Genomic DNA, 117,271 nt, shown 5'->3' with positions numbered 1-117,271 from the left:
GTAAACAGCAAAAAATGCAGTGCATTTGGAAGTAATCAGACCCCTTGAATTTTTCCACATTTTGCTACAGCATTATACTAAAATGGACTTTAAAAAATGATCATCATCAATCTACACACAATACCCCATAATGACAAAGCAAAAACAGGTTTTTAGACATTTTTGCACATTTATTAAAAAACAAAAAACTGAAATATCACATTTACATACAGTACCAGTCAAAAGTTTGGACATACCTACTCATTCAAGGGTTTTTCTTTGTTTGGACTATTTTCTACATTGTAGAATAGTAATGAAGGCAACAAAACTATGAAATAACACATCATATAGTATCCAAAAAAAGTGTTATTTTAGATTCTTCAAAGTAGCCACCCTTTGCCTTGATGACAACACAAACCACATGGGATGGTGTATAATAAATACTAATTTTCCACCATAATTTGCAAATTAATTAATTAAAAATCCTACAATGTGATTTTCTGGATTTTTTTTCTCATTTTGTCTGTCATAGTTGAAGTGTACCTATGATGAAAATTACAGGCCTCTCATCTTTTTAAGTGGGAGAACTTGCACAATTGGTGGCTGACTAAATACTTTTTTGCCCCACTGTATATATACATATACATACACACACATACATATACATACATACACTAATGCATATACACATATATACGCGTACGCACACACATACATACACACCCTACATACAGTACGTACACCATTTTCCTCTTCCCGCTCGGTGCTTCTCTCACCCCATCCCCATCATTGCGTCTCTCAATACATACATTTTAAACAAACTTAAAAACAGAAATTAAACAAAAAAGCTCAGTTTAAACCAAGAGGTTAGGTTCCACACATGGAACGTACAGTGTAGTTCTGAAATACATAGATCCCCGCCATTCTAAGAGAATCCTTGCAGCATAATAGCTGATACCTCAGGTTCTAGGTAATTTAGATAAGGTTCCCATACTTTGTAGAACTGGTCTGTTTTAGAATGCAATGTACATGTCAGATATTCCAGAGGCACCCATTCAAATAGTATCTTATGCCAATCTTTAATAGAAGGAACCTTATCATTAATCCACTGTAAAAGGATGTTTTTCCTCGCTGCGAAGGTAAGGATGTTGTAAAGCCTCCTTTTACCCACAGAAGTAGCATGCCTACTAGGGAGACCCAACAGTAAAGAAACTGGGTCCAATTCTAGATCAACCCCTAGGATCTTTTCAATTTCTTGCAGAACACCAGACCAGTATCTTTGTATTTTGGTACATGACCGTAAACAATGTGTTAGGGTGCCTGTATCAGTTTTGCATTTAAGACACTGAGGGGAAGAGGAAGTGGGGCTAAAAGCATGTCTGCGATTTGGGGATATATGCAATCTGTGTATTATTCTTAATTGGATTGCTCTAGTACGATTACATATAGATATTGTTTTTGCATATCTCCAAATGTCCTCCCACATCTCTTTGTCAATAGTAACAGACAATTCTTTCTCCCACACTTGTTTCACCCTTTGTGTGTTGACAGCAGAAAAGGACCTTAAAGTATCATAAAACAGACTTACAGACATTTTCCTTTGTGGGAAAAAAAGCATTCTTTCAATGACAGACACATCAGGGTTACCAATTAAGGTGGTGCTCTTCAGAATATAATGTCTTACTTGTAGGAAGCGGAAAAAGTCCTGCTTTGGGAGTCGATATTTCTCGACCATCTGCTCAACTGACAACAAAATCTTATCAGCAAATAAGTCATTTAGCCTGCGTATGCCCTTATTAAGCCATAAGTTAAAGCCAGCATCCAGCAATCCTGGACTGAAATCTGGGTTGTTAAGAATTGGGGTAAGAGCAGAGGTTAGTTTGGACCTTCCCAGGAAGCGTTGAACTGACCTCCATACTTTGAGTGTGTTAAGTGTAATGGGATTATTGCAGTGATCTTCTACAGACTTGAAACTTCTGAAAAATATAAGATCCTGTAAGGGGTATTTTGAAAGAGAAGTCAATGTCTAACCAAATAGAGGAGTCATCATTTGTGATCCAGTCAGAAATATAACAAAGGTGGGCACACCATTGATAGAACCTGATATTGGGCAGGTCCAAACCGCCCATAGAACTTGGCAGCTGCAATATTGCCATCTTAAGTCTTGGCTTAAGTTTACTCCATATAAAGGAACTTAGCCATCCATGTACATCCTTTATTACCTTATTGGAAAGTAATACTGGGATCATTTGGATTGGGTAAAGTAGTCTAGGTAAAATGTACATTTTCAAGAGGGATATTCTACCCAACCAAGAAATCGGGAGAGAGTTCCAGCGCTCCAGATTCTGTCTTACTGTATCAAACAAGGGAACAAAATTGGCTTTGTACATTTACTGGAATTTAGGAGTTACAAATATACCCAGATACATGAAACCTGAGGGAGACCATTTAAAAGGGAAGGGGGGGGAAGTATTAGGTACAGAGTGTAGGCTACCGAGTGGCATAGCCTCTGACTTAGTTAGGTTAATCTTGTAGCCTGAGAATTCGCTGAATAATTCAATAATATTAATAAGAGATGTAATTGAAGTCTCGGGACTAGAGATGAATATCAGGACATCATCAGCATACAAGCTTATTTTATGGTGAACATCACCAATGAGCAGCCCCTGTATAGCAGGCGTTACCCTGATGGCCTCAGCCAGTGGTTCCATAACGAGTGCAAAGAGGAGGGGGGATAAAAGACAGCCCTGTCTGGTACCTCTGTGTATAGAGAAGCTATTTGACCATAGCCCATTAGTAAGGACAGCAGCCTGAGGATCATCATACCAAACTTTCACCCATTTTATAAAGTTGTCCCCCAGACCAAATTTATTTAGAGCAAATAATAGGTAAGACCACTCCACACAATCAAATGCTTTCTCAGCATCTAGGGAGAGCACAAGACCATCCACAGCACTTTGTTGGTAGGCTTGAATTACATTAAGAAGCTGCCTGACATTGTTGCATGACTTACGGCCCTTAATGAAGCCAGTTTGGTCTCCTTTCACAATTAGTGGCAGTGAGTCCTCTAAACTTGTGGCTAGAATTTTAGAAAGCAATTTTCTATCCACATTCAGAAGGGAAATTGTTCTGTACGAGGAACAAGACTATTTTCCCTTTTTGAGAATAAGTGAAATGTTGGCTTCTCTCAGCGTTTGAGGGAGTTGGTCATTTGAAAATGAGTGGTTAAACATATCACGCAATGGCTCAAGGATCAGGCCATGGAATTCTTTATAGAACTCACTACAAAACCCGTCTGGTCCTGGGGCCTTACCATTTTGCAGATTCTTAATTGTGAACATTATCTCTTCCTTGGTAATAGGGGCATTAAGGAGGGACCTCTGCTCTTCGGAGATAGTAGGGAGCTCAATCTTACAAAATAAGTTCTCCATTAATTTGGGTGCATCCTTTGGCAGTTCTGAGGCATAAAGATTTGTATAAAATTTCTTAAATGAGTCACTTATCAATTTATTTTCATATAAATGATTACCATCAGAATCAGTAATAGTAGCAATTGACTGAGTGTCAGCTCTCTTTTTAGCTAGGTATGCCAAGTACTTTCCTGGCTTGTCGCCATGTTCATATAGCTTTTGCCTGCCAAATCTCATTTTCTTTTCAGCGTCCTGTGTTAGGAGAGAGTCTAACATTGATCTAATGACTGATATTTCCTTTAATAGGGCAGGAGTGGGCGTTTTAATGTAGTCCTTCTCTTTAGTTCCTAATTCACCCTCTAACATTTTTTGCTTTTCACACTTTTTCCATCTCTTAGTAGCTGTGTATGACATAATCAGACCCCTGGCATACGCTTCACAGGTCTCCCAAAGGAGCGAGGGGTTATCTGTTGATTGAGAGTTAATAGAGAAAAATGCTTTAAACTCTGTAATAAAATATGATGTGAATGTATAGTCTTTAAGAATGATTGTGTTCAACCTCCAATGTCTTGACCGATTGAATGCCCCGTTGAGTTTTATGTCCAGGATCACCTCAGCATGATCAGATATGACTATGCTTCCTATCCTAGCGGATAAAACAGACTGCAAAGACGTCCTGGGCATAAAAAAAATAATCTATTCTAGTCTGACATCCATGAGGTGCAGAGAAAAAAGTGAACTCTCTGTTGGAGGGATGAAAAGCTCTCCAGACATCCGCATACCCCAGATCATCACTAATAGCTTTAAGTGACTTAGCTTGAGGAGAGAGTGAAGCTATACCGCTGGGAAACTTATCAATAAGGGGGTTCAACAAGCAGTTAAAATCTCCTCCAACCACTGCAGTGTCCGAGTTTAATTCTGAAAAGTCTAGAAATACCTTAGTGAGGAAATCAGGGGGGTGAGCAGGGGGGAAGTAAATATTCATTATGGAAATGTTCTGCCCTTGTAAAGTACCATTAATTATAACAAAGCGACCAAATGTATCTTTCACACAATTCAAGACCTTAAGTGGTAAGTTATTTTTCACCAGAATTGCTACACCTCTACTTCTGGATGTAAATGATGAGAAAAACACTTGACCAAACCCCCCTTGTTGTAATTTCAGGTGCTCCTTATCATCCAAATGAGTTTCTTGCAACAGGGCAATATCAATATTTTATTTTTTCAAAAAAGACGGTACCTTATTCCTTTTAATGGGGTTATGGCTCCCTCTAATGTTCCATGTACATAAACGCAGTCCGTTACCTGCCATTGTATCTTGACCATTCAATATCCAGACTGGATCCTACTGTAAAAGTGGGGTGGTACCTTTTTCCATGTGTTGAACTCTCCTCTATCTCACCGAGCATAAACAAACGATATGAACCCTGAACTCGAACTATACTAAACCCAAAAATTAAACATGTAAAGATCCAAAAGGGGGTTTTCCCACTAGCTAATTTCAACTCTCCAATGTAGACTCTTAAGTCCGCATTGCCGCTCAATAGCCTCATCCTTTATATGTATGGAAAAGAAAATCAATAGAAGAAGATTGAGGCTCTTCCACCTAAAACCAAGCCTGGGCACCAATATGGATTCACACATATCTCAGCCTGAGCTATAGCTATAGCTATTACTTTAGCAAGAAAAATAATAAAGATACAAATATTACTGAGCCGGAGTACGTGAGGACTCACACCACTTTCATGATCAGATTCAACCAAAAATAAACAAAGTTATCCAATGCTGCGGAGGTGCAGCTTAAAGTTATTTACCCGAGAGAGTCAATAAACGCAGCAGCCTCTTCAGGTGTGTAGAGCTTTTTAGGTGATCCGTTGACCATAATCTTCAATGTGGCCGGGTACAACAGTGCGTAGTCCATCTTCATTCTCCTGAGTCGAGCCTTTGCCTCATCAAATGCTTTGCGTCTTCGTACAACCACAGTGGAACTTTTACGTTGACTACCATCAGAGCCGAATTTTCTAGCCGCGTCCATGATGCGCTGCTTGTCGGTGAAGTTGTGGAACTTTATAACCACCGGCCGTGGGCGCTGATTGGGACCGGGTATCGGTGCTTGAGAGCGATGGGCCCTGTCCAGCTTCACACGACCAGCCTTAGTGTCCATTTGTAGGTAGCCAGGGATCCATTCCTCAAAGAATTTTACTGCACGTGTCCCTTCAGAATTTTCCGGGAGTCCCACAACACGAATATTGCATCTGCGTCCTCGATTATCCAAGTCGTCAATGTGCTCCGCCATTTTGCTCACCTGTTTCTCAAGTGCTTTTATCTTAGCGTCCATAGATGTAGTTGAAGTTTCCACTGCAGCATTTCTTCCTTCCGCCTCAACAACACGTTTCACAACCCTCTGTAGTTCAGCTGAATGGCCTGCTATTGCTTCCAAGACCGTTCTTATCTTAGCATTGATCACTTTAGTAATGTTATCAGTCATCTTTTGAATCACCAGGTCCATTGTGCCTGGATCCGCAATGGTGTTAGCTTCGCTAACGTTAGCTAGCTCCTCATGCACATCCACTGGGGTGGTGGTTTTGGTCGACTTCTTAGTAGTTCTGTTGGGCATGTTGTCGGAGATTTTTGCGAAATAGCCGTCAAGACTCATTATATGGTAACTTATTTAGCCAATTCTACCACTTTTTCAAGCTAGGCGATTAATGTAAAAATGTACATTTACCAATGCCACGAGAGCTCGCTGAAACACAGTGTTCTCTCTACGGTGCCATTTTGTCCCCCCATGACGTCATTAGTTTTTGAACTGTCCCGTCTCTTCTTCACCCTGGTACAAAGGCTGTATAGTGCTCAAGCCTTCCTACATCGTCTCTCCTAATTTAGATAATTTATGATCCGAGCCAAGGTCTGCCTGTGTAGATAAGCATTCTAGCCAGTCTAGCGATAAGTTCATTCATTTCTACCAAGGAACAGACAGTCATTGTTCTAATTCTTGATTATATTTACACACATTATATTCAGTACTAGGATTAAAAGAAAATTCATACATATACAGTAACATAATAGTATTCTGATTAGTCAGTCCTGATGGAAATGTATACATAATTAGTCATTATTGATAAAAAATCCCTTAACACATACACAAAATAAAACAAAATCCTATTAGGTGGTACATGTATAAGAAGACAGCATATAGTCATTACAAGCAGGGTAGTTAAGCCAAAAATAAATATTGAGTGGAGTACAGCACAGAGTAGCAGCAGATCGTCAACCCAGTTATGAAGCGGGACTAGACCATTTATCCAGTATCTATCGGCTGCCATATTTTGTAAAACATTGGACTTCTATTGAAGGTATTGTATCGAATCTTTTCCATATCTATTACATTCCCTAAATCCCGTAACCACATTTCAAAGTAGGTACAGTCTCCAATTTCCAAAATTGCAATATGAGCCTTTTGGCTAATAGAGTACAAAGAGAGACAGCTTCTCCTCCTGGTTATTCCGATCAACTGTACCAAACAGAGCGATCAATGGGTCTGGGGCTAGAACTCTATCAAAGGCTCTAGATAAGTAATCAAAAATGAGAGCCCAGTAAACATGTAACTTAGGACATGTCCAGAATAAGTGGGTCAACGTCCCCTCATCCTGCTTGTCCGGGAATATTTTATGAATATCACTTTTGAGTAATGTAACGTGTGTATCACCTTAAACTGTACAAGGTTGTGTCTGGCATTCACTGAACTGTGGTTTATATTCCTGAGAGCTTCTACCCAGTCCTCATCTGAGATTTCTGAACCAAGTTCTTGTTCCCAAGCCCTTTTAATGGTGTCTGTGGATACCTCTATGTGGGCCTGTAGCACATCATATAGTCTAGAGACCGACTCTTTTGAATGGGGTTTGACAAGGATAAATCTATCTAATGTAGGACTATTTGGCTTCATGCCATACTGTGGGATACGTGTCCTTACGAAATTCCTGATTTGGAGGTATCTGAAAAAAATGTGTTGTTGCATGTTGAACTTTCCCTGTAATTGTTGAAATGAAGCTAACTGACCATCTATGTATAGATTACCAATTGTTGTGAGCCCCTTCTCCCTCCACTGTGAAAACACCACATCATCCAATGCGGGGTGGAAAGCATGGTTCAGGCTATAACATTGAGTTTACTTGATAGCTACCTACACAAATAGCTAGCTAGAACAAAGTGTTAATAAGATATTCATTTAAAAAGATTAAAAGCAATACAAATAAGTTATCCAGTAGGCTTCTGGGTATACAGTGGGTATGTTAAGAAAATACCTAATCTGTTTCCAGATCCTAAGCGTATGACAAATGACTGGGTTAGAGTCATAAGTGGATTTTTTCACATATGATGGGCTATTAACAAGTGCAGGGAGTGAGGAACGTTGACAGGAGGCCTGCTCAATCAAAAGCCATGAAGGCATATCCTTCTGTCTCATCGCAGGTAAACTTTCCCTCCAGAAAGACACAATGTTCAGATTAGCAGCCCAATAATACAGTTTAAAGTGAGGAAGGCCAAAGCCCCCCTCTATCTTGTACTTGCATAAATGCTTCTTTGAAATTCTGGCTGCCTTGTTATCGCATAAAAATGGAGTTACTATTGAATCCAGTTTCTTAAAATATCTTTGTGGTATGAAATTGGGTAGACATTGGAAGAGGTAAAGAAACCTGGGTAGGACAACCATTTTAATAGCGTTTATACGACCAACCAAGGAGATAGGCAGTTTTCCAAAAATCTATATTTTGTTTAAGCTGATATATTTTCATTTCCCAATTCGCTTTCAATAGCTGATCAAGGTCTCTTGTCACTACAATGCCAAGGCTTGTGAACTTGTCCATCACTGTTCTAAACGGGGTAGATTGCAGAAATTGCATATCCACAGGCCGTGATATTGGCATCAACTCACTTTTTTGCCAGTTTATCTTGTAGCCAGAGAAGGAGCCAAATGTGTTTATCAAGTTAAGTAAGGGTGGAATAGAAGTTTTAGGCTTGGACGAAAACAAAAGAACATTGTCTGCATATAGGGACATTTTGTGCTGTGTGTCCTTTATTTTAACCGAAGCTATATCGGCACTGTCACGCCCTGGTCTTAGTATTTTGTGTTTTCTTTATTATTTTGATCAGGCCAGGGTGTGACATGGGTTATTTTATGTGGTGTGTTTTATCAAGGGGTTTGTTGTCGGTTATGGGATAGGGGTTAGTGGGGTTGTCTAGAATAGTCTATGGCTGCCTGGAGTGGTTCTCAATCAGGCAGGTGTTTATCGTTGTCTCTGATTGGGAACCATATTTAGGCAGCCATATTCGTGGGTGATTGTTCCTGTCTCTGTGTTTGTTTGCACCAGATAAGGCTGTTTAGGTTTTCACAGTTCTTGTTTTGTATTTGTTCGTTATATTCTTTATTAAAGATGTATCGAAATAATCACGCTGCATTTTGGTCCGCCTCTCCTTCGACGGAAGAAAACCGTAACAGGCACATGCCCGAATGCAAGTAGCAAGGGGTTCCATGGTTATAGCGAAGAGAGCAGGCGAAATAGGGCACCCCTGTCGGCACCCCTTGAACAAGCGGAATGACTGCAACATTTCTTGATTGGTTACCATGGACGCGCCATTGGGTGTGCATAAATAATTCTTATTCAATTAATAAATTCCTTTCCAAACCCGAAGTGCTCCAGAACCGACATCATATACTTCCACTCAATCCGATCAAACGCCTTCTCTGCATCAAGAGCTATTACCACTGCCTCAACCTTCTCTGCATCAAGAGCTATTACCACGGCCTCAACCTTCTCTGCATCAAGAGCTATTACCACTGCCTCAACCTTATGATCGTGATAAATTACGTTGAAAACGCGTCTCAAATTGTAGTATATATGTCGGCCCGGGATAAAAACCTGTCTGGTCAGGGTGAATGATGTCGGAAATATACGTTTTCAATCGGTTTGCCAATATCTTTGTCAACACCTTGTTTTCTATGGGGAGTAACGACACGGGGTGATAAGACGACATCTCCATGGAATCTCTATCTTTTTTTCAAGATCAGTGCTCTTGTAGCCTCATACAGTGTTAGCGGGAGTTTGGCATTTTCTTTGGATTGTTTAAACATTCGCAACATAAGTGGAGATAGACTGGCGCAGTACTTCTTATAGAATTCTATTACATATTCATCGGGCCCAGGGGCCTTGCTGTTTGGAAATTGTGCTATCGCTGTGTTAATTTCCTCCAAAGTTATCCCTGCATCGAGTGCAGCAGCTGCCCCCCTGTCTAGTTTAGGAAGTTCACATTCAGCGAGAAAGCGTTCCATAGTTTGTGGATCAGTAGCATCGCATTTTGATTGGTATAGCTCTGAGTAAAACTGCGCAAAGCATTTATTAATATCCTGCGGATCTGTTACTATTTTACCCTTGTCTTTTATTTTGTGAATAGCTCTAGATGCCTGTACATGCCTTAGCTGTCTTGCTAATAATTTATGTGATTTGTCACCCAGTTCAAAATAACTTTGTTGCGTTCTAGCAAGTAAAGAGCCCACCCGTTTCGAAAGGATGGTATTATATTCATATTTTAACTTTGATCTTCTCAAGGACTATATACGAGGAATTCGTCCTAAAAACGTTCTCCTGTTCCCCTAACTCTCTTTCAATTTCTCTCAGCCTAGTATTGGCGCGTTTCTTCCTCTCTGATGTATAAGAAATAATATAACCTCTAATCACAGCCTTTAGAGATTCCCAAAGGGTGGAGTCGTCAACATCCCCCGTGTCGTTAGTTCAGAGGAAAAAGGCAATCTGCTCCTTCAAATACTGACAAAAAGCCTCATCTTTCAGCAGGTATGCGTCTAAGCACCACGGTCGCCGACCTGTCGACATACTGTCGAGTTTCAGCACCATGGACACAGGAGAGTGGTCCGTAATTAGAATAGGATGATAGGTAACCGACTCAGCTGCTGAAATTAGTTTGGAGTCCAACAAAAAATAGTCAATTCTGGAATATGATTTATGAACTGATGAAAAGAAAGAGTAATCCCTGTCTGTTGGGTGCGTCAGTCTCCAAATATCGACAATGTTAAGGATTGTCATCAATGTATTTAGACAGACACTGGCATTTGATTGTTGAAGTGACCTTGATAGCTGTTTATCTAAAAGAGGATCTAACGTACAGTTAAAGTCCCCTCCAACAATAACACTTGTATCCAAGATATTTGGTATGTCCTTAAATACCCTTTGAAAAAATAATGCATCATCGAAGTTGGGTCCATATAAATTGACCAAGGTTACTGGTTTTGAATTCAGTGTACCAGCCACAATAATATACCGACCATTAGGATCTGAAATCGAGGATGAGTAAACAAAAGGAATGTTTTTCCTTATCAGGATTGCTACCCCTCTCGCTTTTGCATCAAAGTTAGACTGGTATATCTGACCGATCCAGCCGACTCGTAGCTTGGCCTGAGCGGAGCGTTTAATATGAGTTTCTTGAAGAAACACTATGTCAGCACCCAGTGATTTAAGATGAGAGAGAATCTTAGCTCATTTCACCACATGCCCTAAGCCATTACAGTTCCAGCTGACTATCTTTATTCCACCTGGTCTACTCTGTGCTCTGTCACTATGTGGCATTTCTTATTTTAGAGCAAATTGTTGCTGTCATACAAAACCCTGAAGAAAAACGTCCCGCCGTGCGGGAGCTTGTCATGCCACCTGTACAAATAATAAACGTGAACATAAAACACAGACCCCATCCCCCCTCCCGTCCCTTTACTGAGTGACTTCCCCAAACGAAGCACTCCTTGGCTAACACACAAACCTTAGGGTGTCTAGACATACAGCTTGAACTAACTCGTCTATAGATGCTCCGCATATAAACTAATATTAAATAACACAACACTTAACTCTCACGTTAGGGGGTGAGTGGCGCTAAAACATGATATGCTAAACAATGCTATATTAGCCACAACATCTCACCTATCATATAAGTCCCTTCTAATCGAAAAGCCAAAAATTCAAACCCATTCCTGGCCTGTATTTGGTCATTTAGCCGGCTGACACAGCCGTTCTGTATCCTCAGCCAGGTAACTTGCTTGTCACGAACAGATCGGCCTCTTTTAGGTTGTCAAACGTACGTGTCGATCCTTCGACTGTCACCTTAAACCGGGCTGGGAAGAGGAATACATATCAGATGTTGGCCGCCCTGCATTTTTTTGCGTACCTCATCATACTCTTTCCGTTGGTTATTCACCTCCAAGGTAAGATCGGGGTAGAAAGACACCCTGGCTCCGTTGATGTTAAGGGGGAACTTTTGACTAGCCAGCTTGAGGATGAGATCCCTGGTCTGGGGATAGTGCAGCCGTACAATGAATGGCCTTGGTGGCCCGCCCTTGGCCTGGCCTCGTGATCGACTGTCGTCTGCTCAACCTCATGCACCCTTCCCTGAGTTGCCTTCACAGTTTCGGCCAAAGTCCCAATACTCTTTGAGATATCAGCCAACCTTGTGTCCACCTTCTTGCTTAGTGAGTTTATGGCAGCCAGTATGTTACTTTGAGTAGGCTCTGTGGGTAACTCTTGGAAGCTAGCCTCTTCAGATAACTCCTCGTGGTTCGACGACGTTGAAATTGGTTCGTTGTCTCTCATTCAAATTATCTTGTTTAGTGCCCCCTTTTTTGGTGCCTTTTCCATTTGTCATGTTTGTTTGAAGTTATGGGTCGTGAGAGGTTAAGATAAATACTAATTTGTTTCAAAATAGAGCGGAGCTCTAGCAAAGCACGTCTACTCCATAGCACGCTCTCTAGCGCCCCATGTATTGGTACTTAGTGAATATGATGTCAGGTCAGTTGGCGTCTGAGACATGATTACTGATGATAGGATGACATAAACTGTATCTTTAAGTCGACACATTCTAGTTATCAGATTCACATGGAGTTGTTGTGCAATTAAAATGATTAAATATGAAACTATTAGTGAAATGATGAAAGGTAATTTTAGCTTATGAAATGCGAGAACGGTTTGTCAAAGAGAAACTATGCTCACTCAGAGGCCCCGCCCAAGTGAACAGACTTTGGTTGTAAACTATGAAACACGCCCTTCTTTCACCACAATATAAACTCTGTTGATGAAAATTCTACTTCCTGTTCCAAGGACGTGAGGACTTGCAGTCCTTGCGTTAAAAGGACAAGGTCACCTACAGAACTAAGCCAACCTCAGCGTGAGCTCTGGTTGAACGACAGGAACCTAACGAAATTAGACTCCAATCTCAACGTGAAGGTCTACACGACCTACACACCGGAAGGATACAATTTGACTATACCAGCCAGAAAATAGCATGAGCAGATAGCATGGCAACTTGGTATGAACTTTGAACTCTTATTCACTAAAGAAGTGTATCCATTCTACCACACTCCAGTTCACCACTAGACATTCTTCAGAGGACAAGAGATCCATGCTGGACAACCCTGCCGTCTATCTACAACCAATCTACCGAAGCGCAGCTCAGAGTAAATATTTATTGCATTTTCCTTTTTCAAATGTGCGGTTATTTAGAATGCATAAGATACTGTATATACGATAGCATAGCTGCTTATGGCCCGATAGAGACATAAAATCTCTTTGTTCCTCAGTCTTCCCGCTCTCTCATTCAAAACCCAACCCCCTTTTTTTGTGTAACCAGCCGTCATATCTGTTCCGTCTGCTAGGGACGTTTTCCTTTATGACATCATTTGTAATCAATGTATGATCCATTCTGTGTATGTAATTCTGTGTGATTAAATAAATAATTAAACCAAATTTTGTATTGCTGATTCAACTTGTTAGCCAAGGTTCGTGAAGATAACCAAGAATGTACAACTTTCAGATGAGACTGAATAAAGTGACGATTAAATAGTGACTGCTACTGATGCAAAAGATTACTAGGTCTTTAAGAGTTTATTCGGAAGAAAACAGTTGGTGCCCCAACTTTCTAGTTAATTACAATTACCTGATTAGCTTAATCAGGTAATATTAATTACAGAGAAATTATTTTATAGAATAGCATGTCATATCACTTAATCCGGCATAGCCAAAGACACGACACTGGTTATAGGCAGAATATCCCATTTGACCTGTATCGTAGCCCATATATGCTATCTATAAAGGACTAAAGACAGATACTATCACACCCTGATCTGTTTCACCTGTCTTTGTGCTTGTCTCCACCTCCCTCCAGGTGTCCTCCATCATCCCCATTATCCCCAGTGTATTTATACCTGTATTTGTTTGTCGGTTGCCAGTTCGCCTTGTCAAGCCTACCAGCATGTTTTTCCGTGCTCCTGTTTTTCCTGGTCTCTGTTTTCCAGCGCTCCTGGTTCTGACCTGTTCTGCCTGCCTGCGTGACCATTCAGACTTTTACCTTTCAGACTGACTTGGTTAATGAACTTCTGCCTGTCCTCGACCTGCCTATTGCCTACACCTTGTATTTTAATAAATATCAGAGACTCAAACCATCTGCCTTCTGTGTCTGCATCTGGGTCTTGCCCTGTGTCGTTATAGAAACAGGATAATTATGTTCCGTTTCAACATACTGTATTTATTAGTGCAAACAAAGTGCTGTAGTTTTGTTGTTAGGTTCCTTGAAGAGAACTAGGCCCCACATCTTCCAACGTATTGTGGGAAGTGTGCATTGAATTCTACTAGATGAAGAGACCGAAATGAGTAACATCCTGGCATTTAAACAATACTCAATTTTCGAAAATTCACGTACTATAAAACATATTTTCGCATACTGAGAATGCGTCATGCGTGAGTGCGTTGTTTAGCGTTATCGGTTAATTTCAGTAGCACATCCCCATACCTGATTATCAGCTGTTGTCAAAGCCGAAATGAGTATGACATGCGGGCAAAGTATACTCAATTTTTTAAATGTCACATACTATAAAACAAAACAAAACATCTGAAATTACCACTGTCTACCGGTGTCCTAGCTAGCTAGTTACTGGTGTCACCCCACCTCCTGCCTGCTGTTTACCAGAGTCACACCTAGCTAGCTAGCACAGAGTCCTTCGCTCCCACCTCCCCTCGCCATCGTTAACAGAACTGCGGGAAAGCAATGCCCGACAGGCAGGGGTGAAGGACGCTGTCTACCAGTGTCCTAGCTAGATAGCCACCGGTGCCACTCCTGCCTGCTGTGTACTGGAGTCGTAGCTAGCTAGTCAACAGTGTCCTTCTTTTTCTGTTGGGTTTATCAGTGGTTGGCATCCAACGTTATGGTGCATCGCCGCCACATACTGTCCATGAGTGCTCCCGCCTGTGCACCGGAGTACTACCTTCAAAATTGACCAATAGAAGTATAAAGAGGGGTTCCAGCAGATGCAGGAATGCCCACATGCAGGAACGCCCCAAATTCTCAGTAATGTAGCCTAGTATTTTAGGACATACTGTATGTATAGTGTCGTGGAAATTTCCTCAATTTACCAAATCATGAGAGCAAACCGCACACAAGTCAGAGTTATCAGAAAGTCCATCTTTAATTATATGAGCTCAATCACAACCCTGTGACTCTCAGATCAATTCAGTGTCTATAAATGAATTCTCTGAGAGTCCTTACACATTGCAACTGAGATCCTTTATAGCAAAGACACACATAGCCAGACAGCATTGGCCATAATTTATTGTTCAGCTTTGTCTCCTAAACTATGTTATTTTCTCAAACTCAGAACCATAAAACAAATCCTCATATCAACAGGCATATATCACATCCACCCTATCTTGACAAGATCACAGAAACACATTGACTGGCACACAGACATTGTGGAGCCAAGAGATACACGCTTGACCTCTCCCCTCTCTGCGGCCCAAGTAACTTAGTCCTGACAGAGAACAGATGACTGCAACCCGGCCACAGTATTATACAAAAATAAACATTCTGATGAGAAGTAACTTACAAATATATGATGAATATAAAACATCTTACCTATGTTACCAACTAATTCTGATTATTCCCCAACAATAGGCTTACATGTATTGCATTGTGCTCGAGTGCATTATATATTCATACTTTAGAGGAAAGATTAGCCTAAACAGGGTGTTCTTTTGAAATGTAAATTTAAACCAATATCCAATAAGTCTTATGGGATTGGAATTGGGAACAAATGCATTGCAATTAAATACAGGTCTTTTAAGCCTCCATTCTTTAAGTTGTTTAGTTCCGGGAGATTTTTTGGTTAAATTGCTTTTGTATGAGAGCTGTTTTTCTTGTCTGCTACTTCCTCTGAGTCAGACAGCAGTGTTTATCTCAGCCATGCCATAATTAAAGTTCCTTCCCTGAACCCTCCAATGCAATAAACAACTGTTACTGATATGTATTTCAACCTCTTATTCATTCATTCAGGTCAGAGCACTAGTTGGAATATTGGAAAATTGTAAAGCCCTTGCTAGAGAAGTCTTGCGCACCGCACCAGACACTTCATCTCCAAGCTATGCACAGGATGTAAAGACTTTTAGCAGTACAACTACTATTTTTTCTTCTATTTACTTTTTTTTTCTCTCTGAATTGTTGAGAAGGGCCAGTAAGGAAACATTTTACTGTCAGTCTACACCTGTTTACGAAGCATGTGACAAATAAAAATGTGATTTTGACTACTACTAATATTCCTACTACTATTAACTGAGCAAGAGGACAAGTACATTAGAGTGTCTAGTTTGAGAAACAGACACCTCAGAAGTCCCAAACAGACACCTTCAATAAATAGTACCCGCAAAACACCTGTCTCAACGTCAACAGTGAAGAGGCGACTCCGGGATGCTGGCCTTCTAGGCAGAGTTGCAAAGAAAAAGCCATTTCTCAGACTGGCCAATAAAAACAAAAGATTAAGATGGGCAAAAAAATAGACACTGGACAGAGGAACTCTGCCTAGAAGGCCAGCATCCCGGAGTCGGGATGTCCACATAATTTTTCTTCCTTATGATGCCATCTATTTTGTGAAGTGCACTAGGCCCTTGTGCAGCAAAGCACCCCCACAACATGATGCTGCCACCCCAGTGCTTCACGGTTGGGATGGTCTTCTTCAGCTTGCAAGACTCCCCCTTCATCCTCCAAACATAACGATGGTCATTATGGCCAAAAAGTTATATTTTTGTTTCATCAGACCAGAGGACATTTCTCCAAAAAGTATGATCTTTGTCCCCATGTGCAGTTGCAAACTGTAGTCTAGCTTTTTTATGCGGTTTTGGAGCAGTGGCTTCTTCCTTGCTGAGCGGCCTTTCAGGTTATGTCGATATAGGACTCGATTTACTGTGGATATAGATACTTTTGTACCTGTTTCCTCCAGCATCTTCACAAGGTCCTTTGCTGTTCTGGGATTGATTTGCACTTTTCGCACCAAAGTACGTTCATCTCTAGGAGGCAGAACACGTCTCCTTCCTGAGTGGTATGATGGCTGCGTGGTCCCATGGTGTTTGTACATGTGTAATATTGTTTGTACAGATGAACGTGGTACCTTCAGGCATTTGGAAATTGCTCCTAAGGATGAACCAGACTTGTGGAGGTCTACAATTTTAGGTAGGCCTTGAAATACATTGACAGGTACACCTCCAATTGACTCAAATTATGTCAATTAGCCTATCAGAAAGCTTCTAAAGCCATGACATCCTTTTTCTGGAATTTTCCAAGCTGTTTAAATTCACAGTCAACTTACTGTATGTAAACGTCTGACCCACTGGAATTGTGATACAGTGAATTATAAGTGAAATAATCTGTCTGTAAACAATCGTTGGAAAAATTGCTTCTGTCATGCATTAAGTAGATGTCCTAACTGACTTGCCAAAACTATAGTTTGTTAACAAGAAATTTGTGGAGTGGTTGAAAAACGAGTTTTGAGGACTCCAACCTAAGTATACGTAAACGTCCGACTTCAACTGTCTTTTTTATACATACAGGGGTCCTAAAATTTTAAATCAAATAGCTTAATGATTCATGGTATGAGCATTTTAAAACAATTCCATACGTTAGCTTAGTAGACACCCCCATGCTTAGACTTGTAGAGGTTATTAATCAATAGTATGTCAAAGAATTGATGTGCCAACCCATGTTTGCAGTCATGACCCTGCTAAACTGAGTTTACCTCTCCAACACCAGCCTGGGCCTCTCTCCTTCCACCCACTTCAGGAGAAAGGATACATTATTGGGACGCACCTACACTTACCGGACAGTTTATTAGATACATCTCCCCGTTCACAAAAACGGATAGCCCCACAGACACATGAGTCACATGGCTTTGGCTTGCTATGTAAAGCAGAAAGGCAAGTGTCGAGGCATTACATTTTTAATTTACTGTTCGACAGAATGTTCGAATTTTCAAAACTAGTGACCTAAGCGACTCAGTCCCTAAGCGGATCCAGTCCCTCAGGAAACGACCGCACTCCTGGGCTTTTCACACATGACAGTGTCTAGGGTTTACCGAGAACGGTGTGACAAACAAAAAACATTCAGTCAGCTGCAGTCCTGTGGGAGGAAAACAGCTTGTTGATGAGGGGTCGAATGAGAATGGCAAGAATTGTGCAAGCTAAGCTAACAGGCCACAAACAGACAAATAACAGCGCAGTACAACAGCAGGTTGTCCCTTGTGTCCTGTGTAGCTCAGTTGGTAGAGCATGGTGCTTGCATATGCCAGGATTGTTCCCATGGGGAACCATTATGAAAGAAGTATGAACATGTTTGCACTCACTACTGTACGTCAGTCTGGATAAGAGTGTCTGCTAAATGACTCAAATGTAAAGTGTGTGAGAATGACATCTCGCAATGCACAACTTGTCGATCCTTGTCATGGATGGGCTATTGCAGTAGACGACCACACTGGTTTCCGCTCAAAACAAGAAGTGGCTCCAGTGGGCATGTGATCACCAACACTGGACAATTGAGGAGTGGAAAAACATCACTTGGTCAGGTGAATCCTGGTTACTGTTGCAACAATAGAGAGATGAGGCTAAAATGCACATCGCACAACACTAGGGGAAATATTATGACAGTATATGCGTCAGACTACTAAGTATAAAATAGTGTAAAATAGGCCCTGTTATATTTCAAAATGTTTATAAAATTCGCTAGCATATGAACTTTGTAGGCCGCATGTCCTGCACCAGCAACGCATGTTCTCTGCCAGCTTCATGGTTTGAACAAGGTGAGTAATTCCAGTCCAAATAATTCAGTCCACAAAAATGTGCCTACTGGAGCTTGTTTCATTTATTTAACGAAGAGAGCATAGTGTGGGCTTTTATGTTTTCCTGTTGCGAGGAATGTGCAGTAGCATATAGCCTACTGTTTATCATAGGCTATTTATTGGATAACGGCACAATCATTTGGGCTTTTATGGCCTTGGGCTCATAAAATGTCTATAACGTAGGGCTCATAAAATGTCTTTAACTTATGGCTCATCAGGCTCAGGTAGCATCAGGCTTGAATTTTCATGCCCATCAAAGCTCTAATCAAATCCTGACATATTTATATGCTTTAGAATGACACTTCTGGTTTTGGTGGGAAATACCGAGTTTCCCAGGAGAAAAGTGATTTATTTTCAGGATGGAACATTTGTAAAATACCAGGACAATATTCGACCCTAATATAGGCTACGGCCGTCTACTCAGCACTTCAAATGGAAGAATCTCTTTATGTATTATTAATCCGCATGCAGTGCACCATGTGACCACTCTCCCGGGAGGATGATATCATTCTTACATGCAGTGGGATGATACATGGTGAGAGGAGAATGATGTCACCCCTTTATTATGGATGTAAGGACAATCCTGACATACTGTAATGTCAACAAGCTCTGACATTCTCACATCAGAATTAGATGTTCCTCCATGTTTCTCAACACTCACTGATGCCCCTAGTGGGCGGTTAGTGGGTGGTTTCCACGTCATCTCCCGACATACTCAGACATGGATGGACGTCCAATAATCTAAGCTTGTAATCACGGGGGACCTGGCTGATAATGTAGCCTACAGTACTGTCTCACACATGCTCTTTGACAGCTGTCTCCCTCCTAGGTCAAATCAAATCCAAACCATGATCTTATCCACTGTGATTGTGTGTAGCCTATTGAGAGTGAACTATGCACTGCCGGCTACACAAGCCTACCACGTTGAATTGTCTTCTAGTGTTTATTTGTTTTGAGTGTTTTATTTATTTTACTATGCACGTGGGACCTAATTCAGACAAACGTACAACTTCCCTACGCAATTCTCTGTAGTTAGTATTCAGACTTACCTTATCGAGGTGCGTAACAGGCTTCACACGCGTGTAATTCAACTGCTGAAAACCCTCTCACTTGCTGGCCAACAGATTTTCTCATGGAGTTTTTGTTCAATAGAGTTTCCAGTACATTTACTGTATCTATTTTTTAAATATTTAACCTTTATTTAACTAGGCAAGTCAGTAAAGAACAAATTCTTATTTACAATGATGACCTACCCCGGCCAAACCCTAACGACGCTGGGCCAATTGTGCGCCGCCCTATGGCACTCCCAATCACAGCCAGTTGTGATACAGCCTAAAACATTACAATACATTAACCGATTTCACAACACACTGTGTGCCCTCAGGCCCCTACTCCACCACTACAACATGTGTATGTTATCGTGTGAGTGTGTGTATGCATGTGTCTGTGCCCATGTTTGTGTTGCTTCACAGTCCCCGCTGTTCCATAAGGTGTATTTTTATGTTTTTTAAATCTAATTTTACTGCTTGCATTAGTTACTTGATGTGGAATAGAGTTCCATGTAGTCATGGCTCTATGTACTATCATCCAGCGTTCATGGGAATGAGAGATTTGGCCTGGCGTACTAGTACCTACTGATGAGCCTGGTCTTTTAATGGACATGTAGAAATGTAATGTCCTGTCGTTCCACAATACAGACAGCTCTTGGTGCTCAGTCTGTGTAAGTGTTCAGCAGGAGACAATCTAGCCCTGCCCAGTTGCATGGGCTCCGGAGAAGGCGAGTCGACAGCCCTCTGTGATTCCCGAGGGAACTTGGGTGACATCGGATTCCCCCGGTATGGTAGACGTCAGGGACTTCTGGGATTCCTTTGAGGTGAGGTGGGAGTCGTTGACGAGGGAGTATGACCGGCAACAGACCTCCTCTCCCTCTTACCGCCTATCGAGCATGGTCAAGGCTATGAGAGAGTTGAGGTCCTTGGGAAGCTCCCTGGCTGCAAGCTCATCTTTAAACAACTCCGATAATCCATGAAGGAATGTGTCGAACTGAGATTCCAGGTTCCAGGCACTCTCTGCGGCCATAGTGCGAAAATCTAACGCGTAGTGTGCCACACTACGGAAGTCTTTTTAAAATTTGTACATTTTACCCCCAAATTCATGGTATCCAATTGTTAGTAATTACTATCTTGTCTCATCGCTACAACTCCCGTACAGGCTCGGGAGAGACAAAGGTCGAAAGCCATGCGTCCTCCAAAACACAACCCAACCAAGCTGCACTGCTTCTTAACACAGCGCGCCTCCAACTCGGAAGCCATCCGCACCAATGTGTCGGAGGAAACACCGTGCACCTGGTGACCTTGGTTAGCGCGCACTGCACCCGGCCCACCACAGGAGTTGTAGGTGCGCGATGAGACAAGGATATCCCTACGACACTAGGCCAATTGTGCGTTGCCCCACGGACCTCCCGGTCGCGGCCGGCTGCGACAGAGCTAGCGATGCAGTGCCCTAGACCACTGCGCCACCCGGGAGGCCACACTATGGAAGTCTTGACGCAGTTGAAGTAGCTTCCGAGCAGCCTCTCTCCCGGACAACAGTGAATCGAACACCTTTCTAACCACTGCCACACACTTGTTGCTCCCGCACCGTAGACCAGGCGAATGCCCACCCGGATATCAGCGTTATCAGGTAAGCTATCTTCTAGCGATCCGAGTGAAACAAAGAGGGCTGCAGCTTGAAGATGAGGGAGCACTGGAAGAGAAATGCCTGGCAGGTTTGTGAATCTTCAGCGTAGCGCTCCGAAGGAGGTAAGTGGGGTTCCCGGGAAGCCAGAGTAGGCTGGGTAGAAGCACCGCTGGTAGCGGGATTACTGAGAGTCTAGGGGTTTGCATAGTGGTTTGCTGCCTAGTAGATAATCGGTGTAATTGCTCCAGCAATGCATTGAAAGCATGGTATTGGCTTTTCCGCTAAGATCTGGAGTGCTTTCATAAGGTTTTGAAGTAGCTCCTTGGGAGGAGCTGGTCCCAGTCTGCCGGGTCAGTCATGGTCAGTTTGTACTATCACGACTCAGGATAAGACCCAGACACAGGAAGCAGACGGTTATAATCTCAGAAATGTATTTTAAAACAGGGGGCAGGCAGAGGTCAATAATCCAAGTCAGATTCAATCAGGGACAGAACAGCAGGCAGGCTCAGGGTCAGGGCAGGCAGAATGGTCAGATCCGGGAAGACTAGAAAACAAACTTGAGAAACAGAAAAAATGGGAAACATGCTGGAATGACCTGACAAGGCAAGATGAACTAGCAACACACAAACAAAAAATGCAGGTATAAATACAGAGGGGATAATGGGAAAAAATGGGAGACACCTGGTGGGGGGTGAAGACAAGAACAAGACAGGTGAAACACGTTTTTATGTTATCCAGAGAGTTGGTGACTGCAACCGTGCTGCTGGCAAAAATGTATGCTTTTTTGCCAACGTTTACTGACACCGGCCATATTCAACCTGTGTTGAGCGATCGTAAATTCCTCAGCTACGTCTATCAGTTGTTTGCAGTGACATTCTATTGAAATGGTTACTTGCATAGTGAAGTCTTTTGTTAAGCCATGTAGCTAGCTAGGTAAACAATGAACCATTATCCCAGCTCATGGTGTTAGTACCCTGCATGAATCTACAGGTAGCTAACCAACCAGGTTCAATGTTAGCTAGCTAGCTAACATTAGGCTATAACTAGCAAAGCAAAAGGAATGCATAATAAGATCATGCATGTAACGTTAGCTAGTAAGCCAGCCAGCTAATGCTAGCTAGTTAACAGCACAATTTAACTTGAAATGAAAACAACTTTCTGAAAAAATTAGAAACGTGTCATATCTGAAAATGTAGCTAGTTAGACTATCTTACCTGTATACATCATGGATGGAAGCTTCTCCTTGTTACGGATGCCATGGTTGCCCTTAGTTTGAAGATGTAATCCGGAGACAGGTGTTTTCTCCATCTCCTTAGCAATCATACTCTATTTCCACTGATTTCAAAACTCGGTCCTCCAGAAAGTGGAAAGCAACACTTATGCATTAAGAACACCTGCTCTTTCCATGCCATAGACTGACCAGGTGAATCCAGGTGAAAACTGTGATCCATTATTCATGTCAGTTGTTAAATCCACTTCAATCAGTGTAGATTAAGGTGGGGTGAACAGGTTAAAGAAGGATTTTAAGCCTTGAGACAATTGAGACATGGATTCTGAACATCAAATCGGATTGTATTTTTCACATGCGCCGAATACAACAGGTGTAGAACTTAACGTGAAATGCTTACTTACAAGCCCTTAACCAACTAAGCAGTTTTAAGAAAAATATTCACTAAATAAACTAAACAAAAAAATTAAAGAGAAACAATAAAATAACAATACGGGGGCTATATACAGGGGGTACAGGTTAGCCGAGTCAATGTGCGGGGGTACAGGTTAGTCCAGATAATTGAGGTAGGGGTAAAGTGAGTAGCAGCAGCGTAAAAAAGGCAGCGGGGGGGGGGGGGGGGGGTCAATCAATGCAAATAGTCTGGGTAGCCAATTGATTAGCTGTTCAGCAGTCTTATGGCTTGGTGGTAGAAGCTGTTAAGAAGCCTTTTGGACCTTGACTTGGCACTCTGGTTCCGCTTGCCGTGCGGAAGCAGAGAGAACATCACTAGAGTGGCTGGAGTCTTTACGGTCTGGTAAAGAGGTCCTGGATGGCAGGAAGCTTGGCCCTAGTTATGTACTGGGTCATATGCACTACTCTCTGCAGTGCCTTGCAGTCGGAGGCCGAGCAGTTGCCATACCAGGCAGTGATGGAACCAGTGCTCTCGATGGTGCAGCTGTAAAACTTTTGAGGATCTGAGGACACATGCAAAATCTTTTCAGTCTCCTGAAGAGAATAGGTGTTGTCGGGCCATCTTCACGACTGTCTTGGTGTGTTTGGACCATGATAGTTCGTTGGTGATGTGGACACCTAGGAACTTGAAGCTCTCAACCTGCTCTACTACAGCCCCGTCAGTGAGAATGGGGGAGTGCTCTGCTCTCCTTTTTCTGTAGTCCACGATCATCTCCTTTGTCTTGATCACGTTGAGGGAGAGGATGTTGTCCTTGCACCACACTGCCAGGTATCTGACCTCTCTATAGGCTGTCTCATTGTTGTCGGTGATCAGGCCTACCACCGTTATGTCCTCGGCAAACTTAATGATGGTGTTGGAGTCGTCTTGGCCACGCAGTCATGGGTAAACAGGGAGTACAGGAGGGGACTAAGATTGCACTCTGAGATGCCCCCGTGTTGAGGATCAGCGTGGCAGATGTGTTGTTGCCTACCCTTACCGCCTGGGGGGCGGCCCGTTTTTGCAGAGGGAGGTGTTTAGTCCAAGTGTCCTTAGCTTAGTGATGAGCTTTGAGGGCACTATGGTGTGAACGCTGAGCTGTAGTCAATGAACAGCATTCTCATGTAGGTGTTCCTTTTGTCCAGGTTGGAAAGGACAGTGTTGAATGCAATGGAGATTGTGTCATCCGTGGATCTGTTGGGGCGGTATGCAAATTGGAGTGGGTCTAGGGTTTCTGGGATGATGGTGTTGCTATGAGTTTGTGTACCGTTCAGAGGGTAAATGGGCAAGACAAAAGATTTATGTGCTTTTGAACGGGGTATGGTAGTAAGTACAGGTGCACCGGTTTGTGTGAAGAACTGCAATGCTGCTGGGTATTTCATGTTCAATAGTTTCCTGTGTGTATCAAGAATGGTCCACCACCCAAATCAAATAAAATTTTATCACATACACAGAGTTAGCAGATGTTAATGCAAGTGTAGCGAAATGTTTGTGCTTCTAGTTCCAGCCGTGCAGTAATATCTAACAAGTAATCTAACAATTTCTCAACTACCTTATACACACTAGTGTAAAGGAATGATTAAGAATATGTACATATAAATATATGGATGAGCGATGGACGAACGGCATAGGCAAGATGCAGTAGATGGTATAGAGTACAGTATATGCATATGAGATGAGTAATGTAGGGTATGTAAACATTATATAAAGTGGCATTGTTTAAGTGACTAGTGATACATTTATTACATCAATTATTCATTATTAAAGTGGCTAGAGATTGAGGCTAGAGATTGAGTCTGTATGTTGGCAGCAGCCACTCAATGTTAGTGATGGCTGTTTAACAGTCTCATGGCCTTGAGATAGAAGCTGTTTTTCAGTCTCTCGGTCCCAGCTTTGATGCACCTTGATTATCTTTTTGGCCTTCCTGTGACATCGTGTGCTATAGCTGTCCTTGAGGGCAGGTAGTTTGCCCCCGGTGATGCGTTGGGCAGACCGCACCACCTTCTGGAAAGACCCTGCGGTTGCATGCAGTGCAGTTGCCATACCAGGTGGCAGAAATTACAGAGATTTGCATACCTGGATTGTACAATATTTGTACATTATTCTTTTAAAAATTATTTAAGCTCTATCAAGTTGGTTGTTGATCATTGCTAGACAGCCATTTGCGAGTCTTGCCATAGATATTTAAGCCCATTTAAGTCAAAACTATGACTAGGCCACTCAGGAACATTCAATATCGTCTTGGTAAGCATGAATAATTAATGAATTAGAAAAAATGTATAAAAACTTCATTCTACTTGGACATCATGGGGTATTGTGTGTAGGCCAGTGACACAACATCTCCATTTAATAAATGTTACCTTCAGGCTGTAACACAACAAAATGTGGGAAAAATCAAGGCGTGTGAATACTTTCTGAAGGCAATGTATATCCTACTACCAGTCACTTTGTGTGTATACACCTCAACCACTCCAGTACCCCTGCACATTGAATAAGGTACTGCCATTGACCTGTATATACTTGCATTCTCATGTTTCTTCAACTTATATTGTGCTTCCTCTTTGTGTTTTTTTTAATTATTATTATTATCATCACTGCAAGAGCGCTCAAGTAAGAATTTCACTGTACTGTTTTACACCTGTTGTATCCTGTGCATGTCGCGAATAAACGTAGAATCTTGAAACACACACACACACACAGACACATTACCTGACAACAAAGATCTGTCAAAGTCAAACTTTACAATGCAACCACATCTGCTGACTGTTAGACAAGGAAAACGTTTAGAAGATTTTGTGAAAAGGTGGGAAAATTGTTTTGTGTCCTTACATGCAAAACAGTCTTTTGTTACACAAGGACTAGGCTCCAGGCGTCACACTGTGTTTCACTGATAAAGCAGACTGTCATCTCTGTCAGGGAACAAACACCTACCTCTGCTTTGGCTGTGTGCCTCTCATACTGAATCACCCAGGGAATTAGAGATGAATTATCCTAGACCAATTATTATTATCCACGTGTAGTATCTAATGCCTTTAATGCCTCACAGAGGACCAGGTAGAGGTAGGATACCTATTTACTCTGATATGCATATTACCTATTATGCACATTTGTCATGTGATCTGATATTTATCATGTTTATGTAACAGTATAACTTTAGTCCGTCCCCTCGCCCCTACCCCTACTCTCTGCACACAGACAACAGTCACCCACGAAGCATCGTTACCCATCGCTCCACAAAAGCCGCGGTCCTTGTAGAGGGGAACCACTACAAACACCTGTTTGATCAAATAAATATGTTTCTAATCTGAAGAATTAGTCTACGGAGATCATATGAAATTGAAGAGATAAGCTTCATACTTTAGGCTGTGGGAACTTCTTCCCTCTCCTTTGATCTGTAGTCAACACTGTGCTTTTGGCCAGTTACTATGGTGAGAGAAACTAGTTTCAGGACTTCAACACTGATGAGAAATCTATCTGACCAACTGCAGTGACTCTTTAAAGGAGGAGTTAGGACAGAACCCTCTGTCCTCACTTTAAATCAGAACGGCTGGGACTGTCCATTCATGCCAGGCATTGAGACCCTGATATACACCCTGTCTGTCTATTTACTTTCGGATCCAGTGACACTACTGGGTCTGGGATGGACAGATTTTAAATGGGTTGTTCAGGTTGCTCAGGACTGAAATTCTACTTTGGTGAAAGCAAGGAATGTGTACTCAAATATAATCAATCAGCTATCCACCTCCATAGTGCGAGGTTCATTTTTCAATTCCAGGCAGGGTTGTCTCTTGTTATTTTGTAGAGAACAGTACAACAGAGCCTGGAGGCTGGTGTCCTTGCTTCTTCTTCACTGATCTTTGTTTTGGGTGACGCAAACATCAATGTAATCCTTCGGTTTATGCTTCATCCGACAATAATAGCTACAATAGCTATCCCCCAAGGCTGTTTTTGGAAGAAGATTTGAAGGGAATTTCAAGGGAATGTGATTAATATTATAGAATAATGTGATAAATAACTATCACCTCAGGGTGGTAAACATTAGTCCATAAGCATGCACCCCTTTAGAAAAATATGGTCAAATATGAATTATTATTCCTGTCTACTATATGCCAGTTAGACTAACACACCTACCATGAATTACACGTGTAGACTATACCTTTCAGCTACCCATTAACTACACAAAATACGAAATGTTTACTGAAGCTACAAACTTTCCATGAATCAGCTATGAAATTGTCCTATGACTTCACCTTGAGGATGAGATCACTCCACTGATGTAAGGTAAATATAGGCCTAAACATAATTAACCTTTTTCCATTTTAAAAATGTGACATCGTACTCATAAGCAATTTCATGATAATTGTTCCCGTTTTTAATGATTATGCTATTGTAAATGCCTATGGGGCAAAATTATATTAATACGTTGTATTTGTATTAGACAAATTTCTACTTAATTGTGATTTGTTAATAATGTTATGTTGTATTGAACAAGTTTTAAAAAAAAATTATAATAGTGCTTTTAATGCGTATTGCAAGTGTTATTATTTGGTGCGGGATAGTTCCGGTGACGGTATTGGCTCACGCCACTCCCTTCTCCAAATAGAGTATAGCGTTCGTTGTGGCGCCTTTCAGTAACCTTCATATCGGGTATAGGGGACAGCTCTGGTGAGACACACCGGACTTGAATGCTAAGGAACTGTAGCTGCCTTCCAACAATGTTATAACCGTTCTTTTTTTATACAGTCTATAACAAAGTAACGTATTATCTCTCATTTGTATTTGTGATAGCTCGAGGCAAACTATTGGCTACTTACAAAGATTCAAACTTCGGTATTTGTACCCTAGTGATTCGCGGACCGGATAACTATCGGTTACTGTGCGGGACAGTGGCGATTCAGAGAGGAACCAAGATATCAAGTAAGGAAAACTATTAATTATTTTTCACTTTGACATTTTTTTGTGAGATATAGCCTAGACTACTATCCGCTACTCTCAAGATCACCACAACATTCTATGCATTTTTGTGGTCCAGGTGTGAGAACGCAAGCGGATCCTCATCTTGATCTCTCTTGAAGTCTCTCAACTGGGAAGAAAGGCTACTGCAGATTTGTTTCTGCTTATCTATAAAGTGTTTAAACAAATGTCTTTGTTTGAGTCTTCTCATTTATCCAGGCTGTTTGCCTATAGCCTAAATATGCATAGGCCTACATGTATTTCTGGTTAAAGATTGCAAGTTAAACAAACTCTTATAGCCATTTGCAATTTCAAGTTTGAAGTTTTATTAGTCGTATGTACGGGATACACATGGTATACTCGTCCACGAATTGTCTACTTGCAGGTTCATTCTTGACAATGCAACAATAATAAGAAACAATAAAATATAAACAAAGTAAATATCTCAGTATAATAAACATTTTAGCATAAGTATAATACAGGAATGCACAATTTATAGTCTTATATTCAAATCAAATGTATTGGTCATATTTAAAAGTGACTAACATAGAATATTGTGGAGTTCAGTTTATACATATGAGATGAGTAATGCTAGATACGGAAACTTGATTAAAGTGGCTAGTGATCCATTTCTAAAAGTGGCCAGTGATTCCTAATCTATGTCTATAGGCAGCCGCCTCTGATGTGCTGGAGATGGCTGTTTAGCAGTCTGATGGCCTTGAGATAGAAGCTGTTTTTCAGTCTCTCGGTCCCAGCTTTGATGCACCTGTACTGACCTCGCCTTCTGGATGATAGCGGGGTGAACAGGCCGTGGCTCTGGTGGTTGGTGTCCTTGATGATCTTTTTGGCTTTCCTATGGCATTGGGTGCTGTAGGTGTCCAGGAGGGCAGGAATTTTGTCCCCGGTAATGCGTTGGGCAGACCGCACCACCCACTAGAGAGCTTTGCACCTTCTTCACCACACTGTCTATGTGGGTGGACCATTTCAGTTTGGAAGTGATATGCACGCAGAGGAACTTGAAGCTTTCCACCTTCTCCACTGCGGTCTCGTTGATGTGGATGGGGGAGGGGGTGCTCCCGCTGCTGTTTCCTGTAGTCCACTATCATCTCCTTAGTTTTGTTGACGTTGAGTGAGAGGTTGTTTTCCTGGCACCACACTCCTAGAGCCCCCACCTCCTCCCTGTAGGCTATCTCATCGTTGTTGGTAATCAAGCCTACTACTGTTGTGTCACCCTCTCATATTTAGAGGAAGGGGGGATTGGGGAGCATGTGTTTAAATTGTGCAGTATTTATCGATCATAACAAGAGACTGGTAGCAGCAGTTGTGATGTGTGTGTGTGTGTGTGTGTGTGTGTGTGTGTGTGTGTATATGTGTGTGTGTGTTTGTGTGCGTGTGTGTCAGTGGCAGTCGTTGCCGATGACTCTCATTTATATTCCATTCACCCAGCTCAATGTAACATCGATAGGTTTAGGCTTCTACATGATACTCATCATGAGGTTGCTACAACCTAGCCAATGAATGAAAGTTTACAACGTAGATGCACATCTAACTGATTTAGGGTGTAATCATTAGTCCAAAAGTTGAAAAGGAGACTTTCCATTGGACAAAGTCATAGCAGCCACATAAAAAAACAGCATGATCACGCCCTCTCCTCTCACTTTTTCTCTTCGCTTGTGGACTTCAGTGCACGACACATCAGCTGTCTGTGACCAGACTGTAAAACCTTTCTCAGCCATATCATGACCGCTAACCGCTACACATAGCCTACATCGTTGTCACCATATTAACGTCATAGTCAACATAGCTACTTGAACTAATGTGTTAACATGCTACAATCATGCATTACAGTGTACGGTCAGAAATCAGTTTAGCAGTTGCACTGGTGGCCCCGGTGGCAATAAATTAATAAAACCAAAAGCTTACCTTGACTTGGAAGAGTTCCAGTGTTGGATAGCTATAGCCAGCTAGCTAATATAGCATCCATCTCTTTTTTAGCCAGGTGTTTGAGTAGGCTAAACTAGATAGCTGCATCTGCTAGCTAAGTGAAAGTGAAAGTAAAAACAAATACAACCAAATATATCTCTCTCTCTTGCTTTTCCTTAATTTTGGAAGAAAGTTAGTTTTTATAAAAAATTGTGTAACAGTGAAACGTTAAAGTTAACCTTTTTAGATAAAACTATACTAAATATATTCACGTCACCAAATAATTGATTAAAACACACTGTTTTGCAATGAAGGTCAACAGTAGCCTCAACAGCACTCTGTAGGGTGGCACCCGGAGGACAGCTAGTTTCCGACCTCCTTTGGATACATTGACTTCAATACAAAACCTAGGAGGCTTGTGGTTCTCACCCCCTTCCATAGACATATACAGTAATTATGACAACTTCCGGAGGACATCCTCCAACCTATCAGAGCTCTTGCAGCATGAACTGACATGCTTATTGTCATCTGGGCCTGTGGTGTAACTGCTAAACTGCTTGCTAACTGTACACTGTACTGCATGATGATTGGTTTACTAACGCGTTAGTTCTAGTAGCTATGTTGACTTGACGTTAGCTAATATGGTGACAAAGATGTAGGCTTGTGTAATGTTTATGATATGAAGGTTTGGCTTGTACATTTTTCCAGCCTGGTCACAGACTGCTGATGTGTTGTGCACTGAAGTCCACAAGCGAAGGGAAAAGGTGAGAGGAGGAGAGAGCATAGATGCGAGAAGGCATTATCCAAGCTTACAGGGATCATGCTGTTTGTATGTGGCTGCTATGAAAGTAAGGTTGTGCAGACATGGCGATACTCGTATTCATAATCGTATCCGTAAATTGACAGTTGATAGGCGGATCGGATGATCGTCGTGATCGGAAAAAATAGAAGCGCTTTAATGTGCTCCTAATGTGCATTTTTTTTCCGATTTGGAGCACATTAAAGCGCTTCTGTTTTTTCCGCACACACATAGCAGTGTGCAGAAGGGTGTGTGTCTGTGTCTGTGTCCCAATCTTGCAGCCGGCTAACAAGTTTGCTGTCACTCAGTTAGAATGCGCATTAGTTTCATTTTTTTTTTCTCGGTACCCTTGCACCACTTGTTAGATATTATGCACGATGATAGCTTGACAGCAACATCCTTGCCATGTGATTTATCATAGTAACAGGAAGCAGCATTGTAAATGATAAGACTGAAAACATGCAAGGAAAAGCGATCGGGTGAATTTATGATGCTAGTGGACAGAGAAATACAAATTCACTCTGTCCAATCAGAGCAGCAGGATCAACGTACACCCCGCCCTTCTCTTTACAGACAGGCAAACTAGCCAGTTTAGTTATTTAGACCGTGCATGAATGACTCAAAGACAGTACGGTGTGGTTTAGAAACTCTGACTGACGTGAGAAAGTTGCTTGCTGGCACCCGAAAATAACTTTTCTTCCCCAGATCACGGATAATTACAAAAAATACTCGGATCTTAATCGCATCCAGAAAATGTCCCATATCTGTGACGATACTCGTTTTGTCCGACTATCCGGCACATCCTGAAACGAAAGCGAACGGTTCTTGCGTGTGATCAGGGGTGTATTCCTTCTGTCGATTCGGTTGAAATACCTTCCTTAAACGGAAGCAAACAGAACAAAATGGGTATAAACATAACTGAATTGGTCCAACATAAAGTCTGGTTTGCAACTGTTGGACTAATGATTACAACCTAGATCAGCCACAGTAGATGCAGGCAAGATTGTGCGAGGCGGTATTGAATATGTCACTGCCTGTCACCTTGATTACTCAAATTTCTCTCCACGCACCTACGTTGTAAAATGTTATTCATAGGTTAGGTTGTAGCAACCTCATGATGGATGTTGTTGATGATTAGTTACATGAGAAACGAGACCAAGATGAGACTCTGGACAAGGTGGATACGGTATAGTAAAGGCCGTTTATTCAAGCGTAATGATATCTGGCAAAACGTGCTGCACGGCCCCCATTCGTCCAGCTCTTAGGGAACTATCGGAAGAAGAGAGCTAAAAACATATTGTGCAGTTCATTTTATGCATTGAAATGACGTAGGTAGATTCTGGTAGTCCTGGCTTCTGGTAGGTTGCTTGTAGGTGATAGACAGTCCTCTCCAGCCTGGTGTCAGTATCCCATTGGTTCTCGACAGAGTTCTTTGTCTTTGGAGCCCCTCCCGAAGGGTTTTGAGTGTGTGCGTGTATTTATGGGTTTCAGTGTGTACGTTATCTTAGTCAGCCACCAGTGCGGGGGGATTCCAGTGCAGTTAGTATATACAGAAAACAGAGAGAGCGGGAAGGTATAACACAGAGTGCAAGCCAAAATTGCATGGTTAGGCCACAGGCAGACAACAGTCAGTGAATGCGTTATTACATGTGTTAATATGTTATTACAATGTAGAGAAAATTGGAGTATCATGTAGTAGCCTAAACCTATTGATGTTACATTGAACTGTCTGAATAACCATAACATTTTTTTGCCGAATATTACAACCCATGTTGTGATAGTTGCGTTGTTTGCTCTATAACCTGCTAGTTCATATGCCTTGCTACTGTGATATATAGGCTTTAGGCTGAGACAAGTAAGACACATAGGCAGAATAAATTCAACCACACCTGTGTTTCATCACAAAACCGGAGAGCAACATCTGTCCGGTGAAGTCCACAAAGCATATTGCACGTAACAAACAGTTACATGACCTACAGCATGGTCAAGCAAGTTCATCTTTCTGACATTTTCAGATTACTAATTAACTATTGATTTAGAACCATGGAGAGTTAGGCTGCCGCAAGTCGCAAAGAAAACGGGAGCTGCCTGCGAATATTCCATCACCATTTCAACATCATCAACTCACCTCTGCTTAGTCTAATACAGTGACAACTAAAAGATACCAAACAAAATTTAGTCCAATCAACATAAGCTAAATATGATGAATATGTCCATGGTACTGATTTCTGTGTGTGTGTGCTTGCAAGTAAAAAAAATCATGTTGACTCAACCTACTTGTAGAGAAGCCAATGCCGTCCTCCTCTCTTTCATGTTGCCAAAACGGTCTATGACTCTGTCATACAGTCCACGCTTTTATTTTTTGTTGTCCTAGGCTACCTGGCTAAAATGCTAGCCCAACTTCATTTCATGGGCAACGATGAGCCAGGTAGTTAACATTCATCTACTACATCTAGCCACATATTGAACTTCCATCCTCTCAGGCAAGAATCACTGTCAAAATTGGCAGTATAATCATTGGCCAGCACGGAGAATTAAGTAAAACCAAGTAAAGTTCAAATCCCTATCTCCATCCATTGCTAATTTAGGAAAGGGGCCATTGTAGCTAGGCACTGCATCTCAGTGCTAGAGGTGTCACTACAGACCCTGGTTCGAAAATAATGAAACACAGAGAGACGAAAGATACATTATTTAATGTTTTGGCATCCATGAATACAGATACAGGGAATCAGTGGAATCAGTGGTCAGTTCCTCCATGCGTAAAGAATGTCTTGGAAGTCCCTTGCGAGGAGGGAACTGCTTTAGTTGAGAAATCAACCAGGATTTCCTCCCGGTGATGCAAGCCCCAGAACACAGAGTTTGGAACTGGTTCAACCCCTTGACTAATTGGGAAGTGGCAAAATTCCAGAGAGTTTTACTTGTGAGAAACCAAGATTACACTGTGACTCACTGGCTTGGCGGAGTACGTTATTAAGCTATACTCCCAGGGGCTTGCAATCGAGAGGCTGAGATTTGTGTGACAAAAACCAGGCTTCACACCTTTATAGGTTAATCTACACTGACATTCTGTCTCTGGATGAAATTCAATCAGCCACCAAAGTTAGATTTGAGAGATTTGATTTGGCCAGTGGTCTATGCGTAAATATGCATGAGGTGCCTATTCCAATGTGGGCCACATTTGTTGGACAAATCTACATTAACATTCATTACTTTTCTGGTAATTTGATTATTTGTGATAGGCCTACTGTCATATCTTGTTATTGTCACTTGCAGAGTACAACTTGTTTTGATATGTGATCTAATGAAAATGAGGCATGAGGCTTGAATGTACCAGCACGGGTTGTCATTGAAAGGATTCACTTTTGTTTTTAATGTAGAGCCTGATCGTGCCCAGTGCTTCCTTCTCATCATTATGCTGATAGTCGTTTGATATAACACACACACGCGCACACGCACGCACGCACGCACACACACACACACACACGTTGTTATATCTCACTGAATAACACCTAGGCCTGATTGTTATCGTTCAGTAACACAAGTCATTCCTATGGATGGATGGATTAGGCCACTCAGCTCTCATCTGCAGGTGGTCACTTGGTAGAGCTGGGCAGCTGTCCATCGTACTGTATTGTAACCTGGGATGTTATTGTTTTGATCCAGAGAACCCATGAATGAATGGATGCAGTCATTAACCTGTGTTCATGTTTGGAGTCATTTTCATGAATTAATTTTCATGAACTTGCATGCTAAGGGTAGGAGGCTATTGATGTTTGGTATGGGAATCAGGTTCCTAGACCAGGTGAAAACACCTTCTCAATTACTAAGTGGGTAGAATAGGCCTAGCTCTGTGATCACCTTAGCTTCAGAAAAGACCAAGTAAACCACACACAACAATCCATTTACATTTACCGTTTGGATGTGCTTGTTGAGGTAGTCTGATGATGGGCTCAGACAAAGGTCGGACAAAATGTGTAGCCTATCTCACGCTACATACTGAAAACATGCTGCTGAATGTTTTACAGCATTTGTTGCCACTAACATCTAATTGATTAGGCTGTATGTCGCATTGGTCCCGAAAACACTGCAAACAGTTTGCGAATGCTATGACAGAGATTCATGTCCATTGTCAAAGCAGACCACGATTTGGCTACATGTTCTTGTCTCAGCCATATCCCCTGTAGCTCAGCTCATTACAGTCATGTCTTTGTTTATATTTTCCCTGGCTCTTCTCAGTTTTATTAATCTTGAGTTATCATTCCAGAATGATTTGAGTCATCCATGGGCAGTCTAATTAACTAAACTGGCTAGTTTGCTTGTCTGTAAAGAGAAGGGAGGACTGTACGTTGATCCTGCTGCTCTGATTGGATAGAGTGAAGTTGTATTTCTCTGTCCACTCCGGGGGGTTGTAAAGGTGTGCGTGCGCGCTGGGGACCCCTGGTAATAGTTTGGGAATGAGCCTATAAATGATCGCCGCAGCGACAGGGGAGCTTACTTTTGGGAAGAGTTTGAGGTTCCTCATAGGAGGAAGAGGAGGATCATCCTCCTCAATGAATTTCTGAGAAATAAAAATAGTGAAACATTAAAAAGTTACCCTTTTTAGAAAAAATATACTAAATGTGTTCACATGTCACCAAATAATTGATTAAAACACTGTTTTGCAATGAAGGTCTACCGTAGCCTCAACAGCGCTCTGTAAGGTAGCATTGTGTAGCCGGAGGACAGCTAGTTTCCGACCTCCTTTGGATACATTGACTTCAATACAAAACCTAGGAGGCTTGTGGTTCTCACCCCCTTCCATAGACATATACATTAATTATGACAACTTCCGGAGGACATCCTCCAACCTATCAGAGCTCTTGCAGCATGAACTGACATGCTTATTGTCATCTGGGCCTGTGGTGTAACTGCTAAACTGCTTGCTAACTGTACACTGTACTGCATGATGATTGGTTTACTAACGCGTTAGTTCTAGTAGCTATGTTGACTTAGCTAATATGGTGACAAAGATGTAGGCTTGTGCAATGGTTATGATATGAAGGTTTGGCTTGTACATTTTTTCCCCGCCTGGTCACAGACTGCTGATGTGTTGTGCACTGAAGTCCACAAGCGAAGGGAAAAGGTGAGAGGAGGAGAGAGCATAGATGCGAGAAGGCATTATCCAAGCTTATAGGGATCATGCTGTTTGTATGTGGCTGCTATGAAAGTAAGGTTAGTTTCCGGAACTCTTTTTTCCGGAGGACAGCTAGTTTCCGGAACTCTTCCAAGTCAAGGTAAGCTTTTGGTTTTATAAATGTATTGCCACTGGGGCCCACCTGTGTAACTGCTAGTAACAACATTTGAAGTTGGAAGTTTACATACACTTACATACACATTAAAACTCATTTTTCAACCACTCCAAACATTTCTTGTTAACAAACTATAGTTTTGGCAAGTCGGTTAGGACATATACTTTGTGCATAACACAAGTCATTTTTCCAACAACTGTTTACAGACAGATTATTTAACTGATAATTCACTGTATCACAATTCCAGTGGGTTAGAAGTTTACATACAGTAAGTTGACTGTGCTTTTAAACAGCTTGGAAAATTCCAGAAAATTATGTCATGGCTTTAGAAGCTTCTGATAGGCTAATTGACATAATTTGAGTCAATTGGAGGTGTACCTGTGGATGTATTTCAAGGCCTACCTTCAAACTCAGTGCCTCTTTGCTTGACATCATTGGAAAATCAAAATACATCAGCCAATACCTCAGAAAAATAATTGTAGACCTCCACAAGTCTGGTTCATATTTGGGAGCAATTTCCAAACACCTGAAGGTACCACAATTATCTGTACAAACAATAGTACGCAAGTATAAACACCATTGGACCATGCAGCCGTCATACCGCTCAGGAAGGAGACGCGTTCTGTCTCCTAGAGTTGAACGTACATTAGTGTGAAAAGTGCAAATCAATCCCAGAACAACAGCAAAGGACATTGTGAAGATGCTGGAGAAACAGGTACAAGAGTATCTATATCCACAGTAAAACGAGTCCTATATCGACATAGGCCGCTCAGTAAGGAAGAAGCCTCTGCTCCAAAACCGCCATAAAAAAGCCAGACTATGATTTGCAACTGCAGATGGGGACAAAGATCGTACTTTTTGGAGAAATGTCCTCTTGTCTGATGAAACAAAAATAGAACTGTTTGGCCATAACGACCATCGTTATGTTTGGAGGAAAAAGGGGGAGGCTTGCAAGCTGAAGAACATCATAGCAACCGTGAAGCACGGGGGTGGCAGCATCATGTTGTGGGGATGCTTTGCTGCAGGAGGAACTGGTGCACTTCACAAAATAGAATGCATCATGAGGAAAGAAAATTATGTGGATATATTGAAGCAACATCTCAAGACATCAGTCAAGAAGTTAAAGCTTGGTTGCAAATGGGTCTTCCAAATGGACAATGACCCCAAGCATACTTCCAAAGTTGTGTCAAAATGGCTTAAGGACAACAAAATCAAGTTATTGGAATGGTCATCACAAAGCCCTGACCTCAATCCTACAGACAATTTGAGGCCTACAAACCTGACTCAGTTAGACCAGCTCTGTTAGGAGAAATGGGCCAAAATTCACCCAACGTATTGTGGGAAGCTTGTGGAAGGCTACCCGAAAAGTTTGACCCAAGTTAAACAATTTAAAGGCAATGCTACCAAATACTAATTGAGTGTATGTAAACTTCTGACCCACTGGGAACGTGATGAAAGAAATAAAAGCTGAAATAAATCATTCTCTCTCCTATTATTTAGACATTTCACATTCTTAAAATAAAGTGGTGATCCTAACTGAGCTAAAACAGGGAATTTTTACAAGGGTTAAATGTCAGGAATTGTGAAAAACTGAGTTTAAACGCATTTGGCTAAGGTGTATATAAACTTCCGACTTCAACTGTATGTTGACTTGACGTTAGCTAATATGGTGACATTGATGTAGGCTGTATGTAGCGGTTAGCGGTTAAGATATGACGTTTTGACTTGGAAAGTTATTTTTACCGGGCACAGACAGCTGATGTGTTGTGCACACTTAAGTCCACAAGCAAAGGGAAACGGTGAGAGGAGGAGAGTGCTTAGATGCGAGAAGGTATTGTCCAACGATCAAAGGGATCATGCTGTTTGAATGTGGCTGCTACGAAAGTGAACTGTGTAAGCGTGTGATCCGGGGTGTATTCATTCCACTGATTCTGTTGAAAAGCATTTCTGAAATGGAAGCAAACAGAACAAAACGGCGATAAACATACCTGAATTTGTCCAATAGAAACTCTTGTTTGCAACTGTTGGACTAATGATTACACCCTAGATCAGCTAGATGCAGGCAAGATTGTGCAAGGCGGTATTGAATGTTCCAATGTCTGGCACCTTGAGCACTCAAATTTCTCTCCACCTCTGTACCTACAGTACGTTGTAAAATGTTAGTCATAGGCTAGGTTGTAGCAACAACATCATGGGTATAGGGAACATTTTAGTATCATGTAGTAGCCTAAATCTGTCGATGTTACATTGAGCTGGGTGAATGGAATATGAATGACAGTCATCCAACATGCTGTAATAGAAATAAGACCATGCTCATAAAAAAACAATCATCCTCCCTCATCTTTAACAGCACCGACTTCCACTGTTCTTAAAATGGTGTTTATTGAGATGTTTTCCTTTCTTAATACTTGCCTCCTGTGCCTACCTTGGCTTTCAGACACGGTACCCCTCAACACAATCCAGGCGTTGATGGAAACACTAGAAACTAAATGGAAGGCGCCTCTCAGGCTGTTGTTGTGGCACTCAGCAGGAAGCAAAGCAAATTGGACTCACTCCAATTTGCCTACCTCTCCAACAGATCCACGGAAGATGCCATTTCCATCGCTTTTCACACGGCCTTAACACATCTGGACAAGAGGAACAACTATGTGAGAATGCTGTTCATTGACTTCAGTTCAGAATTCAACACTATTGTTCCCTCCAAGCATGACACCAAGCTCAGAGCCCTGGGTCTTGACTCCACCCTCTGCAGCTGGATCCAATAATTCCTGACGGGCAGACCATAAGCTGTGAATATTGGACCATAAGCTGTGAGGATTGGCAACAACACCTCCTCCCAGGGGCCCCCCAGGGGTGTGTCCTCAGCCGTCTGCTGTACTCCCTTGTCACCCACAACTCCGTTGCTTTGCACAGCACCAACTCCATCATCAAGTTTGATGACGACACCACGGTTGTAGGACTGATAACCAAAAACGACGAGTCAGTCTATAAGGAGGAGGTAAGTGAACTGGCATTGTGAAGCCAGGACAACTACCTCGCCCTCAATGTCAGCAAAACAAAGGAGTTGATTGTTGACTTCAGGAAGCAGAGGGTGGAACATGCCCTGATCCACATCAACGGGATTGCTGTAGAGAGTAGAGGTCGACCGATTATGATTTTTGAACGCCGATACCGATTATTGGAGGACCAAAAAAGCCGATATCGATTAATCGGCTGATTTTTATATATTCGTAATAATGACAATTACAACAATACTGAATGTACAATGAACCCTTTTATTTTAACTTAATATAATACACAAATAACATATATTTAGTCTCAATTAAATAATGAAACATGTTCAATTTGTTTTAAATCATTTAAAAACACAGTGTTGGAAAGTAAAAGTGCAATATGTGCCATGTAAAAAAGCTAACGTTTAAGTTCCTTGCCCAGAACACGAGAACATATTAAAGCTGGTGGTTCAATATTCCCAGTTCTTCAATGTTCCCATTTAAGAAGTTTTAGGTTGCAGTTATAGGAATTATGACACATCAACTATTTCCCTCTATAGCATTTGTATTTCATATAGCTTTGACTATTGGATGTGCTCATAGGCACTTTAGTATTGCCAACGTAATCTCGGGAGTTGATTGGCTTGAAGTCATAAACAGTGTTGTGCTTCAAGCGTTGCTAAGAGCTGCTCGCAAACGCAGTAAAGTGCTGTTTGAATGAATGCTTACGAGCCCTGCTGCTGCCTACCACCGCTCAGTCAGACTGCTTTATCAAATATCAAATAATAGACTTAATTATAATAAACACACAGAAGTACGAGCCTTTGGTCATTAATATGGTCAAATCCGGAAACTGTCATTTATAAAATATTTATTCTTTCAGTGAAATACGGAACCATTCCGTATTGTGTTGAACGGGTGGCAACCCTAAGTCTAAATATTGCTGTTACATTGCACAACCTTCAGTGGTATGTCATAATCATGTAAAAATCTGGCAAATTAATTGTGGTCTTTGTTAGGAGGAAACACAGTTTTCAACGAGCCAGGCGGCCCAAACTGTTGCATATACCCTGACTCTGCTTGCACTGAACGCAAGAGAAGTGACAAAATTTCCCTATTTAATATTGCCTGCTAACATGCATTTATTTTAACTAAATATGCAGGTGTAAAAAATATACTTCTGTGTATTGATTTTAAGAAAGGCATTGATGTTTATGGTTAGGTACATTTGTGCAACGAATGAGCTTTTTCCCACAAATGCGCTTTTGTTAAATCAACACCGTTTGGCGAAGTTGAATTAGGCTGTGATTCGATGATAAATTAACAGGCACCACATTGATTATATGCAACGCAGGACAAGCTAGTTAACCTAGTAATATCATCAACCATGTGTAGTTAACTGGTGATTATGTGAAGATTGTTTTTTATAACATTATAACGTATAGCATGCAGCCACAAGGTCTTTTTGACGCTGCACTCGCGTAACAGGTGGTCAGCCTGGCACACAGTTTTCTCGTGGATTGCAATGTAATCGGCCATAATCGGTATCCAAAAAGGGAGATTACCGATTGTTATGAAACCTTAAAATCGGCCCTAATTAATCGCCCATGCCGATTAATCGGTCGACCTCTAGTAGAGAGTCAGCAATATTAAGTTCCTCGCCGTCCACATCACAGAGGACTTGACATGGACAAAGAGGGTGCAACAGCGTCTCTTTTTCCTAAGGCGTGCCACCCTGGGTTATCTCCAAATACTTTTGCTGCACCATCAACAGTGTCCTGACCAGTTGCATCACAGCCTGATATGGGAATTTCTATGTTCACAACCTCAAGGCCCTCCATCGTGTGGTGTAGACAGCCCAGTACATCACTGGGACCGTGCTCCCACCCATCCAGGACGTCTACTCGAAATGGTGCCTGAGGAATACCCGCAGCATCTTCAAGGAACCCACACACCGCAGCCACGAGCTGTTCACTCACTTACTGTCAGGCAGACTGTTTCGGAGCATGAGGTCTCATACCAACAGGCTCAGAGACAGTTTCTATCTATCGTACCAGACTCTTGTTATGATTGCTAAATACTGCACAATTCAAACACTTCCTCCCCAATCTTCCCTTCCGTTCCCCAAAACACGAGTAAATATTGGACTATTAATTGTGATTCCTGTATTATACTTATGCTAAAATGTTTATTCTATTCTACTGAGCCATTTACTTTATGTTCATATTCTTATATTTTATTATTCCTTATTGTTGTTGCATTGTCGAGAAGGAAGCTGCAAGTAAGCGTTTTGTTGGACCTTGTGTATCCTGTATATAATACTAATAAAACTGGAAACTGAAATGGTGTATTATTATCTGAGTCGCAGTGACATGTCATTTTTAAATCAACATGATTTATTAAAGTGCAGACTGAAAATCCACTCAAAAACGATTCTTTGGTATGTTTTCATTGGTCCACTGTTGATACGGACCCAAAACATTTTGCATGTCAGCAGTCAAGTTTTGATGCGTTTTGCGTCATATGATTTTTTTTTGTGGATGTTTCCTTTAAGATCAATGCACAAACTGTAAGTCACTCTTGATCAGTCGGTCTGCTAAATTACTCAAATGTAAAATGTGTTGTGTCTTCCCAAGTAGTCCCTAAGGTCCTCTCTACCTTTGCTCTCTCCTCAGTGAGAGTCATCACAACTGCAGTGGAGGCCATGCTCGCCAACTCTAACTCATGAAGACAATGTAAGTATGATTGTGGGCAACACCCAGGCCTTTACAGCAGAATACTGTGGAATACTGTGGTCGTGGTGTGGTCAATCAATCAATCAATCAATCAAATGTATTTATAAAGCTCTTTTTACATCAGCAGATGTCACAAAGTGCTTTATACAGACACCCAGACTAAAACCCCAAAGAGCAAGCAATGCAGATGTAGAAGCAATGTGGCTAGGAAAAACTCCCTTGAAAGCCAGGAACCTAGGAAGAAACTTAGAGAGAGGAATGAGGCTCTGAGTGGTGGCCGGTCAAATGTTCATAGATGACCAGCAGGGTGAAATAATAATCACAGTAGTTGTAGATGGTGCAACAGGTCAGCACATCAGGAGTAAATGTCAGTTGGCTTTTCATAGCCGAGTATTCAGTGGTAGAGTAGAGCGAGAGAGTTGGAGGGAGAGAGAGGAAGAGGGTCGAAACAGCAGGTCCGGGACAAGATTACGGTTCTATAGCCACAGGCAGAACAACAGGCAGCACGACCAGGTGGACTGGAGACAGGAACAGCCAGAAGTCGTCAGGCCAGGTAGTCCTGAGGCTCAGGTCCTCCAGGAAGGGAGAGAGAGCGAGAGAGAGATGGGAGAATTAGAGGAAGCATACCGAAGATCACACAGGACACCAGATAAGACAGGAGAATTACACCAGATAGGACAGACTGACCCTAGCCCCCTGGCACATAGACTATTGCAGCATAGGTACTCGGGGAAACTGTGGCCCCGTCCAAAGATACTCCCGGACAGGGCCAACCAGGCAGTATATAACCCGACCCACTTTGCCAAAGGGATATCAACAGACCCTGAGACAAGGCCGAGTATAGCCCACAAAGATCTCTCCCACTGCACTAGCCCGAGGGGATGCAAAACCGGACAGGAAGGACACATCAGTGACTCAACGTTGTGACTAAAGGCCCTGATGAAGCTCAGTGACACTGCTGACTTTAGTACCTACTGTTAAACATTCTCCTGTTCTCCTGTGAAACTAGTTTTGGGTTGAGTTAGCATTGGGTTGACAAGACTCTCTCTGCTTTCCTCTCTTCATCTATCTCTCTGTCTCTCTCTTTTATCGCATGTTCTCTATCTTGTCTTTCTTTATTCATCCATTTATCTTTTTATTCACCTGTACATCTTCCTGATCCCCCTCCCCTCTCTAAGTTCCTCCCCATACCATCTCTCATCACTTACAGAACATTTGAAACATTTTATCTCTCCCTCCCTCGCTCGCTCTCGTTCCTTCTTCCTCCTCTCTCTCTATCTCTGCAGGATCCTGTCTGCAATGCTAACATTCCTGGTGCATATCCTCATCATCTACCATGGTGAGTTGACTTCCTTCCCCATTAGAAGAATCGTAACAATCTCACTTGCGTCCATCCACATTACCACCCCTACAACCTCCCGTGGGCAGATTCCTTCGCGTAGACCGAGAGAATCTGCCAAGACTGAATGGGATGCGTTAGATCAGAGCAGCATTAGTTCCGGATATGGCGAAGGCAGTGCTTAATCTGCTTTGCCTCGAGTGCTTTGTGCGTGTGCCCACACGGATCGTAAAGGGGGTTCTGCCTGTAATCGCACAATTTCACTCACTCTACCCTGGAATAATGACTAGCAAACATTTCAGAAGCAACGCCACATGCAGTTACATGTTATGCGTAGTTCCCTAGCGGCTTTTCGTCAGAACTAGGCCTACCCATGTCAGCAAATAGAGTACGGTGCACTTGTATTCGTATACACAGAAACACAGGGCCTCTTCCTATACTTTCACATCCACTACACCAGGGTTTCCTAAACTATGTCCTCAGGACCCCATGGGGTGCACGTTTAGTTGTTTTGCCCTGGCACTACACAGCTGATTCAAATAATCAACGAATCACCAAGCTTTGATCGTTTGAATCAGCTGTGTAGTGTTAGGGCAAAACGTGCACCCCATGGGATCCCGAGGACATAGTTTGGGAACGCAGCATTACACACTATCACACCCCTTAGCTACAGTCCATTATTGCCAAAACTCAAAAGGGCCATTGAGTGTTGCATTTCATTGGTGTGACACCGTGTGATCTAAATAGAAGTGCGCTGTTCTCTGCGGTTACCCATCCTTTTAATGTTGGACGTCATCTAATGTGTAAGGAAACAATCCTTCTAATGGGTGGAATGAATCATGGTCTTGGAGGAGCCTGCAGAGGTTTGGTTTTGTTGGGCAGAGGGGGTCTGGTGGGATGGAGGATGGTGAGGATAGTTGTTGTCATTCTCTTCCTTCGTCATGGGCGGCAGGTAGCCTAGTGGTCAGAGCGTTGGACTAGTAATTGAAAGGTTGCAAGCTTGAATCCCCTAGCTAACAAGGTGAAAATCTGTCGTTCTTCCCCTGAACAAGGCAGTTAACCCACTGTTCCTAGGCTGTCATTGAAAATAAGAATTTGTTCTTAACTGACTTGCCTAGTTAAATAAAGGTAAAACAAATATCAAAAATACTGTAATGTCTCCCTGAGGCATTGTATCCCTATGACGTGCCTTCATATTGTGTCAACCCACATTGTTTCACCTGTTGAAATAGGACCATGTTCAGTATTTACAGTTGAATTCGGAAGTTTACATACACCTTACCAAATACATTTAAACTCTGTTTTTCACAATTACTGACATTTAATCCTAGTAAAAATTCCCTGTCTTAGGTCAGTTAGGATCACCACTTTATTTTAGGAATGTGACATGTTAGAATAATAGTAGAGAGTGATTTATTTCAGCTTTTATTTCTTTCATCACATTCCCAGTGGGTCAGAAGTTTACATACACTCAATTAGTATTTGGTAGCATTGCCTTTAAATTGTTTAACTTGGGTCAAACATTTTAGGTAGCCTTCCACAAGCTTCCCACAATACGTTGGGTGAATTTTGGTGCATTTCTCCTGACAGAGCTAGTGTAACCGAGTCAGGTTTGTAGGCCTCCTTGCTTGCACACACTTTTTGAGTTATGCCCACAAATCTTCTATAGGATTGAGGTCAGGGCTTTGTGATGGCCACTCCAATACCTTGACTTTGTTGTCCTTAAGCCATTTTGCCACAACTTTGGAAGTATGCTTGGGGTCATTGTCCATTTGGAAGACCCATTTGCAACCAAGCTTTAACTTCCTGACTGATGTCTTGAGATGTTGCTTCAATATATCCAAATGATTTTCCTCCCTCATGGTGCCATCTATTTTGTAAAGTGCACCAGTCCGTCCTGCAGCAAAGCACCCCCACAACATGATGCTGCCAACCCCGTGCTTCATGGTTGGGATGGTGTTCTTCGGCTTGCAAGCTTCCCCCTTTTTCCTCCAAACATAACAATGGTCATTATGGCCAAACAGTTCTATTTTTGTTTCATCAGAACAGAGGACATTTCTCCAAAAAGTACACTCCTTGTCCCCATGTGCAGTTGCAAACTGTAGTCTGGATTTTTTCGGTGGATTTGGAGCAGAGGCTTCTTCCTTGCTGAGCAGCCTTTCTGGTTATGCTGATGTAGGACTCGTTTTACTGTGAACATAGATACTTTTGTACCTGTTTCCTCTAGCATTTTCCCAGGGTCTTTTGCTGTTGTTCTGGGATTGATTTGTACTTTTCACACCAAAGTAAGTTAATTACTAGGAGACAGACTGCGTCTCCTTCCTGAGCGGTATGACGGCTGCGTGGTCCCATGGTGTTTATACTTGCGTACTATTGTTTGTACAGATGAACGTGGTACCTTCAGGCATTTGGCAATTGCTCCCAAGGACGAACCAGACTTGTGGAGGTCTACAATTGTTTTTCTGAGGTCTTGGCTGATTTATTTTGATTTTCCCATGATATCAAGCAAAGAGGCACTGAGTTTGAAGGTAGACCTTGAAATACATCCACAGGTACACCTCCAATTGGCTCAAATGATGTCAATTAGCCTATCAGAAGCTTCTAAAGCCATGATATAATTTTCTGGAATTTTCCAAACTGTTTAAAGGCACATTCAACTTAGTGTATGTAAACTTCTGACCCACTGGAATTGTGATACAGTGAATTATAAGTGAAATAATCTGTCTGTAAACAATTGTTGGAAAAATTACTTGTGTCATGCACAAAGTAGATGTCCTAACCAACTTGCCACAACTATAGTTTGTTCGCAAGAAATTTGTGGAGTCGTTGAAAAACAAGTTTTAATGACTCCAACCTAAGTGAATGGAAACTTCTGACTTCAACTGTATCCTTAAGCTATAGAATCCCTCTGGTAAAGACTGAGGTTACCAGAGTTTATTCTACTGATGTTCTCTGAACAATAGTATTGCCTTTTTATAATACTTTTGCCAACTTCATGAACATGTCTTGAATGATTGATCTTTTTAATGTATCATTATTGTCAATTTAGGTCAATGACCTCCATTTAAATATTTTTGATTCTGCCTAAGAACAAATTCTATTGTAACCGTTGGAAATAAATATTGTGGGGATGGAATACCATGTGAGGAATCAAACCCACAACTCTGGTGTTACCAGCATCATCATGCCACAGCTTCTGCCCTGTGTCTGATGTCATTTCTTGTCAACCATGTTATCTTCCCATTTCTGCCTAAGGTGTTTTGTCTGTGGAGCCTATGCAAGAATCCCCCCATGGAGCTGTTCTAGAACTCCCCTGGCAGACAGAGCTCTGCTGTGCATCACCCCCAGCCCAGCGTCATCATTGGGGAGAGGGAGTTGACGAGGGGTCTGCGGGGTCCAGGAGGGCACCATCTGATCCGGGACACCCACACACACCCCAGTGCCTCTTTAGGAACTCCACAAGCACACTAATACCTCCCCAGGAGACAAATCCCAGTGGAGGTCAGAGTCATGCCCTGTTTTAATGACATTACAGTTTTCTGGGTGATAGTTCTCTCTGCTAGTCTTGGGCCCGTATTCACAAAGGATCTTAGAGTAGCAGTGCTGAGCCAGGATCAGTTCTGCCTTTTAAATCATAATGAATAGGAGTGGGGACCTGCTCCTTAATCAGCACTCCTCCTCAGAGATGCTTTGTATATACTACCGTTAAAAAGTTTGTGGTCACTTAGAAATGTCCTTGTTTTTGAAAGAAAAGCACATTTTTTGTCCATTAAAATAACATCAAATTGATCAGAAATACAGTGTAGACATTAATGTTGTAAATGACTATTGTAGCTGGAAATGGCTGATTTTTTATGGAATTTCTACGTAGGCGTACAGAGACCAATTATCAGCAACCATCACTCCTGTGTTCCAATGGCACGTTGTGTTAGCTAATCCAAGTTTATCAGGCTAATTGATCATGAGAAAACCCTTTGGAATTATGTTAGCACAGCTGAAAACTGTTGTCCTGATTAAAGAAGCAATTAAACTGGCATTCTTTAGACTAGTTGAGTATCTGGAGCATCAGCATTCGTGTGTTCGATTACAGGCTGAAAATGGCCAGAAACAAATACATTTCTTCTGAAACTCATCAGTTTATTCTTGTTCTGAGAAATTATGGCTATTTCATGCGAGAAATTGCCAAGAAACTGAAGATCTCGTACAGCGCTGTGTACTACTCCATTCACAGAACAGTGGAAACTGTCTCTAACCAGAATAGAAGGAGGAGTGGGAGGCCCCGGTGCACAACTGGGCAAGAGGACAAGTACATTAGAGTGTCTAGTTTGAGAAACAGACGCCTCACAAGTCCTCAACTGGCAGCTTAATTAAATAGTACCTGCAAAATACCAGTCTCAACCTCTACAGAAAAGAGGCGACTCCGGGGTGCGGGCCTTCGAGGCACAGTTCCTCCGTCCAGTGTCTGTGTTCTGTGTTCTTAATCTTTTATTTTTATTGGCCAGTCTGAGATATGGCTTTTTCTTTGCAACTCTGCTCAGTTGTGCACCGGGACCTCCCACTCCTCTTTCTATTCTGGTTAGAGACAGTTTGCGCTGTTCTGTGAAGGGAGTAGTACACAGCGCTGTACGAGATCTTCAGTTTCTTGGCAGTTTCTCACATGGAATAGCCTTCATCACCCACAAATGCTGATGCTCTAGATACTCAACTAGTCTAAAGAAGGCCAGTTTTATTGCTTCTTTAATGAGAACAACAGCTTCAGCTGTGCTAACATAAGAGAACAATGGTTTTCTCATGATCAATTTGCCTTTTAAAATGATTAACTTGGATTAGCTGACACAACGTGCCATTGGAACACAGGAGTGATGGTTGCTGATAATGGGCCTCTGTACGCCTACGTAGATATTCCATAAAATAATCTGCCGTTTCCAGCTACAATAGTCATTAGCAACTTTAACAATGTCTACACTGTATTTCTGATCAATTTAATGTTAAAATTTGCTTTTCTTTCAAAAACAAGGACATTTCTAAGTGACCCCAAACTTTTGAACGGTAGTTTATACCGGAGGTACACAATACCTGCGTTAGACAGAGTTATTTTGATAAGAGGGGGTGAATGAATGGATAACATCTTCCAATTCACTGTGTGTTTAATTCATCAAAGTGGATCCTGAGATAACGTTGTCCAGATTCAAGGACTATTTTTCAGAATATATTCCATGGCGGTTTTGCTATGACTGTCCTAATTAGGTGTGGGTTTATTATTTATTTAACTAGGTGTGTGTGTGTGTGTGTGTGTGTGTGTGTGTGTGTGTGTGTGTGTGTGTGTGTGTGTGTGTGTGTGTGTGTGTGTGTGTGTGTGTGTGTGTGTGTGTGTGTGTGTGTGTGTGTGTGTGGTTGGTGAGTTCATACACTATATATACAAAAGTATGTGGACACCCCTTCAAATTAGTTTATTTGGCTGTTTCAGCCGAACCTATTGCTGACAGGTGTATAAAGTTGACCACACAGCCATGCAATCTCCGTAGAATGGCCTTACTGAAGAGCTCAGTGATTTTCAACATAGCATCGTCATAGGATGCCACCTTTCCAACAAGTCAGTTCATCAAATTTCTGCCCTGCTAGAGCTGCCCCGGTCAACTGTAAGTGCTGTTATTGTGAAGTGGAAATGTCTAGGAGCAACAACGTCTCAGCCGCGAAGTGGTAGGCTGCACAAGCTCACAGAATGGGACCGCCAAGTGCTGAAGCGTGGGTAAAACTCGCCTGTCCTCAGTTGCAACACTCACTACCGAGTTCCAAACTGCCTCTGGAAGCACAATAACTGTTCGTAGGGAGCTTCATGAAATGGGTTTCCATGGCCGAGCAGCAGCACACAAGCTTAAGATCACCATGCGCAGTGCCAAGCGTCTGCTGGAGTGGCGTAAAGCTTGCCCTGCCTTTGGACTCTGGTGCTGTGGAAACGCGTTTTCTGGAGTGATGAATCACGCTTCAACATCTGACAGTTCGACTGGTGAATCTGGGTAACGTGGATGCCAGGCGAACGCTACCTGCCCGAATGCTAAGTGTCAATTGTAAAGTTTGGTGGAGGAGGAACAATGGTCTGGCGCTGTTTTTCATGGTTCGGCCTAGGCCCGTTAGCTTCAGAATACAGTGACATTCTAGACGATTCTGTGCTTCCAACTTTGTGGCAACAGTTTGGGGAAAGCCATTTCCTGTTTCAGCATGACAATGCTTCTGTACACAAAGCGAGGTCCATACAGAAATGGTTTGTTGAGATCTGTGTGGAAGGACTTGACTGGCCTGCACAGAGCCCTGACCTCAACCCCATCGAACACCTTTGGGATAAATTGGAACGACAACTGCGAGCCAGGCCTAATCGCCTAACGTCAGTGCTCGACCTCGCAAGTCACCGCAGCAATGTTCCAATATCTTGTGGAAAGCCTTCCCAGAATAGTGTAGGTTGTTATAGCAGATAAGAGGGGACCAACTCCATATTAATGCCCATGATTTTGGAATGACACGTTTGACGAGCACGTGTGCACATACTTTTGGTCATGGAGAGAATATTGGGTTTTACAGCAACCAGAGAGACAGTCAGACAGACAGTCTTGATGCAAACATGCTAATTAAATCTCTCTCCAGCCACCTGTTGGGACATCCTGTGTCGTGTCGATGAGACCTGGGAAAATGTCATATGTGATCTAAAACACCGCGCCACTTCTTCAGACACCTCCACTCCTGGGTTGGTGACCATTTGCTTGCAGCGCTTGGTGTGAGTATCAAGTTCAATTTAAAGTCCAGTGTTACTAGATTTCTATTAAATATGACCTATAATTAATGACATTATGAGTGAAATAGGATGACATCATCCTCTATGAGGAAAGAGCAAGCATTTTTGAAACGGTCCATTTGAGATACAAGATGGAGGTGGGGTTTTTTAACTGTTTTTTTATTCAATGTATGCTCTGGCCACAAATACAAGTATAAGATGAGTCAACAATATTGCTTGGGTATGAGTTAACAGAATATTAACATTTAAAAGTGATATTTTCACTGATCAGTTATTATAACTTGCTGCTCCTCTCTAGTCTCTCTCCTCTTCCATTACTTTTTGTTATTCCTGTCTAGTGTTGGCCTTGGCCCAAAACCTACCTGAGGCGTTAAGAACACGTGTGTGTGTGTGTGTGTGTGTGTGTGTGTGCGCACGTGCGTGCGTGCTATGAGCCTATTCATCTCCCACAGCAGGGTCAGGCATGTGTGTGTAGGTGAATCTACTGCGGTGCAGGTAGCAGATCAATTATCGGCTGGTTGATAATACACCAGCACCAGGAAAACTGGGATTGCTGGCACCGTGCTAAATAGACAACAAGAACACACTACTGTTGTCACTCAATAAGCCAATGATACAGTCATTCAAACAGGATCATCTTCTTCCATACTCAAACAGTTTATGAATTGTGTTTGAACTATTCAAACATTAAAACATCAATGTCAACTTGTCAATCAATCAGATGTATCAGCAGTTGTCACAATGACTGTGTTAACACAGGTAGCCCAATTGTGATATTTTGCCAATAATTGGTCTTTTGGCTAATCAGATCAAATATTTTGCTTATAATTGAGATCAGAATCGGGCTGCCTGTGTAAATGCAACCAAAGTGCTATTACATACTCATTGCTTTCATGTGGATTGCACCTAGCCTGGTCTCAGATGTTTGTGCAATCATTTCAAACATGGCATGACAAGGAATTTCACATGATAGCACAAACAGATCTGGGACCAGGCTAGGTCGCACCCTGACCTGTGCTTTGTCTATGATTTCCACATTACACTAGCCTATTATCTTTATGTATGAATGTATATTTATTTAGGCTGGCATTTGTGATGAGAACATGTGTGTCCCAAATGGCACCCTATTCCCTATGTAGTGCACTACTACAGCTGAAGTCAGAAGTTTACATACACTTAGGTTGGAGTTTAGTTTTTCAACCACTCCACAAATTTCTTGTTAACGAGTTTTGGCAAGTCGGTTAGGACATCTACTTTGTGCATGACACAAGTCATTTTTCCAACAATTGCTTTACAGACAGATTATTTCACTTATAATTCACTGTATCACAATTCCAGTGGGTCAGAAGCTTACATACACTAAGTTGACTGTGCCGTTAAACAGCTTGGAAAATTCCTTGGGAGCAATTTCCAAACGCTTGAAGGTACCACATTTATCTGTACAAACAATGGTATGCAAGTATAAACACCATGGGACTATGCAGCCGTCTTACCGCTCAGGAAGGAGACGCGTTCTGTCTCCTAGAGATGAACGTACTTTGGTGCGAAAAGTGCAAATCAATCCCAGAACAACAGCAAAGGACCTTGAAAAGATGCTGGAGGAAATGGGTACAAAAGTATCTATATCCGCAGTCCTATATCGACATAACCGGAAAGGCCGCTCATCAAGGAGAAGCAACTGCTCCAAATCTGTCATAAAAAAGCCAGACTATGGTTTGCAACTGCACATGGGGACAAAGATCGTACTTTTTGGAGAAATGTCCTCTGGTCTGATGAAACAAAAATATAACTTTTTGGCCATAATGACCATCGATATGTTTGGAGGAAAAAGGGGGTGTAACGCTCCGGGTGTCGTGGGTGTGGAGTCAGTACCCCCCCCCCCCCCCTCCCGACGCGCGGCTCCAGCAGCGCTCCGACACCGGCCTCGAGGTTGACCCGGAGGACGAGGTGCAGGGTGATCCGGGTGGAGGCGATGGAAGTCCCTCAACATTGATGGATCCAAGATGTCCCCCACCGGTACCCAGCACCTCCCCTCCGGACCGTACCCCTCCCAGTCCACGAGGTACTGCAGGCCCCTCACCCGGCTTCTTGAATCCAGAATGGCCCGTATCGTATATGCCGGGGACCCCTCGATGTTCAGAGGGAGGGGAGGGACCTCCGGCACCTCACTGTCCTGCAGGGGACCAGCTACCACCGGCCTGAGGAGAGAGACATGAAACGAGGGGTTAATACGATAATAGGAAGGGAGTTGTAATCGATAACACACCTCGTTTATTCTCCTCAGGACTTTAAAGGGCCCTACACACTGCGGACCCAGCTTCCGGCAGAGCAAGCGGAGGGGCAGGTTTTGGGTCGAGAGCCAGACCCTGTCCCCCGGTACAAACATGGGGGCCTCACTGCGGTGGCGGTCAGCACTCCTCTTCTGCCGTCCACTCGCTTGTTGGAGAAGTCTCCTTGGAGAGCTGTACCCATTCCTCCACCGCAGGAGCCTCGGTCTGGCTCGGATGCCATGGTGCCAGGACCGGCTGGTACCCCAACACACACTGAAAAGGGGACACATTAGTAGAGGAGTGGCGTTGTGAGTTCTGGGCCATTTCAGCCCAGGGAATGTAGCTCGCCCACTCCCCTGGCCGATCTTGGCAATACGACCGCAGAAACCTACCCACCTCCTGGTTCACTCTCTCCACCTGCCCATTACTCTCTGGGTGATAACCGGAGGTCAGGCTGACCGAGACCCCCAAACGCTCCATGAACACCCTCCATACTCGGGACGTGAATTGGGGGCCCTGATCAGAAACGATGTCCTCCGGTACCCCGTAGTGCCGAAAGACGTGGGTGAATAATGCCTCCGTAGTCTGTTGGGCTGTAGGGAGACCGGGAAACGGGAGGAGACGGCAGGACTTAGAGAACCGATCCACAATCACCAGAACCGTGGTGTTCCCCTGAGACGGGGGAAGATCGGTCAGGAAATCTACGGATAGATGCGACCATGGCCGTTGTGGAACGGGGAGGGGTTGTAACCTCCCTCTAGGAAGGTGCCTAGGAGCCGTACTCTGGGCGCACACCGAACAGGAGGAGACATAAACCTTAATGTCCCTAGCCAAGGTGGGCCACCAATACCTCCCCCGAAGGCTCCCCACTGTCCTTGCCACCCCAGGGTGACCCGAGGAGGGTAGGACGTGAGCCCACCAAATCAGTTGGTCCCGAACACCAAGCGGCACGCACCTTCGCCCCGCCGGACACTGAGGAGGCGCGGGTTCCGCCCGTAACGCCCGCTCGATGTCCGAGTCCACCTCCCATACCACTGGTGCTATCAGCCTCGAGGCGGGAAGGATGGGAATAGGTTCGATGCACCTATCCTCCGTGTCGTAAAGGCGGGACAGTGCGTCAGAGAGCCCGGTCTATAAGACAATGTAAACCGGAACTGGGTGAAGAACATAGCCCACCTTGCCTGTTGTGGGTTCAGTCTCCTAGCTGCCCGAATATACTCCAGATTCTGGTGGTCGGTCCAGATGAGAAAGGGGTGCTTAGCCCCCTCCGTGAACAGCGCCTTCAACTTGTTGAAAGCTCCGTCCGCCTCTGCTGACCACTGCAACCGCACCGGGCCCCCCTTCAGTAGTGAGGTAATGGGAGCCGCTACCTGGCCAAAATCCCGGATAAACCTCCGGTAGTAGTTGGCAAAACCCAAAACCCGCTGCACCTCTTTTACCATGGTCGGAGTCGGCCAATTACGCACGGCCCTAATGCGGTCACACTCCATCACCACCCCCGAGTTGGAAATGCGATAACCCAGGAAGGAGACGGCTCGTTTAGAGAACACGCATTTCTCAGCCTTGACGTATAGGTCACGCTCCAGCAGTCTACCAAGCACCTTGCGTACCAGAGACACATGCGCGGTGTGAGTGGCTGAGTAGATCAGAATGTCATCGATATAAACAACCACTCCCTGCCCGCACAGGTCCCTGAGTATCTCGTCTACAAAGGATTGAAAAACAGCTGGAGCATTCTTTAACCCATACGGCATGACGAGGTACTCATAGTGGCCCGATGTGGTACTAAATGCGGTTTTCCACTCGTCTCCCTTCCGAATACGCACCAGATTATACGCGCTCCTGAGATCCAGTTTTGTGAAGAACTGCACTCCGTGAAATGATTCCACCGCCGTAGCGATGAGAGGGAGTGGGTCTGACGGTGGCCAGGTATAGCTCCAGTTGGAGTAAAAACCCCTGGCACCCCGCCGCCGCTCCATCATAAGCCCTCGGGAGCGTCAGATGGAGAGTGCTGGAGTCGGGAGATGGGGAGTCCGGAGCCGGGGGTGCCGAAGGTGGAGAGAGGAGACCACTCCTCTCCCATCGGTCCCTTCTCTCCATAATTTGATCCATAGCCGATCCGATCCGATGGAGGACAGTGGTATGGTGGAGAACCCGTTCCTCCATCGATGGGAGAGGGTTGGCTGCTGCTCCTGCTAACTCCATTTTCAGGTGCAGGATTCTGTAACGCTCCGGGTGTCTTGGGTGTGGAGTCAGACGCAGGAAACAGAGAGTTCAATACTGTGCTATTTAATGCACTCACGAAACACTGGGTGCTCAAAAACAAATGCCCCAAACACGGGGGACGAAAACAGTACAGCAGAATACACGACCAGGAGCAAACACGTTTGTCTACTTCATACACGAAGGTTACAATAATTAATCCCGCACAAATAAACAGGCGGGCCGGCTGTCTAATAAAGCCCAACTATTCACTAACTAACAGGTGCTAACAATAAACATACAAGGAGGGGGAGGAAAGGAAATCAGTGGCAGCTAATAGGCCGGCGACGTCGAGCGGCGAGCGCCACCCGAACAGGAAGGGGAGCCACCCTCGGTCGGACTCGTGACAGGGGGAGGCTTGCAATGCGAGGAACACCATCCCAACCCTGAAGCACGGGGGTGGCAGCATCATGTTGTGGGGGTGCTTTGCTGTAGGAGGGACTGAGGCACTTCAAAAAATAGATGGCATGATGAGGAAAGAAAATAATGTGGATATATTGAAGCAACATCTCAAGACATAAGTCAGGAAGTTAAAGCTCGGTCTCAAATGGGTCTTCCAAATGGACAATGACCCCAAGCATACTTCCAAAGTTGTGGCAAAATTGCTTAAAGACAACAAAGTCAAGGTACTGGAGTGGCCATCACAAAGCCCTGACCTCAATCCTATAGAAAATTTGTGGGCAGAACTGTAAAAGTGTGTGCAAGCAAGGAGGCCTACAAACCTGACTCGGTTACACCAGCTCTGTCAGGAGGAGTGGGCAACAATTCCCCCAACGTATTGTGGGAAGCTTGCGGAAGGCTACCGGAAAAGTTTCACCCAAGTTTAACAATTTTAAAGGCAATGCTACCAAATACTAATTGAGTGTATGTAAATTTCGGACCCACTGGGAATGTGATGAAAGAAATAAAAGCTGAAATAAATCATTCTGTCTACTATTATTGTGACATTCACATTCTTAAAATAAAGTGGTGATCCTAACTGAGCTAAAAGAGGGAAGTTTACTAGGATTAAATGTCAGGAATTGTGAAAAACAGAGTTTAAATGTATTTGGCTAAGGTGTATGTAAACCTCCGACTTCAACTGTAGAGAATACCATGCCATTTGGGACACAGACCTTGTACCTGAACTGGTTAAGTAAATAAATGTTCCCTGTCTATTTCAGATCACAGCCTGACAGAGAGGTAAACACCACGCATGGGCCTGACAGCATGGACTGTGTGGGAAAGGATTCCATCACCTGTTCTATCGTCATCCTCGCGGTCAGCAGTATCGTCGTTGTAACAGCCAACGTGTCAAACACCACAGCAGGTCCCCTGATAGTTATCATCGTCCCTCCGCGTCTCGGTAAGGAGTGATAAATACATCTGATCCCTCCTTCACCCTCTTGTCTGCAGATGATAGAGGATGTTAATTGCTTTAATGGCCAAATTCAGAGCCTAAAGGATATTGCTTAAACCTTTTTTTCATTAGTCCACTGTTGATACAATCCCAAAATGTTTTGCATGTCAGCAATCAAGTTATCAAGATATAGAACTTACAAAAAGCAAATTGTCATGCATCATCATGATGTGGCAAGTGACAATTTGCTTTTGTTTTTGATCGTTTTTTGAATTGATTATTCTTTTAACCTTTTCATATATGAGTTCCAAATGTGTCTAACGGTCGCCCCAGCGTGAGTTTTTTTTTATGATCGTGATGTCAGAATGCACTCACTGTTCCAAAATGTGATTGTTACGCAACAGGACAGAACCTGCGCTGTGCTCAAACTAAGACACACGCTGCCTGCCAATTATCTATAGACTATATTTCAACTTGTCAATTTGAAATGATTTTCTTAGAGGATTTAATTGAGTTGTGTTCCACCTTCTCATAATTTCACATAGAAGTAGCCCATTTCACTGTTGCAGATAATTTATGTGTGAGGCTTTACCGACAACTTCTCTCTTCGATGAGAGCCCAACAAACCTCCCCAGTGTTTCCCCAGATCATGTATGCAGACATTTGCGCAGTCTAGCACAAACTTTTTCCCCCTGGCACATCTCCTGGCTGATGTTCGCATTGCCTTCATTGTTGTTTACAAGTAATAACTTAGGACATGTGTGCGTTCCAGTCCAAGTAAGTTCCTTATTTTCTGTATATCGTGCTTTCATTTCTACTTTAGCATACTGTATGTATGAATAGAGCATAATGTATTTACTGTTTTATTCACATTTATTTCGATATTTTTTTATTGTAATGGACACGTATGATGTGTGTAAAATACTTTTATGAAGGTTGTGCTGATTATGATGAGCTAATGCTAAGCTATTTGCCAGCTGGGTGTGTTGACATTATACAATGCATTCTGGGTGTCACGTAAATGTCTGTCAGACCAAAGATATTATAACAAATGAGGTGAGGGATGGTAAACTTCCGGAAGTGAATTTAGAGAAGTGAATGATGGTAGACGACACACCCCCTTCAACATGCATACTGAAAAAAGGCCAAACTCATCTTGTCTCCTCTTGTTTTTGGTTGACCCTGAAAAAACAAACATGGCGGCGCATACAAACTACCCATCGTCGGAATAATTAACATTTTTAGAAAGTGTTTGACTCAATTATTTCGATCAGTGTTGAGCTCACCTGTGATGTGATGAATTATAAATAGTAATTTCTATTAGCTAATTCATATTATGGTTTCTGTCAACTGAAAGTTAGCTAAATATTACTGCTTGTGTTAGGTCAATATTTTTGCCATCGGTACTATTGGCCAACGTGCAAACACTGGATAATAAAGTGGACAAACTAAAAACACTTATATCCTACTAACGGGACATTAAAAAATGTATTATCTTATGTTTCAACGAGTTGTGGCTGAACGACGACATGAATAACATACAGCTGGCAGGTTATACACTGTATCGGCAGGATAGAACAGCAGCCTCTGGTAAGACAATGGGTGGCGGTCTATGTATATTTGTAAACAACCACTGGTGCACGATATCTAAGGAAGTCTCAAGGTTTTGCTCACCTGAGGTAGAGAATCTCATGATAAGTTTTAGCGCACACTATCTACCCGAGAGAGTTTTTATCTACATTCCTTGTAGCTGTCTATTTACCACAACAAACCAATGCTGGCATCCAGAGATGGCGCTCCTAGTGGCCGGGGACTTTAATGCAGGGAAGCCTAAATCCGTTTTACCTCATTTCTACCAGTATGTTAAATGTGCAACCAGAGGGAAAAAACTCTAGACCACTTTTATTCCACACACAGAGACTCATGCAAAGTTCTCCCTCGCCCTCCATTTGGCAAATTTGACCATAATCCTGATTCCTGCTTACAAGCAAAAATTAAAGCAGGAAGCACTAGTGACTTGGTCAATAAAAAAGTGGTCAGATGAAGATGATGCTAAGCTACAGGACTGTTTTGCTAGCACAGACTGGAATATGTTTCGGGATTCTTCCGATAGCATTGAGGAGTACACCACATCAGTCACTGGCTTCATCAATAAGTGCATCGATGTTGTCGTTCCCACAGTGACTGTACTTACATACCTCAACCAGAAGCCATGGATTATAGGCAACATCTGCACTGAGCTAAAGGGTAGAGCTGCCACTTTCAAGGAGCGGGACTCTAACCCGGAAGCTTAAAAGAAATCCCGCTATGCCCTCCGACTAACCATCAAACAGGCAAAGCATCAATACAGGACTTAGATCAAATCGTACTACACCGGCTCCGACGCTCGTCAGATGTGGTAGGGCTTGCAAACTATTACAGACTACAAAGGGATGCACAGCGGAGAGCTGCCCAGTGACACGAGCGTACCAGGCGAGCTAAATTACTTCAATGCTCGCTTCGAGGCAAATAACACTGAAACATGCATGAGAGCATCAGCTGTTCCAGACGATTGTGTGATCATGCTTTCCACAACCGATGTGAGTAAAACCTTTAAACAGGTCAACATTCACAAGGCCACAGGGCCAGACGGATTACCAGGACGTGTACTCCGAGCATGCTCTGACCAACTGGCAGGTGTCTTCACTGATATTTTCAACCTCTCCCTGTCTGAGTCTAATACCAACATGTTTCAAGTAGAGGTCTACCGATAATAATTTCTCAACACAATACTGATTTATTGGAGGACCAAAAAACGCCGATACGATTAATCGGCCAATTTTTATATATATATTTGTAATAATGACAATTGCAACAATACTGAATGAACAATTAAGCCTTTTTTTTATTTAACCTAATACATTAATAAAATCTATTTAGTCTAAAATAAATAATGAAACATGTTCAATTTGGTTTAAATAATGCAAAAACACAGTGTTGGAGAAGAAAGTAAAAGTGGAATATGTGCCATGTAAAAAAGCTAACGTTTAAGTTCCTTGCTCAGAACATGAGAACATATGAAAGCTGGTGGTTCAATATTCCCAGTATTCCCAGTTAAGAAGTTTTAGGTTGAAGTTCTTATAGGAATTATGACGCGTTGACTATTTCTCTCTATACCATTTGTATTTCATATACCTTTGACTATTGGATGTTCTGATAGGCACTTTAGTATTGCCAGCCTAATCGCGGGAGTTCATAAACAGCGCTGTGCTTCAAGCGTTGCTAAGAGCTGCTCGCAAACGCAGTAAAGTGCTGTTTGAATGAATGCTTACGAGCCTGCTGCTGCCTACCACCGCTCACTCAGACTGCTTTATCAACAACAAAACAACAGCAGAAAAACTTTAGCAGGAAGGAAAGGAGTGAGACAGAATGAGAGATGTAGAGGAAGATAGGGTGTATATAGACTTAATTATAATAAAGACACAGAAGTACGAGCCTTTGGTCATTAATATGGTCAAATCCGGAAACTGTTATTTATAAAACAAACTGTTTATTCTTTCAGTGAAATACGGAACCTTTCGGTATTGTGTTGAACGGGTGGCAACCCTAAGTCTAAATATTGCTGTTACATTGCACAACCTTCAGTGGTATGTCATAATTATGTAAAATCTGGCAAATTAATTACGGTCTTTGTTAGGAAGAAACACAGTTTGCAACGAGCCAGGCGGCCCAAACTGTTGCATATACCCTGACTCTGCTTGCACTGAACGCAAGAGAAGTGACAACATTTCCCTAGTTAATATTGCCTGCTAACATGCATTTATTTTAACTAAATATGCAAGTTAAAAAATATACTTCTGTGTATTGATTTTAAGAAAGGCATTGATGTTTATGGTTAGGTACATTTGTGCAATGAATGTGCTTTTTTCGCGAATGTGCTATTGTTAAATCATCACCTGTTTGGCGAAGTTGAATTAGGCTGTGATTCGATGATGCTGCGGTTATTGTGTTCTACCCAGTCCTACCGCAGAACACACAGACAGTGAGACAGACCTGCCCATGCCCGCGACTTGAGATAGAAGCTGTTTTTCAGTCTCTCGGTCCCAGCTTTGATGCACCTGTACTGACCTCGCCTTCTGGATGAAAGCGGGGTGAACAGGCAGTGGTTCGGGTGGTTGTTGTCCTTGATCTTTTTGGCCTTCCTGTGACATCGGGTGGTGTAGGTGTCCTGGAGGGCAGGTAGTTTTCCCCTGGTGATGCGTTGTGCAGACCTCACTACCCTCTGCAGAGCCTTACGGTTGTGGGCTGAGTAGTTGCCGTACCAGGCGGTGATACAGGCTGACAGGATGCTCTCGATTGTGCATCTGCAAAAGTTTTTTGGTGACAAGCCAAATTTCTTTAGCCTCCTGAGGTTGAAGAGGCGCTGTTGTGCCTTTTTCACCACGCTGTATGTGTGGGTGGACCATTTCAGTTTGTCCGTGATGTGTCCCCCGAGGAACTTTTTCCACTACTGTCCCGTCGATGTGGATAGGGGGCTGCTCCCTCTGCTGTTTCCTGTAGTCCACGATCATCTCCTTTGTTTTGTTGACGTTGAGTGTGAGGTTATTATCCTGACGCCACACTCCGAGAGCCCTCACCTCCTTCCCGTCTCGTCGTTGTTGGTAATCAAGCCTACCACTGTAGTGTTGTCTTCAAACTTGATGATTGACTTGGAGGCTTGCATGGCCACTCAGTCATGGGTGAACAGGGAGTAGAGGACAGGGCTGAGAACGCACCCTTGTGGGGCCCCAGTGTTGAGGATCAGCGTAGTGGAGATGTTGTTTCCTACCCTCACCACCTGGGAGCGGCCCGTCAAAGTCCAGGATCCAGTTGCACAGGGCGGGGTCGAGACCCAGGGTCTCGAGCTTAAGGGCTTGTAATAAGCATTTCACTGTAAGGACTGTCCAAAACTGATTTTTGTTAGTGAATTCGTCATGACTTACTTGATTGGGTTGATTGGATTGGGTTTTGAATTCTAACCAGTCCTACCGCAGAACACACAGACAGTGAGACAGACCTGCCCATGAGCGCAGTGGATCTGACTTTGTTTACATAAGACAACACGTTGCACATTTTTTACTTGAGAAATACTACACCCTACACCTTTGCTATATGTTAACCTCAAATGAATTACAGATTTATTGAGTTATCTTAGATTCTTTCTTACTATTTTGAGGAAGTAATACTTTCTTTGTTCCTTTGGTGTCTCATGCGGGACAAACATCAGTAACTGGCAAATCAAACCACAACCCCAAGACTGAAATTTAATTTTTCTTAATGAGCAACAGAGAAACATGTGGAATCGGTGTGTTCATTTTGCCAGTACCAGCGTACTGCCTGGCAGGCTGGCACTGTTTATTATGTAGGCTAGCGGTATCTAGGGAGCCATTTGGACCATAATGAAACTAGAGAGTTATTGACTAACTCCCGCCAGGAGTTTGCCAAAAGGCACCTAAAGGACTCTCAAACTATGGGAAACAAGTTTCTCTGGTCTGATGAAACCAAGATTGAACCATTTGGCCTGAATGCCAAGCTTCACGTCTGGAGGGAACCTGGCACCATTCTTACGGTGAAGCATGGTGGCAGCAGCATGCTGTGGGGATGTTTTTCAGAGGCATGAACTGGGAGACTAGTCAGGATCGAGGGAAAGATGAATGGAGAAAAGTACAGAGAGATCCCTGATTTAAAACCTGTGCCATAACACACAGGACCTCAGACTGGGGCAAAGGTTCACCTTCCAACAGGAAAAAAACCCTAAGCACACAGCCAAGACAGTCCAGGAATGGCTTTGGGACAAGTCTCTGAATGTCCTTGATTGGCCCAGCCAGAGACCGGACTTGAACCCAAATGAACATCTCTGAAGACACCTGAAAATAGCTGTGCAGCGAACATTTCTGGAGAGACCTGCAAATACCTGTGCCGTGACGCTCCCCATCCAACCTGACAGAGCTTGAGAGGATCTGCAGAGAAGAATGTGAGAAAGTCCCCAAATACAGATGTGCCAAGTTTGTAGTGTCATACTCAAGAAGACTCGAGGCTGTAATCGCTGCGAAGGGTGCTTCAACATTGTACTGAGTAAAGGTTCTGAATACTTATGTAAATATGTTATTTCAGTTTTTTATTTGTAATAAATTGGAAAACATTTCTATAAATCTTTTTTGCTTTATCATTATGGGGTATTGTGTGAAATATCAGGAAAACAATTTAATCAATTTTAGAATAAGGCTGTAACATAATAAAATGTGGAAAATGTCAAGGGGCCTGAATACTTTTGGAAAGCTCTGTATCTCAATTCTGAATAGTCCCCTTAGTGTCCAACCAACATGAAGGTAATTGACATTCATTCCGTAATCTACAGTAAAACGTTATTTCACATTCACAGCCTGTTTATTGAGACATGAATGTCTGAGAGTGCTAATCTATTTTATAATGAAACACAGAAAAAAAACTGAAAATAATAAAAGATAATGCTAATTAATCCATTCTCTCTTTCTGTCGGCGAGGCAGTGACATTGTCATTATAGTACTCAATTATCCCCCCTGCCAATCATCATCAACGCGTCTCATAATGATGACATGTCTCGTTTCCATTTCATTCGATGGGCTACAAACAACGCCTGTGTCAAGTCAATTACTGGGAGTAAACACAAGCAACTCAAATGAACAAAGCTGTTTAAATACCAGGCAGAGAAATATGTTTAATTGTCAATTTAAATGCTGTTTAAATACCAGGAAGACAGTGTTGTGTTCGAGACCACCTAAAGCGAGACTGATTCAAGACCAAGGCCGGAACGAATCAGGTCCGAGTCAAGACCAAGACCGGAGGGTGGGTGAGACTGAGTCAAGACTGAGACCGGGAAGGGGACGAGAGTTACGAGACTGAGTCTAGACCAATGCCAGAAAAATGCGAGTCCAATTCAAAACCGTTACTGTGAATTTTGTCAAATTGTCACCATAATAAGAGTTCAAAATGTTCAGTATTTCTGTGTTCATATTTCAGAACAACATATGGATTCTTTAGACATTCAAAATGGGGGGAAAATGCTTTCTGAGGGCAAATAGAGCCCCTCTACAAATGTTTACTAAGCCTAACACAGTGGGGGCCTTCTACGCTTTTAGAGAAAGGCTAAGGATTTATAAAATAATAATTATTTGTATTTTTATCTTCAATTATGTTTTGATTTAATCTTATTTAATCCAATTAGGATATTTTCTTTGGTTTTCTCTGGGGAGATAAATCTAGCTAGCTAAGTCAGCCATTGGCTAGGCCTTCAGAAGCTTGATAGAAGGCACGTGTCATTCAACTGCATTAGTGCAACATTTTGGAGTAACAGTTGAATCAACCAATCACATTGGCTTGTAATGGGTGGGACCGTTTTTACAAAAACGTATGGAAACTTCTGCCTTCTCGAAGGCTGACAGGTCACAGTGCAATAGCGAGCATTAGTTTTCCCACGGTCTAGCTAGCTAGATTTTGTTTTAGACTAGTTTGCAGCGGCTGCATCAGGTGTTATCGAAGAGGATGTTGTTGCTAATTTGTTAGCGTCTCCCTTTTCAGCAAGTTTCAAATGATCATCATCTGGTGAGTGGAACTGTGCTTTTTATTGCAGCTCTCATCCTGTTATTAGCCATGTCCAATCAAAATAACTTATACTACATGACCAAAAGTATGTGGACACCTGCTCGTCGAACATCTCATTCCAAACTCATGGGCATTAATATGGAGTTGGTCCCCCCTTTGCTGCTAACAGTCTCCACTCGTCTGGGAAGACTTTCCAATAGATGTTGGAACATTGCTGCGGGGACTTGCTTCCATTCAGCCACCAGAGCATTAGTTAGGTTGGGCACTGTTGTTGGACCTGGCTCACAGTCGTAGTCGGCATTCCAATTCATCCCAAAGGTGTTTGATGGTGTTGAGGTCAGGGTTCAGTGCAGGGACAAACCATTTTTGTATGGACCTCGCTTTATTCACAGGGGCATTGTCATGCTGAAACAGGAAAGGGCCTTCCCCAAACTGTTGTCACAACATTTGAAGCACAGAATCATCTAGAATGTCATTGAATACTGTAACGTTAAGATTTCCCTTCACTGGCTAGCCCGAACCATGGAAAAACAGCCCCAGACCATTATTCCTCCTCCACCAAACATTGCAGTTGGCACTATGCATTCGGGCAGGTAGCGTTCTCCTGGCATCTGCCAAACCCAGATTCGTCCATTGGACTGCCAGATGGTGAAGCATGATTGTTCACTCTAGAGAACGAGTTTCCAATGGCGGCAAGCTTTACACCACACCAGCCGACTCTTGGCATTGCGCATGGTTATATTAGGCTTATGTGCGGCTGCTCGGCCATGAAAACCCATTTCATGAAGCTCCCGACAACCAGTTCTTGCACTGGCGTTGCAATTTTTACGCGATTCAGCACTCATCTGTCTCGTTCTGTGAGCTTGTGTGACTTACCACTTAGTGGCTGAGCCATTGTTTTCTCCTCAACGTTTCCACTTCACAATAACAGAGCTTACAGTTGACCGGGGCAGCTCTAGCAGGGCAGAAATGTGGAAATTTGGAAATGTGACTGGTTGGAAATGTGGCATCCTGTGACAGTGCCACGTTGAAAGTCACTGAGCTCTTCATTAAGGCCATTCTACTGCCAATGTTTGTCTCTGGAGATTATTTGGTTGTGTGCTCGATTTTATACACCTGTCAGCAACGGCTGTGGCTGAAATAGTCAAATCTACTCATTTGAAGGGGTGTCCACATACATATGTGTGTGTGTGTGTGAAACATTGTTGCGTTTATACTTTAGATCACCGGTTACTTTGTGTGCTAAACGTGTAATGTTTTTTGCTATCGGAAGTAATAGTTGTACATTTCAGTTGAGAAATTCTTAGCCTAATTGTTGTATTTTTGTATTCTTATGATTGGGGCCGACTGGCTTATTATGTCCGAGTGAACAGGCTGCTGTCTTTCCATCGGCCCTATGCAGTGGTGTAGTGGGTCTTGTGTGAAGGAAAGGCGCCCTGTGTGAAACATCCTTTTTTTTCTCCATTTTTTTGGGGAGGGTGTGGTTACACTTTAATTCAATTGAGCAAAACAAATGCCCTCCAAATTGATACAAATCAGCATGATATCATTCTGTCAGGTTACATTGCTACATTGCAATCAACATATAATTGGGAAGGTTTTTTGGGAGAGCCTTTAGAAATGTCCATGCAAACAGAGCATGATGAATGCAAATAGCCTACTAACCAAGACTAAAGACGAAACCTTTTCAATACCTGGTTTGCATGTTGTTTTCAAATTTCAGGTTTCAAATTGTTAAGATATTCATTTTTCAAGAATGCAGCGCATGTCTCTGGCCTGGTGAAGCCTTTTATGCGCTGACTGAATGGAACCTGAATTTAGGAGTTTTTTACTCCGCTGTCCAAGACCGAGTCACGACCAAGTAAAAATGTATCCACCGAGACGAGCCTGAGACACTCACTCAATATGTAGACCGGGACTTTGTCTCGAGTACTACAACACCACAGGAAGATAAACTCAGCAAAAAAAGAAACGTCCTCTCACTGTCAATTGCGTTTATTTTCAGCCAACTTAACATGTGTAAATATTTGGATGAACATAACAAGATTCCAAAACTGAGACATAAACTGAACAAGTTCCAAAGACATGTGACTTGAATAATTTGTCCCTGAACAAAGGGGAGGTCAAAAGTAAGTCAGTATCAGGTGTGGCCACCAGCTGCATTAAGTACTGCACTGCATCTCCTCCACATGGACTGCACCAGATTTGCCAGTTCTTGCTGTGGGATGTTACCACACTTTTCTACCAAGGCACCTGCAAGTTCCCGGACATTTCTGGGGGGAATGGCCCTAGCCTTCACCGTCCGATCCAACAGGTCCCAGACGTGCTCAATGGGATTGAGATCTGGGCTCTTCGCTGGCCATGGCAGAACACTGACATTCCTGTCTTGCAGGAAATCGCGCACAGAACGAGCAGTATGGCTGGTGGCATTGTCTTGCTGGAGGGTCATGTCAGGGTGAGCCTGCAGGAAGGGTACCACATGAGGGAGGAGGATGTCTTCCCTGTAACGCACAGTGTTGAGATTGCCTGCAATAATGATGTGGTCTGTGGCACACCGCCCCAGACCATGACGGACCCTCCACCTCCAAATCAATCCCACTCCAGAGTACATGCCTCGGTGTAACGCTCATTCCTTCGACAATAAACACGAATCCGACCATCCCCCCTGGTGAGACACAACTGCGACTCATTAGTGAAGAGCACTTTTTGCTCTCCTGTCTGGTCCAGCGACGATGGGTTTGTGCCCATAGGCGATGCCGGTGATTTTTTGGTGAGGACCTTCCTTACAACAGGCCTACAAGCACTCAGTCCAGCCTCTCTCAGCCTATTGCGGACAGTCTGAGCACTGATGGAGGGATTGTGCATTCCTGGTGTAACTCGGGCAGTTGTTGTTGCCATCCTGTACCTCCATCACACCCGCAGGTGTGATGTTCAGATGTACTGATCCTGTGCGGGTGTTGTTACACGTGGTCTGCCACTGCGAGGACGATCAGCTGTCCGTCCTGTCTCCCTGTAGCGCTGTCTTAGGCGTCTCACAGTACGGACATTGCAATTTATTGCCCTGGCCACATCTGCAGTCCTCATGCCTCTTTGCAGCATGCCTAAGGCACATTCACACAGCTGATCAGGGACCCCAGGCTTCTTTCTTTTCATGTTTTTCAGAGTCAGTAGAAAGGCCTCTTTAGTGTCCTAAGTTTTCATAACTGTGACCTTAATTGCCTACCGTCTGTAAGCTGTTAGTGTCTTAATGACTGTTCCACAGGTGCATGTTCATGAATTGTTTATGGTTCATTGAACACGCATGGGAAAGTGTTTAAACTTTTTACAATGAAGATCTGTGAAGTTATTTGGATTTTTACAAATTATCTTTGAAAGACAGGGTCCTGAAAAAGGACTGAGTTTTGCCTAGTTTACATCTTACTGTCAAATACTTTAATATTTGTTCAAATACCAGGAAGAAATTGTGAGAGGCTCTCTTCTATAAACTATAACTCTACTCTGCCCAATTAATGGATTGCGATTTCAGTGACTAAATACATTTTGAGGTATTGATTTTCCTGACATGAGCATGGCCTTATTGATCGGTAATCAGTACAAGTCCAGAGACCATAAAATGTATTAAATTAATTTTTCCCATCATCAATCTACACATTATACCCCATAATGACAAAGCAAAAACAGGGTTTTAGACATTTTTGCTAATTTACACAAATGTACATAAGTATTCAGACCCTTTACTCAGTACTTTATCGAAGCACCTTTGGCAGCGATTACAGCCTCAACTCTTCTTGGATATGACGTTACAAGCTTGGCACACCTGTATTTGGGGAGGTTCTCCCATTCTTCTCTGCAGATCCTATCAAGCTCTGTCAGGTTGGATAGGGAGCGTTGCTGCACAGGTATTTTCAGGTCTCTCCAGAGATGTTTGATTGGCATGATGTCTCTGGCTGGGCCACTCCAGTGTTGTCTTGGCTGTGTGCTTAGGATTGTTGTCTGGTTGGAAGGTGAAGCTTCGCCCCAGTCTGAGGTCCTGAGCACTCTGGAGCAGGTTTTCATCAAGGATATCTCTGTACTTTACTCTGTTCATCTTTGCCTCGATCGTAAGTAGTCTCCCAGTCCCTGCCACTGAAAAACATCCCCCACCAGGAGGCTGCCACCACCATAATTCACCGTAAGGCTGGTTTCCTCTAGATGTGACGCTTGGCTGTCTTGTGCATTTTGGCTTCCTCTGGCCTTCAATGCTGCAGATTTTTTTGGTTACCCTTCCCCAGATCTGTGCCTCGACACAATCCTGTATCGGAGCTCTACGGACAATTCCTTTGACCTCATGACTTTATTTTTACATTTTTTATTTAACCTTTATTTAAATCATGTACAATTAATTTAATTTACCACAGGTGGACTCCAATCAAGTTGTAGAAACATCTCAAGGGTGATCAATGGAAACAGGATGCACCTGTGCTCAATTTCGAGTCTCATAGCAAAGGGTCTGAATACTTATGTATTTTCACTTCGTCATTATAGGGTATTGTGTGTAGATTACTGAAGTTTTTTTTTTCATCCATTTGAATTAAATGGATTTTAAAAGCATTTTGAAAATCTACGCCTGGTAACCCGTTCAATCACCAGGCGCACAGCCAAACAGTGCAATGAACAGAGAAGAGCGGACTCTGTCATTTTTCGGGAACATTTTCTCAAAACGTTCCAAAATGACCAGTGGTGCCCCCCTTAGGCAGAATCCGGGTGGGGGGTGCTCACTACCCAGAATAAGGCGGCTGTAATGTAACAAAATGTGGAAAAAGTCATGGGGTTATGACAACTGGCACTGTATGTTTCTGCTGATTTCATTATCTGGCTGCCCTGTATGAAGCCTCTGGGACTCTATAACCAATGCAGTTATCAGGGACAATCAATGTGTCTCCAATGGCTGTTACATTACTGTATGTGCCTGAGGCTATTGTTGACGCTGCATTATAGAGATATTTGATCATTGTATAAGCTGCTCGTGTGTGCGGGCCTGCAGCTCCCTGGGACTGCCACGCAGAAGAAATATCAGCTCAGAGAGGCATGAGATTGAACTACACTAAACTTTCTGGAGTTTTCCCATTTAGTTAACACTATCAACATTTCCCTTTGCTGTGGGAATTGTGATCGAATCAACACAATATTAGCCACTTCTAATGCAACATACCGAAAACAAAATTAAGTATGCAAGACTTATTATGAAAAACTAACTATTCACGAGATTCTGTTGTCGGCAGAACGTATCGGAGTAGGATTCTATTGCATTGACATGCAGGACTCTACACAGACCTATGCGCCATAACCAATAAGAACTGCAGTAGGCCTATATGCAAATAGACCATTGGCATATTTGGATCTGTGCCATTCACTTTGAACTGGACTGTGTTTACAGTTTCAGCGTTCGTGAGTAGTAGCGCTTGTTTTGAGATCAAAATGAAAGATACATGTAGCAACGTGTGCACATTTGTACATTTGTTCATATCCTTTTCTAGTTAGTGGGTAAGTAGCCCAGTTATAGATCATTTGTAGTCTGCAATGGGGGAGTGATTGTTTCCTACAAGAGCACAAAACGTGTACATTTCTAGACATCTTTGAAAAGCCTGATTTTTTTTTTGTCTTAAAGGGGCAGTGTTGTATTTTGAGAGAGGCTTTGAACAAGCTAAGTAGCTAATAGGCAGAGGGTAGCACTACATGACCACTGTTAAAACTAACTTAAAGCTGGCACAGCCTCAGTGTTCACAGTAAACACGCACCGGAAGTTGCACAAGTTTGCACTCCGCAGACAATACATTTGCTCAGTGATGAAAACAGTTAGAGGGAACAATGTGTCGGCGTATTGGATGGCATTACGATGATGATGTTACATAGTTTGGAGGATGGTGATGATGCTCTGGCTAACAATTACCACTGATGATTTATCTAGTATGTATTGCTTGTGGTGTGTGTGTTATACAGGTAAACCAAGCCCACCAGTGAACCTAACACACACCCAGAACGCAGAGGGAGAGCTAGTTCTGAGCTGGAGCAACCCACAGCCCCATGCCAGCCCTGTCCCACTGAGCTATGAGGTCCGATACATTACCTCCCACAACACCTCTAACCCCAACTGGAAGGTAAGAACACACTGGCCTCAGCGCAAACACAATATCTAAGTACAGGTCCTACAACAAATACAGACAAACATCATTTATCAGAGAACTAGAGCAAACACGTTAAGTGAGATTCTTAAGACCACTCATATTTTATTAGTCATATTCTTAGTCATCCTAATGGCATTGTGTATTTGTGTCAAATTCTGCATTTGCAGGTAGAGTAACATCTTGTTTCTCTCCACTATTCCTCTTGCTCAGCATGTGGAGGTGACTGGAGACCAGTGGTTGTCTCTGAATGGATTGAGGGTAGGTCTGCACTACATTGTACAGATCCACTCTCACCACCCTGCTCTGCCCCACCTGTGGAGTGACTGGAGCCAGCCACACCACATCTACCTGGAAGGTGAGACCCCTGCCTGCACAGAAACACCCTTAACATAGAGTTAACTTATAATTGTACATTTGAGTCATTTATCAGACGCTCTTATCCATAGCTTCTTACAGGAGCAATTAGGGTTAAGTGCCTAGTTCAAGGGCACATCAACAGATGTTTCACTTAGTCGGCTCGGGATTCAAACCAGCAACCTTTCAGTTATTGGCCTAACGCTCTTAACAGCTAGGCTACCTGCCGCCATACTCCACTCATACTCCACTCACATCTACCTGCAGAGTAACACCTCTGCCATGCTCTACTTACATACAATAAACATACAGATATATTCCCTTCACATACAGTATACTACACAGTAAGACCTCTGGCTGTACAGCAATGTACACATATGCTTAGCTTTACTGTTTGCCTGAACCTTTTCACATGTATCAACAAAGGGGTGTGATTATTCTACAGTGGTCCTTGCAGCATACGCTCAAACCAGTGTGATTAGAAAGCTTATTTAGAACGTCCAGTTTGGACGCAACAGTCAGCTTTTAAACTAGTGTTTTTTTCACAGAAACGTTTTTCACAAACACAGTCCTTACAAAGTTCTGTCCTGAATGTGACCTGTTTTTTTGGGGGATGCTATGTTCAGACATTCACAGAAGTAGCTACAGCATAACACAATCATCCAAACCGGAAAATGTAGGCTAAATTAGTCCTAGCGCTAACTGAGGAAAGATTGGCATGACACAAGCGGTCATATTTAGATAACTCTCGGCTGTCAGAAACCACAATATGAATAAGCTAATAGCAATTACTATTTATAATTCATCACAGGTAGCTCACCATTGATTGAAATAATTGAGTAAAACACTTTCTTGAAATCGAGAGTAATCCGAAGATGGGTAGTTTGTGCGTGCCGCCAAGTTTTTTTTTTTTGCATCACCCAAAGATAATAAGAGGAGACAAGATGAGTTTGGTCTGTTTGCAGTATGCATGTTGAAGGGGGTGTGTCGTCTACGATCATTCACTTCCCGTCATTCACCTCCGGAAGTTTACCTTTCACCTCATTATAACATCTGACAGACGTTTACGTGACATCCAGAATGCATTGTATAATGTCAACAAACATGGCACCACACATAGCTGGCAAATAGCTTAGCATTAGCTCATTATAATCAGTAGAACCTTCCAAAAAATATTTTACACACATCATAGGTGTCCATTACAATCTATGCAATAATTGGAATGCATTACTTGTCACCAGTACTTGAAAACATGTGAATAGAACTGTAAATACATTATGCTCTATACATACATACAGTATGGTACAGTAGAAACGACAACACAATACAGAAAATGAGTTATTATTTGTAAGGAAAACAAGAAGGAAGGCAATGTGAGCGCCAGACAGAAAATGGTCCAATTCGTGCAAGCCTGCGGAAATGTCTGCATACTTGATCTGCGGAAACATTGATGAAGTGCTCGGGCTCTCCTTGAAGAGAGTTTGTCCAGCTCAGTAAAGCCTCAAACATAAATGTGCGCAACACTGAAATGGGCTACTTCTATGTGAATTAATGACGAGGTGGAACACACCTGAATTCAAACTGTTAGAAAATAAAACATGTACAAAATGATTTGAAATTGACAAGTTGGAACATAGCTTATAGATATTTGGCAATCAGCGCATGTTAACTGTACTATTGTGTAATAATCACATTTTGGAATAGTGAGTGCATTCTGACATCACGTACATAAAACAACTCACCCTGGGGGCGACCGTTAGAGATATTTGGAACTCAAATGTGAAAAGGTTAACAAAAGATCTACAGTAACTTAGAAAGTGGTTAATGGCAAGCAGAAACAAGTTTTTCTAAGTTCCAGATCATCTAACTAGGCTGTAGGCAGTGTACATCTAGGGTTGGCTTTCCCACTGCCTTTTGTCATGGGTTTAGTATTGAGCATGACACTTAGGTGTATGAAAGAGGTTGTTTTCAATGGACAGCTACTACCTGCACTCAAGTCCATTTTCCTCCCTCTACTGCTCCCACTCATCTACAGAAGCCTGATTGAATGTTTCTGAAATTGACGCAGTAGGAGTGAGAGAGTCTGCAGGCGAGCTACTCTGGCACAAAGGCATCAACACTTGTCACATCTCTAGATGGTAGCAAGTTGCTTGTTATTCCAGTAAACTAAAAGCGTGCTTCCCAAAAGGGGACCTATTCTGTACATAGTGCATTACTTTTGATCAAAAGTAGTGCACTTTATATTGAATAGGGTGCTATTTGTTCCAGTAAATCCACTGGGCACACACCGATTGAATCAACGTTGTTTCCACGTCATAAAAAAAAAAATGGGTTGAATCGATGTGGAATAGACGTTCAATTGATGTCTGTGCCCTGTGGGAACTAAAACAATAGAATTAGCTTCTTAGTCCGTCAAGTTTTGTTATTCTAGTGATACAATGGCATTTGTTTTAGAGAGAGTCGTGGAGGACAAATGTCTCATCAATTGTCCTGTGTGTGTGTGTGTGTGTGTGTGTGTGTGTGTGTGTGTGTGTGTGTGTGTGTGTGTGTGTGTGTGTGTGTGTGTGTGTGTGTGTGTGTGTGTGTGGTGATTCAACTACTGACCTCTATCTCCAAGGGGAGATAGGGTGCAAAAACCTGAACACCAAAGAAAACCAATCGAACTTGCTCATCTGCTTATGTTATGTAGGAAACAGAGTTGAGAGGTTAGAGGTCAGAGGTTATCTCCAGGGTCAGTGGCTGTTCACCCATGATTGAAACAAAATAATACGCTTTTTCCCTAGCACACTTTAAGAGGAGACTTTTAATGAAGTCATAAATCATCTGTGGTTGACAGATTGTGTGGGCACAAACACACCTAGCTATTATAGTATTAAGACTGGGATAGGTCTGTACCTGCTGCGTACTCTACTGTTAGTGACGATGAATGATTCATAGATAGGCATTGCATTTCCATGCACTCAATATAGGGGGACTGGTCTAAGGTGCATAGGTCTAAGGCACTGTATCGCAGTGCTAGAGGAGTCACTACAGACTTGAGTTCGATCCCGGCCGTGATAGGGCGGCGCACAATTGGCCCAGCGTCATCCGGATTAGGGGAGGGTTTGGCCGGAGTAGGCTGTCATTGTAAATAAGAATTTGTTCTTAACTGACTTGCCTAGTTAAATGAAGGTTCAATTAAATATACACTGGGTTACTAAGCAAACAGATTTGGAAACGCTGGATGTTTGAACTGTGAAGTTACCGCATGAAATGTCAAATATGAGGACAGGATCAGAATGGAGCAGGGTGGAGATGAGGATCAGAATGGAGCAGGGTGGAGATGAGGATCAGAATGGAGCAGGGTGGAGATGAGGATCAGAATGGAGCAGGGTGGAGATGAGGATCAGAATGGAGCAGGGTGGAGATGAGGATCAGAATGGAGCAGGGTGGAGATGAGGATCAGAATGGAGCAGGGTGGAGATGAGGATCAGAATGGAGCAGGGTGGAGATGAGGATCAGAATGGAGCAGGGTGGAGATGAGGATCAGAATGGAGCAGGGTGGAGATGAGGATCAGAATGGAGCAGGGTGGAGATGAGGATCAGAATGGAGCAGAGTGGAGATGAGGATCAGAATGGAGCAGGGTGGAGATGAGGATCAGAATGGAGCAGGGTGGAGATGAGGATCAGAATGGAGCAGGGTGGAGATGAGGATCAGAATGGAGCAGGGTGGAGATGAGGATCAGAATGGAGCAGGGTGGAGATGAGGATCAGAATGGAGCAGGGTGGAGATGAGGATCAGAATGGAGCAGGGTGGAGATGAGGATCAGAATGGAGCAGGGTGGAGATGAGGATCAGAATGGAGCAGAGTGGAGATGAGGATCAGAATGGAGCAGGGTGGAGATGAGGATCAGAATGGAGCAGGGTGGAGATGAGGATCAGAATGGAGCAGGGTGGAGATGAGGATCAGAATGGAGCAGGGTGGAGATGAGGATCAGAATGGAGCAGAGTGGAGATGAGGATCAGAATGGAGCAGGGTGGAGATGAGGATCAGAATGGAGCAGGGTGGAGATGAGGATCAGAATGGAGCAGGGTGGAGATGAGGATCAGAATGGAGCAGGGTGGAGATGAGGATCAGAATGGAGCAGGGTGGAGATGAGGATCAGAATGGAGCAGGGTGGAGATGAGGATCAGAATGGAGCAGGGTGGAGATGAGGATCAGAATGGAGCAGGGTGGAGATGAGGATCAGAATGGAGCAGAGTGGAGATGAGGATCAGAATGGAGCAGAGTGGAGATGAGGATCAGAATGGAGCAGGGTGGAGATGAGGATCAGAATGGAGCAGGGTGGAGATGAGGATCAGAATGGAGCAGAGTGGAGATGAGGATCAGAATGGAGCAGGGTGGAGATGAGGATCAGAATGGAGCAGGGTGGAGATGAGGATCAGAATGGAGCAGGGTGGAGATGAGGATCAGAATGGAGCAGGGTGGAGATGAGGATCAGAATGGAGCAGGGTGGAGATGAGGATCAGAATGGAGCAGGGTGGAGATGAGGATCAGAATGGAGCAGGGTGGAGATGAGGATCAGAATGGAGCAGGGTGGAGATGAGGATCAGAATGGAGCAGGGTGGAGATGAGGGAGCCAGATGGATTATATTGTTGGAATCGGCTAAACTTTGAACATTGAGATCTTAAATAAATGATAGAGACAAAGCCCTGAATAGAAAGAGTTTGTAAAAAGCCAGAAGGGCTTTGGAATGTGTTTGACGGAGGAGAGGAGAGCGATGTGTTGATATAGGGAAGACAGATGGATATCTGTGAGTCAGGAGGTGAGGTCAGTTCCCCTAAGGGAGTGATCAGGGTTGCTATCTGGTTACCTTCTTTCCTGTGGAGCCATAAACTGTAAGGAAGAGGAGTGTCTTTAGTAGGATGTATATAAACTGTGATGTCTGAAATGTTTTGCTGTCTGTTTTTAGCTGTACAGAACCTTTGGGAAGATGGCTACCCGCTGCTGCCACTGTCTATTACCTATCCTGTTGCTTAGTCACTTTAGCCTTGCCTACTTATATGTACATAGCTACCTCAATTACCTTGTACCCTTGCACATATACGCGGTACTGGTACTCCCTGTACACTGAGTTTACAAAACATTAAGAGCTCTTTCCATGACATAGACTGACCTGGTGAATCCAGGTGAAAGCTATGATCCCTTATTGATGTCACTTCTTAAAATCCACTTCAATCAGTGTAGATGAAGGGGAGAGACAGGTTAAAGAAGGATTTTTAAGCCTTGAGACAAGTGAGCCATGGATTGTGTATGTACAGTGCATTCGGAAATTATTCACACCCTTTGACTTTTTCCACATTTTGTTACGTTACAGCCTTAATCTAAAAATGTATTAAATTGTTTTCCCCTCATCAATTTACATACAATACCCCATAATGACAAAGCAAAAACAGGTTTTTAGACATTTTTGCAAATTTCCAAAAAATAAACAACTGAAATATGATATTTACATAGGTATTCAGACCCTTTACTCAGTACTTTATCGAGGCACCTTTGGCAGCAATTACAGCCTTGAGTCTTCTTGGATATGACGTTACAAGCTTGGCACACCAGTATTTGGGGAGTTTCTCCTATTCTTCTCTGCAGATCCTCTCAAGCTCTGTCAGGTTGGATGGGGAGCGTCGCTGCACAGGTATTTGCAGGTCTCTCCAGAAATGTTTGATTGGGTTTAAGTCTGGGCTCTGGCTGGGCTACTCAAGAACATTCAGAGACTTGTCCCCAAGCCATTCCTACGTCGTCTTGGCTGTGTGCTTAAGGTTGTTGTCCTGTTAGAAAGTGAACCTTCGCCCCAGTCTGAGGTCCTGAACCCTCTGGAGCAGGTTTTCATCAAGGATCTCTCTGTACGTTGCTCTGTTCATTTTTCCCTCGATCCTGACTAGTTCATGCCTCTGAAAAACATCACCACAGCAGGTTTGGTGCCAGGTTTCCTCCAGACGCAACGCTTGACATTCAGGCCAAAGAGTTCAATCTTGGTTTCATCAGACCAGATAAACTTCTGTCCCATGCTTAGAGTCCTTTAGGTGCCTTTTGGCAAACTCCAAGCGGGCTGTCATGTGCTTTTAATGAGGAGATGATTCCATCTGGCCACTCTGCCATAAAGGCCTGATTGGTAGAGTGCTGCAGAGACGGTTGTCCTTCTGGAAGGTTCTCCCATCTCCACAGAGGAGCTCTGGAGCTCTGTCAGGGTGACCATCGGGTTCTTGGTCACCTCCCTGACCGAGGTCCTTCTCCCCCGATTGCTCAATTTGTCCAGGTGGCCAGCTCTAGGAAGAGTCTTGGTGGTTCCAAACTTCTTCCATTTAAGAATGATGGAGGCACTATGTTCTTGGGGACCTTCCATGCTGCAGAAATGTACAACTCATGTTTGGTATAGTCAGTGGTGAAGCCATGTTATTTTTACTCATTGTTGTCCACTGTGTATTTATTCCCTTTGTCACCATTACATTTTTTAAATCTTTAATTCTGCGTTGTTGAGAAAGGACCTGTAAAGGAAGCATTTCACCTGTTGTTTATGAAGCATGTGACAAATGAAGTGTACTTCTATTTCTCATCCACTCTTTTATTACCGAGGTCCCATTTGCCCTGAGTAAGACTATTACATTCAGCTAGTCACCCAGGCTACGGCCCCTTAGCTGTCAGTCAATATTATGTCTGATCATGGATGAATAGCAAATCATTTAAACTGGAAGGAAGTTTGTGATCATATTCCAGAAGCAGTTTTACTTCTGTTCTTTCAGACTATGTCTGGAGGTTGGGTACTGTTACATGAAATTGAGTTCCTCGGGTTACTTTAAAAAATACATCTTTGACATAGATTTTCTTCTTACCGTGGTCCTTTAACTCGCAGAAAGAAAGGAAAAAAATGTGCCGCCTGTTGCCATGGTAACTAATTAGGTTGCTGCATGAAACAACGAATTTAGACAACTCAGTTTGGGTATCAAGTCAATCACGATGCTCTCGCAGAAAAATACTTCAACTGTCAACTGCCAGTCAGGTGATCTTGCTTTTCTGACTGAATTCCCTTTGCTTGGCTTCAGATGTGACATATCTCCCTGAGAGAGTGGCGGCCAGCCTTGGAGACAGTGTGACTGTGCACTGCGTGTTCAACGACCGCAGGGTGAACGCCAGCACGGCAGTCTGGTTTCTGAACCTTGACCGCCTTCCACAGAGCCAGTACACTGCTGTCAACGACCGTGTCAGTAAGATAACGGTTCAACCGTCTGAGCAGAAACTGTACGACATCCTGCGTTGCTGCCAGCCTTCAGGGGAGAAGTATAGCTGTAACTACCGCTACGCAACGATATACATTAAAGGTGAGCTGGTATGGATGGATGAAGTCCTGTAGGGTTGGGATTGGAGAATGGTTAGGCTTAGACTTCAGGAAAAGGATGGGTCAACAGTAATATACAGTATATATATGTGTGTGTGTGTACCAGTCAAAAGTTTGGACACACCTACTCATTCAAGGTTTTTTCTTTATTTTACTATTTCAACATTGTAGAATAAGAGTGAAGAAATCAACACTGTGAAATAACACATATGGAATCATGTAAATAACCAAAAAAGTGTTGAACAAATCAAAATAGATGTAATATTTTAGATTCTTCAAAGTAGTAAAGCTGTCTTGATGACAGCTTTACACACTCTTGACAGCTTTACACACTCTTGGCATTCTCTCAACCAGCTTCATGATGTAGACACCTGTAATGCAGGTGTTCCTTGTTAAAAGTTCATTTGTGGAATGTCTTAATGCGTTTGAGCCAATCAGTTGTGTTGTGACAAGGTAGGGGTGGTATACAGAAGATAGCCCTATTTGGTAAAAGACCCAGTCCACATTCATGTGTTTGTTTTGACCCCTGTCTGTCTGTCAATGGGCTGTGGTCATGTTTCAAGCTCAAGGTTCATATTGATGTCAGGGTAAGGGTTCCACTCTTCTATTTGTGTCTGTGTTTCAGATCCGGTCATAGATATCAGCTGTGTAACCAATGGGGATCTGGACAGCATGACCTGTAGGTGGAACAACATCCAAACTAAAATCAACTTCCTGTCCAGGTCAATACTACTTTACTTACAGCATTGGACCACCTACACAAACATACACCTGTAAAACCTACACATATAGCTTAATACTTGTACATACACTTGTACATACTTGTACATACACCAGTAAAACCTACACATACACGTGTATACTTGTACAAACACCAGTAAAACCTACACATACACGTGTATACTTGTACATACACCAGTACAACCTACACATATACTTGTACATACACTAGTAAAACCTACACATACACTTGTATACTTGTACATACACCAGTAAAACCTACACATATACTTGTATACTTGTACATACACCAGTAAAACCTACACATATACTTGTATACTTGTACATACACCAGTACAACCTACACATATACTTGTACATACACTAGTAAAACCTACACATACACGTGTATACTTGCACATACACCAGTACAACCTACACATACACGTGTATACTTGTATATACACCAGTAAAACCTACACATATACTTGTACATACACTAGTAAAACCGACACATACACTTGTATACTTGTACATACACCAGTAAAACCTACACATATACTTGTACATACACTAGTAAAACCTACACATATACTTGTACATACACTAGTAAAACCGACACATACACTTGTATACATGTACATACACCAGTAAAACCTACACATATATTTGTACATACACTAGTAAAACCTACACATATACTTGTACATACACTAGTAAAACCTACACATATACTTGTACATACACTAGTAAAACCGACACATACACTTGTATACATGTACATACACCAGTAAAACCTACACATATATTTGTACATACACTAGTAAAACCTACACATATACTTGTACATACACTAGTAAAACCTACACATATACTTGTACATACACTAGTAAAACCGACACATATACTTGTACTGTATTGTTAGAGTGACCGTTGGTTATCTTATGAGTCCAATCAATCAAAGAGTCTTTGCAATACAAGCCCAGCATGGAATACAGCACAACATTACTTTTGATTCCTGTGCAATATTGACACCTTTTCGGTGTCTCTGCTTGGTGTCTCTGTGTTGTATTCCTAAGAAATACGGGACAGGAACTGGTTCAAGATCGTAGAACAATACAGAATGGATTTAGACCCCCTGTATGTAATTATTGGTAAATTGCCACGATTTCAAAACTAAGGCAGTGAACGGATGTTTAGACTTGTTGCATAACAAAGAGCTATGGAATCATAGGGAAACCATACCCATAAGGAGATAAGGAGTTTTCACCCTGAAATACTTTGTGTGTGTGTGTTACTACCCTCGTGAGGACCAGAAGTCCTCACAAAGATAGTAAAACAATGGACATTTTGCTGGTCCCCACAAGGAAAATGGCTATTTTAGAATTAGGGTTAGAATTAGTGTTAGGGGTTATGATTAGGGTTAGGGATTAGGGTTAGGGGTTAGGATTAGGGTTAGGGTTAGGGGTCAGGTTTAGGGTTAGGGTTAGGGTTAGGATTAGGTTTAATGTGACTCTGTACCATTTGATTTTGAAGTAGGCTATTTAACGAGACCTGCATGATGATATGCGGCCGCTGTGTTACAAAACAAATGTATTTTTCTCTAATCTATTGATGATCAGATACTTCAGTTGTAAGGTGCTCTGTTGCGCTCACAGTTGTTAGTCAAATAAAGCACTGTTACAAACTTAGACTCCTTTTTTTTACGGTAGCCTATTTAGAAATCAAAACGTCTCCGGTTCTGCTGCATGGGCTACTTGGTGTTCTTGCCATCAATTACACAGGCTGTGTGACCTATTTCTTGATCGACTCATATCAACATCTCTGCACATTAGTGGTGGGGTGGGCTAACTAAATAAAACAGAATAGGCCTAATTAAAAGAACAACGATGAAAGGGGGGAAAAAATGCTGTCCAGAGCATGCCCAGAGCTGAGTGGTACCGGAGAGAAGGCCGACACTCCCCAAAAAGTGTTATCCGGTCCTCACTCTACTCTGCTCAAATCCTCTGTTTCGGGTTAAGGTTGGCTTAAGGTTAGGTAAGAGTTATGGTTAGGAGTTAGGAAAATAGGATTTTGAATGGGAATGAATTGTTTGGTCCCCACAAGGATTGTAAAATGAACGTGTGTGTTTGTGTGTGTGTGTGCGTGTGCATGTGCGTGCGTGTGTGTGTGTTTATATTCTCCAGGGTGGCCGACCTATCCTGCGACGTCATGGAGGAGGCGGAGGCAGAGGAGGAGGTGGGCGGGGCAGTGGGTGTGGTCAGGCAGGCAGTGTGTGTATCCAGCAGATCTAGAGAAGTGAAGAGCTGCACTCTGCAGCCAATTAGAGTGACTTCATGCTACAAGCTATGGATGGAGGCCAAGACAGACAATGGCACGAGGTCACATCCTGTCTACATCACACCTATGGACCACGGTGAGTTAGGACAAGTGCAGTATAGGAATTAAAAGTTTCAAGTTTATTCGCCACGTGCACAGGATGCAACAGGTGTAAAACAGTACAGTGACATTTTTACCTTGAGCTCTTTCCCAACAATGCAGTGACGGTAATAATATAGATAATAATAGAAAATATAATAAAATAACACACAAGAAGTATGATAAAGTTTGAAGAAACCTGCTCTCGATGGTGCAGCTGTAAAAGTTCCTGAGGATCTGAGTGGCCATGCCAAATTGTTTCAGCCTCCTGAGGAAAAGGCGTTGCCGTGCCTTCTTCATGATTGTGCTGCTGTGAGAGTACCATGTTAAGTAGGGACCACAATGGAAATAAGTCGGACTTTTTTGTGATATCCATGTGTTGTTTTTAAAAAGTATGTACTGTGAGAATGTTTTTTTAGCTTGCAAATAAAATCAATCAAGTCAGCAGTAATGTGGACACAGAGGAACTTGACCCTCTCCACTGCGGCCCCATTGATGTGGATGAGTGTGCACCCCCCTGTTTCCTGTGGTCCACGGTCAGATCCTTGGTCTTGCTGACATTGAGGTTTTAAAAGGTTGTTGCCCTGGCACCACACTGCCAGGTCTCTGACCTTTCCCCTGTAGGCTGTTTCATCACAGTTGGTGATCAGGCCTACCACCGTCGTGTTGTCAGCAAAGTTGATGATGGAGTTGGAGTCGTGCGTGGCCATACAGTTGTGGGTAAACAGGGAGTACAGGACGGAGCAAAGCACACACCACTGGGGGGCTCCCCGTGTTGAGGGTCAGTGTGGCGGATGTGTTGTTGCTTACTCTCACCACCTTGGGTCGGCCCGTCAGGATCCAGTTGCAGAAGGAGATGTTCAATCCCATGGTGCCAAGCTTGAATACCGCCCGGCCTGAGGCCTTGCGAGTGTTGACCAGATTAAAAGCCTTACTCGAATCGGAGAGCAAGATCATCCAGTCCTCTGGGGCCTGTGGGGAAGCAGAAGTATAGAGTCATGATCTGATTTGCTGAACGGGGGGACGAGGGAGGACCTTGTATGCATGCTTGTGGATTGAGTAACAGTGGTCTAGGACTTTATCGCCCCTAGTGGCGAAGGAGACGTGTTGATAGAAGTTGGACATCACGTGTCTTAGTGCATGGTTTCGTACTTGTTTATAGCCTACGTAAGGGACGCGAGTGGCATTTCCCATATGAGGATTTCCATATTGCAAAAGTACGGTCCCTTACTTGACGTCCGTGGGGTTTAATAAAATAGGCCTACGGCCTCAGGTTGATCCCCAGGGCCTGGTCTTCCGGGAAATCATCAAATAAAGTCTCTCGGACATTTGATTTCTGTTTTATAGAATGTACAATTTTGGGACATTTTTTTTGTTTTAACGTTAGAGATCCAGTTGCGGCGTGTTCAGACGAATCCGTTAAGGCAGGTTTCGGAGCTCTACGTGATTTCTGTGATTTTCTGAACTCATACACACACACAGTCAATGGGGAGTGACACAGTGTAAGGCTTACAGACACACAGAGCCTGCAATAGTTACCTGCGTTGGAACTATCAAACCTAGAGCTCTGAAACATTATATACATGTTCTAGTGCTTAAGCCGATATTGCACTGTGAGTTAGGTGGCTCTAGAAGGTTCTCTGGAAAAGCCTCGTCCATTTGCAATGACTTCCATTCATTTTGAACATTGTGAAAATGATGACATTTAGAAAAGTCCCAGAATCACAACACTGTGTGCATTGAAACCGCCTCAGCCCGTAGAGACGGACCCTAAGCTTATGTCCGATAGCTCTTTCAGGGACCCCGTAGCAATATTCGGAAAAAGTGCATTTTCAGCACTAAGCATTTTCAGCACATTCGGACTCCGAATGCCCATTGTAAGACATTGCAAATGGACAGCTGTGCACCTGGTAATCTGAACGGGTTGCCAGGAGCAATTAGAAAATATATATATATTTTAATGCCTTTAGGGGGGTGCAAGGGGTCCATGGCCGGGTAGGGAGCACCCCGCACCTGGGCCCATCCAATAGGGGTCATTTTGGACGTTTTCCAAAAATCTCACTTCTCTCTCACTGCACCAATGGGCGATGGAGAACCATTATCACTGCTCGTCTATCCCGAGTTCAACAAGCCAGTCAATTGGGCATTTCTGCAGTATATTAGACAATGTCCAATTCGTGGTAAATACTCATTATAAGACATTGCACATGGACAGTTTACATTTGTCCATTCCCAATGTATTTAATGGGGGATTTTCCATCACTATATGGACAGACTGAAATCTACATCAACGAGAAATTCTTACTTCCTATGACTTCCTATGATCAAACATGACAAATAGACCTTATAGGTTGATTCAGGGCTTAACATAGGGATATATATCATTTGGTCAGTATAAATGCCATTTGGACATTTCTTATGCCATTTTGACATGGTTCACTGACTTTTGGGTTCGGAAGCCGACTTCCTATGGTAATGAATGGCAAATGGACATAACATCCTGATTTGGTACTTTCAATACTTATGTATGGCATTTGGGCATTTCTTATGCCATTTGGACATGGTTCACTGACTTGGGTTCGGAAGCCGACTTCCTATGATCATATATTGCAAATGGACAAAATATAAGCCTTATGGACAAATTCAATATAAGACAAACATATGTCCATACGGTTACTACATATGTATAATTGACAAATGTTTTTTTTTTGTAATCGAAAACGTTCCAAAATCACTTTTTTAGGTTTTAAAATTTAGATTTTTGGGGAGGGGGTTTTCAAAATTTCACCCTGGGGACCTGACTTAGTGACCATTTGCCATATGAAAATCTACAGTGGAACACGCTCGCCATCTTTGTGATTTTTGGGGTTTGACACTTGCCATGTTCCACTTGCAGTATGGTTTTAATGAACTGCTGTCCATTTGAGTGGTATTTGCGATTGTGTATATAGTTCACCCAATGCCAATAAGTTGGCATTCATTTTTGTCAATTTTATGGGGGTCTTCCCTTACCTTGTACAGTTTGTCAAGTGCCAGCTTGTTGTCCTAAGGTGGGATATATACAGCAGTCATGATATCAGATTAAAACTCTCTCGGGAGGTAGAAGGGTCGGTGTTTGGCCATCAGGTATTCCATGATGGGTGAACAATAGGTTGAGACTTCAACTGCGGTAGAGTCTGCACACCATTTGTTGTTGATGAAGAGAAACCCCTCCCCTATGTATTTACCTGAATCCAATGTCCTGTCCACTCAGTGAATGGAGAATCCATAGAGTTGGATAGCCATGGGGGGTATCTTGTCTGAAAGCCATGTTTCAGAAAAACTGAGAATTTTGCAGTTATGTGAGTCCCGTTGGTAGCAAATCTGCGATTGGAGGTCATCCATCTTATTATCAAGTGACTGTTGGCCAATAAAATGGAGGGAAGTGGTGGCCGCTTTTCCCTAATCCTTAGTCTCACCAGGACGCCCTCTCTCCGGCCTCTTATTTGCCAGGGTTTCGTCTTGGGTAGCCTGAATATTTGGTCGAAGCCTGGTACACAAAAAGCCAAAGTCGAAATTGAATCAGGAATTGAGGTTAGTTCTGGTCGATCCTAAGAAATTCTAGCGGATACATTTAGTGCAAAAAAAGTTACGATTTAAACACCAAAAGAATCACAAAATAGAAAAGTTGGGTCGGAGTTCACAAGACACAACCATACAGTAGGGCGCCATCTTTAGATGTTCTGGTCTTTCTTACATTTATGTTCTTACCTGTTGTGGCTTTTAGGAACCTACAGCAGCATTGTGTCAATAATAATAAGTCCTTTAAAAAAATTACATGTATAGTGGTCAGTCTGCTTGACCATGCAAGATAATGACTGTCCTCTCCATCTCATCTCCCCCTCCAGTGAAGCCCCACCCTCCCTCGGGCCTTGAGGCAGTGAGCATGCCAAGTGGGGTCCTGAGGCTGGCGTGGGTGCCCCCAGAACTGCCCCTCTACGATATGCAGTACCAGGTTCGCTATGCCCTCTCCACTGGCAGGGCCCATCCATTCTGGCAGGTACGTAAGACTCTGGCCATAGGGCTCTGGTCAAAAGTAGTGCGCTATGTAGGGAATAGGGAGGGTGCCATTTCAGATGCAGCCTTGAGCTTATCCAGAGTGGCAGGGAGGGAGCAATGGGTGCAATCGCCTGGCATCATGAGCATCAGTTGGTCGGACTAATTGAGTCTATTTGTTATCTACTATCTCTGATCTGACAGTGCCATTATTGCCCTAACTGGTAGTGGTACACTCTGACATGGGGTGGCAGACTGGCAGATAAATAAGGGGCAACCACACAGAGACTGAAGCTGTGTCTGAAATGGCACCCTATTCCCTTCACATACTTTTTTTACCAGAGCCCTATACTGCAAAAAGTGAAATCTAAGCAAGTCGAAATATATGCCAATAACTGTCACGTTCATCGTAACGAGGAGACCAAGGCGCAGCATGATTTGAATACATCCTTCATTAACGGAGAAAACTAAACAAACAAAAGTGCCGCTATTTAAACAAGTGCTGAAACAGACAACTACACAGACAATAACCCACAGATAAACCAAGGAATATGGCTACCTAAATATGGTTCCCAATTAGAGACAACGATAAACAGCTGCCTCTGATTGAGAACCAATCCAGGCAACCATAGACATATAAACCACTAGACTAGAAAAACCCCATGACATACAAAAACCCCTAGACAATACAAAAAAACAAACACACCGCCCTTGTCACACCCTGACCAAACCAAATGATAAAGAAAACAAAGATAACTAAGGTCAGGGCGTGACAATAACAGCTAGTTTTCAGTTGTCCCCCCCACTCGGACCACTCTCAGACCTAGCTAAGTGGTTTAATTGAAAACAAATCATTGTTACCCAGAAATTATTTGATATTGAAATAAAAACACATTTATTTGATATTGAGCTAAGTTGCATTGGACCTTTTAAGGTAAAATATCTTGACAAATACCCATTTTTGCATTATTTTAGGTTAAAATAATAAATTATATGCCAATGACATTAGATAATAAATAATTAAAAAGTGAAATATCACTCAATATAAGATATTTAGGCTTGCTTACATTTCACGTTTTGCAGTGTATGGACCCTCATGCCCTCATGTAGGGAATAGGGTACCATTCTGGATGCAACTTGAGCCTCAGATGGTTGGCATAAATTAGTCTGTCTCAAATCTGGGGGTGGCATCATTGCCCAAAAGGATATGAAAAGGAATAGGCCTACCTGATTAAAAAAATTATTTAGAAAATGTGCCCACTTTTTTGCTGAGCACAAGAGTATTTTGGAAATATTCCTGCCATTTTAAAATGCTCCTTCGCTTGCTCGGGTCACATAACATTCATATCTATTAAGACCTCTATTTCCCTAAAATTATTTTGCTTTTGAGTTGATGGATAAATATGTAGCTGTTTATGCCGGATATCGAAGTTCAATCACTGGAAAATATATTTTCGGATAGGATAGACTTTAACGTCCCTGAGGGGAAAATGTTTCACATTATCATGGGATATGTGATTTAACATGTGCTTTTTAATTGGGATGTGTACTGCAGGTCCTGGCTTCTCAGGCAGAATCGTGGGCTGAGGTCCCTGAACCAGATGTATGTAGGGTGTACAACGTGCAGGTCCGCTGTATGCATATCAACAGGTCTGGGACCTGGAGTGACTGGAGCCACACTCTATACACCACCCCTCACAACAGCAGAGGTGTGTACAGTATGTCTCCGTCTCATCTATGTCATTGAAACTGCATTTATACAATTTAGTCTCATTAAAGAAAAAATATATATTCAGCAAGATAACACATGTATTGTACATAACAGTTTTGACAAAGTTGCTTTGACAAAACACATCAGCAATACACTTTTGAGGGGAATTAAGCTGCTGTCTTGAAAGTTCTCTTATAATTGCGCCAGCACACCACAACTATCAAGTCTGACCTACTGTGTATGAATAGCACATTAACTCTCACAACCACAATGGATGGGTCATTTCAAACCCGTCATTATCCATGGTTTGTTGTGTGGTATAAGCTCTTTCTGACCCTGATCTAGTGACCTTGCGTGGTGTCTGTCTAATCGCTGTTATTGAGTGCTACAGCCAGCACTTTAATATGAGCTTCTCTGATGTTTAGATCTGATAGAAAATGAAAGCCTCAGGACATAGGTACATAAACACACACACAAGCGTGCATGCTAGCATGCACATGCACAGAGCTGTAATATCTATGTTCTGTTCTCTCAGCTCCTGACCAGGGTCCTGATTTCTGGCGAGTGTTTCAGGAGGATCCAGCAAGGAACCAGACTAACGTCACTCTTCTCTTCAAGGTACAGTCCATAGCCTACAGAGAACACATTAAAGATTGCACAATATGTGGTTTAAACGTCAACATCAAATAGTTACATTAATTGAACAGGTGTGTGAAGTTGCCTCCTCTCCTTTCTACTACATTATTGTCCTTAGTTTAATCCAAAAAACCTATTCAGTTGGCTTCCCCAACACTTGTCTTGTTTTGTCTGATCAAATAGTATAAGATTGGATAATGATTCCTCATTAGAGTCTTTGATAGTCTCTAAACTCTTCCCCATAGCATTTCCCCATAGTGGAGCCAACCTACTGTGTGGAGGGCCTTGTAGTACAGCACCAGGCCTCTGGGGGCATTGTGACTGAGGAGCGGATAGGCCTGGTGTCCTCCTACCGCTTTGAGTGGCGAGAGGAGGTCCACTCTGTGACGGTCAAGGCTCAGAACAGCCAGGGATACTCCACTAGGAACATCAACATGACCCTGGAGAGACACCCAAAACGTAAGGGAATGTATTTGTATAGGGCTGAAGAATTGTTATACCCAATACACAGATTACTAGTCAGTCAATTAAGAGTTAGTAGTTGGAAACATATACAGTGGGGAGAACAAGTATTTGATACACTGCCGATTTTGCAGGTTTTCCTACTTACAAAGCATGTAGAGGTCTGTAATATTTATCATAGGTACACTTCAACTGTGAGATGGAATCTAAAACAAAAATCCAGAAAATCACATTGTATGATTTAAGTAATTAATTTGCATTTTATTGCATGACATAAGTATTTGATCACCTACCAACCAGTAAGAATTCCGGCTCTCACAGACCTGTTAGTTTTTCTTTAAGAATCCCTCCTGTTCTCCACTCATTACCTGTATTAACTGCACCTGTTTGAACTCGTTACCTGTATAAAAGACACCTGTCCACACACTCAGTCAAACAGACTCTAACCTCTCCACAATGGCCAAGACAAGAGAGCTGTGTAAGGACATCAGGGATATAATTGTAGACCTGCACAAGGCTGGGATGGGCTACAGGACAATAGGCAAGCAGCTTGGTGAGAAGGCAACAACTGTTGGCGCAATTATTAGAAAATGGAAGAAGTTCAAGATGACGGTCAATCACCTTCGGTCTGGGGCTCCATGCAAGATCTCACCTCGTGGGGCATCAATGATCATGAGGAAGGTGAGGGATCAGCCCAGAACTACATGGCAGGACCTGGTCAATGACCTGAAGAGAGCTGGGACCATAGTCTCAAAGAAAACCATTAGTAACACACTACGCCGTCATGGATTAAAATCCTACAGCGCACGCAAGGTCCCCCTGCTCATGCCAGCCCGTCTGACGTTTGCCAATGACCATCTGGATGATCCAGAGGAGGAATGGGAGATGGTCATGTGTTCTGATGAGACAAAAATAGAGCTTTTTGGTCTAAACTCCACTCGCCGTGTTTGGAGGAAGAAGAAGGATGAGTACAACCCCAAGAACACCATCCCAACCGTGAAGCATGGAGGTGGAAACATCATTCTTTGGGGATGCTTTTCTGCAAAGGGGACAGGACGACCTCACCATATTGAGGGGATGGATTGGGCCATGTATCGCAAGATCTTGGCCAACAACCTCCTTCCCTCAGTAAGGGCAATGAAGATGGGTCATGGCTGGGTCTTCCAGCATGACAACGACCCGAAACACATACAGCCAGGTCAACTAAGGAGTGGCTCCGTAAGAAGCATCTCAAGGTCCTGGAGTGGCCTAGCCAGTCTCCAGACCTGAACCCAATAGAAAATCTTTGGAGGGAGCTGAAGGTCCGTATTGCCCAGCGACAGCCCCGAAACCTGAAGGATCTGGAGAAGGTCTGTATGGAGGAGTGGGCCAAAATCCCTGCTGCAGTGTGTGCAAACCTGGTCAGGAACTACAGGAAAAGTATGATCTCTGTAATTGCAAACAAAGGTTTCTGTACCAAATATTAAGTTCTGCTTTTCTGATGTATCAAATACTTATGTCATGCAATAAAATGCAAATGTATTATTTAAAAATCATACAATGTGATTTTCTGGATTTTTGTTTTAGATTCCGTCTTTCACAGTTGAAGTGTACCTATGATAAAAATGACAGACCTCTACATGCTTTGTAAGTAGGAAAACCTGCAAAATCGGCAGTGTATCAAATACTTGTTCTCCCCACTGTATCTGAAAATACAATTTTCTTTGAAAATCTTTAAGAACTGGTTGTTTGTTTTCACGTTTATTTTTATTAGTTGGTGTTTTTGGTTCATGTCATGGACGTCAGTTGAAATGCTAGGTGTGCTGCCATTACAGTCATCAGGGAGACATAGCAGGCATGTTAATGTCAGTTAAAAGCCTGAGAGTGGACTAAAAGCCATTATATCTGGCTTGGGATGTCGTCTTCCGAGGTCTAATAGCTGTTATGGAATTGATTGTAAAATGGAGCTCTTCTCAGCACAGGTCTCTGTGACACACCGGGATGTTTGTGTTTTTTGTGTGTGTGTGTTCTCCTGTTATTCATATTTTCATTAATAGCTAATTCGTTGAGAGGAAACCATTAACTGTGATACAAGTAGTGCTGGTCCTATTAGGTTTTCTATTGAAGAAAAAAAAACAGACTATGAATGGGCCCAAAATAAAAAGCTGCTGATCAGTTTATTTTATAGTCAAGGACAGGACGTCGTCATTGTGCTAATTCCTTCGCATGTCAGAAGTAGCAGAAAACACACAGTAGTAGAAGAAGAGTAACAGAAAATGTTAGACACGGACAGAAAATATAAACATGTTATTATCTTTCTTTTTCCCTCTATCACTCTCCCTCCTTTTGCCTCTCTCCCTTCCCTCTTCCTCCCTCTCTCCAGGCCAGTGTGTGCGTTCGTTCTGTGTGTCCCGTGTGAACAGTAGTTGTGTGGTCCTGTCGTGGTCTCTGCAGCCCAACAGCAGTGTACCGTGTTCCCTGGTCGTAGAGTGGTCGGGTCAGAACCACGAGAACAGACAGGGTCAGACCACAGTGGGCAGGGAGAGGTGGACCAGGGTCCCCCCTACTGACCAAGTCTTCTACCTACATGGTACGTTCTCATGTCGCTCTTTCTCATTCCATAACAATAATGAGGCTATATACAGGGGGAACCAGTACCGAGTCGATGTGTGGGGGTACAGGTTAGTCGAGGTAATTTGTAAAGTAACTATGCATAGACAGTAAACAGCAGTATAAAAACGTATAAACAAAAAGGGGGGGATGGCAGGTAAATGTAAATAGTCCGGGTGGCCATTTGATTAATTGTTCAGCAATCTTATGACTTAGGGTTAGAAACTGTAAAGGAGCCTTTTGGACCTAGACTTGGCTCCGGTACCGATTGCAATGCGGTAGCAGAGAGTATAGTCTCTCACCCAACTTGGGTGACTGGAGTTTTTGAACATTTTTAGGGCCTTCCTCTGACACCGCCTAGTATATAGATCCTTCACAGCTGTCTTGGTGTGTTTGGACCATGTTTGGACCGTTGGTGATGTGGACACCAAGGAACTTGAAACTATCGACCCGCTCCACTACCTTCCCGTCGATGTTAATGGGGGCCTGTTCGGCCCTCCTTTTCCTATAGTGCACGATCAGCTCCTTTGTCTTGCTCACATTGAGGGAGAGGTTGTTGTCTTGGCACCACACTGCCAGGTCTCGGAACACCTCCCTATAGGCTGTCTCATTGTTGTCAGTGATTAGGCCTACCACTGCTCTGTCGTCAGAAAACTTAATGATGGTGTTGGAGTCGTGCTTGGCCACACAGTCATGGGTGAACAGGGAGTACAGGAGGGGCCTAAGCACGCACCCCTGAGGGGCCCCAGTGTTGAGGATCAGCGTGGCAGATGTGTTGTTGCATGATTCAGTGTTGCTTGCCTTGAAGCAAGCATAAAAGGCATTTATTTAATCTGGTAGGCTCACATCACTGGGCATCTCGCGGCTTAGCTTCCCTTTGTAGTCTGTAATATTTTTCAAGCCATGCCACATCCGACGAGCGTCAGAGCCAATGTAGAGCTGAGGCTCCTGTGTGGCGTAGCAGTCTAAGCCACTGCATCTCAGTGTTAGAGGCATCACTACAGACCCTGGTTTGATCCCGGGTCCCATAGGGTGGCTCATAATTGGCCCAGTGTCATTAGGGGAGGGTTTGGCTGGGGTAGGCCTTCATTGCAAAATAAGAATTTGTTCTTAATAACCTCTTAGAGCCATGTGAGACGCTATCGTCCCACCTAGGCAACAGGAAATGGAAGTGTGCAATGCCAAATGCTAATAGTATTCGATAAAACTCAAACTTTCATTAAAACACACATGCAGGGTACTGAATTAAAGCTACACTCGTTGTGAATCTAGCCAACATGTCAGATTTTTTAAATGCTTTTAGGCAAAAGCATGAGAAGCTATTATCTGATAGCATGCAACACCCCAAAATACCTGAAGGGGACGTAAACAAAAGAATTAGCGTAGCCGGCGCTACACAAAACGCAGAAATAAAATATAAAACATTCATTACCTTTGATGAGATTCTTTGTTGGCACTCCTATATGTTCCATAAACATCACAATTGGGTCTTTTTCCCGATTAAATCCGTCCATGTATGCCCAAAATATCCATTTATATAGGCTGTCTGATCCATCCAAAAGCTCCGTTCCAAAACGCAATGTCATTTTTAAAAATGATATAAGTTGCCTATATTCTTTGACAAAACACTTCAAACTACTTTTGTAACCCAACTTTGGGTATTTGTAAACGTTAATAATCGATCAAATTGATCACTAGGCGATCTGTATTCAATAGCAGCTACTCAAGAAAACGTTGTCCTTTCTCTCTCTTCCAAAAGTCTCTTCCTGTATACTGGACGAAAGGAAGGATCTACTTGTCATTACACAAAGGATTTTTGTCAATGAAAATGGCAGTATTGGCGACATCGTGTGGAAGTTGTAGGAACTGCAAGCTCACCGTTATATATTTTTGCTTGCAATAAACAATTCAGAGACTGGCGGATTAATACTTTTCTGTGGTTTTTGTGACCAGGTTTTTCTTGGGATTTCGCTTGCTGTTCACGTTCTGTTATAGTCACAGACATTATTTAACCAGTTTTAGAAACTTCAGGGTGTTTTCTATCCACACATACTAATCATATGCATATACTATATTCCTGGCATGAGTAGCAGGACGTTGAAATGTTGCGCGATTTTTATCAAAATGTTGAAATAATTCAGGGGAGCTCCATGGCTTCTGTTTGGGAAATGCACATACGGTCATTGTGGGGATGACGTCATTGATGCACTCATATATATACAGTGGGGCAAAAAAGTATTTAGTCAGCCACCAATTGTGCAAGTTCTCCCACTTAAAAAGATGAGAGGCCTGTAATTTTCACACTTCAACTATGACAGACAAAATGAGAAAAAAACCATAATTTGCAAATAAATTCATTCATATTTTTTTTCTAATTTTGTCTGTCATAGTTGAAGTGTACCTATGATGAAAATTACAGGCCTCTCTCATCTTTAAGTGGGAGAACTTGCACAATTGGTGGCTGACTAAATACTTTTTTGCCACATTGTATACACTCCTCAATGCCATTGGACGAATCCCAGAACATATTCCAGTCTGTGCTATCAAAACAGTCCTGGAGCGTATCATTCGTGTCATCTGACCACTTCCGTATCGAGCGAGTCACTGGTACTTCCTGCTTTAGTTTTTGCTTGTAAGCAGGAATCAGGGGGATATATTTATGGTCAGATTTGTCAAATGAAGGGTGAGGGAGAGCTTTCTCAGTGTGTGGAGTAAAGGTGGTCAAGAGTTTTTTCCCCCTTTGGTTGCACATGTGACACGCTGGTGGAAATAAGGTAAAACGGATTTAAGTTTGCCTGAATTAAAGTCCCCGTACACAAGGAGCGTCGCTTCTGGATGAGCATTTTCTGGTTTACTTATGGCCTTATACAGCTTGTTGAGTGCGGTCTTAGTGCCTGCATCGGTTTGTGGTGGTAAATATACGGCTACGAATAATATAGATAGTGTGGTCTACAGCTTATCATGAGGTAATCTACGTCCGGCAAGCAATACCTCGAGACTTCTTCAATATTAGACATCACGAATCAGCAGTTAATGACAAATAGGCTCACACCCACGCCCCTCGTCTTACGAGACGTAGCTGCTCTGTCCTGCCGATGCTGGTGTCGTCGTTCAGCCACGTCTCGGTAAAACATAAGATATTACAGTTTTTAATGTGCCGTTGGTAGGATAGTCTTAATCGTAGATCGTCCAGTTTGTTTTCCAATGTTTGCACGTTGGCCAATAATACGAAGGGAAGTGGTGGTTTACCTACCTGTTAGCGAATTCTTACAAGGTACCCAATCCTCCTCCCCCTTTTCTTCACGTTGGTGACGGGGATTTTGGCCTTGTCTTGACAAAGCAGTATATCTTTTGCGTTGGACTCATTAAAGAAAAAATGATTGTCCAGTTCGAGGTGAGTGATCTCTGTTCTGATGTCCAGAAGCTCTTTTCGGTCATAATAGACGGTAGAAGCAACATTATGTACAAAATTAGTTATAAACAATGCGAAAAAATGAACAAAATAGCACAGTTGGTTAGGAGCCGTAAAACGGCAGCCATCCGCTCCGGCGCCATTGTATTCTCTCTCTGGGTCTCCTTTTCTTTCGCAACACTCAGTTCCATTTAACATTTTCATTCTAAATGGATCTAGAATGGCCTAAATAAACCAACACAACCACTGCAGGACAATTGATATTGTCAAATGGAGGTGAATATTTCAGTCCACTTTGAGTTCCAGTTTGAGAGATTGTTGGCTGTGAATATCTGGCGCCCTCTAGTGACAGTACATATTCATGCTTCAGTCGGACTAATCTGAGCATCACTGTTCTCTGCCATTATTTTCCAGGTGATTTCTATGGCTCTGAGGAGTATGTGTTCATCTTGTATCCAGTGTTTACAGATGGAGAAGGAGAGCCAGTGTATACTAAAGGTAAGCTCTACTCTACCTCCAGGGATGAATACAACCAATACAATCCACCCTTGCACCAATATTTCTGAAGGCTACAAATGGTATTTTATTTGTAACGTACACGTGTTTAGCAGATGTTATTGTGGGCGTAGCAAAATGCTTGTGCTTCTAGCTCCAACAGTGCAGTAATATCTGCCTAGTGGTTAGAGTGTTGGGCCAGTAAACGAAAGGTTGCTGGATCAAATCCCTGAACTGACAAGGTAAAAATCTGTCGTTCTGCCCCTGAACTAGGCAGTTAACCCACTGTTCCCTGGTAGGCCGTCATTGAAAATAAGAATTTGTTCTTAACTGACTTGCCTAGTTAAAAATGTTTTTTAAATTGACCAGTATTCCATTATTAAAGTGGCCAGTGATTTCAAGTCTATGTATATTGGGCAGTAGGACATAAGTACATTATATGTACATTGCAGCGTATCCCTTAGGGATATATATTTATTGACGGTCCTCTGAATGTGATCCAATATGGATTGATTGATAGCCTTACCATGGTGTTGTCATGTCCTCCAGCCTTTAGGGGGGCCAACGCTGGGCCTGCTGCCTACATGCTGATGATGATCATCGCTTTCCTTGCCATTGTCCTCTTCGTCACCCTGGTCATATCCCAAAACCAGTAAGATTATATCTCATATAATTGATCAAACACTTTGTTTACTGCTCAATAGCAGTGGTGTATTCTGCTACATAAGGACATTACTTAATAATTATATAACAGATACTATGTGTAGTGGGTCTGTCACTAAGAAAGAGAGGACCTATGGTTTTGGCCTCTGGGTAGGTGGTGAAGACTAAAGTGGTCATTCTAGGTGGTGACTATTGATCTGAGGAATGTGTCAGACACACTGATTAGGAATGTAATTAGAGTCTACATGACATTTCAACAATAGAAAGAATGTCCTGAGGGTTCAATTACTGTCGTGATTGGCTGAATTTGTTCTGACGAAGAGGGAGACATGGAGAAAGGGGGTGTGAGAGGGGGGAGAGATAGGTGGATTGGAGACAGAGGCTCCCTGCCTTGTTGTTAACTCCTATTCTGTCTGAATCCCAGCATGAAGAAGTTCATGTGGAAGGATGTTCCCAACCCAAGCAATTGTTCCTGGGCCCAGGGGGTGGACTTCAGGAAGGTGAGATGGACAACAAACCCATTTACTCTTGAATATAATCATACTATCTCTAAATAGCAGAGACCATGAAAAACACACCACATTTACCAGAACACACTCTATATACAGATGTAGGATCTTAATTTGAGCTTGTTGTATACAACAGGAAAATAATACTGCAGCAACAGGAAATGTGGATTATAATTAATGGAGATTTTTGTAGGGGTTGATACATTTTTTCACAAGGAAAAATCAAGTCTGAAATGACGAACTTCAGAAGCCTTTAAAGTTCTCTTGCAACAGAGTGATCCAATTAAGATCACCTGTAGTGAAAGGGGGATACCTATTCAGTTGTATAACTGAATGCATACAACTGAAATGTGTCTTCCGAATTTAACCCAACCCCTCTGAATCAGAGAGTTTCTGTGGGCTGCCATAATCAAGATCCACTTCTTCGTGGCCCGGGGAACAGTGGGCTAACTGCCTTGCTCAGAACAACAGATCTTTGCCTTGTTAACTCGGGGATTCGATCCAGCAACCTTTTGGTTACTGGCCCACGCTCTAACCACTAGGCTACTTGTAGGGCTGCTATTTAGATCAACTATACTATAAACTACATGAACTCTATAGCTTACAGTTGGCAGGCCAGTTTACCTTGCTGTGTTCCTAACTCTACTGTTCTGTGGTCCTGTCCAGGCTGAGACTATGGAGCAGTTGTTCCGCCAACCAGAGGGCCTGCCAGCCTGGCCACCACTCCTCATCTCAGAGACTATCTCCCAGGCCACCATCGTAGAGAAGACTTGTCCCCCAGCCCCAGACAAGGACAGCATCCTGATCCCAGCCTCCACCCCATCCCTCTTGGACTTAGAGGTGCTTGAGGTCCCAGAGGAGGAGGAGACCCCCCAGCCCCTAGATCTCCCCAGGAGTGTGGAGAGCTCATCCCAGTCGACAGTGACCTATGCTATGGTCCTGCTCTCAGACGAACCCTGCCGGTGCTACAAGCAGAACGGCAGCCTCAGCCGCTCCAGCGACGAGGGCAACTACTCCGCCAACAACTCTGACATTTCCGGCTCCTTCCCCGGAGGCCTGTGGGAGCTGGAGAATTCCCATTCCCGAGCCGGAGAGTCGGACCTGGACCCACAGTGTTCATGCTCTTACAATTATGTGGAGGAGTTTTCTGAGACGTCGGAACAGGAGGATGAGGCCCTGGGAGGAGAGAGGGATGGGGGGATAGAGGATAAGGACCTGTATTACCTGGGAATGGGCTACCAGGAGGAGAGTGAGGAGGAGGAGGAGGAGAAGAGGGAGGAAAACACCGGGGCTATGCTGCTCAAAGAGGCGGTGGTTCTGCGGAGAAAGGGCTCATCCATTGAGTCCAACCCTCTACTTGGGTGTCGGGACTCTATGTTTAGTGAGTCCAGTGACGAGGCGGCGGTGGTAGGGATAGGGATGATTTCTGTCCCCCTCTACCTTCCCCAGTTCAGAACTGCTCCCTCCAGGCCACTCAAAGCACAGGGCAGCACCCCCAAGCTGTAAGACCTGGTAGTGCCTAATGTGTTGTTTTACTCTAATGCTGCTTAGTCCCTCCGGAGGGACAGCACTCAGGAGAGACAGACAATATTCCGTGGCCGGTGTTCAGCCACTGAACCTTGGCTGTGTCTTAGATGACACGCTATTCCCTATATAGTATAGTGCACTTAGATCCCTATGGGCCCTGGGCAAAAGTAGTGCACTTGTATCAGAAATTTAGAAAACAGGGACAAGGTGTCCGAGGGGGCTAGGCTTACTAGGTGCTAAGCCTCTGCCGACATCATAAGGAATAGGGTGCCATTTTATAAGCATGCTCCCTCCCTGTCTACAGTGGCACACTGCTGCTCTGCACCTTCAGTCCACAGAAGGCCAGCTCTATCATGTATCAGAGCTGAGGAGAGGAGACTCCTTTATCCAGTGCTGCACACTTTCAGGAACTATTATGCTGTGATGAAGGGAACGTCATTAAAAAAAAAGAGAAAGGGAAAAAAAGGCCTATTTTCTGAATAGGTCTATTTCCTTTCCGATGGCTGCTCTGAGCGCAACACAAGCACGTGATAGGATCTTGTCTCAAAGCAGCACTGAATAGTTTGACTGGTGGCGCACAAATGATGATCATCATGATGCTGGTGAATTTGGATGCTTTTGGAACATTTACCGTAACTGTTGTGGAGAATTGCCGTTCAGATCGGCACTTGCGCTGACTGAGCCCTCAAAAAATGAATGTCGCTTTTCTTCGTTGTTTGCACTGTATTTGAAACTGTGTTACGAAATGTAAAAAAATGTGCCATCTATTTTCATTGCGTGCCATTTGCTATTGAAAAAGCTATTGCTAGGTATACATTTGATGGAAGAATGTACATTTTGAAACCAATGAATAAAATGAAGACTATCCCTTGCTGTAGAAGGCAGAATGATATTTAATGTGTGTCGCGGTCCCTCGTCTATTTTTCGTGGTCAAAAGTAAATATGTATGGCCGCGACTGTCGACTTATTGAGAACGGGTGAACAAGTTGAAGGTTGTCCGCGCTGAGAAATATAAAATACAAAAGCATTTTCTCTTCCACCGTTACCAAGGCTATCGGTCACTCAGAGAGCAGAGGAGGTAAAGAAAACAGGTTAGGGTTGCAGATGGACAGTCCTAGGAGATCCAGGAGCTGCCATCCTGAACCATTATATTTGGTTGTATATTGACTTAGTCACATGTGGAATGATATAATAACACCATGTGATTGTTGCAGCCTGTAGGCTACTCACAGACCCAGGCTGTGCCTCGAACCTGCGGGAATGACATTACAGTGAGCAGCAGACATGGGTGAGGTGGCTGGGCTGTCACTCTTGTGTTTAGAAAGCCAGAGTTCAAGTGGAAGTGAAGGCCCTAGCGCCTGTAATACAATAACCCGGGCAGGGGGGGGGGGGGGGGGGGGGGGGTGTATTTCCTACACCGCGCACTAGTTTTGTAGTGCAATATGTAGGGAATAGGGTGCCATTTGGGATGCATATTGTGCTCCCTTTTCCGGAGTCTGCCAGGCCCAGAGGGTTGTGACTAATTCTCTGACACCTTCGCACTTTATTATTTCTATCATTCCCTCACCACATTTTTATAACCGGGGAAGCGGCCATGTTGTCGCCATATTGTTATTGGGTTCTACTAGCTGGGGCTCTGTTTGAGGGAAGATGGAAACATTTCAGATGACTATCTCCATAACACTTGCCTTGGATCAGGTATTCCCAAGGTACGCGCAATGCCGTCGGGGGTACGCCAAATTAAAATGTGGTTCACATGCAGACATTTAGAAACGAAACATGACAATTTGAAAAATAAGCCACAGGAGTTTTTGGAGCGAGAATAAAGACGACTTTCGAGTAGTAAGACGTGTATAAAAGCAACAGGTACCATTAATAATAAGGGTCTAGAAGTGTCTTATATGGTGAGCTACCGAGTGGCTAGGACAGGCAGGCCCATACTATTGTGGTGGACTTTATTCTTCCTGCTGCTGCGGATATGGCTGGGGGAAAAGGCAACCCCAAAAATATACAGACAATGTCTTCATCAAACAACACTGTTTTACGATGCATCAGTGACATGGCAGGGGATGTTTTTAAATAATTACTGCTTCGCATACAAGCCAGTGAATTATATGCCTCACAGCTGGATGAGTCAACAGACGTGGCGGGCCTGGCACAGCTCCTGGTATATGTCCATTACCTTTTATGGGGGGTCCATTAAGGAAGACATCCTCTTCTGCAAACCACTGGGAACCAGGACAACATGAGAGGATATTGTTAAAGTACTGGGCAGCTTTGTGACATCAAATGGACTTTGGTGGTCAAGATGTGTTGGTATCTGTACTGTTGGTGCAAAAGCCATGACAGGGAGACATAGTGGAGTGGTAATGCGTGTGCAAGCAGTTGCTCCCAACGCCACTTGGGTACACTGCAGCATCCACCGAGAGGCTCTTGCTGCCAAGGGAATGCCTGACAGCTTGAAAGAGGTTTTGGACACTACAGTGAAAATGGTTAACTTTGTTAAAGCAAGGCCCAAGCAAGGCACCTGAACTCTCGTGTATTTTCTGCATTATGCAATGATATGGGCAGCGACCATGTAACGCTTTTACAACATATGCTGGTTATCAAGGGGCAAAGTATTGACACGTTTTTTTAAATTGAGAGACGAGCTTAAAGTTTTATTTATGGACCATAATATTCACTTGTCTAACTGCTTGCATGATGACGAGTTTCTCACACGACTGGCCCATCTGGGTGATGTGACACTGATGCCTTTTGCAACCACTGTACCTATGTGAGAGTGGATTCTCGGTCCTCACTAGCATGAAAATGAAATACAAGCACAGACTGTGTGTGGAAAATTATTTAAGGTTGAGACTCTCTCCAATACAACCCAACATTGCAGAGTTATGTGCACCCTTTCAAGCACACTCTTCTCATTAACCTGTGGTGACTTATTCACAAGTTTTGATGAACTAAATAAAGAGCAAAATTATTGATTATTATTATATTATTATTTGTGCCCTGGTCCTAAAAGAGCTCTTTGTCACTTCCACGAGTCGGGTTGTGACGACAACTCACACTCATTCTTATGTTTAATAAATGTATGCCAAAAAAACAACATTTGAGAGTGCACTGACCCTGGTGTTAGAGGGGGTACGCAGCTGGAGGTTGAATGTTTGAAGGGGTACAGGACTATAAAAAGTTTGAGAACCACTACCTTAGATAAAGGATAAATAGAACTTTGGTTTTAGAAGTGGGGGAGACAATGTTGTTTTTTTATTTTATTTTATCCATTTGCCTTGTTTTGTATCACATTCCAATGATAAAACTGGGGGGGGGGGGGACAAAAAGCCATTTCTTAATGTGGGGGTACATGTCCACAGAGAAAGTTGCGGCCCTGAATAGAAAAATGTATAAAACGGACGGTGAGCTTGTGATGGAACCATGAGCCTTCTTTATTGACTGTGAGATAGAGGCAGAAAAGGATAGCATGGGGCAGAATTGACCATTCATGTAGAGTAGCTAGCTCCTTACTGTCCATTCACAAAGCTATCTCAAATCAAATTGTATTTGTAACATACACTGAATACAACCTTGAAATGCTTACTGATGAGCTTTGAAGGCACTCACTATGGTGTTAAACGCTGAGCTGTAGTCAAGGAACAGCATTCTCACGTAGGTGTCTCTTTTGTCCAGGTGGGAAAGGGCAGTGTGGAGTACAATAGAGATTGCGTCATCTGTGAATCTGTTGGGGCGGTATGCAAATTGGAGTGGGTCTAGTGTTTCTGGGATGATGGTGTTGATGTGAGCCATGACCAGCCTTTCAAAGCACTTCATGGCTACAGACTTGAGTACTACGAGTCGGTAGTCATTTAGGCAGGTTACCTTGCCATTCTTGGACAGAGGGACTATGGTGGTCTGCTTGAAACATGTTGGTATTACAAACTCGGTCAGGGATAGGTTGAAAATGTCAGTGAAAACACTTGCCAGTTGGTCAGTGCATGCTCTGAGTACACATCCTGGTAATCCGTCTGGCATGATCACACAGTCATCCGCAACAGCTAGTTCTCTCATGCACGCTTCAGTTTTGCTTACCTTGAAGCACGCATAGAAGTAATTTAGCTCATCTGGTAGGCCCATGTCACTGGGCAGCTCGCGGCTGGGTTTCCCTTTGTAGTTCGTAATAATTTGCAAGCCCTAAAATATCTGACGAGCGTTAGAGCCAGTGTAGTAGGATTCAATCTTAATCCTATATTGCCTGTTTGATAGTTCGTCTGAGGGCATAGCGGGATTTCTTATAAGCGTCCGGGTTAGAGTCCCGCTCCTTGAAAGCAGCAGCTCTACCCTTTAGCTCAGTGCGGATGTTGCCTGTAATCCATGGCTTCTGGTTGGGGTATGCACGTATGGTCACTGTGGGGATGAAGTTATTGATAAGCTGGTGACTGGTGTGGTACACTCCTCAATGACATTGGATGAATCCCTGAACATATTCTAGTCTGTGCTAGCAAAACAGTCCTGTAGCTTAGCATCTGCGTCATCTGACCACTTCTGTATTGAGCGAGTCATTGGTGCTTCCTGCTTTAGTTTTTGCTTGTAAGCAGTAGTCAGGAAGATAGTATTATGGTCAGATTTGCCAAATGGAGGGTGAGGGAGAGCTTTGTACGCATCTCTGTGTGAAGTAAAGGTGGTCTAGATTTTGTTTCCTCTGGTTGCACGTTACATTCTGGTAAATATTATGTAAAACGGATTTAAGTTTTCCTGCATTAAATTCACCGGCCACTAGGAACGCCTCCTCTGGATGAGCATTTTCTTGTTCGCTTATGGCGGAATTCAGCTCATTCAGTATGGTCTTAGTGTCAGAATCAGTTTGTGGTGGTAAATAGTCAGCTACAAAAAATAAGGATGAAAACTCTCTTGGTAAATAGGGTGGTCTACAGCTTATCATGAGGTACTCTACCTCAGGCGAGCAAAACCTTGAGACTTCTTTAATATTAGATTTCGCGCACCAGCTGTTATTGACAAATAGACACAGAACACCACCCCTCGTCTTATCCCTCGTCTTACCATGCATGCGGAAGAGAATAAGATCCCTGACGCTCTGTCTGAATGTTAACAGGTCTTCGTAGAGGTGGCATCACATGTTCAAAATTGGTGTGGCAAAATGTGTCTTTTCTGGGGCCTGGAGTTTTTCCTGATCTCATGACCTGGTCAGGTAAAAATATATACTGCCCTGGACATAGTGTAGTTTGTAAATGCATTGGGGTCATGCATGGCCCGATGGCACAGTCAATGACGTGGCACGCAACCATTGGTTGAGGCATGCAACGTCTGAGCAGGGGAACACAACCCTACAATATATCTAGTGGAGCTGCAAGCAAATGGTTTATCAAGCGACCACACAACTATCATGTTATTATCCATTCATGCAGTGATCAACAATCAACATAGATGAGAACATCTCTCAATAAATCGTTTTAATCAATAACTTGTTTAATTTTTCTATATTTTTCAAGGTGATGGATAGTAGTTTGCGATAGAGTCCTATCTCTTCCTCTCTTTCTCTCTTAGTAACAGAGCGACCATGGATGGATGAGATACTCACATTAAATCTCTTTCACACAGAACAAGAACAGATCATCGCTGAGAGGGAAGAGAAACGGTGAAGTCAGTTTGGCCTATGTAGCTTACAGAAACTCTGTACAGTGTCCCGCAACTCCCCTAAAATCCAATGGAGCCGCTTCACAGGTTAAATGTTGTAAAGTGCTTTAGGATCTTCCTGATAATGAGGAGAGTGGGGTAGTAGGGAAGACAGGGGTAGTCTCTCTGGGTGAAGTAAGTAAGACAGGCTGAGCTGAGCTGGGGAAGTAGTTTTAGAAATGCTAGCACGACTAAAAAGGTTTCTATGGAATGGGGTGCAGTCGTATTGCAAAAAAGAAAGGGTATCTCCCTTCTCTGTGTAGCTCAGTCGGTAGAGCATGGCGCTTGCAACACTACAGGCTGTGAGTTTGATTCCCATTGGGACCACCCATACGTAAAAATGTATGCATACATGACTGAGTTGCTTTGGATAAAAGTGTCTGCTAAATGGCATAGAGTGCATTCAGAAAGTATTCAGATCCCTTCACCTTTTCCACATTTATTCCTTATTCTAAAATTGATTAATTATATAAAAATCCTCATCAATCTAGACACAATACCCCATAGTGACAAAGTGAAAACAGGTTTTTAGATATTTTTGCAAATGTTTTACAAATAAAAAACAGATGCATTATTTAAATAAGTATTCAGACCCGTTGCTATGAGACTTGAAATTGAGCTCAGGTGCATCCTGTTTCCATTGATCATCCTTGAGATGTTTCTACAACTTGATTGGAGTCCACCTGTGGTAAATTCAATTGATTGGACATGATTTGGAAAGGCACACACCTGTCTATATAAGGTCCCACAGTGGACAGTGCATGTCAGAGTAAAAACCAAGCCATGAGGTCGAAGGAATTGTCCATAGAGCTCAGAGACAGGATTGTGTTGAGGCACAGATCTGGGGAAGGGTATCAAAACATTTCTGCAGCATTGAAGGTCCCCAAGAACATAGTGGCCTCCATCATTCTTAAATGGAAGAAGTTTGGAACCACTAAGACTCTTCATAGTGCTGGGCACCCAGCCAAACTGAGCAATTGGGAAGGGCCTTGGTCAGGGAGTTGACCAAGAACCCGATTGTCACTCTGCAAGTGCTCCAGAGTTTCTTTGTGGAGATGGGAGAACCTTCCAGAAGGACAACCATCTCTGCAGCACTCCACCAATCAGGCCTGTATGGTAGAGTGGCCAGATGGAAGCCAGTCCTCTGTAAAAGGCACATAGCAGCTCGCTTGGCGTTTGCCAAAATGCACCTAAAAGACTTTTAGACCATAAGAAAAAAGACTCTCTGGTCTGATGAAACCAAGATTGAACTCCTTGGCCCACAGGGTCATAAACTACTCTGCGCATGCACAAGCTCCAAGAACCATCTGTGAACTTTCTATTAGGTTCCAGAAACTAGCCATGGCATAGCACAAGTGTGAACTATGAATGTGCAGTGGTAGCATGTGCAAGAATTACAGGCTATACAATAACCATCTCTAAACTAACATACTATGCATAAATACTCATGCAATTTAGGCAATGCTGGCACAGACAATATAAACAACATGCAGATGTTGTATCTGAAATATACGCAAACATTAGCTGCATGTTACAAACAGTACTGTACGCGCAGTTATAAATGTTAGAAAGTAAATATAAGTGACTGAGCATTGCTAACAAAAAAAACCCCACAACAGTAAACCCACAACTCACTTTTTGGATGCACGCACAATCTTCCGATTAAACACTGAACTATGTTGGCAGCCAAACATGTGTCTTCATCTGCCAACAATGATAGCCACTCTGACCTAGAGTGGGAGGGGCCAGAGTCCAAATGTGCATGCAGGCACTCTGATTGGTGGAAACCAGGAGGCTGTGGTAGACACCTGAGAAGGGGAGAACTCCCCCTAACGGGACTGTGGGAAAAGTTTTTGGAACGGATTCTGATAGAGACATCACACTGGGCACAGACATCAGTTCGACGTGTATTTTTTCTTTGCATTTGGTTGAGTGGTCAACTAACGTGAATTCAACGTGAAATCACCAAAACATTTCACCTTGTCATTGGATTTAGGTTCAAAGTTGGATACAAAAAAAGACAACATTTACGTTGATGACTTTTTGCAAATCGAATCATTTTCCCACGTTTATTCAATGTGATCACAATGAATTATTTTGTTGAAATGATTTGGAAACGACGTTGATTCAACCAGTTTTTGCGCATTGGGATGAGGTTTGGACCATTGGTTTTTGTAGAGGGTTATCTACACAATTAACATATTATTTTTTACCTATTGGTCAAAATATGTATTTTTGATTGGACCCCCTACGTCTTAGTTTATCAACCTGCCATACTTTGTGTGTGTATGTTTGTGTGTATGCAGCGTGTGTGTGTTGTGCTAACTTCACCTCTCTGGAACAGATGGCGACTTAATCTTCTTCATCGTCCTCTCCTCTCCATCCAACTCCTATCAAAGAATTAAACATCTTTGCTGTTTGGGCCAGAGTTTTAAAACAGATTTCGTGACGCATCTGATTCTGGGAACTTGCAGAAACAGTGAATAAACTAGTTTTTGGGCCACATTGATTTAGCTTTAGAACTAAGTTTGCATTGTGAACCCCAAGGCATTTTTTTACTCAAATACTTCTAGCAAGTTGAACTCAGTCATTGAAAAGTCATTTTTACTTCAAATGTTTAGGTGGTACTGGCTCAACTAAACGAGAAGACACATCAACTAAATCTTTTACATTTATAATAACAAATGAACATTTTAGCCAGCATGCTCTACCGCAGGTCCATTTTTTGGAATTGTTTTTAATATCTGTGGGTTTATGTGAATTGCGTGATTGGTTGATTAATCTTATGCTACACAAAGATAAATAACATACATTTTTCTAAACTAATCCAATTATTAATTTCTTTTTTTGCATCCGTTACTGAAATGATTGTTCCAGTTTAAATGGCTTATGTAATCTCCTCACCCTGTTCCTAACTAACCCTGGCAGTCATTATGAAGGCAGGTTGCGGGTGAATAACAATTCCAACTGTTGGATATCCTAACGCTGGCTGGATTCCAATAGGAATTACACATCACTTTGCAAGCCAGTATAATGTGACTTGAAGGTAGGGTTACAAAATTCTGGTAAATTTCCAAGGTTTTCCAGAAATCTCAGTTGGAAGATTCCTGAATAACCTCCAACTAGGATATTTTTTGGGGGGGACAGTTGCTGGAATTTTGCAGCCCTACTTGCAGGCCTGATGTGGCCTGTACACCATGAGTTTCAGGCCACTGTATTAGGATCAAGCTAGGCCTCGAAATAAGGCCTTATGATGTAATGTATTGTCATAAAGAGTTTAATTATAATGATAATATTCACCTAGGAACTCACTTGGGGAAGGCCAAAGGACAAAACCTATATGAATTCAACATGTCCCTGTCACTAACAAATACAATCATGGGTGGTATTACTCTACACTTCACTCAATAAGACCAATTTACATTGGAGGCATGGCTTAGTGGGGGCGTTAGTCAACATATTCAAGCTGACAATCAAGTCTGGACCCCGTACAGGGTCACAGTGACTCTTATCAGTTTGAGTAAAGACCTCAAAATCACTTTCAGTAACTGCACTCAGATATATTAAGAGCAACGGGTTTCCTCAAAAGTATTGAGTAATGACAGACATTGTGGTTTACAATGTACAGTAGATTGCTCTTGAACCTCCATATGTGAGGTTCCATGTGTGTGTGTGTGCACGCGTTGGTGTTTGCGCATACATGCTTATGTGTATGTCTGTGTGTATGTACTTCACATACATGAGGGATGATCGAATGCAAGACAGGTCGTGTTTGGCTAACGGTTAGCTTCATTAAAGCGGATCACCTGTTCATTCATTAAGACTGTCGAGCTGGATGCAGTTAATATATATTGAACAGCAGTGGGTGAGAGTGAATGAACAGGCAGGGACAGCTAAACGGCTCAGTAATGACACCCACAGAGATGGCGATTACCTGGCTGTAGGGCTGAGAGGGAAATGGAGATGGGGAGAGGAGGGAGAAGAGCGATGGAGATAGGACAGGCATAGAGGTAAGAGGGGAAAGAGGGGGGAGAGAGAGAAGGATGGAGAAAGAGCATGGTTCTTATTTAGGTTTCTTCCTAGGTTCCTGCCTTTTCTAAGGATTTTTCCTGGCCACCGTGCTTCTACATCTGCATTGCTTCCTCTCAGGGGTTTTAGGCTCGGTTTCTGTATAAGCACATTGTGACAACTGCTGATGTACAAAAGGCTTCATGAATGCATTTGATTGATTGATAAAGTGACAGGAGAAGGTGAGTGAGAAAAGGAGGGAATGGGAGAAGATGAAATGGACATAGAGAGGAAAATAGAGAGGAGGTGATGCTGTGTGTGTGTGTGTGTGTGTGGGCGGGTGGGTGGGATGTTGGGAGGGGGGTGTGGGTGATGAGAAAGAGAGAGAGTGGGAGAGTAAGGGAGTGATACAGTGCCTTGCGAAAGTATTCGGCCCCCTTGAACTTTGCGACCTTTTGCCACATTTCAGGCTTCAAACAAAGATATAAAACTGTATTTTTTTGTGAAGAATCAACAACAAGTGGGACACAATCATGAAGTGGAACGACATTTATTGGATATTTCAAACTTTTTTAACAAATCAAAAACTGAAAAATTGGGCGTGCAAAATTATTCAGCCCCCTTAAGTTAATACTTTGTAGCGCCACCTTTTGCTGCGATTACAGCTGTAAGTCGCTTGGGGTATGTCTCTATCAGTTTTGCACATCGAGAGACTGACATTTTTTCCCATTCCTCCTTGCAAAACAGCTCGAGCTCAGTGAGGTTGGATGGAGAGCATTTGTGAACAGCAGTTTTCAGTTCTTTCCACAGATTCTCGATTGGATTCAGGTCTGGACTTTGACTTGGCCATTCTAACACCTGGATATGTTTATTTTTGAACCATTCCTTTGTATATTTTGCTTTATGTTTTGGATCATTGTCTTGTTGGAAGACAAATCTCCGTCCCAGTCTCAGGTCTTTTGCAGACTCCATCAGGTTTTCTTCCAGAATGGTCCTGTATTTGGCTCCATCCATCTTCCCATCAATTTTAACCATCTTCCCTGTCCCTGCTGAAGAAAAGCAGGCCCAAACCATGATGCTGCCACCACCATGTTTGACAGTGGGGATGGTGTGTTCAGCTGTGTTGCTTTTACGCCAAACATAACGTTTTGCATTGTTGCCAAAAAGTTCAATTTTGGTTTCATCTGACCAGAGCACCTTCTTCCACATGTTTGGTGTGTCTCCCAGGTGGCTTGTGGTAAACTTTAAACAACACTTTTTATGGATATCTTTAAGAAATGGCTTTCTTCTTGCCACTCTTCCATAAAGGCCAGATTTGTGCAATACACGACTGATTGTTGTCCTATGGACAGAGTCTCCCACAGCTGTAGATCTCTGCAGTTCATCCAGAGTGATCATGGGCCTCTTGGCTGCATCTCTGATCAGTCTTCTCCTTGTATGAGCTGAACGTTTAGAGGGACGGCCAGGTCTTGGTAGATTTGCAGTGGTCTGATACTCCTTCCATTTCAATATTATCGCTTGCACAGTGCTCCTTGGGATGTTTAAAGCTTGGGAAATCTTTTTGTATCCAAATCCGGCTTTAAACTTCTTCACAACAGTATCTCGGACCTGCCTGGTGTGTTCCTTGTTCTTCATGATGCTCTCTGCGCTTTTAACGGACCTCTGAGACTATCACAGTGCAGGTGCATTTATACGGAGACTTGATTACACACAGGTGGATTGTATTTATCATCATTAGTCATTTAGGTCAACATTGGATCATTCAGAGATCCTCACTGAACTTCTGGAGAGAGTTTGCTGCACTGAAAGTAAAGGGGCTGAATAATTTTGCACGCCCAATTTTTCAGTTTTTGATTTGTTAAAAAAGTTTGAAATATCCAATAAATGTCGTTCCACTTCATGTTTGTGTCCCACTTGTTGTTGATTCTTCACAAAAAAATACAGTTTTATATCTTTATGTTTGAAGCCTGAAATGTGGCAAAAGGTCACAAAGTTCAAGGGGGCCGAATACTTTCGCAAGGCACTGTAGAAAGTGATAGAATGAAGTAGAACAACAGGAAGTGATGAAAAGAGGTCAGAAATGCTTTAGAACGACTTTTGTGATTACCTGTGGCTCAGTGACCCTAGACTCATAGTCCCTGTCCTGTTGTCACGGTCCACCAAGTGCGCACACACACACACACACACACACACACACACACACACACACACACACACACACACACACAGGCTGTCTGTGTGTAAGTAAATGAGTAGGGCTGTGTTCCTGCTCTAGCGGGTCAGAGTGACCATGACTAACTACCTCATCACACAGAGGGAATGCCCCCATCACCATGGAGATGTGTCAAGATTGCCTGTTGATGAGTGAAGACCCCCTCGCCCCCGCCCTCTCCACTCACATACACACACACACACACCTCTCATACACACCCCTCATACACTCCAATCTGGTTGATATGTTTATGCGTGTGTGTTAATGCTCAGAAATGTGATGGGTGAGGTAAAGTGTCAACATTCCAGTGTGAGACTTCTGTCCTATCCTCTTCCTAGTTCTTGACTTTCTCTGGCAGAATGTTAAAGTAGTGGATTGATATGCACCCCGTGTCTCCAGCACTCTCTCTGTCACTCAGACAGACCCAGGGACCCAGGCATCAAAGCAGCCTCTCAGCCGCCCTGTATAGATAGACCCGGGATCAGTTGACTCTTAGTTCTAGATTCAATCAGATCAAGCATTAACCTGAGATAGTGTCAGGCCTGCTCCCGCTACCCCTCCCTGGCGCTCAAGGGCGCCAGTCGGCCCATCATATCGCACACCTTTCACCATCGTTACATGTATCAGAGCTTCATGCGATACACCTGGACTCTATCACATCTTTGATTGCCTCCCCTATATCTGTCACTTCCTCATTTTCTTCCCCGTGTCTGAATTTATGTTGTTTTGTTCCCCCTGTCCAGACGCTGTCCTTGTTTTGTTTCACGTCTGTTATTTATAAAATATTCACTCTCTGTACTTGCTTCTCGTCTCCCAGCGTCTGTGGTAAGGGGGGGGGGGGGGTTGGTGATCGTCTCCCAGCGTCTGTGGGTCAAGGGTCGGGGGGCATCAACTCACCATCAGTACGACCAAGAATATGTTTTTCGCGACGCGGATCCTGTGTTCTGCCTTACAAACAGGACAACGGAGTGGATCCTATGCAGCGACCCAAAAAAAACGACTGATCTTCTGCTCCGGAGACGGGCACAGCGCACACCACTCCCTAGCATTCTTCTTGCCAATGTCCAGTCTCTTGACAACAAGGTTGATGAAATCCGAGCAAGGGTAGCATTCCAGAGGGACATCAGAGACTGTAACGTTCTTTGCTTCACGGAAACGTGGCTTACTGCGCAATCCGAAGCGGTGCAGCCAACAGGTTTCTCCACGCATCGCGCAGACAGGAAAAAACATCTTTCTGGTAAAAAGAGGGGCGGGGGCGTATGCCTTATGACTAACGTGACATGGTGCGATGAAAGAAACATACAGGAACTCAAATCCTTCTGTTCACCTGATTTAGAATTCCTCACAATCAAATGTAGACCGCATTATCTACCAAGAGAATTCTCTTCGATTATAATCACAGCCGTATATATCCCCCCCCAAGCAGACACATCGATGGCTCTGAACGAACTTTATTTAACTCTCTGCAAACTGGAAACAATTTATCCGGAGGCTGCATTCATTGTAGCTGGGGATTTTAACAAGGCTAATCTGAAAACAAGACTCCCCAAATTTTATCAGCATATCGATTGCGCAACCAGGGGAGGAAAGACCTTGGACCATTGTTACTCTAACTTCCGCGACGCATATAAGGCCCTGCCCCGCCCCCCTTTCGGAAAAGCTGACCACGACTCCATTTTGTTGATCCCTGCCTACAGACAGAAACTAAAACAAGAGGCTCCCACGCTGAGGTCTGTCCAACGCTGGTCCGACCAAGCTGACTCCACACTCCAAGACTGCTTCCATCACGTGGACTGGGAGATGTTTCGTATTGCGTCAGATAACAACATTGACGAATACGCTGATTCGGTGTGCGAGTTCATTAGAACGTACGTTGAAGATGTCGTTCCCATAGCAACGATTAAAACATTCCCTAACCAGAAACCGTGGATTGATGGCAGCATTCGTGTGAAACTGAAAGCGCGAACCACTGCTTTTAATCAGGGCAAGGTGTCTGGTAACATGACCGAATACAAACAGTGCAGCTATTCCCTCCGCAAGGCTATCAAACAAGCTAAGCGCCAGTACAGAGACAAAGTAGAATCTCAATTCAACGGCTCAGACACAAGAGGCATGTGGCAGGGTCTACAGTCAATCACGGACTACAGGAAGAAACCCAGCCCAGTCACGGACCAGGATGTCTTGCTCCCAGGCAGACTAAATAACTTTTTTGCCCGCTTTGAGGACAATACAGTGCCACTGACACGGCCTGCAACGAAAACCGGTCTCTCCTTCACTGCAGCCGAGGTGCCAAAGGAACTGGTAGTGCCTCAGCTGGCTCGAGAGGTTTTCTTGCCTTGGTTGGCTCGGCAGGCTCCCAACCCACGTCATGCCCCAGCCGGCTCTTCGGGCTCCCACCCCTCAGCCGGCTCATCAGACTCCAATCCCACGTCATGCCTCAGCCGGCGCGTCGGGCTCCCGCGCCTCGGCAGGCTTGTCGGGCTTCCTCGCTTCGGCAGGCTTGTCGGGCTCCCACGCCTCAGCCGGCTCGTCTGGCTCCCACGCCTCAGCCGGCCCGTCAGGTTCGCCAAGGCGGGATGCCGGGTAGCGCCCCCTAGAGGGGGGAGGTACTCCCGGTCCCCCTCTCTGGCGCTCTCTGGCCTGTAGGGTTAGTGAATCAGGCGGCCCATCATTACGCACGCCTGTCACCATCGTTACGCGAGTCAGCGCTTCATGGGACTCACCGGGACTCCATCACATCTTTGATTGCCTCCCCTATATCTGTCACTTGTTTAATTCCCCCTGTCCAGACCCTGTCCTTGTTTTGTTTCATGTCCGTTATTTATTAAATATTCACTCCTTGTACTTGCTTCCCATCTCCCAGCGTCTATCCTCACAGATAGCAGACAGCAGCATAGCGTCTGTTCTGGCGGTGTTGGAGGTGGAATTGCATTGGAGCCATCAACTCGGTGAGCAGCTGCTCTTGCGATCATTGTAACAAATCAACACCTGCCCACTTGAGTTAGAAGTCCAGAACAAGAAAGTGTAGGCTATATAGAAGTAATTACACTCAAATGGAAAAATCATTCAAACAAAATGAGGATTTCTACCAGCCTAATTGAGGTATAAATTACATCTCACATTCCAGTGTTCGAACTTGTAAAAAAAGGCTGTATGGGATTTCTCCTAATGCGACTCAGTGCAGCCAATTTCTGCTTTAGATATAATGCCAGGAGGTGCTTGTGAATTTGATAGCTCTAACGCAAACACTGCCCAACCAACCGCGAATGTCGGCTAAAGCGGATCTGATGGAATAGTGGAATAGAGCCTGTAGGGTTAGTGCATGTAAGGTTTTGGTTGTCTCACAGACTAAACTCTGACCTAGGGTCAGTCCCTACTGCTCAGAGGGATAGTCATACAGATTGAAATTGGATGGAAAAGCCAGTAGCAGCAGGTGTGATTGTTTCAGACATCTTCATGTAAGCTACAAATTTTGCATTTCATTTGGCGGATTTAATCGTGCCTGCAAGGTATGTACCTTTGTAGAATGCAGGAGCTTTAGTATTTTTTTGTGAATAAGACTAGGGATTCAGTGGAGAGACTTGAGTCCTTATCATATAAATGTGTTTTTGTATGTGTTTGTGTTCAAATAAATGCATTCCTCTGTTTGTGATGGTGGATCTGCTATGGTGCTTTGGCAGCCGAGCAGGGATACGCATGACGCTTGATTTCCATCCCTATATTTAGACATGGAGACGGAGATGAGAAGGATATGCAGAGGAATCCTTCCAAATGCTCAGCAAGAGTAAGATTGCTAGAATGGAGATGAGGCACACCTGTTGTGTTAGTGCACTACACTGCGCTGCATGCTATCGTAATATTGATGCAATGGGGACCAGAATGGTAGTCCAAACATCCAGATTCCTGAAAAGCTGAGGGGAAATCTCCCATAGAGAGCTGAAGTGTTTGTGTGTGTGTGTATTGTGTAATTTCCTGTATTATTTAAGTGATAACGCCCGAGAAGCCGGTGTTTGGAGGATATACTGGCATGGGTGTTGTTAGGCCTGAGATGAAGTTGAGGGCTCGCAAACAGTGCCAATAGATCCTCTGAACACCAGCGTCAAGGGCATTGTCATTTTATACAACAGGTTACCAACGTATTCAAATGATGATGTACATATTTTCACAAAACAGTGCAGCCAGAATAACGGCAGCGTAGCCGCGTTTTGCATTTGTTTAAGCTGTTTTCTACTGACATTTATTTGGATACATCAATAACATTGCACGATTTCACCTGACATAGAACATGTGCTCCCTCGTCAGGACACTGTTGTTCAGAGGAGCTAGCCAACAACACAGCTAACACAATCACTTCAAACTGAAGCTGGAAAGACTGCAAACTAGCTGCATTTTGTTTCCTTTTTGTCACACCCTGTTTTTCACCTGTCTTGTGCTTGTCTCCCCTCCCCAGGTGTCTCCCATCTTCCCCATTATCCCCTGTGCATTTATACCTGCGTTTTCTGTTTGTCTGTTGCCAGTTCGCCTTTTTTGTCGTCAAGCCATACCAGTGTGTTCCTGTGTTTCCTGTGCTCTAGTTTTGATTTGGATGACGACTCTTTGCCTGCCTCAACTTACCTTTTGCCTGCCCCGTGTTCTACAATAAACTCTGAGACTCGTACCCTCCTGTATCTGGGTTTTAGCCTGAGTCCTGATATTTTTACCTGTTTTCTAATGATATTTCTTTATATATCCATATCCAGGATTAGACCCACCCTTTGTATAAATAAATATTGAAACAATGTTGAAAATGACGGAGAGACTGACAGCAAGGTTTATACAAATCTCCATTGTTGAAAACCAAATGCTAGAACAATGTTTTTATAGTGGAGATCTGGCTGGGTTGGTGAGACAGTGGATTGCGCAGTGAGATGGAACATGTCTGGAGGTCATGCTGCTTGGGCTGGTTGTAACGGCGAATGATCAACATGCAGAATTAGACGTTCATCCACAATCTCCAAACGTCAACTTTCTAAGTGTAGGGTTAAGTTTAGGTACTCATTCCAAATGGTTATGGTAAGGTTTAAGGTTTGGGATATGATACAAATTTAAAAAAGAAACCAATGTCCATGACTGGGGTCGAACACATAACCTTGTCATGGGATTATGCCCATCCAAGACCCCGTCCACAATGCCCTAGTATACCCACGGGTACTTGATGGTAATAGCGCTCAATGTTGCCATGGTGTTTGAACACATTTCCCCTCAGGACATGGATAGACGTCCAATTTCGACATCTATCTTGAACGTTCTCCCTGGAATGATAGCGGCTGGATCGTGTAGCCTCTCAGCACGCCTCGCTAACACAAAGATGAGTAATATCAGATCTGACGGTGTGTTTGTGCCTGTGAAACTATGCATTTATGTGGTTTGTGTGCTAAGAACCACATGCAGGCTGACCGTGTGTGTATTTTAATCCCTGTGCCTACAAGTGTGTGTTACCGACAAGAGTATGAGTATGTATTGAGATGTATTAGCTTAAGGAAAGCAGAGCATCTCAGAGTCATACTGCCAGACTGCCATACTCAGAGAGCCAGACACAGGCAGAGACAAGCCCAATGGCTGCAGCCTGCTGATTAGAGCTCTACTGCAGCATGGCATTTAATTATGACCTAAGGGATGCCAGTGTGACATAACACCTTCGCTTTCACGCTCTCTCTCTCCCACTTCTGACCAGGTCCTCTACCTACAGTACATGGTTCTTGCTCTCTCTCCCCTATCTCCATTTCTCCCCTCTTAATTCAATTCAATTCAAAGGGGTTTATTGGCATAGGAAACATATGTTTACATTGCCAAAGCAAGTGAAATAGATAATAAACAAAAGTGAAATAGACAATCAAAAAGAAAGAGTAAACATTAGAAACATTACACAGTGCACAGTGCAGGGCCCTACCCTTCCGCAATCCCTTGCCCCAATAAACACACATTAGATAATAATCGAGCTCTGTGTTTTATTTCTGTAAAGGAAAAGCGCTCTACAAATGCAAGTGAATACTGGAGAATAAACACACGCTGGCATCCATATTTTGGTTTAATTATCCGGTCTTAAACCAAACAAAAGCTCTGCTTTGATCTTAAACACAATTACCATTTATTTTTCCACCCTTCCTGTATATAGTTAGGCTACTGGTTTGACATTGAGGGGGTTAAAATAGAACAAAAGCAAAGTAAAAGCACAAAAACACAAACAAAGATCCACATTCCTACTACATATACATATAACAAGTTTACACCCCACCACCCACATACCCCATGTGAATTGAAATACAAAATAACATATTACAGTAAATTCTTAGTTGTTCAATACATTCTATGAATTCATTTCTCAAAATAACTATTTGGTTTTTTTTGAAGTTTTTTGCCCTGAACTTTTGGGTTTTGGTGATCTGTAAATGTTACAAGAGTCTTTGTCTTTGATCATATCCAATGATTCATACGATATATAGCGAGCGGTTGGTGTTTCAGAGTGGTAATTTTTATGAAAAGGGATTATTATTTTCTACATTTCCTTCTACATTTGAGTGCATTATGTAATTCTATGGAGGACCACTCGTAGCCATATTGTACAACCATTCTGGCTGCCTTATTTTTTGGTATCTGTAGTCTCTTTAGGTCACCAACACTTCCATTACTCCAGACAACAGAGCAGTGGCAACTATGAATTAGAGTTTGTGAGATTTGTTTTAGAATTTACTCAGGCAGACAGTGCATTCAGAAAGTGTTCAGACCCCTTCCCTTTTCCACATGTTGTTACGTTACAGCCTTATTCTAAAATGGATTAAATCAAAAAATGTCCTCAATCTACACACCAAACGCCATAGTGACAAAGCGAAAACAGGTTTGTAGAAATGTTTGCAAATGTATTAAAAAGATTCTTACAGAAATACGAAATACTTTTTTACATAAGTATTCAGACCCTTTGCTATGAGACTCGAAATTGAGCTCAGATGCATCCTGTTTCCATTAATCATCCTTGAGATGTTTCTACAACTTCATTGGATTCCACCGGTGGCAAATTAAATGATTTGGATAGGCCCACACCTGTCTGTATAAGGTCCCACAGTTGACAGTGCATGTCAGAGCAAAAATCAAGCAATGAGGTCTAAGGAATTGTCCATAGAGCTCCGAAACAGGATTATGTTGAGGCACAGATCTGGGGAAGGTTACCAAAACATTTCTGCAGCATTGAAGGTCCGCAAGAACACAGTGGCCTCCATCATTCTTAAATGGAAGGAGTATGGAAACACCAAGACTCTTCCTAGAGCTGGCCACCCGGCCAAACTGAGCAATCGGAGGAGAAGGACCTTAGTCAGGGAGGTGACCAATAACCCGATGGTCACTCTGACAGAGCTCCAGAGTTCCTCTGTGGAGATGGGAGAACCTTCCAGAAGGACAACCATCTCTGCAACACTCCACCAATAAGGCCTTTATGGTAGAGTGACTAGACAGAAGCCTCTGTAAAAGGCACATGGCAGCCCGCTTGTAGTTTGCCAAAAGGCACCAGACCATGAGAAACAAGATTCTCTGGCCTGATGAAAACAATATTAAACTCTTTGGGCTAAATGTCACGTCTGGAGGAAACTTGCCACCATCCCTACGGTGAAGCATGGTGGTGGCAGCATCGGGCGGCAGGGTAGCCTAGTGGTTAGAGCGTTGGACTAGTAACCAGAAGGTTGCAAGTTCAAACCCCCGAGCTGACAAGGTACAAATCTGTCATTCTGCCCCTGAACAGGGAGTTAACCCACTGTTCCTAGGCTGTCATTGAAAATAAGAATTTGCCTGGTTAAATAAAGGTAAAATAAATGCTGGGGGGACATTTTTCAGTGGCAAAGACTGGGAGACTAGTCAGGATCGAGGGAAAGATGAACGGAGCAAAGTACAGAGATCGAGAGAGAGATCCTTGATGAAAACCTGCTCCAGCCCGCTCAGGACCTCAGACTGGGGTGACGGATCACTTCCAACAGGACAACAACCCTAAGCACACAGCCAAGACAATGCATGAGTGGCTTCGTGACAAGTCTCTGAATGTCCTTGAGTGGCCCAGCTAGAGCCCGGGCTTGAACCCGATCAAACATCTCTGGAGAGACCTGAAAATATCTGTGCAGTGATGCTCCCCATCCAACCTGACAGAACTTGAGAAGATCTACAGAGAATAATGTGAGAAACTCCCCAAATACAGGCTTTGTAGTGTCATACCCAAGAAGATTTGTACTGCCAAATGTACTTCAACAAGTAAAGGGTCTGAATACTTATGTAAATGTCATATATATTCTTATGAAGATGCCTTGTGGTACACCACAGTCTACAGAATGAAGTTCAGAATAGGAACCCTTTATGAACGCAAACTGCTTCATGCTGACAAGATAGGACTGTAACCATCAAAAATGAGGTGTGATCAAATCAACAGTGACACAATTTCATCAACGGCAAAAGCAGCACTAAAATCAAGAAGCAGCACACCCACAAGTTAACCTTGGTCATGTGACCTGAGCCATTGATCTGTTAAATCAACCAGAGCTGTTGCAGTTGAGTGATCCTTACTGTATGCATTCTGGGAGGCTGTGAGAATTGTATTTTGCTCTATATACTCCCATATATGGTTAATTGATTCAAAAGTGTACTCAATGATGACAGTAGGCTAATTGGTCGACTGTTTGATACCATAAAAGGTAATGTTCTGTCTTTTGGAATTGGACACAATTTTACATGCTTCCATTCATTAGGAAACTTTCCTTGGAGTAATGACAGGTAAAAAAAGAAAGAATTGTAACTACAATATAGGGTGCTGCTAGCTCTCGAAACCCCTTCTTCTCTGTATGTAGGGTTTTTAGCCATTACATTTGCCCACATTTGGCTAAGTGTAAACTACAATTCCAACACTGTGTTTTAATGCTTAGACATTTCAATAATCATCACTTTCTAAATGGTTTTCATAACATATGTGATATGCCCCTTTTCTTTCATGTCAGCAAGAAATAATATTTCAATAAAAAAATATACACTTACTGAAGCAGGTTTGCACAGACTGCGTGTGCTTCCAGTTGACAA

General features: G+C 43.1%; 1 protein-coding gene across 5 annotated transcripts; it reads left to right on the top strand.

The window, feature by feature from the left end:
• The first annotated feature begins 27,539 nt into the window (after positions 1-27,539).
• LOC139406796 (leptin receptor-like) lies at positions 27,540-97,152 on the top strand. Of its 5 annotated transcripts, XM_071149836.1 has the most exons (21): positions 27,540-27,593; positions 27,774-27,845; positions 41,560-41,619; positions 42,906-42,958; positions 46,214-46,459; positions 49,598-49,727; positions 55,441-55,622; positions 69,196-69,353; positions 69,591-69,735; positions 76,816-77,091; positions 77,734-77,830; positions 80,015-80,244; positions 84,134-84,285; positions 85,837-85,990; positions 86,528-86,610; positions 86,874-87,087; positions 89,453-89,659; positions 93,506-93,589; positions 94,136-94,238; positions 94,674-94,749; positions 95,425-97,152. In XM_071149836.1, the coding sequence occupies exons 3-21, from the start codon at positions 41,609-41,611 to the stop codon at positions 96,262-96,264; spliced, it is 3,441 nt and encodes a 1,146-aa protein (XP_071005937.1). In that variant the 5' UTR covers positions 27,540-27,593; positions 27,774-27,845; positions 41,560-41,608; the 3' UTR covers positions 96,265-97,152. The 5 variants fall into 5 exon arrangements, with proteins under 5 accessions (XP_071005937.1, XP_071005936.1, XP_071005938.1 ...); XM_071149835.1 differs by having other exon boundaries at positions 27,559-27,845; XM_071149837.1 differs by having other exon boundaries at positions 27,559-27,845; positions 42,798-42,958.
• The last annotated feature ends 20,119 nt before the right edge of the window (positions 97,153-117,271 follow it).

This window comes from Oncorhynchus clarkii, chromosome 4, assembly GCF_045791955.1.
Source record: "Oncorhynchus clarkii lewisi isolate Uvic-CL-2024 chromosome 4, UVic_Ocla_1.0, whole genome shotgun sequence".
NCBI classification, from domain to species: Eukaryota; Metazoa; Chordata; class Actinopteri; order Salmoniformes; family Salmonidae; genus Oncorhynchus; species Oncorhynchus clarkii.
The sequence above is the reverse complement of the archived record's forward strand: the minus strand, read 5'-3'. Positions and strand labels throughout refer to the sequence as shown.

Bases quoted from the DNA above. Each gene is read 5' to 3' on its own strand.
- LOC139406796 (XM_071149837.1), top strand. The intron at 89,660-93,505 runs GTACGTTCTCAT...ATTATTTTCCAG, and splicing joins CCAAGTCTTCTACCTACATG to GTGATTTCTATGGCTCTGAG. The intron at 94,750-95,424 runs GTGAGATGGACA...GGTCCTGTCCAG, and splicing joins AGGGGGTGGACTTCAGGAAG to GCTGAGACTATGGAGCAGTT.